Source organism: Rhamphochromis sp. 'chilingali', assembly GCF_963969265.1.
Source record: "Rhamphochromis sp. 'chilingali' genome assembly, chromosome: 8".
Taxonomy (NCBI): domain Eukaryota; kingdom Metazoa; phylum Chordata; class Actinopteri; order Cichliformes; family Cichlidae; genus Rhamphochromis; species Rhamphochromis sp. 'chilingali'.
The window spans coordinates 20,287,520-20,431,195 of record NC_137935.1 but is presented as its reverse complement, the minus strand read 5'-3'; the positions used below and the strand labels follow the sequence as shown (position 1 = coordinate 20,431,195).

General features: G+C 40.1%; 8 protein-coding genes across 10 annotated transcripts; 4 read left to right on the top strand and 4 right to left on the bottom strand.

Moving 5' to 3' along the window:
* The first annotated feature begins 6,644 nt into the window (after positions 1-6,644).
* Positions 6,645-12,827, top strand: aipl1 (aryl hydrocarbon receptor interacting protein-like 1). The gene is made up of 6 exons (XM_080889614.1): positions 6,645-6,797; positions 9,181-9,360; positions 10,853-11,041; positions 11,493-11,669; positions 11,772-11,913; positions 12,298-12,827. Exons 1-6 carry the CDS (start codon positions 6,693-6,695, stop codon positions 12,495-12,497), a joined length of 993 nt encoding a protein of 330 aa, XP_080745740.1. The 5' UTR covers positions 6,645-6,692; the 3' UTR covers positions 12,498-12,827.
* A 2,882-nt stretch (positions 12,828-15,709) lies between these two features.
* Positions 15,710-31,836, top strand: trarg1a (trafficking regulator of GLUT4 (SLC2A4) 1a). Of its 3 annotated transcripts, XM_080888372.1 has the most exons (4): positions 15,710-15,934; positions 16,297-16,709; positions 27,834-27,960; positions 28,578-31,836. In XM_080888372.1, the coding sequence occupies exons 2-4, from the start codon at positions 16,305-16,307 to the stop codon at positions 28,586-28,588; spliced, it is 543 nt and encodes a 180-aa protein (XP_080744498.1). In that variant the 5' UTR covers positions 15,710-15,934; positions 16,297-16,304; the 3' UTR covers positions 28,589-31,836. The 3 variants fall into 3 exon arrangements, with proteins under 3 accessions (XP_080744498.1, XP_080744499.1, XP_080744500.1); XM_080888373.1 differs by lacking the exons at positions 27,834-27,960; positions 28,578-31,836 and adding an exon at positions 17,363-18,275 and having other exon boundaries at positions 15,710-16,709; XM_080888374.1 differs by lacking the exons at positions 27,834-27,960; positions 28,578-31,836 and adding an exon at positions 17,359-18,275 and having other exon boundaries at positions 15,710-16,709.
* Positions 31,837-33,723: 1,887 nt separating this feature from the next.
* On the bottom strand, positions 33,724-58,493 carry gosr1 (golgi SNAP receptor complex member 1). The gene is made up of 9 exons (XM_080888975.1): positions 58,340-58,493; positions 55,424-55,535; positions 54,612-54,699; positions 54,379-54,486; positions 53,270-53,361; positions 49,904-49,978; positions 38,224-38,253; positions 36,278-36,360; positions 33,724-36,037 (listed from the first exon to the last, which is right to left on the bottom strand). The coding sequence occupies exons 1-9, from the start codon at positions 58,371-58,373 to the stop codon at positions 35,913-35,915; spliced, it is 747 nt and encodes a 248-aa protein (XP_080745101.1). The 5' UTR covers positions 58,374-58,493; the 3' UTR covers positions 33,724-35,912.
* A 6,298-nt stretch (positions 58,494-64,791) lies between these two features.
* On the bottom strand, positions 64,792-86,489 carry cpda (carboxypeptidase D, a). Its single transcript, XM_080888231.1, has 21 exons — positions 85,696-86,489; positions 84,848-85,095; positions 80,149-80,291; positions 79,644-79,813; positions 74,548-74,945; positions 74,250-74,441; positions 73,529-73,696; positions 73,177-73,286; positions 72,923-73,025; positions 72,051-72,193; positions 71,795-71,964; positions 71,384-71,686; positions 71,089-71,284; positions 70,806-70,941; positions 70,485-70,631; positions 69,541-69,639; positions 69,395-69,456; positions 69,020-69,151; positions 68,692-68,877; positions 67,085-67,187; positions 64,792-66,825 (listed from the first exon to the last, which is right to left on the bottom strand). Exons 1-21 carry the CDS (start codon positions 86,343-86,345, stop codon positions 66,599-66,601), a joined length of 4,086 nt encoding a protein of 1,361 aa, XP_080744357.1. The 5' UTR covers positions 86,346-86,489; the 3' UTR covers positions 64,792-66,598.
* Positions 86,490-91,063: 4,574 nt separating this feature from the next.
* cryba1a (crystallin, beta A1a) lies at positions 91,064-93,717 on the bottom strand. Its single transcript, XM_080888233.1, has 6 exons — positions 93,546-93,717; positions 92,977-93,043; positions 92,699-92,817; positions 92,288-92,429; positions 91,818-91,960; positions 91,064-91,594 (listed from the first exon to the last, which is right to left on the bottom strand). The coding sequence occupies exons 2-6, from the start codon at positions 93,013-93,015 to the stop codon at positions 91,447-91,449; spliced, it is 591 nt and encodes a 196-aa protein (XP_080744359.1). The 5' UTR covers positions 93,016-93,043; positions 93,546-93,717; the 3' UTR covers positions 91,064-91,446.
* Positions 92,368-100,693, top strand: crybb1l3 (crystallin, beta B1, like 3). Its single transcript, XM_080888232.1, has 8 exons — positions 92,368-92,504; positions 92,653-92,767; positions 96,858-97,119; positions 98,073-98,146; positions 98,268-98,386; positions 98,476-98,608; positions 99,092-99,234; positions 99,803-100,693. Exons 4-8 carry the CDS (start codon positions 98,081-98,083, stop codon positions 99,969-99,971), a joined length of 630 nt encoding a protein of 209 aa, XP_080744358.1. The 5' UTR covers positions 92,368-92,504; positions 92,653-92,767; positions 96,858-97,119; positions 98,073-98,080; the 3' UTR covers positions 99,972-100,693.
* An 892-nt stretch (positions 100,694-101,585) lies between these two features.
* unc119a1 (unc-119 lipid binding chaperone a1) lies at positions 101,586-125,046 on the top strand. The gene is made up of 5 exons (XM_080889010.1): positions 101,586-101,929; positions 120,592-120,705; positions 120,905-120,998; positions 123,730-123,902; positions 124,008-125,046. Exons 1-5 carry the CDS (start codon positions 101,806-101,808, stop codon positions 124,118-124,120), a joined length of 618 nt encoding a protein of 205 aa, XP_080745136.1. The 5' UTR covers positions 101,586-101,805; the 3' UTR covers positions 124,121-125,046.
* Positions 125,047-128,073: 3,027 nt separating this feature from the next.
* foxn1 (forkhead box N1) lies at positions 128,074-135,940 on the bottom strand. Its single transcript, XM_080889340.1, has 8 exons — positions 135,860-135,940; positions 134,946-135,242; positions 134,659-134,754; positions 134,387-134,508; positions 134,167-134,263; positions 130,099-130,306; positions 129,533-129,994; positions 128,074-129,164 (listed from the first exon to the last, which is right to left on the bottom strand). The coding sequence occupies exons 1-8, from the start codon at positions 135,920-135,922 to the stop codon at positions 128,854-128,856; spliced, it is 1,656 nt and encodes a 551-aa protein (XP_080745466.1). The 5' UTR covers positions 135,923-135,940; the 3' UTR covers positions 128,074-128,853.
* Between the last annotated feature and the right edge of the window lie 7,736 nt (positions 135,941-143,676).

Genomic DNA, 143,676 nt, shown 5'->3' with positions numbered 1-143,676 from the left:
GTGACCTTTGTTACTTTGGTCCCAGCTCTCTGCAGGTCATTCACCAGGTCCCCCCGTGTGGTTCTGGGATCTTTGCTCACCGTTCTCATGATCATTTTGACCCCACGGGATGAGATCTTGCGTGGAGCCCCAGATCGAGGGAGATTATCAGTGGTCTTGTATGTCTTCCATTTTCTGATGATTGCTCCCACAGTTGATTTTTTCACACCAAGCTGCTTGCCTATAGTAGATTCACTCTTCCCAGTCTGGTGCAGGTCTACAATACTTTTCCTGGTGTCCTTCGAAAGCTCTTTGGTCTTGGCCATGGCGGAGTTTGGAGTCTGACTGTTTGAGGCTGTGGACAGGTGTCTTTTATACAGATGATGAGTTCAAACAGGTGCCATTCATACAGGTAACGAGTGGGGGACAGAAAAGCTTCTTACAGAAGACGTTACAGGTCTGTGAGAGCCAGAGATTTTCCTTGTTTGAGGTGACCAAATACTTATTTTCCACCCTAATTTACGAATAAATTCTTTACAAATCCTACCATGTGGATTCATGGATTTTTTTTTCACATTCTGTCTCTCACAGTTGAAGTGTACCTCTGGTGCAAATTACTGACCTCTGTCATCATTTTAAGTGGGGGAACTTGCACAATCGGTGGCTGACTAAATACTTTTTTGCCCCACTGTATGTGCTTTTGACCTAAGGTGTTATTGTGGATTGTGGTGCAAACACTATTATTCCATCAGTTATTCAGACATTTGCCTCTTTACCTGTTCAGGCAACACATTGACTTACACTGTATGGACAGATGTATTCTCCTCTCTCCTCCTCTTAATCATTGTTTTTGCTGGGGTTGGCCAATGCACTGGCCTGAACAAAGTCATTCTTTACATAAGTATTTGGCAGGTCTCAAATTATCATTAATCTAAACAAAAAGGTTGAGGTTCTCTAACCTAGATTCTAAATGTAAGACATCTCTTATGCAATTAGCTTTCCAAAAGAAATAATGAAATAATAAAAAAACATTCATCTATTCAACTAAGTAGGAAAAAGGGTAGGTTGAAAGTTTTCCTTTCAAAGTCAAAGCAGATCAAACCTCAAAACACTAGTGTGCATGAGCCTTCGCATTTGTGTATGATCAAGACTTCCAGTTGAGGTTACTGACTCTGGGCTGAACGGGACGCTTGCATGTGCTTTGCAGAGAGGTTTACACTCGATCAGTTTTTCTCTGGCGATTCGAGGAAGCATTTCTGTGGAAGTGACCAGGGAGGCTGTGATTCGCCACGTAACCATCGATTCTGTCACTTCTCCTAAACCTGAGAGATGTGCACATGCATAAACACAGAAGCGATAGACGGTCTGTGACGCAGTCCCATGAACCCGCTCTGTATTGTCAGCAGTGGGAGAACTATTTCGATCCTTCACCAAAAAGTACAAGCTTTGCATGCATACAGTGTATGGCTGCTTTTGCTGTATGTCGTTAAATCTTAAAGCATAGCAAAATATTTTTAAATATATTTTTTTCAAGAAGTCTCAGATATTTCCTTCAGATAACTCCTTCAGTAATATAATATAACAGAATTAAAATAACTGAATACTGAACTGACTCTGAGGTGAAAATACACCTGACTAAATAACTTCTAATGCTTCATGTCTGCTGTGTCAAAGGCCAGCAGAGGCCATTCTACCTTCTCCCTGTGCGTTCTCCGGCTGTATTGACCATGGGTGTGAATGTGAGCCTCAGTGGTTGTCTGTGTCTCTGTGTTAGCCCTCCGACAGACTGACAACCTGTCTAGGCTGTGCCTCACCTCTCAACCCATGGCAGCTGGGATAGTCTCCAGCCCCCCCAAGACCAGAATGGGTTTATTGCCAGATGTTGAGGTTTACAACATTAGGAAATTGCTGCGGTGCTTCAGTGCAGACAATAAGAATTAAAGTGCTATGTAGAAAGAAAGATATGTGCATGAGATATACATGAGATATATACATGAGAATAAGAATTATGAGTGCTACGTAGAAAGATATATACATGAGTGCAGGTGGTGATCAGTGCCAAACATGAAATGATGCAGTTACACAGCGTAGGGTCATATGTTAGTGGCGGGGACAATCATGTGGTTATTGTTCATGTGTCCAACAGCAGAGGGGAAGAAACTGTTCTTGTGGCGAGAGGTTCTGGTGCGAATGGACCGGAGCCTCCTGCCTGAGGGGAGCAGGTCAAACAGACTGTGTCCAGGGTGAGAAGGGTCAGCTGAGATCCGGGCTGCACGCCGCAGTGTCCTGGAGGTGTATAGGTCCTGCAGAGATGGGAGTCTGCAGCCAATCACCTTCTCAGCAGAGCGCACAACACGCTGCAGTCTCTGTTTGTCCCTGATAGTGGCTCCAGCGTACCACACGGTGATGGAGGAGGTGAGGATGGACTCGATGATTGCAGTGTAGAATTGCATCATCGTCCGTGTTGGCAGGTTGAATTTCTTCAGCTGCCTCAGGAAGTACATCCTCTGCTGGGCTTTCTTGATGACGGAGGTGATGGTGGGCTCCCACTTCAGGTCCTGGGTGATGGTGGTACCCAGGAAGCGGAATGAGTCCACAGAGGTGATGGGGGTGTCAGTCAGGATGATGGGGGGGAGTGGGGCTGTGTGCTTCCTGAAGTCCACAATAATCTCCACTGTCTTCTGGGCATTCAGCACCAGGTTGTTGTGGCTGCACCAAGACACCAGACGTTCAACCTCTCTCCTGTAGGCAGACTCGTCCCCGTCAGAGATGAGCCCAATGACGGTGGTGTCATCTGCGAACTTGATTAGCTTGACAGACTGGTGGGTGGAGGTGCAGCAGTTGGTGTACAGGGAGAAGAGCAGAGGAGAAAGAACACAGCCCTGAGGGGAGCCGGTGCTGATGGTCCGGGAGTCCGAGACATTCTTTCCCAGCCTCACGTGCTGCTTCCTGTCCGTCAGGAAGTCAGTGATCCACCGGCAGATGGGATCAGGCACATTCATCTGGGAAAGCTTGTCTCGGAGATGGTCTGGAAGGATGGTGTTGAAGGCAGAGCTGAAGTCCACAAACAGGATCCTGGCGTAGGTTCCTGGGGAGTCCAGATGCTGCAGGATGAAGTGTAGGGCCATGTTGTTGGCGTCGTCTACAGACCTGTTGGCTCTATATGCAAACTGCAGGGGGTCCAGGAGGGGGGCCGTGAGGGTCTTGAGATGGGAGAGAACTAGGCGCTCAAATGACTTCATGACCACAGATGTCAGAGCCATGGGTCTGTAGTCATTTAGTCCAGTGATCCTAGGTTTCTTGGGGACAGGGATTATGGTAGAGGACTTGAAGCAGGCAGGCACATGACATGCCTGCAGTGAGGAGTTGAATTGGGTAAGCAGGAGAAAATGGGATGATAGGTTTCAGTAAAATGAGACAATCTTTTGGTGGCAAAATCAAACCATTGTTTCAAAAGTGAAAGCACTTATCAGGTAAACGAGGATGTCTGACATTAAAATTACTATTAAATTTGTAAAGTAGGTCAGTTTACTTAAAGATTTGTTTTTTATCACAGTCCATCCTTGACCCAGCATGCATATCATTGTTTCATTGTTATGCAGATGACTCACTGATTTACCAGCTACTGAAACGTAAATCCATGACTCCTCCAAGGGCCTCAGTGGACTGTGTAAAGCAGGGGTGTCAAATTTACAGCCTGGGGGCCAGAATTGGCCTGGCAAAGACTCCAATCCAGCCCACTGGACACCTTTGGAAAATGTGAACAACTGCATAGATTTTTACCTGCGTTTTCACAGTTTTAAAGCTGTTTCTATTGATAAAGACCAACCCTGCCATTGCCATTCATACTACACCAAAGTAATAGATAAACAATTACATTTTCTGTGAATTAAGAAAAACGTTATATTTCATAATTACAGTACGATGTGAGCAATGAACTAAGAGAACGTTTTATGTAATCACATAGTTCGTTCCAGCCCACTTAGGATCAAAGTTGGTTGTTGTGGCCCATGATGTTAACACATAATTTTGTTAATCATTGTGACTGGAACTCCTAACCTCCACAATCTCTGCCTTTTGAGGATTTATATTTTTTAAAATAAACACGTAAATAAATACATAAATGCTCTCGTTAAAGTTAGCTTTTTTCAGCTACCTGCAAAAGTAAAGCCATTTCTGAGCTTCAGAGACTTTCAGATGGTAATCCATTCCTCAGTTTCATCTCGACTTCATTTTTTGTAACAGTTGTCCAGGTGTCATTGCTTACATAGTCAACTTTAACTAGATCCAAAACCCAGAGGCATGGCTGTTAATTGGCACATACAAACAAGCCCTCATGTCCCCCATATTTGCTTCCTTACACTTCCTTACACTGGGTGTCATTTGGTTTTATTTTTACTCACTTTGTGTTTTATTTTTTATTTAAACCCTTTCTTTTTGTTCTGTGTTTCAGCACTTCGGTGCACTTTCAAAGTGACCATTCTATAAAACATATGTGTATGTGCATGCATGTGTTTGATGTCTCCTGCTCTTGTGTGCTGGCTCCAAACCTCCCCTCAGTGTCTGTTCCTCCTCCTTTTGCATCTGCCTGATGAGCTCTAAGTGTCAATCTCAAAGAGAAAGAAAAGGTAATCGAGCTATCGCTCGTCTGTCTCCTGTTTACTCTTTGTGCTTTGTTCCCAGCAGCAGCAGAAGCACAAATGGTGTACACATCCATAAACATTATTCTATGTGCGTATATAGTGTGCGTCATGGAGGAAGTCCTCCCACGTGTGTTATGTATATGAATGAAAGGCTTTTTACAAAGTGAACAGCTCCACCCCAGGAAATCCATGACTGTGCTTTCCAGAAATAGAGTATTACTTACTTAAGGTGGAACTACTGCATCACCAATTAGTTTCCAGAAGAATCCAAATATGGCAGAGACTGGGTTGTGCTGCCTGTTGGAAGGACTACTTGTAGATGAACCCATTCTCAAAGCTATGCAAGCATGTGGTTCATCAAAGTGGCGCATTCAATTTCCCACGCTACAATGTACATGCAGAAAATTCTGACGTGCTTGCACGCACACACATACACACACACACACACACAAATGGACCATAGGCAGAGCAATAGAACAAGGTGTAGGCGTTGTGACGCAAGAAATATGAGTCACTCTGACACAAAGCGGTTATAACAGAAACTGCTGTGATAGTATTACCTCTCCAGCAGGTCAGATGTTTTTTGTTGTTGTTGTTTTTTGTTTTTTTTTATTTAAGAAATGACCAGAAATGGTGATACACATGACTTTAAATCTGAAACCTTTCTTGGGACATGCTATCAGGTTTATGAGTAATTATAGGACTCTAGCGATAGATTGTTCCTCTAAACTCAGAGATATGATGATGCAAAAGGCTGTAACTATAGCAACACAAATCTGCCATCCGAGGGAGGCACTCTGCCATGTACCCATGTTGCATTTTCAGCATTTCACTTTCGAAAAGGAGAGAAGACAGGGCAGGGAGAATGTAGAAGAAGGAGAAATTTATTTTTATTTTTTTGTAACTGGCATTTAAATGTGTTTGTGAAGGTTTTAGTTAACATAAGCACCTCTGTGCCACAAGACTGTGTAAATAGTTTGTTTGTAAAGGCCAGCTTTACACGTGATTCCCTCTAAGAGCTTTACTTTCAAATCAGAGGCAATACGATCTAGAAGCAGGCAAACTCCTGCTGCACTGCCCAGCTCTTCCACAAGAGGGGGTGAACTCTGCCTTTACCTTGAGCAGCTGCCAAGTACATACCGAACTATTGCCCAATCCTGTTTGTCACATCAGTGGGGGGGAAAAGGCAAACCTGATAGAAGGTTGCAGCATTTTCCAGGGATATAGAGGTCTTATTTGAACAGAGATTAGACAGCTGTCTCGCTTGATAATTCAATGCGAAACACTAACTTTTCCATGTTGTTGCACAGAGGAAACACAAGCCTATAAAGTTACACAATTGTGAGCGTTGCCAAGGTGCAGTTATTGGGTTTTCTATTTGTGCCATTAGTATGGAATAAGACATTAACACTGGGTAATGCTTGGGAATAATTGCCCCCTCAAACTGCTTGCAGACTTTGTTAGCAAACAGTACGGGGCACTTGGATAACACACCCGCACACATGCACACAGGCACTGCACAGATGGGAGACAGATGTTTCATAGACAAGGTCAAGGAGTCCATAGAGTAATTGTCTGCTCCACCATTTCTCAGTATTCTCTGCATTGTTTGGATCACCACATCCACATAAATCCTGGAAATTTCCTCTGGAATGGAAACCATTCCAGTTTTGCTCTTGTAGACCTGTACAGAGTTTTCTTTTCATGTTTTATCTCTAGCACAAACACACACACAAACATGCACATTAGGACTTTTCATCCAGGCAAATGTTGACATTAAATCTAAAGAAACTTAAATCCATCCCAATTAAATCTAGTCCTGGATTGTTGTTTCATTTGTTATCGTCCTCTTTGTGTTTAGAGAAAGTGCTGGGGATGAGTGCTACAGAGGGATGATGGGACATAAGGAGAGGAGGAGAAGTTTCTAATCTCATTATCTCTGCCTAAACTAATCCACCACAATCGATACCGCCAAATCATCAACAAGCTTTTACATATATTGTACCCATCACAACACAGACACAAACCTCTGTGTGAGATATATGCTTTGTAATTTAAGGTGAGGTAAAGATGTCGGATATGAAAGACGCACTCCTGCTGGGATCAGAAGGAATTAAGAAAACCATCCTGCATGGAGGGAGTGGAGACATTCCAAAGTTTGTCACAGGAGTGAAGGTACTGTAGGCCGACTTCATTTAAACTTTTGGATTATTCTACCACGGATAGGCATAAAAAAACATTTGACTTCATATTGTCTCCGGAGCCCAAAATTAATCGTATTTGACCATTTTTCATGTGATAGGTTAAATTAAAACTATAACTCACAAAGCGAGAAATATAACTCATACTAAAACTGCAGTTTTAATATGTGCACTTAATTATCATAATGTCATCAGCATCACAAGACCATGCAGAAGAAGAAAGGCAGCGACTCTGTGTTATAACACTGTTGTCTGTGGCTAATTTTGATTTTAAGCAGAGCAGATGTACCTTTTTTTAATTACAAAGGAACAGAATGACTGTCTGCACAATGAGCTCAGGAGCTAACTGTGTGTTGCACTTCCTTGAAGTAGTATTTTAATATACACAAAATTAACAATAAAGGAACACAGTTCAGAAAGTTGAACAACAGAGTACAGAAGTTCATATATTTAGCTTTTTAAATATTTGTGGATTTTATCTCCATACTGTGTGCTTATTATTTAATAATTTGCCGCAGGAGGGGCAAAGAGGGATGAGCATGCTCAAGTTACTGTAGTTCCCAAGTTATTGCCAGTAGAGGTCGATAGAAGATGTAGCGGTTTATAACATTTTAATGAGATTTTAATTTTATTTTATGACAATATAAATTATGAGAACATTCTTCAAATGAGAACTGAATTTGAAAAAATGGCTTGGACGTTAAAGACGTATGAAGTTCTCCTTATCTCAGTTACATTATGTGTCACTACTGATCGAGGCTAACTGACTGTCTCATACCCTGTTCTTGTGTTTTCCTAATAATGTTTACTACTCGTTTCTCATGTGCCACTGAAGCCTTTCACAAAGGTCATGAACTCATTGATGAATTTTACTGGTGCTGCGCATTAAAGAACTGGTTTTTCTTTGTTACTACAGCTTGCACACAGTTCTTTTAAAAGGTTTCCATTCCTTGGATATTACAGAACCAGACAACCTTGGCATGTGTGACCTTCCTCCTGTCTGTCTCCTTTGTTGAGTAACTGAGCTGTGTGAAGCTCGTGACGTAACATTTTTGCTGAGATGCTCAAATTTCACTGTTATTCAGACCCATATTTCACCATAATATCTTTTCCCATCACTGAGGTTTGAATACGTTTGCACTTCCTCTTCCACTTTATTCTTCTGGTATTTACACTCATGCTATCGCTATGTTATGTAAACTAACCTGTTTGGGGAGGTACTGCCATCATTTTCTCCAGTTTGTCCATTCTGTAGAGTACTGTGTAAAAATCTTGATCCATCCATTCGCTTCCGCTTATCCTTTTCAGGGTCGCGGGGGGCGCTGGAGCCTATCCCAGCTGTCATAGGGCGAAAGGCGGGGTACACCCTGGACAGGTCGCCAGTCTGTCGCAAATCTTGAGTCAACCTTAATTTCTTTATCTTTTGCTTCCAAGGAGTCAGACTTTTTTGTCATTTTTAAAGTGGTCTTGAAGCTTTCTGAAGCTCTTTTAAAACTGTTCCTTTGGACATTGGCTGCTTTTACATTTTCAGCCCAGTCCTCATCATATAAAAAGGCACCTAAGTCAAGAGATCAACCAGTGTTGTGGCTACACACAACAGTCAACATAGCAAAGAGACTATTTTAAATTGTGTCTTTAGGCACTTTTTTACCAGCAGCCGGATGCAAAAGCAAATGATTTGTTCCCATTTCTTTTGTTGAATCTATGGAAAATGCCAAAGATAACACAGTTTGACAGACATAAAATTTTATTTTTGCACCAACAGGTGATTGCCAAAGAGCTGTTAGCTGAAAACTTGGTATATCTCCTCGTGGTATACAATGTGTCCCTGAAAGACTTTAAAGACACCGGATAACATAAACAGTCTTTAAGAATAGGAGAAAATCTGAAGCCTCATCTGAAATCAGTGGAAGGGTGGCTGTTAATAAGCTATTCTTATAGAAAGGAAAGAGGTGGGGAAAAGGCTGAGGGGTGCAAAACTGCACAAGAACTGGACTGAAAATCAGGTCCAACAGGTTTGATGGAGTGATGAATTCAAATTTGACATTTTTGGTTCAGCTCAGGAGAACACAGAGGCTCTTTAGTGGTTTAAGGGTGTTGGGGATCTTGTTAAAATTGGTGAAATTATGAATGCAGATGAGTTCAGGCAGATTTTGATCCATCATGCAGCACCATCAGGAAAGCATTTGATTGACAGTGGTTTCATTTTTGTCTATATTGTGTTTTTCCATTACGTTTTCAATAAAACACTTAACTATTTCCTATTTTCCTAGCAAATATGAAAAAATAACAGGCGACTCTACTGTATGTAGCAGATTCACACAGCATGGGCCTTTTTCTCCTTACTATTTATCCAGGTGACCTTCCACTTCCGCACGCAGCTGTGTGACGACGAGCGCACGGTGATAGATGACAGCAAAGCGGTTGGAACACCCATGGAGATAGTGATTGGCAACATGTTTAAGCTGGACATCTGGGAGACCCTGTTGTCCTCTATGAGGATCGGTGAAGTGGCGGAGTTCTGGTGTGACACCGTTGTAAGTGCTAATAAAAGCTTTGGTTTTGTATTTATTTGATTGCACGCTCCCTAATTTTCTCACTCGTCTAACTCAAAGTGGATTACATCCTGTTGATCCAAACTTAGTCTGAAAAGTGTGTCCGTGCAGACAGAATGACATCATGCTGCAGATGTGTGAGTTATAAACAATGCTTTAAATAACAAGGAAACAAACTAACACAGGATGAGATGTGTTCCAGATATAGAGGTTGAAAGTTAAGGTATATATGGGACACACAAGTCTTCATAACTTTTGGGTTAGAAGAAAAACTAAATCATCATTTTGTGGTTTTAAACAAACATTCATGCAGTAATAATAACAAGTCGGGTACCGGCTAAAGTTTTACTTTTAATTCACTGAATATATGATTGTTTTTATGAATAATTGTCATCTCATACAGATAAACAAAGACAGATAAAAACTAACAGATAAACAGATCGATCCCTGCAACAGGCTTTATAATATAGACATGCTACCTCAGAATATGTTGTCACATGTTATGTAATCCATAACTTTTTAACTTTTTATGCTAGTGTGTGTGTGTGTGTGTGTGTGTGTGTGTGTGTGTGTGTGTGTGTGTGTGTGTGTGTGTGTGTGTGTGTGTGTGTGTGAGAGACAGATGGATCGAGGCATACTGTCATTAATCCGCAGCAGCCTCACTTTTCCCTAATCGGCTCTGACTCCTGCTGAATCAGCACTACTGACTCCCCTCCACTCTGATTAGATTTGATGGGGCTTAGAGCTTTTATTCACTCCGAACAACACGTCTGCACGACATAGCCTGCTCCACTGGCTGTGTCGTGCGCTGCCACTCTTCACCCAGCAGAGGGCAAACATAACTTGTTAAGAAAACAAGCTCCAGGGAATGCTGAGTAACTCAATGTAAAATGTTTAGTGCAAAGCTTCAAGATTCTTTATTGTAATTATGCAGTCACATAATGAAATTCTTTGTGTTTAAGTGTCAGCTTAAAACAGGCAAGATTTAAAACAGAAACACACATTAAATAGGCAAACATCCTGGAGCTCATTCCAGCTACCACAGGGCGAGAGGCGGGGCACACCCTGGACAGATCAATAGGGAAACAATTAAAAGTAATATGTATGGAATGTTGCAAAGGGTTGTCCTGTTACTTTTCAAGCAATAAAATTATATCTCTGTGCTGGATTATTAGAGCAGAATTAATAGTGTCACAATTAATATCAGTGTGATCACAGTTCAGCTTCTAAGCATCTTTAAACCTGTTCATTTGGTGTAAATTATGTAATGAATGAGCAATGTTCAGTCAGCACGATAACAGTGTTTTTTTTAGTTGCTGAGTGGTGCCATATCGCCATAAAACATATAAATATTTAACAGACAGCCATTTCAAAGACACCAAACTCATGAGGCACAGACTAAAAGTCATGGACTGTTTCGTGATCCACCTCAGTCACTTTAAGTCTTGTATCACCTTGTGATCCTCCTTTCCAGCACACTGGTGTCTATCCACTGGTGTCCAAAAGCATGCGACGCATTGCTGAGGGCAAAGACCCAGTCGACTGGCACATCCATACATGCGGCATGGCCAACATGTTTGCCTACCACAGCCTTGGCTATGAAGACCTGGATGAGCTGATGAAGGAACCGAAGCCGCTCTACTTCGTCCTGGAGCTGCTCAAGGTGAGAAAGAAGAAAGACAACCTGCAAGCTCGCCTACCAAATAAATGCTTTTTAAATTAGGAATATATTTGCATTAAAGGGGTTTAGCATATCTAGACGGGGATGTCAAACTCACTGTACACTTTAATCATAAATGGGCTGTCAGTATAAAGAAGTTTCATTTCACACTTAATCCCTGAGATGTCTGAGTATTAGAAAAAGATTTCAAAGTATATCTCAGTTTTTCTGCATAACAAAGAAACACTGCTGTAGTAAATGAAAGAAATCTGTCAGTATGACTCTTGTGAGTTGTGAGAAATAAATATTTAAAATTAGGGAACAAGTTCTGGTAGCCGGGATTGGAGCCTTTGCCAGGTCTATTTTGGCCCTCTGGCCTTATGTTTGACATCCCGGCTCTGTAGTATAATTGATGGAAAACTGAAGTCCGTGTATGTGCATGTGTGGCTGACAGGTGCAGCAGCCCAGAGAGTACGACAGGGAGACGTGGGCTCTGAGTGATGAGGAGAGGCTGAAGGCCGTTCCTGTGCTGCACGGCCAGGGAAACAAACTCTACAAACAGGGACGTTACCAAGAAGCCACACAGAAATACAAGGAGGCCATCATCTGCATTAAAAATGTTCAGACCAAGGTTAATACTTGAAAAAATTGATCCAAGGCAGAAATTCCTTTACAAAGCACTGATTTGCCATTATATATAGGCATGACTTTGAACCTCTTCCTCCCATATCAGGAGAAAGCATGGGATGTCCCATGGATGAAGCTGGAGAAGATGGCCAACACTTTAACACTTAACTACTGCCAATGTTTGCTCCGCATGGAGGAGTACTACGAGGTCATTGAGCACACAACCGACATTATCAATCAGCACCCAGGTTTGTCACTCATCACAAGCTTTTTAACTCGAGCAAGCGAGGGATCTTAAAGCAGGGGGAGAATTCTCTGCCAAGAGTATTATCACACTTTCCAGCCAGTTGTGAAAGACTGTCACATGGTTTACAGTTTATTCAGGCTTTTTTATATGCCGGGCATGTTTTCATACTGTGAGAATGAGCGTGTGAATTTTTTTATGACGCTTGTAATTGCAGGTTGCATAGTCCCGTTAAAGTCTGATCCTGGTGCCTGTGCGTGTTTTTATCATTCATAGACCTAAACGGTTATGTCAGTTATGTCTTCTCTCACTGCAGAGCTGCATATTTCTATCGCATGACTGCCTGCTTGCAAATGCATAAACAAACAAGCTTATATTTGTCCTGCAGGCATAGTTAAGGCCTACTACCTGCGAGGGAAGGCCCACGTGGAGGTGTGGAACGAGGCGGAGGCCCGGCAGGATTTCAGCAGGGTGCTGGACCTGAACCCGGGCATGAAAAAGGCTGTTAAGAAGGAACTGGCCATACTTAACATGCGTATGGAAGAGAAGAACGAAGAAGACAAGCTCAAATACAAAGGCATGTTTTGATCTGATGAGACTGAGAGCTGATCGACTAAAGAAGAATTCAGCTGTTAAATATCAAACCTCTGCACAGGATACTCACCTACATGAGAGTATCTGATAAAATGATCCATCTTATAAACTGCAAGGTTGTATCAAACTCCAAATTATAGCTGACAACGTGTGTAAAAATGAAACGAAGAACTTTTCACTGTTAAAACCTGACTTATTGTGGTTTATATGTTGTGGATGTGCATTATGATTAAATTGTAATTAATATTTGTTTGTATTTTGACTCCATTATTAAGCATGGCCAAAATATGTACCCAAATGCTATAAGTCAGATTAAAGTCTGAAAGTCTGTACTTTAGTCATATCTTGATTATTTGATTTAAACTCCATTGTGTTGGTGTACAAAATTACAAAACCTTGTGGACCAAACTGTATATCCCTGAAGCCAGAAGCCATTTAGCATAAAGCCTGGGAAGGAAGAGACATCTTCCAGCAAAACGGAAAAACTTTGGTTATAATTTGTGACCTTTGGACTAACCTGGTTGTTTTTTAACCATTTTCCTGTCATTTATATTCCAACCATTTGCTGGTTATAATAACTTGGCATTTGCTCTATACTATGGAGACACGGTTGTGGTTATCTTAGTTTTTAAAGGCCACAAAGAAAGGGAGTACATTTATTTTCCACAAATTAAAATATTTTTAAAACTACTGTTCCGGTTTGCGACGTTGTTGACTCATCGAACTTATTTTTCCATTAACTGACTCGATTCGGGACCAGATGCTCATTATGAATGTGCCAGTAATTTAACTAAGAGGCAATGACCTGAGTTGTGTGAATGTTGTGGAAAATTTTAAATATTATCAAGTCGTCCTGTCAAAAACTGAGAAATTACTTTCTTAGTCTTGCAGAAACGCTGAACGTCCACAAGATGGAGCTCTAACTGTAGCTATACCTCTGCAGCAACCTGATCCCTGATGGGAAAATTACTCTGTCTCAGCAGCATTCACATCTGTCACAGGAGTGTGGGCACTGAAAACTACTCCTTAGTCCCTTCATATATTTACAAATGTGCTGTAAGCTGAACATAAACTGAATAGGAGAGAAACACTCGTGAACGACACAACTGATTTTAAGTAAATGCTTTAAGAAGAAAATACACTGAAAGCAGACGTGCCTCTGCGTGTACACTGAGATAATATACTAGCTCAATAGCATGACATCATACTGAGAGCTGGGTTTAATTCAGGGAATCCCCGTTTATCAGTGCTTTCCACCCAGCATCCCTATAACAGGTCACCGCTGAATGCTAATGCACCATCAAATGATGATGAAAATCAATAGAAATGTATTAAGAAACACACACACACACACACACACACACACACACACATGACATTCAACACAGGCCATTATCACCCCCTTTATGCATTTGTTTTTCGGGAGGTTTGCCTGGTTTAACGCAAGTAAACAAGTAGAATAACATGGTGGTTTAATAGAGAGCCCATTAGAAACCGGATGCTGTCTATCTCAAGAGGATCCTCTTCACACATCTAACAACGTATTTTCCAAATAAATAAATAATATATGTATCTAAATCTGTTCGCAAACTTTGATTTATAAAGATTTGATTTATGGTGAATTGTGTCACTGAACTGCTGCCCAAACATGCCACAACAGCAAATTCTGCATAGCAGCACAACTCGCCATTGGCTCTCGTCCATAAAGCGCTGGTGCTGATGTTGGGAGCGGGGCAGGGAAGGGAGGAGGAGGAGTGGAAGGAGGTAGAAGGGAGGGGGCTCGACAGCCCTGCTTCGCCCGCTTTCAACAGTGCAATGCGCCAAGTTAGCCACAGAGAGCTAGTTACACGGCGGAAGTGCAGCGATCATGTAGGCAAAATAAAACGCTGCGAATGTCACATTATAGGAGAAGTACATGAAAGCATGATTTCTGAGATTTTTGTATTTATTTTACTTTATTTTAGAACGTAGGCTGCTTCGTACTGTGTAGCTAACGTATCCAAAAAAGTTGTTGTCTCTTATTTTTTATACTTATGTTGCAGTAACTTGGTAAAGGCATGTGTTCATGAGTTTGGGGTTGTGCCAAAGGACATTAGTATGGCCCATTATAATTTATCATGAGTTACACAGATCTGTGCAAAAGTCTTTAGCCAGACTTTTTTGAAATGGTCTTGCTTGTTTGTTAAGTCACTTAATGATGAGTCATTCGAACTCAACCAATGAATCAGTGTTGACACTTACCAGACAACTTATCAAAGAATCCATTTCAAATATTATCTTTAGGCAATGTGTTACTAGCAAGTGCTCACAAAAACACACAAACTGTTAAGAAGTAGGAAAAAATCCAGCAAACATCCAACACAGGACCTGAGAGATGCATCTGGCCCTTCAGGGCCTCTCTTTAATGAGAGAGGTACAACAGTGAACGTGAACAGCCATTGACCAGTGGTGTTGGTGATCTTGTCAGAATTGGTATTCTCAGACTTTTGATTCAACATGCAATGCTATCTAAGCGTGTGATTGATGACAGCTTTATTTCTCAGCATGGCAGTGATCACAAACACACTACCAGTGCATTCAAAGCATACCTGGACCTAATAACACACACACACTATCAATCATGAATTTTTGCCTCCACCTAGAAAAGAACAAAAGCCATCCAGGATTCAAAGGAGAGCTCTGAATGACCTTCGAGAAGCCTGGAGAACTGTTCCTGAAGACTACTTAAAGATATTATAAGAAAGCTTTCCAGAAAGAGTTCAGGCTGTGTTGAAGGATGAAGGTGATCATGCCAAATATTGACTTTCATTTTCATTAGGTTGTGTAAACTATATTTTTTCCTTATCTACTGTTCTTTCATTTATGTTTTCAGGTTTCAGTAAATTGCTGCACCTGTTTTCTATTTTTCCACAGATACGTGGGCTAATGAAAGTCTTAGGGGTGGCTCAAGACTTTTGCACAGTACTGTGTGTGCAAAAAAAAAAAGACAAAAAAAGGGGGTTTTTGTCTGTTACTGACGTAGTAAAATAAATAAATAACCTACATGATGCCAGTACAACCAGTTAGGATGAACTCGTTTATTTTCCCTTACTGGCTTTTTGTTGAGAACGCTCGAGTTTTATTTTGTGCATCGTCGCCGGAAGTGCCCTGTTTAAATGCGTTAACATGACACTGGTCCCAAGTAGAGTGCAGTGGCTGTGTTCCTGGAGACAGAGGAGGAGAAAGTGTCCGATTTTGGGGGGGTCTGCTTCGAAAATCACGTCTGACTTTGATCTTTCTTTTTTATGAAAGGAGAAGGAAACCCTTGAAGCTACTTCTGCAAGAACAAACAGACACAGGCTCAAGTGGTGGGACTGGATCTAGATCTGCATGGGTGACAGAAGCTCCTCTCACTGATCTGGATGTGTCAAAGAGGAGGGACGGTTTGTGCTGTGAGCTCCTTTTGAAATGACTCAAGTGTCGGGTGTGAACACAAGACAAGTGATCGAAGGAGGAAATGATGTTTACAGGAGTCAGGCTGCTTTCATCTGATTTTATTCGTTGCTTTTAGGAAGTTTTTCCATCAAATCTCTCCGCCTTTCAGATAATCTAATTTGAAGCCGTCCACCGCACCTCGGCGTGTCAGCTTCTTCGTTATCAAAGTTGATCTCAGCTTTAGAGATTTGTTGTAAAAACGAAAATTTGACTAGTCAAAGTGCCGTCATTCACTGTTTTGTAATCAATCTTAAGACATTTTTAACAGATATTTATTTTCACAAATTTATAAATATATAAATATATCTTTCTAACTGAGAGGTGAACATGGCGATCAACACGGATGCCAACTTCCAGAGATCCAGTTTGGGTGAGGGCGGAGGAGGCGCTCCGCCGCCAGACTTCCAGGAAACTGAGAAACTACTTGCAGTGACCACTGAGCCTGGAGGGAACCAGATGAACATGTCCACCTCCTTCACGGTCAACGTGGGCAGCGACAAGGGTCTGGAAGCCGAGGAGAACGGCCACAGCGTCTCCGTGAGATCGGGCTCCACCGGGCAGCTGGCCGCCTCCGCCCCTCTCTCCCCTTCCAAGGCGAGTCTGAGCCGCTCCTCCACCGGCAACGCAGTCCAGGAGACCCCGAAGCCCCGGGATTACCTCATCCTGGTCATCATCTCCTGCATTTGCCCCGTTTGGCCCATCAGCATCGTGGCACTGGTGTACTCCATCATGGTGAGCATCTTGTTGCCTCGTCAAAAGTGTTAAAACCCCTAAATATGTTATTGCTGGTGCACATGATGGGACAGTGCTATTAGGCTAAGTAAATTAAGATCTTGGAACAAAAGAGGACTGGGCTCTTGAGATTCCATCACTGCTTCTTGCAGTTAAGGCTCACTTTATATTTGAGAATGCCCTTTACCTTTACAGCCTTTTGATATATGAAGGAAGCTTTTTTTTTTAAAGTATGGCTATTATCCCTAACTAAGAACCACATTTGCGTTTGGGTGAATGGTCATATTAATTTTAGACAGAAAGACCATTTAGCAGAGCTTGGATGACAATTTAAAAGAGTTTCTGACACTTTTACACTTAAAGGTTTTAAATTTTTGAATATATATATAAATAACAGAAGTGCAAATGTATGTGAAAAACTGACTTATACACACAGAACACTCAGTGCCTCATTATCTTTCACTATTGCTGAGGCTTTAAATGATCTCACGCTGGCTGCTTCCACTCAGCTGCCAGATGGTCTGCTTCAGAGGGGCTGATACTTGATGTATCCCTTCACAGGAAATTTAAGGGTGCAGCTAAGACACTAAAGCTACTTCAGTCAGATATGGCATTACAGAATTGTAAATAAAATGTTGTGTTTTTGCAGATAGACCTTTGTATGGGCTGCATTCCAAAACGCAGCACATGTAACTGATCTGTGATGCTGAGGATGCACTTTCCTGCTGTCTCCCTCTGCAGTGAGGTCTGGAGCGAAGATGGTGGAGCTGCTGTTTGAGGCTCTGCTTTTTAGTATTGTTTTTTTACACAATACTATGCCTATATCTCTCAAAGATACATCAGTACCAGTGTGTGCTGCACATATGAGCTTATAAAAGTGCATAATGCATAATGCAAAGAAAGATGCTTGTGTTTATTTAAAAATGGCATCATTCACATAATTTGTCTGGCAATCAGCAGGAAGTCCAGTGTTTACACACATTTCAAAAAGCTTGGTATATTTAAATCACGTATGTAAATTTGCCTCCATGTGATATACACACACAACTTTTGAAATAAAGTAATTCATAAACAGAACATAGTGTGAAGGTCAAAAATTTTATGTATGTATATATTCTTCTCTACCAATATGTTGAAACTGTATCAAATTCCTGCCTAAATTACCACAGCTATATTTACTATATTTTTACTCTTTTCCACATTTACAATAAAACATCTAAAATAAGAAAAAAGGCTTGTAAACTACAAATCGTATGTATATAGGCTCTTCAAGCTCTGTAACAGCCACAATAGAGCTTAGCAAAGTGTGTTGTTAGCCATAATATCTAATGTGTTCTGCACTGTAAGTGTAGAGAAAGGCAAACTGCTGTTCTTGAGCAGTACAGACACAAACAGCCTATGACGGACCTTTGCAGTAAGTATCTGGAACCATTCTAGCAGAACTCTTTTAGCGCCATCAGTCATAACTTCCCTGTGTCACGATTTTAACTCCTGGTGGCTGACGGCTCCTTAGTTTCAAGCCATTTGTGTTTTTCAGCGCACTTTACTTCTGACACTGTCCAGTAGCCAATTCTCAGATCTACAGAGAAACAAAGCAGAGGAAATGCAGTAAGCCATTAGTTCTGTAATATCACTCTTGCGGGGACTACACACCAAGGGGAATATCAGACGGTATCCACAAGACAGCCTGTACTTCCCTGAGCCATCATCACGAACCCACTGACATTCACAAGTCGGTTGCTGGCTAATGGCATTGAGAGAGAGAGAGAGAGAGAGAGAGAGAGAGAGAGAGAGAGAGAGAGAGAGAGAGAGAGAGAGAGAGTGTGTGTGTGTGTGTGTGTGTGTGTGTGTGTGTGTGAGAGAGAGAGAGAGAGAGAGAGACAGAGAGAAAGTGTGGCAGAGGGAGGTTTTCACAGAGGGCAGAAGAGAGAAAAGCGAAGGAGGAAGAAACTGGAGCTGGCCACTAACTCAATAGAAGGCGAGAGAAGTCAATTTAGTTTCTCTGCAGAGGGCAGATTGCAGCAGTTAGCCAGCTCAGTAGCAGCGATCAACATCCTCTCTCTTTCCTGGGGGGTAAGGAAAGGGGATATGGGCCTCCCAAAGAAGATCAAAACATCATTCGCTACAAGGGCAGATGGGCATGAGAGAGACAGCAAATAGCCATAAAGTAGTTCCTATCACTTGATTAGAAGAAGCTGAATCAGATAGCACAGTCAGATAAGTGCGAGTGAGTCAGAACAGGAAAAACAGAGGTGTACAACGCTCACTTGTGAGCAGATGAATCAAAAGTAATGTGGTTGATACCACACGATACAGCTTTGGAGTGCCAGATTAGTGCTAAGTGCCAGTATTCGCTACTCATCATCCACTGTGAAATGGATATTGCTGGAAAGTCAGATAAAAAAAAAGAGCAACTTTTAAAATGGTATCAATGGGGAGGTGTCAGAGGAAGCTGAACAGACTTTAGAAATTCATTCACAGAAAGACAGAAAGATCAAAAAAGACCATCTTAAGGGGTAGCCTGATATGAAATGCCACAGTTGGTGGTCACTTGCATTATTGATGAGCCTTTAGCTTCCAGTGATCTGGATTCAGACTTTCATTTCATGCCAAGAGGGTTTGTGCTTAACAGTCGTGCTATTATGTAACATTAACTGTGCTGTGTGCTGTGTATTCAATTAAAACCTGATGTAAACCATATAGCTTTTGTTTTATAAGTATAGTACGCAATCAACATTTGTAGCTAAGCAATGGCTCAAAAATGGCTGTGTAATGTGATCAGAGTGATAAGCAGCAGTATCTGTGGCACTGTCCCGTAGCTCTAAGTGGCATTTAAGCCTGTTTCAGCTCATTGCTTTAGTTCTTCAGAAATACAGCTGTTTTTAGCAGCAGATTCAAGCAACAAAGCTTTGACAAATCCACAGTATTCCAGCCTGTTCGACACAAAACTGAGCTGCAACAGACCCAAATATTTACCCCAGGAATCTTTCAAACCTCAAACAGAGCTGGAAAGAAACGCAAATATAGGAGTGGATACAAATATATCCAGGTGTTTTGTTTTTAGATCACACACCTGTCTCCAGCTCCAGCTTTAAATACAATCAAAACTCGTGTAATTGTCTGTGTCTAACTGTAAATGCAGACTTCAGTAGATTCTGCTATTATGCAAAACATAAACTATATCACAGAATTTAAGAAAATACACATTTTTGTGTATGTAGACAGTGCAAACATTAAGTAAGATGTATATCCCTCTTTTAATCGCTTAAACAGGTAAAAGTATCCATCTGTGTTGGTCCCATTTACCCTTGTAAAAGCGTCAGCATCTTTCCACACTGTAGATGGTGCATTGCTAACAGCAGGAACAGTTACATCCATCATCATCTCCCACTACTTTCAGCAGTAGGAGCACATAAAAGCCAACTTCCAGCTGGCTGCCGCCAAAGATCTCTGACAGATGCTTGGTGGGAAGGACTTGCGGCTGGCAAACGTTGAAGATACGCAGTCAATTATGGTTACTGGAGAGGTTGGGGTAATAGGTTTTTACAGTGCGCACTAGCCTATCCCAGTAATGGGAATGCCCAAACTGCAGGAGCATTACTGCATGTGCTGCAGATTTGCCTGTAAAATATGGTCTCACAATGCTGCACTGGCGGGATGGCTTTGTTTGTGTGTGTATGTGTGTGTGTGTGTGTAGGTAAATGAGATCTTATTAGCAGTCAAGTGCTGCAGTCACCATCAGAGAGCATTTAACACTGTTCTTACCCAATGTGAGCTCATCAGAGTGTTACAGAGAAAAAAGAAAAGCCGTGTGCTACAACTCATTTATCATTTTAAATCAATGAATGCTACAATGTGATCATCCACTGAATAATACAACTGAATGCATAGAAAGTCATGTTTTGAGTACAAGTATAGTACAGAGCACTTACCAGCATAAGGGCCACTAGCTATATGAGTGGCTTATTTGATAATATAGGAGCTTTTAAAATCTTCAAATCCCACTACTCGATGATTTAATATTAAAAATGAATGCATCTTCACTTGTTTTAATTATAATATTGGGACATTTTATTTACAATATTGTACAGAAATCTTGAGCCACCCCTCTTTTCTTTCTATTTTGCCTCCAAAGAACAAGACTTTCTCGTATGATAGTTCTCCAGCCTTCCAGAAGGTCCAGAAGTTTCTTTAGCTGTTTTTCCATTCATTTTCATTCCAGTGCTTCTACCTCACTATATTGAGAGGAATGTTTTTGTTAGGCCACTTAACACTGACCTATGACTCATTCAAACATAAAAAGACATGATAAGTTAGGGGATGAATCAGTGTTGTCTCTACGCAAAGAACTGTATCTTCAGGCACTTTGTTACTAGCAGCCTGCGACAACACACATAAATTGTATTTTGAAGTGGAGAACAAAAGAATAAGAATCTTCAGAAGATAAAGTTATCTGAATGCCATGTCCTTAATAGGGGAAAAGATCCAGCCTGACAGGACCTGAGAGATGCATCTGGCCCTCCAGTTGATCTGAAGGCCCAGATGTTCACTGAAGACTCACGAGATGGTCTCAGTGGAAGGGACTGTCTTCTTCTGGCAAGAAGGCATTGTTGATGAAGGGATACTGGGACAAAGGGCTGAGGTATGCCAAATTGTACAAAAACTGTACTGAAAAATCAGTGGCAACAGTGGAGTGGAGTGGTGAATCCAAATGTGAAATCAGGATGTGCAGAAGAGGTCAGGAGAGAGATACGACAGTGAGTGTCTACAGCCATCTGTAAAACATGGTGGAGGTTCTGTCATGGTTTGGAGCTGCCTATCAGCCAGTGGTGTTGGAAATCTTGACAAAATTGATTACATTTATTTTTATTTATATAAATGACAACAACTGTTGCCTCAAGGTGCTTAATTGATACAATTGTAAACACAGAGAAGTGCCATCAGATGTTAATACCTAATGCAATACCATCTGCAAATCATCTGATTGGTGATAGCTTCAATTTTCAGCATGACAATGGTCGCAAACACTTCCAGTGCAGTAAAATCATACCTGGATAGAAAAACACACATTGGAACTCTATCAGTCATGGACTAACCTTCCCCTAGAGTCCCAACTGCAACACTACTGAAGCAGTGTGGGATCATCTCGACAGACAATGGAATAAAAGGCAGCCAACACCCAAATATTTTCAATGGACCTTCATATTGTCCTTATATATCGTATTTGCATGTGAGCTTACAAATGTTTCAGTAAAACCTATTCTTCATTTTATTAGCAAAATCTGGACAAATGCAACAGAAATCGCTTCAGCACATTAATTTGTGATTAACTACCTGCAAAAAAAAAGTTGTAATAATGGCATTTGCACCAGCTTAAGCTGTGCATTCCAATTGCTAAGTAACAGATGCTAAACTTACTTTTCATTGTGTGATTTGCATCACATTAGATAATGACAGCGGTGTAACTAGACAACTCTTTGCTTTAGAAATCTCACCTGTGGTGAGTGTTTGCCCTTTTTTAGTACAAATAGCCCATTTCTGTTTTGTTTTTGTAGTTGAATTGTATATCGATAAACTGTGTTTGGTTTAACAAACAGATTGCTAATAATAGCATACATTATCCCGATGATAGTGCACTGTGCTATGAACTAAACGATGAAACCTGACTCTGAGTTATTTAAATATGCCTGGCAGTGGTTCACTTATAAATGATCTGCCAATGGATAAAGGTTTATACTATGATGGTCTAGTCTTTAAAAGCATTAGCACTCTGTTAGTTTGTTTGAATTCACAAGCAAATATATAAACACAAGTAAAATCGTATGTAACCATCAGCTACAATGCATTTTATAGCTAGAATAGGTATTGTGCCATCATAGCTCTGGAAGGTTTGATCATTTGGTCGCATGGGTGGTTTGAAATTTTAATGGGCATTTTCTGTAAAAAGTCTAAAAGCCTTGCTAGCCGCTTCCGAGAGACTGCGATGTTCTTTATCCCTCACCGGACCAATGTGATTTAACTTAACATACCAAAACAAAAAACCCTGCAAAAGCCTCGTACAAATTCATTTGGGGATTATAATCTAAAAGTTTTGAAAGACATAATGTATAAACCTGGAAAACGACAGATTTGCTCATAGAAGAAAACATCCTCTCACTGTACACTTCTGCGTTCCACCATGGCTGCTGTTGGTTCTCCATTATTAATGGCAAGTGAGAAAAGAAGCACTTACTGACTTACTACCACCCACACTTGTCTGCTGAACATTTGAACACATTAGAGAGAACGAGTGTGCGTGTGTGTGTGTACAAAGGCAGCACAATGAACACTACAATTAGGGTAGAATTTCCCATTCTGAAAACAAATATGACCCGTAGTCGTGCTGTGAATCAATACAGGCGTGATTCAGTGAAGCAAAGGGTGCCTCCCTTTCACTACACACAGATATTCACAAACACAAATGAAAACCTCTCGCAGGTCTCAAAGGTAACATCCAACAAGACTAGGTCCAAATGAGAGTGCTGACATTGCCTTCCTTTGTTTCTTTTTACTTTCTTATTATCATTATGCAAGTAAAATATCATCTTTTTAAATCACCTCCATTCTCCATTGATGGTTTCTCTCCAAGCTGGCCAAATAGGCTGTGTTTTCTGAAAGGGACTTCCATTGATTTAAGGTGCTGATGCTGCTTTTCTCTATGAGAAAAGATCAATACAGGCTCCAGCGGGACTTTGCACCATAGCTTCACATTGCAGTCCTCAGAGCAAGAAGATGGAGTGTGTCCCTGTGAAAGAGTGAGTGAGTGAGAGTTAAAAAAAAAAAAAAAGTAATGTTTTTGTTTTACTGTCATGAGCCTGGATTGTGGGATGAGACATTGCATGTAGTAGATATTTAGATTTGATCAAATTTAAATAAATCCTAGAAATAATCGTCCAGTTAAATAGTTTTTGTGATTACGTTTCTTACCATGCAGGATATAGGAGTACATTATATTAGGTGACTGTTTTAAAGCAATTGCATTATATTGAAATATCTTTGTTTTAATTGCGATGCAGCATCTGTCAAAAGTTGAGTTTGAGCCTTTTAGAATTAAAAATTGGGAGGCGTTTGTGAAGCTGCGATAAACTGTGTGAGCAAATCAGTCAGTAATTTAACCCCATAACAGACTAGTGTATTATATTTGATACATACAGTTTTTGAGACTTCAACATTTCAGTGTGATTTTTTTTTTTCCCTAAAAAATACAAATATATTGGATAATACACTTTTAAGAAGTAATTCTTTGCCAGGTGTAGCTATCATATTTGCTAAACTTTGTTTTTTGCAAATTATTGCAAATTTCATCTTTTTATAAATGTCAGGAGATTTAATAAATTCTCCATTTATTGGCAATTATTTAACGGTTCAAGTTTGAAGGGGTAAGAAGAATATTTGTCAATGTAAAATTCTGACAAATGTACATTTTTCATCACATGGTCCCAAGGTCCTCCTTAAAAGCAGACGTGAGCTTTTCTCAGAAAGATCTCAAAAAACTACCATCAGTGCATTTCATCTTTGCATCTACAACTAAGAAAAACATAATTTTCATAATTACCAGAGCTGTTAACTTAGAGCAGCTGTTTTGGCCTAATAAATTTGTTAAGCGCTGTGTATTTAATTTATTTCTCCTTTTTTTCCTGCATCTTTAATAATCCAAAACATTCATATTTCACCCATGCCTAGTACCACTTCCTCATCTTCTTTATATTGAGTTCATTATGCACTGGGCAGCTGAAATCCTTTATCATGCAAGAATGTGAAGACATTCTGCTTTGAAAGTATATCATAATAATAATAATGGATACTTTATTGATCCCCATGGGGAAATTACTTGTTTTTCTCTGCATTTGACCCATTCACTCTGTGAAGCAGTGGGCAGCCCACTAAGCAGGCGCCCGGGGAGCAGTGTGTAGGGACGGTACCTTGCTCAGAGGTACCTCAGGGTAGCCGTTAAGTGGATTCGAACCGCCGACCTTCCGATCATGGGGCGACCACTTTTACCTACTGAGCTATCCCTGCCCATCATGAGCTCGGTTGTTGTTATTATTTCCCAAACATCAGGCATTATTAAAAGAAGAGATGAATGCCATATTTAAAAGTAGTTTTCCACTCTATCCTAAGGTTGCACTGTCCCAAACCCACGTGTACTAGTGCACAGTAGTATCTTACTACCAGACAGCCTGGAGGCAGAGCATCTCACGGGAGTGAGACGATGGAGTAACAAGTTAGTAATCAGGGGAACTACTCTGTAATTCAATCTGAATTTGAGGCAGTTCCCACCTAACCCCCAACACTCTATTTCTTCAGTATTCAGTGACTGAATGAAGCAAGAAAACAGAGACACCATAGCATGATTTCAAACTAAATTGTGAGGGTAATGTCAAATTAAGAATAGTGGATTACTTCCTGAAATTCTCTTATGAAGCATGAAGTTCTCAATCGCTGCTAAACTCAGGTGTAGGCAGGTTTCATTGCTGCAGTCACACATGGACTGAGTCATGATCCTTCTTCTACCTGCAAATCACCTCTTACTTTTAATTCTGATGAAAATGCTTTTAATTTCAGTCAGTGTTAATTATATTTGTTTTATTAACACTTTCATACACACAATGCCGTTTATATTTAAAGCATTTGAACTTTCATATGTAAAATGGGGAAAAATCTTTTGAGGAATACGATAGTGTAGTTAAACTGTCAAACTGATGAATTTCTTTGTTTTGTTTTTGTTTTTTAACTTTTCATATTTTTATATCTGTAACTCCAACCTGTGTAGAGCTTATATGTATTTTAGTCTTAGGACAGTAGGGCAGCACTTTCTTTCTTCTAATACCAGATAAGTTTTGGTGAGAGTTCCAATTTCTGTTTTATCACCTCTGCTTTGAAAAGACTCATCCTGGACACCTGCTGAAGTATTTAAACGCCATCTCCATTCAGGTTGATCAGGTTGTTTAGTTGCTCTAGTACTCAAGTGAAACTTGTTAAGTTATAGAGCAAATACTTGGAGTGATATATGTAAACTATAGGCAAAACACACACATGATGAAATTTTGTTTTATGACTAAATAAATGAAAAACAGCAACATAAGATTTTTTATCTGATGTGTGCATGTACATGCTGCAATACCGTGAAGAGCAGTGTTCCTTTGTGTGGATTCCCTTTCACAAAATAAAAACATACACTGTTAAAAAACCCTGCCAATCCAATGAAAAGCCTGAGACATCAGTAACGGGAGATTTGATCTTTGGGGTGACTCACATAAAAGCAATGCAGAAGGCTGAGAATTCCCATCCATCACACCTTTCACACATACGCATGAATCACTCTGTCTCCGTATCTGCAGTGTACAAGCAAAGCAATATACGTTCAGCATTAAAATGATATACAACCCCTTCATACTGCTGCACTCACCGACTCCATCCAATTGGCTCTGCAAGTCACATTCTTCCATCAGTCCCAATCTGCCGGCATGAGATTTGCCCGTTTACAGTTGAAATAAATTACTCTCTGCATTTCACAAGTCAACATTACTGTGCTGCATGTTTATCAATTTCTTTTTAAAATAAGTATTGATTAACTATATGATAAATATTTTAAAGTGTAACTCTTGAAGAGCTGCTTCAGTATTTTCCTCCGGCCAGGAACTTCATCATTTGTCCAGTAAAGCCACGATCCCTTCTCTGCACATGTCAAAACCATCACAGCTTTGCCTCTAACATTGTTTCCAAAGCACTGTGAGATGTCACTCTGACATAATCATTTCTAACCCTGTCCATCATGGTCTCTTTGTCAGTGCCACAGCAGGTCTCACTACCATCTTGTAAACTTTCCCTTTGATTTTGATACTCTTTACATTTTCATCTTTCCACCTGCCACTCTCTCATTCACACACACGTATTCTGTTTGCTACTACTGACTTTCATTCCTTTTCTCTCCAGAGCATACCTCCACCTGTCCAGGCTCCACAGAGTCCACAGAGACCCCTGCCTGCTTTCCTTTGGCTTTGCCACCTCTCTTTTTTATATTATTAGCCTCCAGTACTCTGTGCACTTCATTCATCTTCCTGACTATCCCACTGTTTCTTCACTAACCTTTGAGTGTTTTCTTGCACTTCCTCTTTCCACCACCAAGTCTCTTTGTCCTGTGTCGTCTGCCCAGAAGATACCCCAAACACCAGTAACTTTTCCCCACCACCCAGAGCTTGTCTCAACTCACTTCTACTTGTTCTTGGTGTCCAAAGTCATTCTACAGACTACCATCTGATGCTGCCTAACTACATTGTCCCCATGAAAACTTTTGAGGGTTAGACTTTTCAAAGAGCCACAGGTTAGAGTGTGAATAATTATTGGTACACCTCAGCGCTTCAGTGTATATGCCGAAAGAAAAACCAGCTCTGGAGAACATACGGGTGTTTTATGTTTTCAGTGTAAAATATGTACTAATCTGGACATTTTTCAAGAACTTTTCACATTTGTTTCACCCATAAATGGGAAAAGCATTGCACTTTAGTACATAAGCTCAGTGAGCAATGGTTTATATGTATCTTGAATTTCACACCTTACACTCAATGTGTGTGAAGACTTGTGTATGTTCGTGAGTTAATAAAGGTTTTTTTTAATCACCTATTTCTTTTTTTAAATGTTAAATCACATTACACCAGATCAGCAAAATCCATCGATGAGCCTGACTGATCCAGGATGATTAGTTCAGTAGTTTCAGGGTGTTCAAAATTGATAATAATCAAACAATTTGGAGTTCTTCAGGTGCAGGTGCAATAACTCAGGTTTTGGGGCAGTCACAAAGTCTTAGTGCTGCTTGGTCTTATTAGTTTTTCCTACACAAACTGGAAAAATAAAGAAATTAGAGGAAGAACTGGATTAATTACAAATAATACTTTATAGGGTTCCTGCTACATCACTGTTTGCATCTCTAGCTTTATCCAAGAACTCATAAATATGTAGATGAAAATCTCCACCCTAAGTGTATCCTTGGTTTGGCTGGTTCGACAGATCTTCCTAAAAATGTTTGGTCTACTACCTAATATATTAAATTTGTTTAATAGTCTTGCTGCTTTTGTGTGTCCTCAGTCCAGAAACAGTCTCCAGGCGGGGGACATAGACGGGGCCAAGAGGCTGGGTAAACTGGCTCGTCTGCTCAGTATCGTCTCCATTGTCTTGGGCGTGGTCATGATCACAGTCTACGTCTCAGTTTCAGGTACATTCATTGAATCAAGCAGGACAAATTTTTGAGGACAGTGATGTTATCATGATGGTGTCCAGTGTGCTGCACCGAGATTTAGATTGAGGTTTAAAGTGTAGCTGTAGGAGGAACTATCTACTCAGAAGGGTAGTCCAAGAAACATCTGCCAAGGCAGCTCACTCTCTCGGCAGAATGTTCCTGGTAACTCATTTTGTTTACTTTCTTCTTTTTAAACATACGTTAAGAAGTTTGTAGTGCAGTAAAAATGAGATAAGAGTAGCATGACAGATGTTTACATTGATTACATTATTGTCATTTTGACTTTTATATCAATCTTGAAGGAGAGGTCAGAGGTCAAACGCTAAAACTTTTAAATTCTTATAAGGCTTTTTGTCAATTTTCAACCAATAAATCATTAAGTTGACCTTGAAGATAAGGCCCCTCTACACTCAAAGTTTTATCGAAATCAGAATCCAAAATTTTTCAAGCGATCTTGTTTACAGACAGAAAGAATGACATGCTTCAGATGTGTTTCCTGTTTTCAACTTTGCCAACATCTGTGTGTGTGTTACATTTACTTTTGCTGCAATCATAAGTGTGTAACATACTTCTTCTCTTTCCCTTTTTTACAGTTACCAAATGAACTCGCGAGAGATGATCTTTCAGCAAGTAAACAAATGAAAAACACCATTCAGAGATGCATGTATTAGAATCTGGTTAGCATTTGCTTGACAAAAATAATGAAAATCCTGATGTAAATCTGTCAGGTTAAAACAGAGGAGGAAGAAAATGCAGATTTGTTTGTGGTCAGAAGGAACCCCGTGTGTTTCCCAGTGTGGAACATGGACTTCTCTCAATGAAGACAATAATCTGTGTATGAGGAGAGAGCGACTTTCTCTGTATGAGATGGAGCTTCTTTCGAAAAATGGATTTGGGGTTTGGTCGCCAAACTTTGGACAGCTGCATATAATCCTCATATATTCCTCATCGAATCTTTTGCATTCAAAGCATATACAGTTACAAATATATTTGAAATGTGGATAGAAAAAAATTACATATATACATTGTATATGTACATTTTATATGTTTGTATGCCAAGCGGTGCTGGGTTTGCTAAGGCTGTCATAGTGGCTGCTTTGTCAGTACCTGGATGCTCAGTGGAAACTCAAAGGTTTGTGAAAGTGGGCAGGGGACATAATTGTTTTTATTTATTATAATTTTTCATTGAAAACAAAAAAAAACAAGACCAAGTGCATGCCTGAATGTAGATCACCGAACCTCTGCCTTCATTTTGACTGTTATTTCCATGTTTCTTACCTTTTCCAGGAGTCTGAGAGACTAGCAGGTTTGCACATGTGAGACTGTTTTGTGTACATCTAATTATTTACCACAAACATGACTTAGTCTCAGCTACACCTTCAGGTGTTGTTTCTCCTCACCATATTCCCTTATAATTAATTTTACGTGTGTGCGTGCACGCGTGCGTGTGCACGTGTGTTTGCTGCCTTTCTACACCATTGGCATTGTTATACAATGACTGTTAAATGTCACTGATTATTTCACTGAATGTTTTTTCCAGCTTGTTGTATTGGTATAAAATGTATTTATATAGGAAAATATATATGCAATATGTACGCATGCTTCTTTTTTTTTAAACAACGAGCGGGTCTATAAGTTTAACTTAGTAACAATGAAAAGCATTTAAACAAAAAACACAAGCATTCTGTAAAGTTCAAGCCTGACAAATTGTCTGTATTCATAATTTTATCGAAGAGATGCAGTTTATTGTTCTGCCTGTGGATACATATAACAAGTATGTTACAGTGACATGTACCAGGCTTGTGAGCAGAGATAAAATTCAGTAACACTATGTTGCATTATTCAGATCATTTGGATAGATTTTGGGGGCAATAATGTTATTTGGATGGCGGGGTTAATTTACATTTTGTATCATTTTCATTTTGATAAGTTGCAGTGCTTGTTTTCACTTGCTCATACAGTTCAAACAAGTGAAACCTTATAGCTATATTATGCTGCTAAAGTGATACTACCAAGTCCTCATCATCATCAGTGAAAGGATGTACAACTGCTAACTGTCGAGTTAACAGACTTTCAAGTCCCCGTTCATACTCGTGGTTGTACAAAAAGTCACTTTAGCAAAACATCCGAAAGCAGCAAAATCCAAAGATGCCCTACTGTTTACGTAGTGCAGGCGACAGCCCTACTGTTTTTCTTACATCTACATTTTTCATCTGGAACAATTGGCGAGCAGAAGCCAACTGTCAGTAAAACAGTTCAAACTTTTCCACTTCATTTCCGTGTATTAATGTGTTTCCTTTCCAGTATATTGTATGTGCCAGTTCACCTCTCTGTGGTGTACATTTTGCATGTCAGGAATAAACATTACCATGCATGGTCCAAGTTGTGCCTTCTCATGGTAACTTCCAATTCACAAGGAATTGTGTTGACCACAGCCATGCTAGCAACTTTCTGAGTCTGTAGTCTATAGATAGCATGTTGTTTCAAATAAATGTAAATATTCCAATAATTATATCAATAAAAACACCAACATGTTGATCGCAACGGCGATCGTGGCTCAAGAGTTGGCAGTTCGTCTTGTAATCGGAAGGTTGCCGGTTCGAGCCCCGGTTCGGACAGTCTCGGTCGTTGTGTCCTTGGGCAAGACACTTCACCCGTTGCCTACTGGAGGTGGTCAGAGGACCCGGTGGCGCCAGTGTCCGTTAGCCTCGCCTCTGTCAGTGCACCCCAGGGCAGCTGTGGCTACAATGTAGCTTGCCATCACCAGTGTGTGAATGACTGAATGTAGTGTAAAGCACTTTGGGGTCCTTAGGGACTAAGTAAAGCGCTATACAAATACAGGCCATTTGTCACTTAGACCTTTATGGGTCAGACCCCAGTTTGCCTACATGGTGAGGACCACAGGAGGTGTCGAGCTCACACACGTTTTTGGAAGGAGTTGTGTTTCGGTCACACAAACACTACACACATGCATGTCATCACTGCGGTAGGGCAGCAAGACTTTGTATGCAGAGACTTCAGCAGATCCAACTTCCCAAACCCTTTCACAATCATCCTACTGTCTGTCAATGTGAACAGATTCACTATTGATGTATATATACACACACACACACAGACAGACACGTACAGTGTGAAACTGATGACAACTGAATGAAGATAAAAGAGCTCAAGTTCAGATTTTCCTTGTCTGCCTGCGTTTGTTAAATAACTGCTTAAATAAGCAGTTATTTCGTTAACTCTGTTTTCCTGGGTCTTTTCACGTGTGCTATGAATAAATCTTCTTTTTTTTCGGTACCGGTACTAGTTTTGTTTTGTTGTATTCATCCGCGACACCTTAAAGGCCGGTACGTGAAAATATTGTCGGGCACAAACCGGTTTGTGGCGCAAAAAAGGTTGGGGTTGATCTAAAAAGGTTGATCTACACGCTTCTCACATCGCCTAGATTTAAAATCAATGTTACAACAATAAAAAGAAAAACATTGCAGAATTTCACAGAGTTGCGAAAGCATCATGAAGCATATGAATCAGAAAAAAAGTACAAATAGAACCAAAGTGTGAAATCCACAAGCTGCTTCAGAACACACAGTATGCGCCACAGATTGTACATAATTGTTGGCCAACACTGCTCAAGATGCTGCAGGTTAACCTGCAGTCCAAAACAAAGAAAAACCACCCATTCAGCACATAAAAGCCTCTGATCCTTCCTGCTTTCTCTCTCAGTGAGTGTAAATACACTGTCAACAAGCAAACACACACTCATTACCCCCTACAAAGACAAACACAGCCTATGTCTGGTACCGTTGTTATTATGGACGCTCACGTTGAAACACTCAGACAACTATTCCTGTGTGTTTGTTTCTCTCTCTCTGTGTGTGTGTGTGTGTGTGTGTGTTGTTGTTTGCAGTGCTCTGTCTTTTCCTGCTGGTGGTGGAAGTGATTTGGAAAGAATGCAGTGGAAAGGGAGAGGCGTCGTGGCCATTAAACCAGCGGGATTGGGCCTCAAATGAAAGCGCGGTGCTAACGAGGGCGGATGCTAATTGAAGGGCCTCCTGCTGTGGGGGTCTCACACACACACACACACACACACACACACGTTGCCATGGTTACCGGCCCGTTGCCATGGTTACCGGCCGTTGCCATGGTTTACATGCGTTGCCATGGTTACCGACGCATTGCCATCGTTACCGGTCCGTTGCCATGGTTATCGACGCATTGCCATGGTTACCAACGTGTTGACATGCGTTTACATGCGTTGCCATCGTTACCTGCCCGTTGCCATGTTACCGGCCCAATGGCATGGTTTACATGCGTTGCCATGGTTACCGACACATTGCCAGGGTTACCGGCCCAATGGCATGGTTTACATGCATTGCCATGGTTACCGACGCATTGCCATCGTTACCGGTCCGTTGCCATGGCTACCGGCCCGTCGCCATGGTTACCGGCCCGTTGCCATGGTTACTGCCCGTTGCCGTGGTTACCGACACGTCGCCATGGTTACCGAAACGTTGCCATGGTTACCGACGTGTTAACATGCGTTTACATGTGTTGCCATCGTTACCGGCCCGTTGCGATGTTACCGGCCTGTTGCTATGGTTACCGGCCCAATGGCATGGTTTACATGCGTTGCCATGGTTACCGACACGTTGCCATGGTTACCGTCGCATTGCCATGGTTGGCGGCCCATTGCCATGGTTACCGGTCCGTTGCCATCTTTAAATCTGCTCAATGATTGTTTTAGAAGTAAAGGGACACTTTTATTATTGTATTCTGGCAAGAATTTGACGTTTACAGCTAAAACATATTCCATTTATCTACTAATTATCAATGCATTTTCTTAAAAGGTTAATTTTAGTGGTGGCACTAGAGGTCAGTCAGTCAACAGCCAAATTCAGGCAGCCTGACTATGAAACTAAATTTTTTGAATCACCCAACTTTCTTGCATGTCTGTGACCATCTGTGTTTTTCTCATGACTGGCGTCTAAAGAAAGAAAGAAAGAAAAAAAAAAGGCTTTTCCCACAGAGAAGAAAAAAAATCCACTGTGGTACATTTGTGAATGTAATATTTGTGTATTGTTCAGTCTTCATTGAGACTGACAGAAGAAGGTATTGATTCAACTCTGCACTGGTGCTGTTGTCTGCAGTCCTGTATTGGATTGCACAGCTGTTGTTGCTTTTATTGTATCTAAGCCCTGTACATAGGGCATACACACTTCGACTTCAGGGAACACAAACACCATTTATCATGGTCACCACAGCTACAGACTGTAGAGTAGGAGAGAATTTGTGTGTGTGTGTGTGTGTGTGGCTCTCTTCAACCACACACACTCACACAAATAAAGGCCTGGCTTAGTTTCAAATGCTTAAACTGCTTTTTAAATATTCACTTTGTTCACAAAAAAAAAGACAAGATTTCTGTCTTTACACCTTAGCTCCTTCTAATAAGGAAATTTGCTAGCCAGAAGTTACTGTAGCAAGACTCTTCTGAGAGAATCTAGCACTTAGTTGAGTGGCTAAAACATTCAGGAGTTGCACCTCTGCAGTCCTCCAACAGCACGTACACACTTCTCAGCTATACTTAGACTTCAGCGCAGGATTTCCCCCTTAAAGGATGTAAGATATTAATGGGCAGGTGGCAATCTTTTCTGACTGCTGTAGTATGAAGAAAAGGCTATTCCTGTCATAATGCCCAATCAGGATACAGACCATATTTTATTTATATATATATATATATATATATAGGTTTTCTTTGTGAGGAAGGCATCAAACAGAGGGGATGAGAACAAGAAACCAAAGGCTCTCTCATCACTCCACTGTTGTGGACATTTTTGTATTGGATTACAGTCAACTGACAGCCTGAAGCAGTGAGAGAAAAGCGCATTGATGTTTCTCACACAGCTGCTTTGCTTTCACATTCCAGCACCGGCACCAACAAACTAAGACTTTAATCGAATGAGTCGAAGCCTGTCTGCCGTCATTCCCTTCTCAGCTGAAGGATTCAGCGCCTCTAGTGCCTCTTTGAGTTCCAAGTGGATTCAAACCAGACGCAGTCAGTCAGGCTCAGGTCTGCCAGGTACACTGTGAAATGTGCAAAACGTTTAACTCCACCAGAGGCTGGTCATCAAGCCCTGCTTTCATTTTTCTGCTATGGAAACCTTGAAGCAGTGCACTATAAAAAGGTTTGTGACTGAATATATTTCACCAGTTTTTTTCTTCTTAAAAGATACTTTATTTTGCATGGCTTTGAAAACAGCCAATCAGGCAAGCATGTGGATCAACTGTTCCAAAAGAGAAAAGCTGCCATTTATTTAATGCTTTCTTATATTCAATGATTTAGGACTGAACTTAGACGATCAAGCAAGTTACAAAAACTTTAACACAAGTTTAAAAGATTACAGTAAGAAGTAACTGAAATGTATATATTAATGTGGATGTGTGCAAGTAATGATTGTTTTCATTCTATGCCATGACTGCCTTATACTAAAAATGCCTTATTTTAACAAGTAATGGCTCCTGATTAACCTGTGAGTTAATTTATTGACAGTGCTGTCCAAAAGTCTTGAGCCACCCCTCATTTCTTTATATTTTGCTTCCACTGAGCCAGTCTTTCTTGACTTTTTTAACGCGTTCTTGCGCAATAGTGCTTTTGTCTTCCTGAAGGTCTTTCAAAGGTTTTATTTGGATATTGGCTTCTTCTTCACTAATTTTCTGTCCGTCTACTGTTCACTGAAGTCTCATCAGAAATGGTCTCAGTGCAAGGTAGAGAAACAGGGAGGAAAGGCAACATTACACAGGTTTTTATTCAAATCGTCGTGTTTTGGAGCTGTATTTGCAAAAGTATCATCAGACTGATCCACCATGCAGTTCCATCAGCTTTTTTAGCATGACATTGATCCCAAACACTCTGCCAAAGAACAAAAGGCATCGAATATCCAAAGAAGAGTTTTGAACGTCTATCAAGAAATCTGGAGAACTTTTGCTGAAGACAAAAGAAATTACAAGAAAGCTGGTCCCACGAAATATTGACTTTCAAGCTTATTAGAACTGTACAAACTCCTTTTTTTGCCTTATGAACTGTATGTTAACGCAGGCTTATAAATGTTTCAAAAAACTGCTGCACATATTTCCCATTTTCAAACAAAAACAAAGAAATGTGGGGTGGCTTAACACTTTTGCTCAGAACCTCTGAATGTAAAAATGTAAGATACAACCGATGGCTCTGCCTTTGAACCTCAATATCACTTTCTTGAATCTCTCTCCCACCTGTCATTAACTTTATAAATCCACTTTCCACGGGTAAAACACATAAAATGTAACAGATTATTATTATTATTATTATTATTATTATTATTGGAGCCTTGTGGTGGCATTACATTTATGCAGAAATGTTGATGAAGTTTCAAATAATAGAGTTTCAAAAATGTTCTAAATGAGCATCTTCTAGTGTCACACACTTTGTTGTACATACTGATATGAATAATTTATTAATTCACATTGTACAGCCCACAATTAACTATCCATCCCACTCCACCAATTAAAAACAACCATTCAGCTTAAAATCCTTCACCTGTGAAAAAAAAAAAAATAAATCCATCACACAATCTCAGTCTCTTTACACTTTCAGTGGCACAGAATTGCTCTCAAGGTGATTTATCAATATATATTTTTTATCTAGTCTTATTTGTAGTTTTGGTCTTCGTTCTCTTGTTGGCAGAAAACACCCAACCACCAACCCGCCATCTGTCCCCGCTGCTAAATACAGGTTCAGTAGAAAATGTTGGCCAAAATTTGCTCCTGTCCCAAAACTGGACCAACTTAATGTCCTTCTGCTCGGGAACCTCCAGGGTCCTCCAATCACTCAGCTCAGCCCCCAGAGAGTTTCCATGCTACAAAGAGCAGATGAATCCTGCCTCTTTAAAGACTGAGTTTCAGTGGAAGGCATAGAGCAGGAGGAGAATGGTGCAAACGCCAATCACCGCGCCAAGGATCAGAGAGTCCCTTCTCTTTCGCAGGTTGATTCGCTGAATGAGGTTGTTGATAGCTGGGAAACGGTCTGAAAGAGTGTAAATTAAGGAAAAATACACAAATATGGGATATAGTAACCGCAGTAACACTATTACTGGCTACATTTCTATAAATCCTAATAAGAAAGACCATTTTCTATCAAATATGTGAGCGCTAATTTTTGAATGTCCTATACTGATTTCAGTCTAGAAATCCTTTAAAGATAACTTTAAAGGAGGTCATTTGGTTCCCCGCATACAACACTGCACATGTGCAACATAAAGGATACTGGCCAGAGTATTGACCTTGCTCTGTATGGATTTCAGCATGCCCCTTTGGAAGGTTACGTTCTCCTTGGTCGCCATAGCAATGCTGAAGAAAAAGAAAGATGTAGCAAAACAGATGAGTAGAGAAAAGTGACAATCCTTCATGTCTTTGCTCTTTATTAGTAATGGAAAAGTACCTCTGACTGTAGGCGAGTTAGAAAATGTAATTTTTATCTTTTCTTTTTTTACTTTGGTTGTCTCCACCAAACATCGTGGTGCTGTAAATCCCCTGTGTCATTCAGTACTGTTTCTAAACTTTTTTTTGTAAACCAAAACTACAGAAAAGGATTTAAAGGGTAAAACCTAAAATTGTGATCATTCCTGCTCATTCAAACACTATTCCTCCCTCCTACATGCAGTATCTTTATGAGATGGTTAGGCACCTATAAGGGCAGTACAGATGTGCTGTGGTATTGTGCTTCTTGTTCTAAAACTTGGGCCTCAGGAATCTTCAGAGCAGCAAAGTGCAGCTGAGCAGTTGGCAGGAAAAGTTTCAGGCTCTATGTTACACAAAATAATCAATACAAGCTTCAGAGCCCACCTTCAAGCACTTTGTTCAACTTTTAGTTGTAAGAACTAATCCCTAATAATCATTTATTTCTCTTACAGTAACCTCTCCACAGCTGTACCAAAAAAGATCCACAAACAGGTTCTATAAACAATAACTAATGGCTAGATGCCAGCAGCAGTGGCTGCGAGTGGTACTGGTTTGCTTATGCAAGGAGAGAAGTTACTTTAAAAAGACATGACATGCTGAGAAGCATCATTTAATCGGTTTAAAGATGATGTGACATCAGCCAATTATAAAAGCTTTTAGACCCGTTTAACGCCCCTTATATACGACACAATGAATAATATACTATTTGAACATATGTCATATTATAGAAAGGAAAATTTTTGATTCGAGCAAAAAATGTTCAATTATTCTAAATTTTCACTACATGTAGGATTATGCTAGTATTCAGACTGGTGACAAACAGAACTAGTCATAGGGGACCAATTCCTCCCATCTCAGAGTAAAAGATCCCCAGAGGATGCCGGTGAAAACAAAGTAAATGAAATCACCAGTTGTTTACTCTTTTGGCTGGTAAACATGATGAGCTGTGTGTGTGTGTGTGTGTGTGTGTGTGTGTGTGTGTGTGTGTGTGTGTGTGTGTGTGTGTGTGTGTTTCGACTGAGCACTGAGAGACTATGACCACTGTGTTCGTCTGAACGTGTTGTGCGTGTGATGTGTGAGTACGGGTGGGTGGGGTCTTAGCATCTCCTGTGGTTTGGAGGTTGCTGAGGGGACAATCTGCAGTCTTGGCCTGGAGCTGTGTTTTGGGGATCATGTTCTCCTCAGTTAGGAAGAATCACTTTGCTGATACCAGCAACCTCGACTAGTCAGTGTTAACCGGCTCATGAGAATCAGAGCTGGAGGACAGAAGTGCACTCTGATCAGTCAGTTTTTGTTTTTTGGTGACCTAAACGAGGAATGTTAAACTGTCCAGCAAACTGTTGAATAAAATCCCAGATCACAAATTATGATAGTGCCTCTTAATGCAATATGTGCAGCAAACAGTGCCTCTTCTCCTTGGACTGAGGTCATTAAGATTAAACTAACTACATCTACAAAACTTTTTAAAAGGATAGCCTGTAAACTACAGTTCAGTATATTTAAGAAGATAACGTGTTATCTGTCACACCTGAGAGAACTGTAATTTTTAAACCCATTTTTTAACTATAGCCAGAAACCAGAACAATACTCATCTTAAGAGACTTTAAATTATATTGAAAAGAGCCAGCCACATTATAAAGGGGAAATCAATGCAAAGCAACAATGCTCTGTGAGCACATACTTAGCAACAACAAACAAGAAGAAATCTTTGTAAGAACCAGACACAGATGAATAAGGGAAAGAAGGGCTTACCTTATTGTGTCATCCATCAGTCGATCTGAGCTATAGACAGTGAGAAGGAGAGAAAAACGCAAGGGAAGGGCACTGGTTAGATATTGATACAAGCACTGCAGAATAAACAAGGAATCTGCATGCTTGATTTGGCAGAATTTGTATACTTCCTGACACAAAACCAAAGGCCATGCTACAGTATGGTTTGGTCTGGTCAAGCTGTTGGAAGACTGATATACTTTTTCACAAAAAAAAAAAAAGAAAGAGTTGTGGTAGATTCTGTTAAATTAAAAAACAGAACAAAACTTGCACAGTTTTGAGTGTCTTTTAAGATCTCCTCCTGTACAATCTGTGAGTCTCTGAGCTTCTGTACTGATTTATCATTAAAATGGGAGCAAACGCCAGCAAATTGTACACTCATGCGCCAACTGCAACGGATCCGTTGATGTTTGCAAGGGCGACAACACCATTATATTTGGCCCATATAGCAGTGACTGAGTTGCACCAAAAAGGCATTAGTCTTTTTTTTTTCTCTTTTTTATTTGTTTTGTTCATTTTCCCCTCATGGATAAATCAACTCAGATGCCCGGAGGTTAACGTTCTGCATCACTGCATAAAAGAGGGGAAAGTGGAAGGCACTGCTACACTCCTAATCCCACACAAACCTCTTATGCTGTAACACTTGTTTTGTGTCTCAGGTTGCTCATAAGCAAAAAAGCTTTCAGCGGTTTATCTTCTAATTGGAATCAATTTGGATAATGTTCCAGAGAACTAAAGTCAACCAAACAAACAAAACTGCAGGGATTGTATTTCATAGTTCAACAGTCATTCATCTTCCATTCAGCAGCTCCACATCCTCCACCTGCATGCTCAATGTGCGGTTTCCGTTAAGCTCTTAACAATGTTGAGATGAAGTAAGAGAAGGCGCTAAAAGATTTATACCTCACTTGCAAGATGCGAGATCTTCCTGATTGCATCACAGTTTTTGTGATTCTGTCATTCTCTCTGTTGATGGGCAAACATGAGAGTAAACCACCAAGAGCTGGAAAATGTGGCAAAAACTGTAGTTCCTCTAGGTTACTAGCAATTAGGGCAACTAAAGACTATTTTGGTAGCTGACTAATCTGCCAATTTTTCTTTGACTAGTGGATAGTCAGTTATCTTATAACTTTTATTTATGCTCCCTGTGGGCAAACCTCCCGTTCTAGGTTCCAGTACCTCACTTGCTCAAGTCTGCCCACCTGTGAATATCACTCTGTTGTCTTGTACCACAGCAAATCAAAATAATGACCTACGAAACATATCAGTTTACTCAGAATAAAAAGGAAAATGCACAGTTTGTGTTTGTGTGTGTGTGCACGCATGCATCTGCATCATAAACTTTTAGAGCGCTTTTATTTGAATAATATTATGGTTTGCTGCGAGGTCAAGTCAGTCTCAGATATCTGTGCTTCAGTTTTGATAAACTATTACTGGGTACCAATTAGCAGTCCATTTCTTCATCTGTGACTTGATAGAACTATTTTCTGCTCCAGCTGACTTTTATTTTGCTTTGCAGTGAGTGTTTACAGGAAAGGTGGTAAAGAAAGCCAAGCCCAGACATAACAAGGGACCTTTTTTCACTAGAGCTCCCTACTATCTGTGGTATTGAAAGGTAATATGTCTTATTTAACTTTTTGTCTTCTAGGCAGCGAGTGGGCAGGACCAATTGGACTATAATGCATATTCACAATGTGGGCTGTGCATCCTTCTGTTCTTGGATCACAGCTGCCCACACTGGCACCAACCTCCTTTTTTTGGCAGTAGTTTGTAAGATCGTAACTGCATTTGTCTGACTGAATGAAATCAGTTACAGGAGGTGAAATGATAACTGGCATCTAACTTCATTATGAGTTAGATGCCAGTTACCATTTCACTTAATAAATGTATTATGGGAGCTGGTGGGTGGACTGAAGAAGACTGCAATTAGGCAATTATGCAGTAGGAATAAGACTTTATAGCATTAGAAAAAGACCAGAAATTATATTCTAGGATCTGAGATTTTAAAACACATAAAAACTTGAAATAAGTATTTGGTTAATAAAATATTAAATTAATTGGTGCGAATAAACACTGTATGTCTGAAAGAGGCCAAAAAAGAAGAACTTAAGAATGCAATATGGACAGAGACTGCTTAAAAGATGGAAGGAGGTGCGACAAAAAAACGAAGCCTTTAACTGTCCTTCACCTGACAGTGTTCTGCTGATAAATAATGAGCTGAAGAGGAAAAAGAGAAAGCTCGGGATCCGCCTTGATTTATGGAGTTTTTATGTGCAGAGATGAGATGTGGCAAAAGATTTATGCTTTATATCCTCCATAATCATTTTGCAGCTATAGTGGTGAGCTTGATTGTGCCATTTATGTATATTAGAATTTCTGTGGTTTCAGCTTTGAGTGGGGTTCTTTCTGTTTCCCTTGGTCAGTTGTTTTCCTGCCGTCATTAAGTCACTCATTAGCTTCCAGCTAATTGCCCTTTCCATTTTGATGAATCAACCCATACTGTCCATATGATCTGCTGCGATTCACAAACAAATGATCACACAGACAGAATGCTTATTGACAATTATGTACACTTTGGTTTCATCTGAACAGTATGTTAAAAAAAAAATACTACATGCATTGCAAAATCATGGCTACAAGGATTAAAACAGTACTGCCCACAAGTCCTTTAACCCTTGTGTGGTGTTCGTATTTTTGTTACTCAGCCAGTGTTCATGGGTCTGGTGGACCCGCTAGAGTTTTGGCTTTCCAAATTAACACTATCAAACAATTTTATGTTAAATTACTCAACAGATGTTTACTTCATCCCAATTACAAGACATATGAACAGCAAACATGGTTAATTTTTTCCCTTTACCTTTGTTAGATCACATTTATGAATTAATGTGCTTCTCGTTTTTCTTTTATATAAAATGTTATAAATAAATCAGTTATAATCAAGTGGAGTGAGTGGAAAGACACAACACATTTACACGTGAAAAAATAATTAATTGTTTAATTTTTCTTTTGAAAAAAACTGAACACGGGTCTCACAGACCCGAACACCATACAAGGGTTAAATGTATGCATGGTGTGCCTCCCCAGAGCCTGTACCACAACATAATTGATGCAGCGTGGGATCGTCCTGACAGAGAAAAGAAGAAAAGGCAGCCAATATCCAAAGAAGGGCTTTGAATGACCTCCAAAGTTTACATCAAAGTTTAGTTGAAGGGCCAACAGATAACATAAACTGCATGCTCAGTCATCCTGGTAAGGAAATCCCAGAAAGTTCATTCTGTTCATCTGGATGTAGCGTTTCTGGTAGGAGAATCATTTGTCAATGAAGCTATGGTACACGTTTTGCTACTGAGAAGTCCCACTAAAACATTACCAACATTAAGTACTGAGAGGAAAATCAGAACATGCCAGTAAGCAGCTAAACACTTTCAACTCACTGAAATGAGTCTTCTCTCCCAAACCGTAAACAATCTTGATGTTTAAATTGCTTTCACAAGGAAATGGATATGAAATAGATCATAATGGACTGTTTTGTGTGAGCTAGTCAGTGAATATGGTTGATATGGATGATAGATTTAAAATAAGCTGTGGTATTGTCCTCATATCATTACAAAAGTGTGAAAAAACATAAATTAACTGACACAAATTGGTCCACAAACACTTTTGTTGGGTAAATCTATAATTAAATCTCTAAACGTCCTGAACTAGTTCTGTGGTAAGTTGTAATGTGATAGAAAAAATACGAGAAAGCACTTCACCGTGTATCCATGGTGCAAACTTAAAAATCGGCAACAGGCTAGACAGACTAAATGCAGGCATCTTGAAGACAACAGAGTGACAGAGAGACTTTGAACACCTGTTTAAAATGCTAGGTGGAAAACCTGAAGAGTTCACCATGATCAAGACCTTGCAAAAAAATTATAAAAGAGATATTGGCATGATATACTGGCCACTACAGTTTTAGAAGTACCAGCCCTGGCTATTTGAGTATTTTCATTATTAAAATGGGCAATTAACTGTCCTTGTTAAAAGAAAACAGATTAACTGGACAACTGTGAAGATAACTAACCCACACAGCCTAAGCACTGTAGTTGTAAAATACCTAACTCTCACCAAATTACTATTGTGTACTTTGCTAAATTACCTAAGTAACTTAGCAAAGTACACAATTATTCAGCAACCATGCTGGCCTTAATGATTAGCAAACAGAAACATTCACAAATTGCAGGTTCTTTGCAGCTGTTGGATGTGGCTCATGGATCGTGCGATTTGATGCCCTTGTTCGTTATGCTGCACTAACTTTTTAATTTTTTATTTGTTATAAAAATGCACAATTTGAATATGTCTTGTTTGATATGTAGATGATATTTAGATGCTTTTTCACTTGAAGCAAAGCATCACATGCAATTCTCATGAGCCTGGCAAACAGAGCTTACACATTTAGAAACAGGCAGACTATAGAGCCTAAATGGACACAAAATGATGAGTTGTGACAGTATTTACTGAAATAAAGACTCAGAGCATATCTTAAAGCTTAATAACTCAACTTTGTGAGTGAAAAGAAAAGCATCCAGAGAATCATCATTGGATTTCCTTGTGAGTTTGAACTAGAAGTCCTTATGTGACCACTACCATTAAAGCTGTTGCAGCATGAACTTTTAATGGACTTACCCCTCCCTCCCTCCCTATCTCTTGTTTATTTATGAAGGCTAACCTCTATGGCAAAGAGAAATGGAAAAACAGATCTACAAGGATGGAGAAAGAACCAATGATGAGGCGAAATAACAGATCAGCAGCATTTATAGTAGCTTTAATTACTAAATGGCATCAAGTTACACTTGCCAAAGACTATTATAAACTAAAGCTAAAGCAATGAGTATCAGTGACAAAACTGAAAACAGCTTTCAGCTCTAATATGTAGAAACATCTGACTGCTGTAGAACCACATACTGAAAACTGATGAAAGCTATCTTAAAGTTACAGTGTATAAAACCTCACCACTAGATGTCAGTAGATTATAGACTGGATTCAACTTCATTCAAGTTTTTTTTCTTACACCTTCCAATTTAAGTACATAATCCTAGCTATAGTTGCAGCTTTAGTCAACCAAGAGAGATCGAAAACATTAAATTTAGACTGTACCCAGTAATAGTTGTGGCCAATCGGTGTGTTTCTACTACTGTTTGTGTGTTAAAAAAAACAAACAAACAAGCAAATAAACAAACAAACAAAAAAATAGTCTTTCACTATTTGGTTTGCCATCCTGTCTTTAAGTCTGACGTCATTATCCATTTCCGGGTCCAAACTCCGCTTCAGGTCCCACAGTCAAACGGACAACGTGGCATCACTGAGAGTTAAAAATGGTCTAAATTCTTTCATCTTTAATAAAATGATGAGTGTGGCTGCTCTACCAGGTGTAACAATTAAATTTAACATCCAGGCATCCACGAAAACAGAATTTATGAAGTTTAACGGAGTTTGAAGTTAGCAGGGAGTTGGCTCGCTAGTTTCCATCTAAAGATAATATAGCATGTTCTGACTGAGGGATTTCAGAAAAAATTAATACATACCGCTCTGCTATCACTTCTGACATAAACAAAGACAAAAAACTAAACAGCAGTGACGTTTGTAGGGTTACTTAAGTTGAGCAAGCTGGTATATAATGATGTGGTAAGTGGTGGCTAGCTACACAGTTATGGTTAGCATAATATACTGTAAACACGGTAAAGCTGGAGGATGAACGCTAACTTTTTTCCACTTGATTCAAGTTAATGTGAGGGTTTCCAATGGTTAGGGACAAATGCAATTGCATGGCAGGATGCTGTAAACGGGCCAAACTTCAGTCAGGAGAACAACTGAGATAATCCATCCACAATACAAGGTTAGTGATTAATATTAGAGGTGGGAATCACCATACATCCCACGATACGATATTATCACAATACTTAACGCACGATACGATATTATTGCAATTTTTTAAAAATATTTTGCGATATTCAGATTCTGTACATAAAGGTAAGCTTTATCAATATTCATTTTATCTAATATCAAAGTCTCACACTCAGTCTTTCTCTCATTTCAGTCAGTTTTATTGTTGACAAACTGAACGGTTTGTATTACAGTCTAGTCCAACTTAACTGAATGCAACCATCTGGTACAATTATAGCTATTCTGAACTATGCAATTTATGAAAACTATGCAGCCCATTCAGCAACTGAAGAATTTGAAAGTAAATTAAAACAAAATATAATTTTACATTAAATAAAAAAGTTTTAAACTTAATTAAAATAAAACATGTCTTAAATTTAGTTTATCGCTGCCAAAAAAAAAAAAAAAAGTTAAACACATTTGGACAGTGAAGGAATGTCAGGATTCTTGCTCAGAAAAAGGAGCTGATCAACATGCTCTGAAGTCAGAGCATGTTCCAGTCCACAAAAACGTTTTTTGTAACAAAATATCGATTTCTGCTGTCCCTGTATCGATACATTATTAGCAAACAAAATATCACGATACTACACAGTATCGATTTTTTCCCCCACCCCTAATTAATATGTTGTTGTATTTGCTGGTCTGTAGTTATACTGTAAGGTTTTAAAAACCAATCTTTAAAATGTGCTGCCGAGAGAGGCCAACAGTGATCACTTAATAAACGCAGAGTAGTTTGGACCTGGAAGCAGGGTTTATACGTCATCACTTAACAACTGGATTTGGTTAAGAAAATCTAACCAGTCCACTGTTTATATGCCAGATGACAAGCTTATGTAACCATTTACAGGAGGCTGTAAATCTTTGTGAAAAGAATCCGATACAAGTCATGGAGTCAGAGAAGCTCACTTTTTCCTGAGGACAGCAATACTGAGGTGAGATGTTGAGGATACAATGAACTTTTCTGTCGGTTAGCACCGCTGTTAGCTATTGTTATCCACTGTTACCGAGCATTAATGAAACTTTTTTTTTTTTAACTGGACTCAAATTATATTCTCACATGAGAACAAATACGAGAGTTAATTCGCAGAGTGTCAAACTGTCAGTGAGAAAATGTGATTTTTAAGACACTGAAGCCTAACGTTAGCTGGCATAATAGCTTACAACCAGCTACTGTTGTTAAAGCCGGCTCATTCGTAGCTGCTGAAAATGAGTAATTGCAACAATATCTAGAACACATAAACATGTTTATACACATTTTCATGTGTTAGAGGCTTGACTTCAGCTCAGGTGATGAATCTTGAGGTGAGGAGGAAGAGGATGATTTTTTTTTGTAGATGCTTGCCACATTGTCTCCTTTCTTTATATTTTCACTCCTATGGTAAAGCGGACCCCTTCTCAGATGATAAAACATAGGTATGAATCTTCATATCTGAAGGTGCAGTCATGAAATAAATAAAAGTTGCTCACTGATATTTGTTTCAGTGGGTTCTCTTAAGAATCAATAGAGATTTGCAAGCATTTCACTCACTGCAGTAGCTTGTAGATTAACTGCAAGAGAGCTGTTTTATAGGCTGCAAATTGATTAGTCTTAGCTGACCAGTTTGGCAGCCTCAAGCCATCATTTGCCAATTTATAAATGGTTCAAACACAGTCATTACACAAGGCCTCCTACTTACATTTTCCACGCTAAATTATTGGGGCAGCATGATGAAGCAAAAAAAGTTCAATAAATTAAAACAGATCATGCAGCTTTACATAAAAGAAACCTCATTATTCATGCTACTTTTCCATAAAAGTCACCTTTGACAAGAGATCATCACAGACTGCGCCAGGAAAGTAAGATTTTCACTCAAATCTCTCATATTTATCGGGTATCTGTGGATAACAGTGATACTCACCAACACATTACATCCCTTTTCTCTCTTTTCCCTTTCCTGTTTTATGGCTTTAATAGGATCAATCAAGTGTAACTCAATCCTCATCTCCAGTATCCACTTTCCCTCCCATCTATGCCAATGGTAAGGGGAAGCCCTATAGATAGTATGGGCTGTGGTTTAATAACAAAATTTAATTAACAATATCCTGATCAAATGCAAATGACAAGCAAAACAGCCTGACTGCTGAGAAAGCATCTCAAATGGTAATGTTTAGCTGTGTGTGTGTTTTTAAATAATCTTCATTTTAAAATAATTTATATTACATATTCAGTTAAGATGTTTGGAGCCAAAATATTCTTCGACCCACTCAAGCACTTGAAGCATTAACTTGTCTCCCTCATGTGCTAAAATGAGCACACCTAAATATTCATTTATCAGCCACGAAATAGAAGCCATCTCCAGCTATTATGTCACAGGAGTACTGTCTGGTACTGGGATGCTGTTAAAGCATCCATTGTGTTATATGGGTTGTATGATACATCCACTGAGCAGTTTCTGTGGTGTGGTAAGATACACTGTTCTCTGTGGGACGCCAACCCCATCAGGGGGTTGCTCGGTGTCCAATAACATGGGCAGTAATGCGTTAGAGTAGCATCCATATGAATGCTAGGACCAAATGTTTCCCACCTGAACAATTCATGGTAATGAAATGTCATGTTATACAGTTCAGCAGTCAGCAGTACCTATGTGATTCTTGAAAACCACTGAACTTACACAGGCTGAATTGTACTCCAATTAACCATCAAATATTGAGTGTTTTGTGAACGCTAGAATACCTCTGCTCATTTTTTATTCTGTTTAACTCAGCAATACCTTTGATTATATCCTTGAGCTCTAACAAATGTGTTGAATCCATTTCCTTCCTCTCAATTATTTACATCCATTTCTTTTGGCCTGCAGTCCTCTTCTTCTTCATCTTTATTTGCACATTGCTATATATCTTGGCATGTTGCTGCCACCTATAGGTCAGTATAGAAGAGTCACAGCATTTGTAGCACCGCATTCCATTTCCTTCTGGACAACACAAAAGAAATGGGGGACGACAAAGAGAAAAATAGACACAGCACACCAACCACTCATGGCAGATGGTCGTCTTCTCTGAGCCTGGTTCTGCTGGAGGTTTCTTCCTGTTAAAAGGGAGTTTGTCCTTCTCACTGTCGCCAAACCGCTTGATCATAGGGGTCATATGATTGTTGGGGTTTTCTTTGTTGTATTATTGTAGGGTATAGCTTACAACATAAAGCGCCTTGAGGTGACTGTTGTTGTAATTTGGCACTGTATTAAATAAAACTGACTACAGACCTACAGAATACAGAGATGAAGGAGCCATGGACACTTTCACTGCAGTATTAAATTTACTGATACTGTTTATCAGTACCATTAAATAGGTGCTATAAAGACATACCGTCAAAAAACAAACAAATAAACAAAAAACACAGAGACATATGGTACACCCTAGGCCACTTCCACTCCCAGCAGAGCTTCGACAACATTCCATTGGTAGACTAGGGACATTGAGTCATTGCTGAACCTGCTACACAGAGCTGTGGCTGCAAGGTAGTTGGTGTCTGGCATGGGTGTAACCCCTGAACCAAATGGTCGACACTGAAGGTGAAGAGCGTAATCGAACTAAAGAGGGAGTCCTAACCTAGCTTGGTTAGCCTGTGGGACTTTGGAGGCAGCTGATAGTTACCAACAGGCCAAGCAGAACACATCTCGGGCAGTGCCTGAAGCAAAAACTGGGCTGTGGGAGGAGTTTGGAGAGGCCATGGAAAAATACTTTTTGACTGCCTCGAATGGTTTCTGGAAAACAATCAGTTGACTCAGGAGGGGAAAGTGGTGGTCTACCTGCACTGTGTATAGTGTGGGTGGAGCACTGCTGACTTTAACTAAGAATTTTGTTGGACGGTAAAAGATCTTTGACAATCCAAAGGTCTGATTGGCAAACTGGGGTGGTTGTTCCCATCTTTAAAAAGGGGGACCAGAGGTTGTGCTCCAACTATAGGGTGATCACACTCCTCAGCCTCCCAAAAGCTATGTCAGGGTGCTGGAAAGTAGAGTATCTGAGGTTCGACTAACAGCTGGTTAGTCGAACCTCGGGATACAGGAGGAACAATGTGGTTTTTGTCCCAAATAACTGCCCTGGTCACGGAACACTGGACCAGCTCTTTATACTCTTGAGAATGATTGAGGGTTCATGGGAGGTAGCCCAAGCAATCTACATGTGTTTTGCGGACTTGCAGAAGCCATACCCTCTGAGTATTCTGTGTGAAATGCTTCGGGAGTATGCGTGGTCGGACCCGTTGCCAAGACCCATTCGATCCCACAGAAACTGTTGCTTTGTCCGCATAGCCAGCAATAAGTCAGACTCGTTCCCAGTGGGTTTTGGACTTTGCTAGTGCTGCCCTTTGTCACAGATTCTGTTCATTTTTTCTGGAGCAGTTTGCAGCCGAGTATGAAGCGACGGAATGAGAATCAGCACCTCCAAGTTTTACGCCATGGTCGTCAGCTAGAAAAAGATGGAGTGCCCACTCCGGGTCAGGGATGCGTTATTGTCCCACGGAAGAGTTTAAATATTTCAAGGTCTTGTTTAGGAGTGATGGGCAAGGGGAGTGGGAGATTGACTCAAAGCGAAAAAGCAAAGGTCTCGATTTACTGGTCGTCCAACGTCCCTACGCTCAACTATTGTAAAGAGCCTTGGGTAGTGACCAAAAGAATAAGGTTCTGGATCATATTCATATCCAGGACACGTTGGACAGATAATAGCTCTCGGCTGCCCTGGGAATCTCTTGGTGTTTCCTCAAACAAGCTGGAGGAGGTGGCTAGATTAACATTTAAGATACCTGTTAAATACAATTTAATGTTGTTGAAACAGGAGCGTTACTGACCTTCGTGCTAGTTGCTTCGTGTTAGTTACTAATTTAAATGCAAATTTATATTTAACTGAACATATAGTAAAAAAGTGTAACTGCTTTATTTCAAAGACATAAAAAAATCCATAAAATGCTATGCGATTAAAGTTATTTAACTAGACCACACTGTATTTTAAAGGGTCATTACATAAACATCAATTTCAGTATATAAATATTAGCCATGCATTGTGGGAGCAGGTAAAGCCTGTTAGAAAATGAATGGAGAGGTCTTTGAGAGGGAATAATTGCAGCATTATTCCTTTGAGAACTTGATATGGGAAACAAATGCAAATACTAATCAGTCACACTGCTATGTATTGGCCATGTAAATAGCTCTGTGGTAAATTTGTGTTTCGTTTCTTTGTGTGTGTGTGTGTGTGTGTGTGTGTGTGTGTGTGTGTGTGTGTGTGTGTGTGTGTGTGTGTGTGTGTGTGTGTGTGTGTGTGTGTGTGTGTCCTGCTGCTATCCAATTTTACTTTCCATGCAGTGTGCATCTAACACCTCTGGCACAAACACAGGGAAACGCATAAAAAAAGAACCACATGCTGTTCTGCAGGGGTTGAGAGTCAGCCAAAAGATTGTGGGATACTAAGGTTGCTAGAGATCAGGATTTGATCTTCTCTGTCATGCATGCTCATATAAGACCTTAAGTTATGAATTAACAGAAGAACTTCACATCTGCTATGAAGTAAACGCATGAAGAGAACAAATGAATGTGTCAGAAAAAGACATTTTTATTTGTTTTTCCCAAATCGTGGGCCTGCGCCATCAAGGTTATTCCAGCTTGCTTTCCTAAAAAAAATATCTGACTATTTCACATTTAGGATGGCAACCTTATTCTACTTTTAACTGCTATGGTTAAATAATACAAATGCTTTGGGAACTTACTTTCTCAGATGCTCATGCTCCTTTAGGAACAGCTCTGTTCTTCTGTTGTTGACCCCAGAACCGCTCTTGTATGTCCTAAAAAGGCAGGCAGATACACTCGTGAATAATACTTTTTTTTTTTTTAAATGAATGGTAATTTTCAACATTTAGGCAATGTCAGATTTACTTGTGTGTCAAAATCAAGTTTTCAAAGTGTAGATAAGAAATCTAAAATGACAGCCCAAGTTAACAGGCGACAGCCTTGATCCCAATTCTTGTCTCTGTAACTTTGCATACATCAGAATCAGAAGTCAATCAAAAAGGAGCAATCTGTAAGGCTGCCAATGTAATTTTCACAAGCAGATTGCCACAGGGTACCAAAGGCTGGCAAACTTTCAAAGTGAGGTGACAATCTGCGTTTTATCCTGCAGATCTCACTCTTCTTTGCAAGGACCACTAAAACACACAGCATATACAAGGAATATAAAAATGTAAAGGCCTTGTTCCTTAAACTGCACATTAGCAATGTGATAACAGCGTTAAAGGTGTTAATCGCTTTACTGGTATGGTAGCGCTTTACTAATTCACACAAACTGCTAATATTTGTAGCATATATGGCTATTGCATACAGTGATTATGTAATGATTAATTAATCAGAAAAGCCAGACAGAGAAGGTAAGCATTTTAAACTTTTTTTTTAACGACTTGATTGTCTTTCATGGCTCTTTTTGTGTTTCTAACCCATTCTTTTTTTTTAACACTGCATCAAATATCTAATTTCCTTTTTGTATTTTCACACCAAGGATGCCACCCTTTGCAATAATAATAATTCTTCAGACTAAATATTGCGTTTCCATAAAACTATAAGCCATGATTGGCCAACTGCCCAAGTAGGTCTGAGTCTGAGAAACTGCAGGGACATTTAAAAATTATGATTCCTTAAATGTGTCATTTTTGTCAGATCTTTTGAATTAAAGCTGCTGCAGTGAACAAAGCAAAATTCAAAGAACTGTTTTCCTAGAGAAAAAAAAAAGGAGAAAAAGAGATTTTTTTTATGGTTAATGAAGAAACAGAAAAAGAACCGTGCTCTCCTCTACTGAGCAGTCAGAAGTGATGAATGGGCGTTGCACCACTCACAAAGTAAACACAGCAAACCCATTCTTTTCTGTTTGATGAATCTCTAGCTATCAGCAGCCCTGAACTGCTGACTCCCATGCCTTCTTCGTTTCTGGTCATTTAACACTGCCCCACCCTCTCGTCGAGCAGGGGAGGAGGAAGGCTATGAGCACATATAGTACACCCCAGAGTGACTGCCTTGAGCCCAATCTGACCACCCTAGCAACTGGGCTGATGCTTCTGTGGGACCAGAATTCTTTGTACTGACAGACCGATTCATCACTCCGGCGAGGCTTTTTAAAAGGGCACCAATGTAAATCATAGAAAACTGTCATTTTTGTTGCTGACATTTAAAAATCAAAGCAGGAGAAGAAGGGTTGTTACATCTCAGCTCAGCTCTGCAGCATGCTATTACTATGAATGTGGTGTGTGTGTGCTTCAGTAGTCTGTAAGCACAATGCAAGTTATTGATATGGTGTTTGATATATGCCTCACTGTTTCATTTGAGTGCTTGTATCAATTAGATAGTTCGGACTCCTTGTTACCACATGGAAAACATATTCTGAAACGTGTGCTGGTCCATTTACTTCACAGCCAAGAGCTCTACTGCCCTCTGCCTGACAAAAGAGAAAATGCTTAGCTGCACCAGATATTCCATCACTGTATTAATGTCATGATATTTTACACATTTCTGTACTGACCCCAAAATTGTATTTTATAAAAGCATCTTGTAACTACGTTAGTGTTCAGATAGGCCAAGGCTTAAACTGTGCTGCCAAGAAGACAATGTAAAAACACAAAGTCCAGAATTCTGTGATCAGGAAATTGTTTTTGCTGTTTTCGACAACAGAATTTTGTCATATATTTTCAAGTCACATCTTATTGCTTTCTGTCTATTATTTGCCAGTATTGATACTTAGGATCATTCAGATAAGGGGTGGTCTCTTTAATTAAAAGTCATTTTCCGGTTGCTAGGCAATAAGTTGCCACATCATGCTAGAAAACTGTATGAAAATGCATCTTTTGCACTTAAAAGATCAGACAAAGGTGCTTTTAAAGTGGTGAAAAAGCAGAAAAAACATTAAAGTGGAAAAAAACCCAAAATAAAAACAATTGGCCAAAAAAAAAAAAAAAAAGCTCCACCGATGTCCTATGTAATGAAGTGGCTCCTAAAATAAAGAGATACATTTGCGTCCTTAAAAAAAATATTACTTTCAGTGATTTCAAATGTAATGAAAATCCTGATTAATACTTTATTAAGTAAAGATTCACACTATATTTGATAACCTCTCCCATCCTCTGTTAAAACAGAGAGAATAAAATCATGCATTTGACTGCTCCTTTACTGCTGCTGGTGGTTAAGGCATCATTTTCTAGCAGTGTCTGATTCACCACAATATCTGTCATTTCATCGGTATTTTACCTTCTTCTTGTGCTGGACTCAAGACACACTCGAGGGTCCAATGACTTGATACAACATCTCGTGACACAAATTGGTATTACACAAAAGTCTGCTTAGTATCCTGTACCCTATCCTTAGTTTCATAATTTAAATGAAAAACTGCACCCAATGCTGTTTAATCTGTTGTTTTTTCACACTCAGGTCATTCTGGAAAAATGTAAACTATTTTAATTTATAGTAAGCTCCTTAAGAGCTTTATAAATTACTTAATGAATACTACATTTGTATATTTATACATAGTTAAGTGAGTGTATTCCTATTGAACATGTATGCCTGCCTGCAAGACGCCTCTGCATGAGAACTCTTCTCTTTGTACTCTAGATGGACAGGGAAGGATCAATAAGAATCCTGCAGTGCTCACTGTTTGCCATCATCAGTGCCTTCACAGATCAATAAGCCACTGCAAAAAGAAGACTCATGGTCTAGGGAGACCTTCGTTTCAATAAATTCCCTCAAACTGTGCAAATCTGAAGAGAGGATGCACTTCCTCAATGCAAGGCCAAAGTGAGCACGAATCTTCTATTTGTTCAAGAACATGCCAAATGGAAGTGAAGTTTCAATTACCGTATTCCTCTCAGGAATAAGGTCTACGACATAAGAGCAGTGCTTGACCGTTTTTATTGCTCAGCACCCTTTCAGATCAAAACACAAGAAAGCATGCGTGTGTAGGATCTTATCATTTACTATAATATAATAAACAACAACAACAACGACATTAATAAAAATAATAATTAATTAATTAATTAAAACATTCCCACACTGCTATAAAAGCTAAATGAAATTAGAAGGTGCTGTGGCTGAGTACTCACTCAATGTCTTTCCTGACAGACCCTAGAAGGTCTTCCCTTTCCCGGATGGCCAAAAAGTTGCCTTTGGTTTTGTGGAATTCATGTGTGTAGTCCTTCGAGGAAAATAAAGGTTTTTTTGTTTTGTTTTTAAAAAAAGGAATACAGGAAAGACAGACAAACAAACAAGTGGTAAACAGGACAAAACTGAACCACTAAGGCTAGGTTCACACTGCAGGTCTTATTACTCAATTCCAATTTTTTGATCAAATCCGATTTTTTTGTCTACTTCTTCATACTACAAATAAAATGTGACAGCAAACGCGCTTTAGTGTGAACCCTCAAAGCGGCCTGCATGCACAAAAGAAGACGTCACACACAACGCGCTCTGTTTAGACCCAGACCAAACAGTATTGTTTGACTGATGGCCGTTAATATAAAGACTTGTTTCAGACTTCACGTTTCTCAATTTTGCTTTAAGTTATAAAGTTATTTTGTTATTTACATATGGCCTAATAATTATCCTTATTGCTGTTTTAGAGGAGCGGTGCTTCAAAGGACAGTTGCAGATTTCTGTCAGAATCTGCAGATTATACAGTACAAATAAAATGTTCACGTTTCTCCAACGTTGTCTTCCCAACAGTTTCACTAACATCTGCAATGGACGGCCAGGAAGCGTTCGCGATGTCTTATCGGGCGCTTCTCCGGCACTGATAATTGGTGTCTGTCTTGTGTCAGTGACGTAGAAGACGGATTTAATGCGACCTGACCATTCAAGCAGCAGTCCCTTTCTAAAACATCAGATATGTATCGGATTCAGCACCACATACGAAAGTGACCCAGATCGGATTTGAAAATATCGGATTTGTGCCGTTCACACTGTCACACCATGATTGGATATGGGTCGCACAGGGTCAAAAAAGTCAGATTTGATGTGCTTTCGCCTGCAGCGTGAACGTAGCCTAAGACTCAGTATGTGCTTTAGAAAGTAGTTCTTGGGCTCTTCATTGAGTTCAGTAACTATAACTGAGAAGAAGTCGCTATGAAAGAAAATGATTTCAATTAAATAAAAATGTTAAAAAAAACTATAGAAAACAGATGAGCGACAGGAAAAAAGGAACAAGACAGGAAACCTGTAGGATGTCCCTGTGCCTCTGGAGCGTGTGCATGAGAGCAGCGTTGAGAGCAGCTGCGCCCGGAGAGTTGGTGTACTCCGCCATCTTGTCATTCACTGCAGTCAGCTGAGAGAGAGAAGGAAACAGAGTGGACGGATGGATAGACACGAAGGACGAGGCATATTTCCATTTCTGTTCTTATTATATTCTTTTTGCCGTCCTTTTCCACTGACCTGAGACAATTTACTTACTTTGGCTAGCAACTGTTCAATCTCCACTGACATGGTGTCAAACATCCTGTCCTGGGTAGAGTTGTTTAGCAGAGGTGTGGTGTCTGACCTGAAAGGAAAAATAAGATGGAAGAATATTAAGAATTTTTATTTAAAGCAGCTTATTTGTAATTGGTTTTTAACTCACATTAAAAAAAATCTTGTACTGTTTTCTTGTGTTTAATGGATAAGAAATGTGCTTTATTTCATAGCAGAAATTACACATTCATCAAATAAAGAATTTAAAGCTGTTAGTAAAAAATAAATAACTGTAATCAAACAGAAGTAAGTAATCAAGTTTTTTTTTCTTGATTGGTAATGTTTCAAAAGCCTACTTGGTCTCAAAATCCTTAAGGTCTGCAATAAAGAAACATGTAGTTTTTGTGTTAGAATATTCCATTCAAGCTACTTTAGGGGTGGCTGTAGATTAGCTGATTAACAAATATGCATTTTAACAATTACAATTCAGGCTAGATATGAAAACTCTGAATGATGAATATAATTAAAAATAATAACATTTTGACTAGTAACCCATTTTCAACTCCAATAAAATAAAATAAAAAACATTAAGTTTAAGCTTTGGAACCAATCTTTGCTTTTATTATATCTTTATATCTTTTTACTATATCGTTGTTTTTAAGAATAATATTAAATATGTGATTAAATATGACAACAATAAAATACAATAAATACATCTTTACATTTGGTAAAGATTTATTGCTAAAAGAATATTAATTGTTTCAGCTTTTTAGTAGTTATTAACTCTGCGGTTGAGTGAGAAGCCTAAATCTTACGTGTCTCCTCGACGTCCATCTCTGGAGCTGCTGTAGCTGGTGCATAATTTACTGAAAGAGACCAACTTCAGGTCAAGTTCGTTCTCCAACTGTCTGGCCTGCTTTCGCAGATCTGTAACAGAAGCAATCAACCCAATAAAATACTTAAAAATAACTAAAACACCATCAATTAAGTATTGCCCCAGAGTAGATGATTGATTGCTAGATAGAGAGAGATAGATAGATGGTCCATTCAACTTTTTTGTAATGCTATTTTCTTAATTAGCAACTCAACATGAAGACAACTTGACTCTACTGCTCAGCTGTGATGTCTATTTTGTCTGTTGCTGACTGTGCAGAGAGTGTATAGTAGAGTATGAGAGCTATGTAGAACAAAATTTCACCATGACAAGATTTTCAAAACTGAAAATCTTTTTGTGCATCTTCTATTAAAAATATTTTATATCAGATATCCAAAAAATGTAACACTGAAACCTATACAGAGGAATAATTTATGTTAAACACTAGGGCTGGGCCCTATCATACCGTTCACGGTAATACCGGTATAATGTTGGGCAATGATAAGAAAATGAAATATCGCGATAGAATATGGGTAAAGCGTGCATGCGCAGTGCCTTTGTTTTCATACACACCTGGCAGAAAAAGCATGGCGGCGACAGAGAATGAGAAGGGCGAAAGCAGATCGTTGAATGAAACAGATGAACCAGAATTGGTTTGTAAAAATGGTTCAGTGGTGTGGAACTGGTTTAGCTTTCGTCCGTCAGATACACACCAAAGCACTATTTTTGGTAGAGCATGCTAGCGGGCTGTCGTTATTACCGTGTTTTTTGGAAAATAAGTCGCTCTTAAAATCAATCCTTTGATTTTCTGAAAAATTGAAGTGCGCCGTATGTATGAATTCTGGTTGTGCTTACCGTCAGTTATATCGTTATTGCAAATTTCAAAATATATATCGTGATAAATATTTTTGGCCATATTGCCCTGCACTATTAAACACTTTCTAGCCAATTTGTTTAATACACACATCCAAATACTCATTAAAGCAAATATCATAATAAGAAGAATCAGAATCGTGTTTATTGGCCAAGTATATGTGCAAACACGGTTCCGGTAGATGGTGACACTCTCAGACAATCAATTAGATAAGATAAGATAAGATAAGATAAGATAAGATAAGATAAGATAAGATAAGATAAGATAAGACTTCATTGATCCCACAACGGGGAAATTTTTGCTTCAATTCAATGCATTTAGGCATAGTCAAGTCAAGACATAGTCAAGACAACCTGTTGAAGTTCAAATTGTCAAGGAAGGTTATTTGTGTGACTTGAATGTGGCATGGTTGTTGATGGCAGATAGGGTGGTCTGAGTATTTCACAAACTCAGACTCAGGATTTTTCCACATGACCATTTCTAGGGGTTACAAAAAAATGGTCCAAAAACATAAAATATCAACATAAAATATCAAGTGAGCAACAATTCCCTGGCAGACAATGCCTTGTTGAAGACAGAGGAGAATGGGCAGACTGCTTCAAGTTGACAGGAAGGCAACAAGAACTACTTAAATAGAAAACAAAAACAATTGTAAGAACCAAAGTATGGAGAAGAACATCACTGAATGCACTATACATCAAACCTTAAAGCAGATAACCTACCTACAGCACACTGGGTGTCATTTCTGACAGCTAAGGACAAAACAGGGTAGTAAGATTACAGTTCACAGGTTCACCAAAGATGGACAGTAGAGGATTGGAAAAACGTTGCCTGGTACATGTGTCTTAATTTCTGCTGCAACATTAAAATAGCAGGATCCTAAAAAAAACAGGAAAACATGGCTCCATTTGGCCTTGAATCAATAGCTCAAGCTCATAGTGGTGTTATAATGGTCTGCTGGCTATTACCAGGTCCCTTATCTCCAAATGAGCATCAATTACTAAGTGTTTTATCCTATTGTAAAGTGTCCTTGGGTGACTTGAAAGGCGCTCATAAATAAAATTTATTATTATTATTATTAATTAAATGCAGCAGCCTACCAGAGTCTTGTTGCTGATCATATCCATCCCTTTATAACCACAGTTTTGATGGCTGTTTCCAGCAGGATAATACACCATTCCACAAACCTCAAATCACCTTAAACTGGTTTCCTGAACATGATAATGACTTTACTGTGCTCAAATGGCTACCACTGGCTTCAGATCTCAATAGAGCATTTTTGGGATGTAGTGGTACAGGAGATTCACAAATTGGCGCCAACTGTGTGATGTTTTCATGCGAATATAGACCAAAGTCTCTGACCAAAGTCGGGTCCAACATGGTACTACGAAGGTGAAATGTCCCATGAGCAATTTAGTTGTTTTAGTTGTGACTTGTTCAGGGAGTACCCCGCCTCTAATCCAGTGACAACTGATACAGTTGTATCAGTTGTCACCGGATTGGGGGGGGCAATTTTAAAAAATATGCCATTTTGTTTTCTGCATTAAACATCAACAAAAAAAAACTCCTGTGCTACCGAAAGCTAAAGCAACAAGACCGTTATAGCAACAAAGCTCATTGTTTTAACACTACATTAACCAAGGGGGGGAAAATATGAAAACGCTATCTGCTCACTGCCGACAATTAACGAAGCAGCTGACACACTCGATGTGCCAGGCTGATAAGCTGTTTAGATCAACGACACGGCTTAAACCGCCGAAGGAACAGAGTTAAATGAACTTACACGGCGTCTAGTTCGCTAGCTTGTTGGGAGCTAACTTGGTATTGTAGTGGCATGTATGTTTTTAAACCATGTTTCTTACAGCCAGAGGTGGAGTGACAGGGGCAAATTGATTGCTGATATTATGAAAACGGTAAAAAAAAAAAAAAAAAAAGTGCTGTTATAATACTACTTGCTGTAAACAGGCTCGAGTGTTGCCTTACCTTCCCAGTACGTGCTGGTTCCTATTCCTGCCATCTTTGTTGTTCTGCGACGTCACCAAAATCCGGGTACTGTCACGTGTCAGCAGAAAACGTACAGGACGTACCGCACGACCGCGTCAGCCAATCAGCTACAACACAGCGTCACCTAGAGACCAGTAGCAGCCTGGGCAGAGTAAGGCTGTGTCCCAATTCAGGGTCTGCACGCTTGAAGTACGCATTTCAAGTGCGGTTACGTCACCGCCACGCGACGACGGCTGTCCCAATTCGAAGTGTACTTCAAATGCATACTCCAAATGCGCCGTCGATTTCCCCAAATATCAAGCGTGGTCCGGTGCACGCTTCGTGGTCCCATATATCCAACAATTCATAGCGCGGCGGTGGGTGTGGATAATTTTGCCGCAAAATACGGCAGAAGGGAGCGGCCAAGAGGGGGTTTTTTCCAAACTTTATTGAACTTATAAAGCGAACAGTCAGTCATTCCAGTTCAGTTTGTACAGTAGATATACAAGGCAAATAAGAGTAACAATATACAGTACAATGAAATAAGAAGGATAAATAAATAAAGGATAAAAAAAGACAAAAAGGGGGGGGGGGGGGATGTGACAGACTTCATAACAACTTTGTACTTGAAAGTTGTGACAGCTCATACCTTAAACATTTCTGAATGAACTCCAATCAATGATAAACCTTTTTTATTGGAAGTTAATTTAAGAGAGTTTAAGTAATATTCAATTTCAATCAAAAACAAATTAATTGATGGGGTTGAGTTTTGAAATTTACAACCAGCAAGCCCTGATCACATGATCTCAGGGACCTGCTGGCGATGTATGGATATTAAAGATCTCTGATATATGTCGGTGCCTGTTCATCCAGAGCCCTTAATGTTAAAGTCATATTCTTAAAGTGGACTCTGAATTTAATGGGGAGCCAGTGCAGCTGGATCAACAGGTGTGTGACATGAGAGTACTTGGAAGACAAGGTCAGAAGCCTTGCAGCAGCATTCTGAACACCCTGCAGACGTTCCCAGGAGGCATTACATAAACAAGTGAACAAAGAATTACAATAGTCCGAACGAGATGAAGGAAATGCGTGTATGACAATTTCGAGTTCTGAGCATGACACAATGGATTCAGCTTTGCAATGTTTCTTAAAATATAATAACAGGAGCAAACCAGAGATTTAACATGAGCGTCCAAAGTCAGAGCTGAGTCAAAGTTTACTCCAAGATCCCTAGTAGAGGATTTGGCAAATGTAGCAAGAGGACCTACATTTTCCATAACCTTGGGCACAAATTTATCGGAAGCACAAAGAAGGACTTTGGTTTTCTCCTCATTAAGTTGAAGAAAGTTATCAGCCATCCAACCTCTAATGGAGTCTATGCGCCTATGCAAAGTAGTTTGGAAACATCTTGGGGCTTAAAGGAGATATATAACTGAATATCATCTGTATAGTACTGATAAGAAATTCTTCTTAAGAGTGCTCAGAAGGTGCTGAAGAGAAAGCAATTACAACAACAACAATAAAGGTCCCAAACAGGACCCTTGTGGCACACCTGGCTGTAGCTCAGGCAGGTAGAGCAGGTCATCTACTGATCGGAAGGTTGGTGGCTTGATTCATGGCTTTCCGCTAGTCTACTTGCCAAATATCCTTGGGCAAGATATAAACCTTTTACATTACATTACGTTGGTGCATTCATGAATGCACTAACAGCTTGGGAAAAGTGCTTGTGTGAATGGGTGAGATTGAGTGAATGAATTAGTTGTATAAAGCACTTTGAGTGCTCAGAGAAGAAAAGCATAACCAAGTGAACAGTGTTGGGAAGGTTACTTTTAAAATGTATTCCATTACAGAATACAGATTACATGCCCCAAAATGTATTCTGTAACGTATTCCGTTACGTTACTCAATGACAGTAACGTATTCTGAATACTTTGGATTACTTAATATATTATCATGCTTTTTACAACAACGTGAATGTACTATTGCTGTGTGATTTATTACTGTTACTGAAGGTCAGCGACTTCGAACTGTAGTAAAGGGACCTCTGACTAATACGGCGGGGTCCCTGTCGGCTCATAGCCGAAAAATAGCTTTACTTTGTTGTGTGGGTCAACTTTTCTTGCGAGAGACAGAGAGAGGCGTTGAAAGGCTGCTCCAACGGAACTTATTGTTTCGGAGGAAAACACGAACACGGTGTACAGTCGAGTCTTAATAGCTTACTTACAACTGGGCTCGTCAGGCTCTCTTCTTGGCTGAAGTGGTTATTATTATATTTACATGCTTCCAGCTCCCGTTTTTCCTCGATGACAACTCGTACCTTTCCACTCCCCTTTTTCTCCCTCCTCGCGCTCACAGACCCATAACGCGTATGGCAGTCCATTCTCCCTGCAACACGGACTACACTGCCCATGAGGCTACATTCTTTAGAGCTATGCTTGTAGCATTCTGCCTGTTAGCTTAGCACAACAACAACAACAACAAAAAGGCGCTCTCTCACCCAGGAAACACACAGTCGCAGAGAGAGAGAGAGAGCGTCGCCCTGTAACCATGGCAACCGTAACGCTGCCGCCTGGAACAACAGAACGTAGCTGTCAAACAAAACCCAAACAGTCCTGACCCGCGACAATATCAAACAGGAAAGTACCGCAGTGTAATCCATTTATTTCAACAAAGTAACTGTATTCTGAATACCACCTTTTTAAACGGTAACTGTAACGGAATACAGTTACTCATATTTTGTATTTTAAATACGTAACGGCGGTACATGTATTCCGTTACTCCCCAACACTGCAAGTGAATCATGCACAAAACAGAGATTTGAATGGAAAACTGTTCTTGAAGTACACAGATAGAGAGAGGGTTGTGCAGGAAGTGCGATTTTTATTGTGGTGGAAGCAAAACAGCGAAAGTAAGAGGGAATTCATGATGGTATTTATTAAATGTGAAGTGTAATTTTGATCTTCTTTTGCTGCTTGTTCAGTCAGTTTTGGTTGAAGAGTGACAAAACCTGCAGCTTCAGAATTTGTGAGATGTTGGCTTTCAGCCACAGCGGCATGTTGGGCGAGAAAGCCGACAACTCACAGATTTTGATGTGTTGGGGCCCGCACTTTGTGTTTACATGTTTGTGTGGAATCTGTTTGCCTGCTCTCATTTGCTGTTTTAGCTGTTTGGTGGTTGTTGAAATAGCTTTAACCTGAGATTCTGGCGATTCTTACAAAATACATATTTATTCAAAAATCGATTCAGGATTTAATGAATCAATATCGCATTATTTAAGCTATAATTGATTTGAACTGGAAAATCTTTTTTTTTAACCCACTCCTATGAAATATTCACACCAGGCCATCTGACAACAACAGCCATGCCACATTTATTCATCATTCTTCCTCTGTTTGGTTTCAGCAGGCTGTCTTGAGGATGTTTGCATGTCTAAGTGCTTTGAGTTGCTGCAAAAGGATGATTAGATTTGTGGATTACTGCAATGAATAGTGGAACAGATGTACCTAATAAAGTGGTTGCTAATTACATGTAGCATGACTTTGCTGGTCTATACATCATGCTTTGTTCTCAGATTGCCTGATTGTATAAAGTTTTCAAAAAAAAACTACTCTACATTAGGCCTGTGTAACCAAGGTAACATCTGACCCCACTTCCGGAAATCCCTTTATTGTGGCGGGAATGAACTCTGCATAAGTTTTGGATCAATCTGCTGCATCTCCCATGCTCTCATCACTGCTGCTGCTTCTGTGGTTGGTGTGCTTGTCAGATATTGGATTGGAGGAGCACAGCTAAAAACTTTTAAATATTACTCTTTCTGGGTCACAAAATAAACTTTTAAGTTATTTTCAAGCAGAGGCGGAGCCAGACATTTTATACACCCGGGGCTTAGCCCTAAAAGGTAGTATGCATGTGAGATGGGGGGGTGTTAGAAATGACTGAAAGATTTATTTGGCTGTGTTTTGAGTTTTGTTCAAAAAAGAATGACTTCATATAGGGAAAAAAAATCACATATGCAGGACACCTTAAACTAGTTTGTTAATCAAGCAGCAAGGCAGAACAAATCAAGACACGAGGACTAAACCCCAATTCAACCAGATCCAGAACTGATCGGGAATTAAAACAGGACTACAACAGTTCAAACTCAGGACTACTTTAGGACGTAACCAAAACAGAACCAGAATCAAAACTGTGAAAATCATCATAGACCTGCACTACACTTATTTTTTAATTCTACCAAAGTACACTATTTCGATTGAGAAGTTTATATAATTATTTAGCCTTGTTGTGCAAACAAGCCTGCATAAATTAATAAATATAGAATTTGAAAAATAACAAACCTAAAAAGAAACACTAGGTACGAGATACACGTTCTGTTGAGTTTTGGTAAACAACCATGTGACTAACATGTCTGTCTCACCTGCTCTTGTGCCATCTCTGTTCTGTCCTCATTCTCTCTCTCCCTCTCTCTCTCCCTCTCTCTCTCTCTGCTCCTCTCTCTCTCTCTCTGCTCCTCTCTCTCTTCCTCCCTCTCTCTCCCTCTTTGTGCTGACAATCAAGCCAAACACCAACATCATCAAATATGCAGTTGAAACCAGATATTTACATACTCTTCAGATAAAAACACAAATACTTTTTTAATTGTAACATCAAATCAGACTAAATGTTTATTTTTTTAGATGGATAAATATAAAAAACATATTTGTTAACTTTAAGAGTAAAGAGAGAAATTGTCTGTATTCCTTAATTGCAAATGGCACCAAATTGTATTCAAACTGAGCCACACTTATGGAGCTCCACAATTCTTTTCCTGGTGTTTTGGTTGACATCTCTTGATTTTCCCATGTCAAAGAAACAGGCTCTGTGTTTTGCCTTATTCGCATCCACAGGTGTGCCACCAATTTACTCACATGGACTCTACTAACCTATCAGAAGCTTCTTCAGCTCAGAATGGAATCGTCTGCAGTTTTCTTATTAATTAACAATAAACTTAGTGTACATGTACTCCTAAATTTGATAAAAGTGATAAAAAAAATAGCTCTCTCTCTCTTTATTCTGACATTTAACTAATTCAAAAGATATTTCAATATTTATTTATCTAAAACAAAAACGTTTACTCTAAATTGATGTTTAACAGTAAAAAAAAATCTTCTTGTTTTTTCCATAAAGTGTATGTAAATTTCTGGTTTCAACTGTGAATATACTGCTGTGTGTTGAAATTCCTCTTGTTTTGCATACAGATATACTGAACAACATACTACTGTATATAAAATAACAATAGAAATAAGGGGCTTCTTTCAAAGAAAAAACTCAGGTAAATGTTAAGTTCATCAGTAAATGGTAAATGGCCTGTATTTGTATGGTGCTTTTACTAGTCCCCCCCTAGGCACCCCAAAGCGCTTTACACACCCAGTCATCGACCCATTCACACACACATTCACACACTGGTGGAGGCAAGCTACAGTTGTAGCCACAGCTGCCCTGGGGCAGATTGACAGTACAGTACATAACTGAAACCAATTTAGAGTGCTTTATTAAGCCGTGGAGGGTAACAACTGAAAATATCAAATAAACACACATGTAAGCTAAGACTTTCTAAAAAAAACGGCATTGTTGTTCGGCTTTTCACTTCGCAATTTGTTGTTTCACTCGAGGAGCAAGTAACATAATATGGGTCAAGTGATCAGTTTGATATCAATCTTTTGTGATACACAGTCATATTTACAGTATTTGTACAGTACGAATGATTTGCTTTAGTAACTGGTAGAGTTGGATGTCTTGAGACCGGTCTTGGTGTCTCAGATCGACACAGTGGTCGGGAGATTTGGAGTCAATAGTACACCTTAGACAGGTTGCCAGTCTGGCGAAGGGCTAACACAGAGACACAGACAACCATTCGCTCTCACATTCACACCTATGGGCAATTTAGATTAATCAATTAACCTATCCCCACTAACTGCATGTGTTTGGACTGTGGGAGGAAGCCAGAGTACCCAGGGAGGACCCACACAAACACGGGGAGAACATGCAAACTCCATACAGAAAGGCCCGGCCTGATGGTGGAATTGAACTCAGAACCTTCTTGCTGTGCAGCAACAGTGCTAACCAATACGGTCTGTAGCTTTTGTTTTATACAGTTGTCAGTCAGGCATCTAACTATGAAACAAATTATACTCCAAAAGGGGTTCTGAAAAAATTACCCAGGCTTAAGCCCAGTAACCCCCCGCCCATGCGTTCCATCGGTACAAGCTACCACCACGTGCAGGTATCTGGGAAATAAATTCCCTCATTCCTTTTTGGCTCAGTTTTCCTCGACAAGGGAATTTGACAAGTGAAAAATCCCCAGTTTCCTACTAATTTAGTGCAGCAAAAAAAACAAACAAAAAAAAACTGCCTCATGATTAAGTTACTCTCATTTCTCTATCATACAAGTAAACACAAAAGCAACGTGTTGTGAGAAGTTTTATTTGATTGTGTTCTGTGAGTTTTTGTGCACATCACAAAGAGGATTTTAAATGTTTTGTTGCATGTAGTTTCATGGTTAACATTTTACAATTACCAACATTATTTACAGTTGATTCCAGTTCATATAAAATGTTCACACAAAACTGCCCGACTGTGGCACGCACTTAACTTCAAAGGTGCCACTCTCTCTCACACACACAGTTTAAGAAAAATAATGTACAAAAGTGTCTCCCTACACAGATGTCAAGAAATCTCTTCTCAAACTGAAAATCAGGGCACATTCTTTAGAGAACACACCTGTATTGCTTCAAACTACTGCCATGTAAAGAAATCACAGCGTGAATTTCCAACCCAGGAGATACTTAACAGATCAAGGATCCAGCACAGTGATTTGAAATGGTGCTGCTGGGGACTGGAGCCTGTTCCAGCTGTCACTGTTCCTCACACAGTGACAAAAGGGTCTCTGATGGACTACCAACACAAAAAACTTCAAACTCATAATTATCTCAATCACTGCAATTTAAAATAAGTCAGGAAAGATATAAGATTATAAAACCTTTATATGGTGTGGTATGGGTGTTTTAGACAGTCATGAATGGTCAAACCTGGTTTTCATTCTGTGATCAAAATATTTAGTACAAAAAAGGCAAAAAAGCCAAATATATTCAGATAAAAACTCAAATCATAAAGATTACACATAGTGATCTGTGATCAAAAGGTGATGGACACAAAAGTAGTAAGTTTCCATATACAGAAATTATCTTGCAAACAAACTTATTGTTAAAACAAAAAGGAAATAAAAATACATTCTTTTTATGATTACAGATTTAAAGATTCATTGTTTTTTGTGGCCAAAAATTAAGGGTGATTCTTTCCAATTTGTGCAAGTCCCTCCAACCCACATCACCCCCCACCGTACATATATCAAGTCCACACTCCACTTTCTGGTAAACATTTCATTCAAGCCTTGTAACATTCTCCCTGATGGTTCCACTCATCTTTGGAAGGGAGGGGGCGGCAGAAGAAGGAGGCAAGAAAAAAAAAAAAAAGTTTCTCTTTCACTCCACCTGAGTAGAAGATGGATCAAATTCCAGTATTATGGTATTATATTTCCAGTATGTTACTTTCAGCCACACATTACAGCCTGACTGAGACTGTAAACTTTATGGAAGCCAAGGCACAGAACTGGATTCAGTCTCCCAAAGGCTTGGACACAGAGAAATAACCTACTTTCTAATTCAAAGCCGTTATAAAAATAAATACATGGTGCTCACAGACATTAGTGAAGAGAAACAAGGAAAATAACGCACTTTTATCTAAAGTTATTTGGACATTTCGGCTTGATGTCTCAGCCGGGCAGGATGTGTGGTCGTCTTACAGGATTCTTGGTTGGCTCGGATAACAACAACAACAAAAAACACAAAACAAAACAAAGAAGCAAGCTGCTGTAAGGGCTGGATGACGACAAAGGTGGAGTGAACCACTTTTTCCACCCTCCTTTTGTTAATTTCTTCCTTGCTCCATATGTTGAACAAGTTGATCAGAGAAATCTGCAAGGAAAAAGAAGAAAAGCAGCCCCTGCAGTCCAGACACTGACAGGATGACAGGGAGAGGGTCCTCAGAATATACTGGTGTAACAGAAATAGTCTCCATCCCCTTCATACTGGCCATAAAAAGAGATGGAGGTCAAGTTCATGGTGGTCCTCGTGGGTCAGGTGTTTGATCTTTGGGAGACAGCGAGGAGGGGGCTGAGCTTCAAATAAAACACTTAGCAAACAAAAACTTTTGCTGTGTTCCTCAGATTTTGTTGGCATACAACGTCTCCTCGTCGCTTTCGCTTTCGTCCTGAAACTCGTGGGCAAGCAGGGACTTTTTGGAGCCCATAGAGGTGAGCCGGACCTCGTCATCATAATCGTCTCTGTGTTGGCGCAAACGGTGGAAGCCATCTTTTTGGCGATTAGACTTAGCGGCACACACGCACCAGATGATGCACGCTGTCACCACCAGTGCTGTCATGGTGGCGGCTGTGGGGAGGAACAGAATATTCATGCATGACTTGGCATTATGTATACTTTGTTCTTAATTTAATAAAATTACACTCTTTCTCAAAAGAGCTGAGATCTACAGTAACTGCCAGTGGATTTTACCACCATTAAGACTTAATTTGAAATACATAATCTACTGAAACACTGAAAATCTATCTTGTTCATGAACAAGGAGCATAATTCATGCGACGTCAGCTCTCAGCAGGTGACAAAAAGCTGCATTATAAGACATGCTTACCTGCACTGGCTACAACAAACTCTCTGGGAAGGCCAAAGATGTTGTTGTCCATGTCAAACTCTATGATGATGGAAGTAGCAGCTTCAAAGGAAGATACCACGACCTAAAAGATAGAAGAAATATTTAAAAGTTAGATAGCAGAAAGTTGTCAAACATAAGAATCACTTCTCTCCTGTAGTCATCAGAGGCTTCTTAAAAAAGTTGATGGTCATGTCAATCAAGGCTCTTCAAACAGATTTCCAGGATTTCACAAACAACTCAAAAGATATTTGAAGCATTTGGACCTCAAAGTTTCATTAGGGTTTTTTTTGTTGCTTTTATTAAAGGACTTAAAACTTGCAACAAAAAGAAAACATCGAGCTGTTTTGTCAGAGAGGTAAAGTGTTTTTAAGCACTCTGCTGAAGCTCCTTGGAAGTTGGGCTTGTTAACTATCTAATCAGCAAGAGCTACTCGCAGGTGCGCCTGCTTTGTATAATCTGGTGCAGGTTGTGTCTGATGTCTGAAAAAGTGCTAAAAATCTCAATTTACTCACCCCAGAGGTAAATTACAAGAATCTCAGGACTTACTTTTTGCAACCTGCTTGATTGTTTTCAGCAGCAAAGAAGCGATTTCATGATCCAGTGTAAAGAAAAATGGGAAAGCTGTACTTAGTTAGGAATTAAGGATTAAAACCACATTTTCAGACCTTTTTTAGTGATGTTGACTGAAAATACACCAAGGAGTAAGTACCTTAATGGTTTCTTCCCCCCCCAGTAACCGTATATTTTTGTTGCAATATATATGATAAACACACAAAAGAACCTGAAGGGGCACAACCAAAACTGACACCACTCTTCTTTGCAGAGGTATGAGATGCGTCCCTATGGTCTAAGGCAGAGTATTCGGTGTCCTAAGAAATATGGCGAGACGATTAAGGAGAGAAAATATTTGCTGGCTCCAGCTTACGATTTGCACCTTGTGTGGGAGCAAAAAGAAACGGACCACAAAAAACCCTTGGATGACAGATATATAAGGAATGCCGCCGCTCTTCCAGATCTTTTAGACCTGCCACGGAGCAACAGAGTTGTCACTACTGAAGAGGGAAACTCCAGTGACGAGCTCATGATCCACGGTTTCACAGTGCGAGACTACCAGCAGATTTATCACTCGGTGGTGGATCCCTTGCTCTTTAAGCCATGCGGGAAGCTCGCAGCCTACAGTCTGGATCTTGGACACACCATCAAGGAAAATCTGTTTAGAGAGCTGGCCTACCCCATGCTTCAAATGGCAGAGCATCCAAAAGGAAAGGTGGAGGTGATGGAGAGATTTTGTCTACTACGTCCCACACCTTGCATAGATATAGACCATAAATGAGACCTGTAGTAGAGTTATTCTTATTTATGTGTCTTTATGTTGCTTCATTTTGTTCATCTGCAACCCTTGCGTGGGATGATTGTAATAATCATATTTCTAATGTTTTTGACTAAAAGCTTCAAATGTTTTAAATGAAGCTCCTCATGATAAACCTCTGAACAACAAATAATTACCGTGTGTGCGTCTGTGTGTACAGCAGTAAACTATTATATTATTCTTCCTGCGAGCGAGTACATTCTGTTGAAGACAGTACCTTCTGACGCTGGCGTTGGTAGCCTTCAGCAACTGCTTCAATATTGTGAGTGCCAGGAGCTAGCAGGGCATGGAAGTAGCCACCTTCCACAGTAAACAGTCTCACTCCTCCGTTCAGTATAACGATCGCCCCAACAATTGGTTTTCCACTCTTGTCTCTCACTATGCCTCGCACACCTTTATGGATCTGGAAGGAGCAGAAACAAAGAGAAATGCGTGGCTGTATGACAGTTCATTAAAATACAAACTATGTATTACAGCAGCCATAACTTGTAAAATAAATAAATGTCAATGTCGCTGCAGTTGCCTAATAAAATCATGCATCATACCTCTACCAACATGCTTAGCAGAGACTTCTTGTTCTCAGTCCAGAGTGTGGCCAGCTGCTCAGCGGGAGGAAACAGACAGCAGCCAGTGTACACTGTGATTTCTGGACAATGGCCAAAGTCCATATTGAAGTCCTGGAAAGGAGATGTGGACATAAGCTGATGCATTTCCTATGCGTTACTTCTCATTTTCACTTGATCAATAACTCCAAAAGAACTTCAAGATTCTCAGAATTGTCAAGGAAGTTTTCAAAACAAACACTCTTGACTCCATTTCCAATTAAATATGAAGTAGTGCCTTTTGTTTTTAGATTGTACACAATGACATGATGGATGCCAACTTAATTACAGAAAATGACAGCACAGACACACACTTACCTTCATGCTTCCCAGATGACTTTGTCTCTCCGCTGCTCTCATAACTCCATCTGGGATGTTGCCTAATGAGTAAAGCAAAACTTGGCCATTAACCACTTATTTGCATGACCGACATGACAAGCATATGTAGCAGTCGTATGACTTACTCTGCCCATTATTTGAACATTCAGTGTTCCCAAGGTGCATTTTGGGGTGATTGCTGGCATAGACAGTTGCCAAATACTTCAAGGTGCCTTCATTGTCAACTGAAAAACAAAATAACTGATTCAATAATTAAACAGTGAAACCAGCGATTTTAAGGAAACTGTTTTCAAATGATTTATTTATCTGCCTGCAATGGGGAAAACATGGTTCTGCCATCAGCTCTACAGACCATCAGTTACATCTTTACTATCACCAGGGGGCAGTGTCACAAACAACTGGTCTGTGGGCTGCTCTCACTTGTGCGCTTGCTGGTCCTGCCAGCGACAGAGAGGAGCAAAGTTATGAGATAACAAAGAGCTGAAGTGAAACAGAGTGATAAAACAATGAAAAGTGTCCACTGCAGCAACAATCTGTGCTTCACCTTCTGTATTTTTTTTAAACTTTGATATCTTAGTCTCCAAGGTGTCTTGACCACTTTCATTTTTCCAGCCTAGTTTTCAACCAGTCAGCATTCAACCTATACATAGGCCCACATACACTGACGTGCTTGTTTTTTTGTGACTGATACTGAAAGGCACTGACCACCCCCGTGTTTGGAAAACAGTGCATCTTTTGTAAATCACCCATAAAACTAACAACACCTATGAGCGCTATTTGGATATTGGGTCACATGCTATTTTTCCCTGTTTAGTAAATCTTGCCCACAGATGAGCTACAGCAAGCGTTGTTGGGTTTCTGAAAAGGCCCACAAGGGATGTTTGTCTCATTCACATGTCACTTTCTCCAAACTCAAACAATTTTATTTTAATGTTTCCTGAATCTCATATGTGTGAAAAAGTGGTGCCCAGTGTCACGTTGCACTCATGCAGCATCAGCAAAGAGCTATCCTGGTGTTCTCAGATTTTTATACACAATATACTTTTGTTTCTTGTCATAGTGGTATTACCAGTCTGGACAGGCTTGTCATAAGGATAAGTGGCAACAAGGGCGCCTCCATCAAGGGCTACAGACAGAGTGAAGCGGTGGCTTTGAATGAAGTTCATCATCGCTCTGGTCTCAGGTTGGGGATCCACCAAACGCTGTGATGCGTTGCCTGTTAAAGAGGACAGACAGAATATCTTTTTTTTTCTTTTTTCTTTTGTAAATGGTACATGTAAACGTCAACCATTTCTTTTTTACATTCAAAAGAAATCTTGACTTGAAGAGCTGATCTTTTAAATCTGTTTTTCATTTCAGCTTCACACATGCAGAAATTAAGACAACTGACCAAAGAAGTCTGTGTCCAGGTCCTTGCCATGAGCGTTGGTCAAGCCCTGGGTAGATTTGCACTGCTTCTCAACAGCCTGTTCTCGACCGTCAGGGTTTACAGAAGGAACAATGAATATGCGAGTCTCGTTGATCAGCTGGAGAAGGATAAGGAACAATTACAGTCATATATTCACAGGTACTAAATGTTCATTGAGAAATAAATCAAGCTTTGGCTCCCTTAAAGCCAAAACGAGCTGATAAAAATGCTGTTGTTATAATAATAAAGAGGTCTTAAGGCACACCTTGGTGATGGCTGGGTTTTTGCCATAGTTGATGCACAAGAAGGCAGCAAACTCCAGCAGCAGCTCTGTCCCCACTGGGGCATTACCATGGATCCCTGCTACAAAGCGAATATTTGGCTTGGACGGTTCAGATTCTCCTGGTTTGTTAGAGATTTCCAAAGCCCATATGGTCCTATACTCCACACTCTGGCCCAGGCTGGACATAGAAAAGAAAAAAAAGAAACAATATAGGTCACTGCAGTAAAATAAAGACTGGTTCAGACTCACAGTTTAGGGGAAAATAAAATCTTCTTACCTGTGTAAATATGTAATGTGGGGAAAGTTAAGCGTGAGGCCTCTCAAGAAAGCCGACATCTCTTTGGAGGGTCGGTAGCGGAAGTTGCTCTCGGTGGCTGTGTTTTTCACCAACTCATCTAAACCCTGGCCTACAGAGAGCTCCTTGATTAAGCTCTGAAACTCCTTCTCAGATGGGTTCTGTGTGGGTCGGGGGCCACTGGAAGAATGACGGTTACCCTCTGACCGCACAGATGTCAGTCTGAAGTCCACCACCTCCACTCGATCCTTTGAGACTGTGGCGTAGATCGTCACAGGCTTATAACTAGACAACATAACAGAATAACAGAAATAAAGGTCGCAATAAGACAAAAACATACTGAAACTAGATTTCATGTGGCTACTATGTTTTCCTTCTGAATAAAGCTGTTACCCATGAGCAGAGGCAGTGATAGCGTAAGTCCCAGGGACCAGCAATCTCCAGTAATCTCCAGTCTGAGCTGTAGTAATCTTGTGGTTTATCTTCTCGACACTAATGGTGGCATTGGGAATTCTCCTACCATCCCACATATCTGAAACTGTGCCCTTCACCCCAGTGTGAACCTAAAGACGCAAATGCCCACAAAAACATGAGTGAATGCAAAACTACGCTGAAGGTTCAGGATAATGTTGAGATCTATGTTTACTACCTGGTGTATAAACTGAAGCAAGGATCGCCGGTTTTGATCCCAGTATTTTGGGAGGTCCTTGGCCAGAGGATATTTGACACAACTCAGCTCAATTGTCACCTCGAAACAGTTTGTGTTTATGTAGTTCCAGTCTTGCATGCCACCTAGAAAAAACATGCACTCCTTTTTAGAGTCATATCAAGAAACTGTGTGGGTAAATAATCTGACAATTTCATAACAGAACATAAAAAAATAATTTTAAAAAAGTTATTGTGAAAAATATAAAAATTAGGGAATTCTTTTCTACATTAAAAATATACAATTTACACATTGATAGAATAAAAATCACATTTTCTTTTATTCCGGTGAAGAGCCCAAAACCTACTTTAGAACTACAAGTCACCATAGTGCCTTTAGGCTGCACTGCGTTGTCTCAGGAACACTTTTTTCCCTGCCTTCTTGCCAGAAAACATAGTTTAACTACTACTGATGCAGTGCCAACACTCTCTCATGCAAATAGCTGACCACTCTGTTACTAAAGACATACTGAGGGCAAAGTAGAAAACTATCCCTCCGGTCTTACCAACAAAAAACTGAAATCTTCTCTGTAAAAACTGAAAGCTGAGTACCCCAGGCTAAGAAGGAGAAAGACCACCCAGCTTGGTATCAGCGCACATCTTAAGGGCGGCATACGTGACAGTATAGCAGCAGAAGTGCACATAACATGGGGTATATCTGTGAAGGCATCATTAATGCCTTTCTTTCTTTCCTTTCTTTCTTTGCCAGGAAGAATTCAAGTAGATCTTAATTAAGGCTAACCTCTTATATAAAAGGGTTGCGTGAATTTTTAAAAACATGGAGTATGCCAAAATTAATGAAAGGTGTAAGCATACCAGGAACACTATACCACTGGGCACCATTGGTTATGCCATCCTTAAAATAGTCATTAGGGTACAGGTCCTCACAAGGGTGTCCTTGGTGCATCAGAGGATTTTCCTGCATACAAGTAAAACCAAACAATGATCACTGTTGTTGTCAAGTTTTCAAACAGTCATTCCACAGATTTCAATGAGCTTCCATTAGTACTAAAAGTTGAAACTATAAGCATCAGGCTCAAACAGCTCCCACAGCAACGGTGTCCAGTTACCTGTGAGTAGGCTCTAGAGACCTGCTGAAAGACCTCGTCATCAGGTGACTTGCTGTAGTAACTATTCCCATCTTTGTCATCATCAAAGGGGTAGTTGACCACCAAGGACCCTGAATTGCACAACAAAAATAATACAGCGTAAAACACACACATACACACAAATAATAATATCTGAATGTGTGGGTAGGAAAGAAAATGTAGTCTGTGAACATAAAATTATTTTTTGTTACTAAAAACACTAATTATCATAACCATAAAATATAGAAAATATTTACAAATTTTAACAACACTTAGCAGATCACCACATTCAAAAGCTGGCCGCGACACTGAAACACCACTGTACAGTACGTGCCTCCGTGGAGGTTGGCTGACAGGACGAAAGGGATGCTCTTCAGCCATTTCATCGCAGCTTTAGTCTCTGGCTGTCTGGGTTCTGTGATGTTGGCGAACTGATCGGGAAAGTTGCGGTTCAGGTCAAAATTGTTGGTGTTGTTACGCCCTTTGTAGCCATTTGTATCACCTGTCAGGAAACAAACACCGGTGAGCAGCCATCTACATGCATCCATAACCACAGCATATGCACATCCTCGGCTCCTCCTCCACAACACTCCCTTACATAGGCAAACAACAGTAGCTGTTAGCAAACACAGGATATGCCCTGTCAAACTTTCCCTTAAGTCAGACACTTATGTATGACTTCATACACTTCCTTTTGTGGACACTTACGTGCTCACAAAGGGAAATGAAAGCTATTTTAACACAGACGGCATAGCATGGAAGGAGATAATATAATTCTGCCGAGAAGAACAGCTACTCCTCATATGTCTCTCTCCAGGGTCAATTGCTTCTTTCTTTGTGACCACTAAAGATATCAAGTATACACCAATGTGGTGTGGTCAGTTTGTAATGCAGTTTCATTAGCAAAGGCAGTAATTTAATAGTTGCCACAGACTCAAGGAACGCTTAGTCAAATTACTGTTTAAGGCCTGTAAGGTTACACCTTACGTATCAAAAAGCCATAAGTAAAGCCTGTAAAGAGCTCTACAGAATATGCACATGACCCTTTTACTTACCTTCCTCAGCTACCTCGTAGCCATCGGGATTCATCGAAGGCATGATGTGAATGCGGGTGTTGTTGACCAACTCGGTGACCTCTGGGTCAGTACCATAGTTACGACACAGGTACTCTATGAGGTTGAGCATTAACTCGCGACCCACCACTTCATTGCCGTGCATGTTGGCCACATATTTAAATTCTGGCTCACCTGGGAGAGTGTAACAGACAGAATAATGCTCTCTGGTTTGCATTTGATGTTTTTCAAGATTTACTGGTATAAAAAATAAAACATTAAATCAAATATCATCACATACCATGCTCATGAGTGACAGGGTTGTCTGAGATGACCATCACATACAGCTCACGCTTTTCTACAGACTGTCCAATAGAGTAAAGATGGGTAATAGAAGGAAACTCGCTGCTGTACTTCCGTAGAAACAGCTCCATGTCTGCATAGTTGTGATGACGGAATTCCTGTGGCTGGTTGGCCAGTTGGTGTGAAGTTGGAGAAACAGAAGTAACCACCGGAGTCTGGGTGGAGCCAGAAGAGCTGGTAGTGGAACTGTCTGGATGGCTGATGGACTGCACTGAGGTTGTAGCCACAGTGGTGCTGCTACCTGCTGCCTCACTGACCACAGGTGTCAAGGTAAAGTTAAGCTCTTTTGCCTTGCCCTCAGAGACCTCGACACTGCTGACTGTCACTGATATGTACCTGTACAGTGAAAGAAGCACATGTTGAAGAGATTTAATCTGTTATACAACACAACTTTCCACTGAGTGTACCAAAAGAAAACCATTTCTTTTAACCAAGTTTCGATCCAATTATGTACGTCAGGTATGTTTTTTTAGGAGTCATGTAGCTTGCTATGCAGGCAACGTGTGTAAACATAGATTATATTTAGTATTTGTTCTTGTATTAAAGACAATCACAGGAAAATATTAGAGACCGTAAAATGTTATGTTTAAGAATGTTTAAGATACACACTATCGGGACAAAAGTTCTGGCCCGCCTACATGTTACACCTACACGGCCTCCTTGGCAATAGAAACGCATGCAAGTCCCTGGCACACAGTTTTGTGCTGATGTTAATGACGCAGGAAGTTAACAGAAGGTTGGAGACTTAATTTTACGATTCAGTCACTCAGTGACCCTATTATGTAACTTTTTATCCCTAAAGTCTTAAGTAATAAATAATAATAATAATAATAATAATAATAGTAATAAAGTCTTAAAGTAATAATACCACTTCAATTATTCAAGAGGAAATAAATTTCACTAACTGGTTTGTTGCAACAGTTGTATCCAATTGTGGCTGGCTTAGAAGCTGTTTTTTAGAACGTACAACATAACCTGTGTTAGTGACCAAAACCACTACCAGCATTCATACTTTTGCGTGATGTTTTACATGTTATCCTGTAGTCACGTCTGGGCTTTTATATGCGGTACCAGATTGTTTTTGCCTCATATGAGCCCTTATATTGAGGATATGATTAACTTTCCTTATATTGAAGTGATGTGATTCTCTCAAAAAACTGCAGCAAAATAGCAGCTAGAAATGCATAAGACTATTCAAGAGCAATAAGCCAATCACAATAGCTGTGAGCTTCATCGACAAGAGGTGTAGTTACATTTCCAGGCAGGTACACTAAAGGCGTAGGGGTAGGGTTTCAGTGGGGTTTGCAGCTACCAGCATCATATATACAGGGTGGATTTAAAACAGAAGAACAAATTCTGTCTAGATAGCACACTATCATTCAGTCAACTCCTTAGACTAACTCATTAAAAAAAGCTGAATTCAAAAATACTTTTGTCCATATAGGGTATGGTCGGTAGATGCCTCTGTTTTAGTGAATAAAAGTTGACCTGAGGCAACATAAAAAGACACACGTAACTTACTACACAATACTGGGTGTTAGTTAGCCCGAGATTAAGAAATCGTTTTGTTTTGCGGGGTTTTAACTTCACATTAGTCTAACTTGCATTACTCTTATATATACCGTATTTTTCGGCCCATACGGTGCACTGTTGATAAACTGGTCTGTTTTCATTCATAAGGCGCACCAGGGCCCTGTGCTTCGTACGTCGCTTACTACATCCAAGATCAAATGAAACATCCAAGACCAAATCATCGCGCTAACTCTGAGCTCGCTATTCCGGTTCCCCGAACACACCTGTTGTTGACGATTAGTATAGCTGGATGAAGTAATGTGAGATCACTGGGTGGCCCAACAGGGGCTACGCATCGATAGTAGAAACATTGATCGGCAACCCTTTGATTGGTCGGCGAAAATGTCGAAGGAGCGCGCTCGGTATTTTTCGGCAGCAGAGCAAGAACTCTTGAGTGAGGGATTTCAGGAGTTTCAGAGTTTAATTAAAACGCAAGGGAACACTGCAAAGGCTGCAAAAGCAAGGAGAGAGGGCTGGCAGAAAGTTGCTGACAAATCAAACTCGTAAGTAATTCAATAATAACAATAATAATGGAGTGGATTTATATAGCGCTTTTCAAGGCACCCAAAGCGCTTTACAATGCCACTATTCATTCACTCTCACATTCACACACTGGTGGAGGCAGCTACGGTTGTAGCCACAGCTGCCCTGGGGCAGACTGACAGAAGCCAGGCTGCCATATTGCGCCATCGGCCCCTCTGGCCAACACCAGTAGGCGGTAGGGTAGATTTATCATATCACACCATATTATCCAATATTATATTATATTATAATATGTTATATTATATCCCCTTTCACATTAGAGCCACGACAGGACCCACTAGAACATGGGAACAAGTAAAAGTGAAATATAAGAATATTCTACAGAATGGTAATATTTATTACTTATATTGCTTGTCGTCTCTTGGAAAGAGACCCTGGAATACTCTGTTTGTTTGTTCATAACAGCAACCAAGAAAAGGGCAGAGCAAAAACAAAGACAGGTGGTGGTCCTGCACCCCCTCGTCAACAAGTTGGTTAAGTGAATAATACCCTCACGGGAAAATCGATATCTCTCTATGAGCACACTGTCGCGCTGAGCTAAAGGATCCTGTCTGTCCCGCAATATACGCTGAATTCTGAGGACTCTCCTTATCAATCTTGCACCTTCCGCAATGGGTTGCTCGCGTAAACGGACAGGATATGACTGCGACAGACTTCCCAAATCCACCTTCGCTTTTATAGCCGTGGTCTCTCATCTTGATTACACGAAGTAATTTACAATTACTACTCTGAAATATGAATTACATCTGTAATAATCACATACATGTAATAGAATGTTAATAGTACATTTCCCTTTTTTAGGGAATGACCTGTATGTATCTGTGTGACATCAATAAAAGGATCAAGTGCTGCATTATCTTTAGTTACATTGATGTTATTTATTTATGGTGAAACAGTGGTGGAATATCGCTGTTGCTTTCGTATGAATGACGCGGACATACCTGCGTGGCCGCGATCTAATCCTGTTTACATAAAGTAAACCTGCTCCCCAGCAGGTTTACGCTTACGGCTCTGTTGCTATGACAGCAAGTCCCGGATGGGCTTCGGGGAACCGAACGATCCAGGATCACGCGAAATCGTCAACAATCTCATCCAGCTAACTCACTTAGCGCGGTACGAAGAACAGGCCCCAGATTGTAAGGCGCATTAAGCAAAACAAGCAACAGCATTCGGCCTCCAGCTTCACTGTTTATTTTATGCTAACATAGCTAGCGATCACGTAGCACATCATGATATATCAGCTAACCCAACTTCAGTAACCCTACAAATGTCACTGCTGTTTAGTTTTCTGTCTTCATTTATGTTGGAAGTGATAGCAGGCCTGTACGTTTTACTTTTTTCAGAAATCTTTCAGTCAGAACATGCTATATCATGTGTAGGTGGAAACTAGCGAGCTAAATTGCTGCTTCCAACTTCCAACTCTGTTAAATTTTATAAATTCTGTTTTCATGGATGCCTGGATGTTAAACTTAATTGTTACACCTGGTAAAGCAGCAACACTGATCATTTTATTGCAGATGAATGAATTTGGACAGTTTTTAGCTCTCAGTGATGCCGCAGTGTTCGTTTGACTTTGGAACCTGAAGCGGATGACCCAGATTACTCCGCGAGGCTCCTGACTATGGCAGCCGTAATGCTCAGACAATCCATCAAACAGTGCGGCTTCGTAGCTTACCAAAGTCGCAGTAAAACATTTTTTGACTGATTTTTGAGTGCCTTGTAAAATTTAAAAATCAGTTCGAGGTCAGTAGGCACAACCAGAATTCATATATAAGGCACACCGGCTTATAAGGCACACTGTCGATTTTTAAGAAAACTAAAGGATTTTAAGTGCGCCTTATAGTGCGGAAAATACAGTAAGCAAAATCAAGGTTGGTCTAACCCAGACCTTCCCAAAGTGTGGGGGGCGCAGAGCCATTGCAGGGGGGGCGCGGTATGAAAAGGGGGAGAAAAAACCGCCAAAAAAACCGCTTGGACACTGCTAGCAGGGGGCGCCCACACAAGCGCAAAGCAGGGGATGAAGCATAGCTGAATATGTTTCCAAACCAATTTCATTCTAAGCCAAAGACTAGAAAATATGGTGAAGCATATCTGCCCTTTGGTTTCACCTGCACAAGTGCCGAGGTAGGTCTCCCCTGCAGAATTGCTTTTCCCTGCGTCAGGAGCAGCGCTGGGCTCTTCAAATCACGGACAAACAGTATCCCACATTCTTCATTTTTAGTTCACAAACACTTCTCATAATGATTAACTACTCCTGTCATTTTGGAGATGTTAGGTCTTTATACAGTAAAGTTACAGCGGGATACAAATAACATCAGGCTGATCCTGCCACGATTTGTTTCCCCTGTCTAAATCACGTATTCCTCATCCACACATTAACACAAAAAAGAAGTTTTAAAAAAAATCTCCATTTTCAGTGATTCGAAACGCCGTTTACATGTGGACGAAAGCTCCAAACGCATAGAAACAGCTGCGTTTTCAAAAATACCCGTGTAGGTGTGGACGTAGCGTAACAGAGTTAGTAGTTTATTTTATTACTACCTGTAATTTATTGCAGTTTACTTGTATTTGCTTAATTGTTTACTAAATGTTTGAGGTGTGAAATAAACTGCAATAGAGCAAAATATGGGTGTGTATGGTTGGAGGATGTGTTTGTGCGCGTGCGTGCGCACACGGGGGACATTTTTCTTGTAAAACAAAGGCGGCCCTAGCAAAAAAAGTTTGGGAACCACTGGTCTAACCCAACAAACGAGTATAAACTCTATCAAAAAAAAACCCTTGGTAGCAATCAGCAGGGAGCAATCTGCAACCTCTGGGCCGTCACTGGTCACTGAACTGAAACTAGAGATCTGGCCCAGCATTAAGTGTTTCCACTAATGAATAACCTCTGTTTGTAAAAAACCTGTTATGTGCACTCACCCTGGAGCCACAGCTGTTATGTTGTATGTTCCTGGTAACAGAAGGCGGTAGTAGTCCCCATATTCCCCTGTCGTCAGGTTGTGGCGAACGCCTGCTACCACAATGCTGACATTGCTAGGGACAGCACCACTAACTGCATCTTTCACATAGCCACGAACACCGATGTGCACCTGGAAGACAGCAGTAATATGAGTGCAAAGAAACCCTCAGTGGTTATAAAATCACTGGTTTGACTGAAGTTGGTATTAATCTATAAAACACTTGTAATAACGTGATTTTTTTAATTCACTGAAAATACCATCTTTGTGGCTTTAGGCTAATTTTTTTTTTTTTTTTAAATTGTATGCATTTTCTTAAATGACCATTATGATTTTCAACAAAAGTTAAAGAACCTTACACTTGGCTTAAGTGGAGAAACTGCATGACAGAGATGTTGATTGTGCTATTATTCTTTTATATAAACAAACAAAAGACACATCTTATGGACAATTTATTTCTTATGTACCTGTTCTATGTAGGCTAGCAGGGATTCCTTGTTTAGATCCCATTCCCTTTGGAGCTCAGAAGCAAAAGGGTATTTGCAACAGCTCAGCTCCATGGTGATTTCCAGACAGTTTCCATGAATGTAGTTGTAGTCCTGCATCCCTCCTGGATAAAAGAAAAAGAACATAAAAAACATGTACATAAAAGCACAAGTTAGAAACAGCTAAATCGATATTAAAGTCACATTTAAAAAGATGCATGCAAATGATGCAAAAATTACATATTCTACATACTATGCTACCCTGAACGGTAATCCAGCAGTGCCAGAACTGTTTATTATACAAGAGGATCTGTCTGTAAAAGTTCAAGTCTGTCTTTGTCCCCCTCAGTGCCAAAGTTTACAGAGGGAGTTAGTGTGGCAACAAGCCCCGACATCTGGGGTTTGCAAGGCACCTTGCAGTCCAGTAATGCAAACAGAAACACACACAGAAGGGCAGGCTGTTCATCCCTGTGGAACATGAGCAGGCAGTCAGATGCTTCCTGGCTGCAAGGTTTCCATGACTCCTGGCTTGGTGGCCCCGGGAACCAAATGCAACAGACACTTCTGCCCCCAATCCTGTATGCCAATGATGTGCGGCTGCTTGCCCTACCAAGTGCCGAGAGTTGTTGGTTTGTTGTTACACATTTCATTGTTTCTATATGGGCTTCGTTTCTCTTTTTCCCCCTCTGCCCTCATCCTACACAGTTGAGCCAGGGGGTCTGTCAAAATTTCTATAAACCAGCTTACACCAGCCTCAGTGAGGAAGATGCAAACCACAAGACAACAGAAAATGCTGGCACACAAAATTTGTGATGCACAACAAAGCCACATGCAAGTAAATCTGAGAAGGAAAATGTACAAAAAAAAAAAAGCGTATGGAAAGCCCCTACCTTGTCACAATACTCACCACCACTTTAGTCTACACTACTTGCAATCATTTTCTTAAAAATACTACTTGCTTGTATAACCCACTGAGTATCTTCCAAATAGCCCTACTGCTGACCATTTTATAAACCTGGTCTGCTTGTCTGTTGTATTATTGGCTTTACTATGTTACAAAAAAAACACAGTAATGAAAATCTCAATGAATCTCTTCCACCCTAAAGACAGATGGTGATATGGTACACTCAACTCAGAGAGCAGCCTTGGAAAAATACAAGTTATTCTGAGTCATCCCTCGTGAAGCGACAGCTGTTTGGCTGCCCAAAACTCAGAGTGTCTGCCAGTTCACTCAATGGAAGCTGAAAAGGGACATTACAAGCAAAGTGATGAACTCTTCCTATACCAAAACAAATGCATTTTTACGGCTCTATAACCTTATGTTCGTACCAACCACTGAAAGATTCCCTTTCTAATACACAGTCATTGCATAAGATGAGGGTCAAAATATAGTCATCATTTGTGTGTCTACATGGTATAAACACAAAAGTTTATTTTGTAAAGGGGGTTCAACAGTCTAAATAAAGAATTCCAAAGACTCCAAAGCTAGTCTTTAATACAAAGCTTCCTTCTTGCTGCAGCTAAACAAGTAAACTATCTGAAACTGTGACTTTTAAAGCTACCAGCCAGATTTTACTTTTTAATAGGAAGCATGGCCTCTGGGCTTATTTGGAATATGGGTGGTGTATTTAGACGTGTCAGGGTAACGCTTTAATCACTGTGTTCACAACAGAGAGAGTAGGGGCATTGTCAACCAAGCAGCAAACAGGTCTTAAAATCTCTCACCTGTTAAAGTAGAATAATTGCAGTAAGTGGCATTCCCCTGTTTCAACTATGTCTAAATCCAACTGCCTACAACAACATGACAAAAATAAGAAGCTTGTCTTTGGTCATAAGATGTTAGCCAAGTCTCGCTGTCTTTCAGGCAAATCACTTAAAGCAAACATCTTGCATATGCAGGAGTTGGATAAACACACAAAAAGGCCTAGAGCAGCCCCAACCTTACATGTCCTGTCTGTACCGGATCCAGTGACACACCCTGAACTCAGAGTGCTGATTTAAGAAGCTGAGTCAAACATTTAAGATAGCAACCCAGGGCATAGAGTATAAATGTCAGGTGACTGGGTTTTTTAAAAGTGTGGTTATAAGAGGCGTGAGTGAACTCAGACACTGGCAGAGCAGTCAGATAATCGTGGCTGTGGAGCGGTATTTTCATGCAGTAAAATTAGATTCAGGACCTTGTTCTCTTGTAAGTGTCTATGCAGCGACGCGTTTCTTTCAGCACAGACAGCAACTAAATGAGCCAAAAATATTTCAAACAGATAAGACCCTGGAGACAGCAACGCACATCATCAATAACACCAGATCTGGTTACATGAACAAAACACAGTTCAAAAGTAAGAGCATGCGAACAATAGACCGTGTCAAACGATTATAGGTCATGATTACATGTTATGCACAATTATTATTTCAAGCTCTGACTCCCAAACAACAAATCCCTTGTACCTGATTCCTGGAGCTTTGCCTGGATGACTAATTACGTCACACAATGGCCTGACTGCTTCCATCATCTGCCATTAGTCCGGTTTTAGTCGTGACATTTCATCCACTGTGGCATGGCAGACAGATGAACCCATTGTCAATTCAAAGGTTGTTCTTGGCACCTCCTTCATCAGTGAGATATGAATACTATCGCTGCTAAGAGGTTCAATAAGTGTCTCATACTAACAATGTGAACCTCCACAGAGTAAATAGTGGATGTTTCAGTCAAGGATCCATAATATTTAACCTGAACATTAATTTTTCTTTCACTGTGTTTCTGATAAGTACGAGGATATACTGCCTGCTATTTAAGCCTTTAAGGTGATGATTTAGTGTTTCCTTTTCTCTAAGTGGTAAACAAATATTGTTCCATTTAATGACAAACTGAAACAAGAACAAATAGTGCTTACTTTTAAGCCATCTTTATATTCAGAGTTTCACTGCATAGACTATAAAATCAGCTGGGAAAATACAGGTGCATTCAGTCAGATGTATCTTAAGTATTTTTGCTCAAATAGCTGGCTGACAGACACTTTTATAAACATAACCTTCTGATTAGTAGATGACCTGGCTCTACCTACAGCCACCCAAGTAAAAAGAGTAAACGACACGCTAGTTACACAAAGCTTGAGTTTAATCAAAGCAGTTAATCTGGTTGAGGCAAATCCACCGCTAACCTGACATCTACTACAGCGCAATACAGAGGAAGAGCAGTTTGGTAACCCGACGCTCCAGACACATCACCAACTCCCAACCCCTCAGACAAGCCAACAAAACAAAGGTTGAGAGGAGCATGCTGACTGAGTTTCTGGCCCTCAGGTTCAGAGAAGAGCTTGTTTTCAGCCTAAATTACACTGAAGTCAAGGAAACAAAACAAACTGCTTTTAGTTTGGTTCATGTAAGAAACTGATACATGCAGTGTATTGACAACTGAAAAGAGTCAGCCCACAGAGCCATAAGAGGCCTCCAGCTCTAAAATGTTGCATAATTACAGGCTTTGGCAGACACAAACACGATGAGCAGTGCACTTCTGGTTTTGGAGTAGGGTCAAAATCCCGAAGCACTGTAAGCACTTAAGCTCTTTGTGTTTCAAAAGCACTAAGCATAAGACCTCTATTCTGTTATATGTACATGTATTAAAGAGGCTGTGAACTGGCTATCATGTGTTAAACAATGCAGCGAAATAAATGAACCCTAGATGAACACTGCGTTATAATGTGTTTTACAAAGACGTCTTGCTACTAGAAATCAGGAAACAACTGTGGGAACTTTTGGAGGCAGTTATTGTGAAGTTTTATCTAAATTAATTTTAAACTCAATGATCACTGGGACAAAAAAAAAAAGGAAGAAGAACAAAGAAAAAAAATAAAAAGAACAAAAAAAGAAAAAGAAAAGCTTACCCCCCCACTGAAAATTATTTTTCAACCGCCATCTTTGCATGAATTGTTGCATGGATTTTGGAATGCCATGTCCCGCTATTATAACGGCTCTGTTTTAACCAAGCTTATATTTAATGAAGAAATAAAGAGCCTTAAAGAAGGTTTACTACGTGCCATTTCTGGAATGTGGCATAATGTTTTCTCTGATGCAAATGCAGATATTTTGCATGCAATCTATCATGGAAGAATCTTTAAAAAAATCTTTAAACTTCACAACATAAATAGTTTGTTTATCTGTTTTAAGTGATGGTGCTGCCTGGATACTCTATATCTGCACTATCCTTCACATCTCTAGAAGATTGCTTGCCTGCAGTGCATGTGTGAAGAAAACTGAAATAATCTCTAAGCCAGACCCTTCAAACAGCTTGCAGCCTACATACAATGCAAACAATGCAGCTGTAACAGAAAACATTCAGCTTGCAACCACACTCACCTGCTTGGCAAAGTAGACTTTCCAGAACAATGACTAAATAACCATCTTACACAACAATCAGCTTTCATTCAAAGAAACAACATACCGGTTCCACTGATCTCCATGCCTTCACACACACAAAGTGTCTCAGTTTGGACTGTTATGTCCTTGTCCAAAAACAAACAAGGACATCATACGTTTAGTTCTAGCAGAAACAAATATTATATGATTAACGAAGCTCAGTTTATTCAGCTGAATCCAGTGAGATAACCTCATTTACCCTGATAGATTATTGAGGGCGTTCTGCCCCGCACAGATCAATAAGAGCAAAGAAACTTGGCTGTCTTACCTGGCACGTCGTACCACGCCGCTCCATTAGTAATGCCATCTTTAAATGTTTCTTCTGGCATATCAGGACAGTGAGGCTTACTGGTCTTCATTACAGGGTGGTTCTGGGAATACACCAGGGCCAGGTGGCGAAACAGACCATCGTCCGCCGACGGGCTGTAGTGACCTTCTTGATCGTGGGAGGCTGAGTCATCAAAAGGGTAACTGGCAACCACAGTGCCACCATGCAGGTTCCCTGACAGCACAAATCTAAGGAGATAAAGACAGATTTATATCACTAGCTTTAAAGCATAAAATTCACAGTGCTCCAAACTCTTTGTTACCATAACATTCATGTCTCTACTTGCCATGAAGTAAAGAAAGAATCTAACACTAAAAAGACTGTCAGCCTGAGTTATGAACAATTGACTTGATCATGTTTGACTGCTGACACATCAAATTATTCTTGGCTGAATATCATGAACAACTATAAAGAATAAGGACTTTAACCAACCCCAGCTTTAACGCTAGAAAGGCTCAACATATGGACATGTACATTAAATTAGGATGAAACTGTGAACCTTTCTGTATAAAAAAGTGATGATGAGAGAAATGCCTATAATGTAGGATGACCTGAGGTGCATCCCCCCTTTGCAAAGAGCTGTGAAGCTAGTGTGACAACTTTTACTCTGTGAACCTTGCACTTCCTTGTGAATGATGGAGTTGCTCTTTGATCTCCACAACTAGCTAGACAATAACTGGAAACAGATTAGCTAAAGTATCAAAGCCACACGAGTCAAAACCTCAAATAGCTGGACAAAAACATCTGGTATCTGCGTGTTTAAAACAAATAACGCCAAAAATACTGACTTTTTCTCCTGGATCCATCTCATCACTGCCATCACCTCGGGGATATTAGCTGGATCCACGGTGGCTTTGTCGAACTGGTCAGGAAAGCTTCTGTTTAGGTCCTTATTTTTGGCGTTATTTCGACCGCCGTGATCACCACTGCAGTCCCCCTCTGTGGACTTCTCAAAGCCGTCGGGATTCATGCTGGGCATGATGTAAATATCCGTGCTGTTCACCAGTTCAGTGATGCGCTCTTCCTCCCCGTATTTGGTTAGCAGGTACTCCACTAGGTAAACCAGCACCTGTCTGGATACGGTTTCGTCGCCGTGCATGTTCCCAACGTATTTAAATTTAGGTTTCCCCAGTGACTTCCTGTCGGGGTCCCTGGTGATCCGCATCACCCACAGCTGCCTGCCCTCCACGGACTGCCCTACAGTCGACAGGTTAGCTATGTGAGGGTATTTCTGGGCTAACGACTGTAAACGTTTTGTTAGTTCATTATAATTGTAGTATATGTCGTAAGTTTCTACCGCTTCCTCCGTAGAGGCTCGGGCGCTTCTTGTGCCGAGCAGTCTGTCGTCGCCAAGAGAGACGACAAAAAGGAAAAGAAAGGCGAAAAGTGACACCCGTAGTTTCAGCGTCATCGAGACATGTTCCCAGTTAGCCACCATGTTGACCTGTCTTCTACTTCTACACCATCCGGAACTGCTAACTGAACAACAAACACTACACTCAGATATTTTGGTATTTGGCTCCGCACGGACGGACGTCTTTCCGCTGCCACAGTTGTTCTGGCCTGCCTGTTTCCATCTACTTCCGTTCACCTCACAGGGTCGGAGCTTCGTGGTGACGTCAGATTTTAAGGTGGGCCGGAGTAGTTCCGCCTTTGATCCTTTAACCCTCCTCTCGTGTTAGGGTCGGCACCGACCCATTTTAAATTTCAAATGCATAAAAAAATCACATACATTTGTTTATTGTATCAAGGCTTTTTGACTTTGTCAGGAACCTCTATTTCTACAAAATAAAATAAAATAAATTATTTTCACTAAATTATAAAATGCCCTAGTTGAAATTATGACCTTTGTGTTGTTAGGGTCGGTTTCGACCCAGGTATAATATTATGAGTATAAAGCAATAATTAAAGCCAAAACTGAAATCATAAGTGCACTGTCAGCTAAAACACTTACAGCAAGCGCCTCTCCTAATCATATGAGCTTTAGGGGATTCTTATTTTGCATGTTTTTTGCAGTATACCTGCACAAAAACAAAACAAAATAAACACGGGCATGTGAGGTGAATTCACTATTTGAGTGGCCATTTGACTTCCAGAGTGCACATTTACAATTTGCAGCATACAAAAAATGAGAAGAAGATTCACAGTGAGCTAAGTTCTGGATCATATTTTTGGTGAAAATGAGGGAGAGGACACAGAGCAGCATAGCGATTCAGATGGGCAGGTTTCTAAGGAGGAAGACAATGTGGACTATCATCCAGAAGACACAGACACATCTGATCAGAGGTGGAGGTCGCTGGTGCTGAAGCTACTCCTGCTGAAAGATTCAAGTCCAAAAATGGTAAGATCTTTTGGAGCTCAGTACCTCATGATGTACATGGCAGGGCAGCTGCTGCAAATGTCATCAAAATGACCCCTGGAATCACAAGGTTTGCTCTGACCAAAGTCAGTGACATCAAGAGATGTTTTGAGATATTTATGCCATTGTCACTAGAAAGAATCATCATTACTATGATAAACCTTGAAGGAAAAAAAGTCAATGGCGACATGATGAGGAATACCTGGATGCTTTCATTGTTCTTGCTGGAGTGTACAGATGCTGCAATGAGGCCACTGATCGTCTATGGGATGCATCGACAGGCAGAAACATTTTCTGGGCAACGATGTCACTTCACACATTTGATATCATTTTGATTCAAGAGTCCTCAGATTTGACAACAGAGAGACCAGACCGAGGTCTGACAAACTTGCTCCCATCAGGGATGTCTGGGAGAGATGGGTGCAGCTTCTTCCACTGATGTTCATCCCAGGGCCAGTGACAGTGGATGAATGTCTTGTCCACTTTTTGAGGAAAATGCCCCTTCCGGCAATATATACCCAGTAAGCAAGGGAAAAACGGCAGAAAAATCTGGGAAGCCTGTGATGCAAAAACCAACTATGCCTGGAATGTACAGATTTTCACAGTCAAAGCTGCGAGTGGCACCCCTGAGAAGAAACAATGAAAATGTGTGGTCCTCCATATGACCACTGGACTGCAGGATCACAATATCAGCTGTGATATTTTATTTTATTTTATTTTTTACCAGATATGACCTTGGACAAGAACTTCACAAAGGAAACTGAGGTGAAGCTGTATCATTGGGAAGTGATAAAAAGCCCACAATTACCCACGGCTATAACCAAAACAAAGGAGGAGAGGACTTTTTCTTTTTTTCAGTTTATATTAAAGGTCTACTGCTGAAAAAAAACAAACTTTTTTTGTCTTTTCTTGATGTAAATGTCTATGGGTCGAAATTGACCCGTAACACCATCGATGTCATTTTAGTTATTAATCTTAAAATGAAAAAAATCAATAAAACAGATTTATTTAAGAGATGTGTCCTATACCCCTCAGTAATACTCAGGTAACACAGAAACCTTTTATTTATTAATATGATTCTCTTGAGGTTAATTTTACAATTTTTTTTTAATTGAAATCGAGGGGTATAGTGACAAAAAAAGACCCAGAGGCCCACACCAAAAGTATTAAAACCAACATTTTCATGGATAAGGAAGCCTAACAAGGTAACCAAGAGATGAGAAACAAATTGGATGATAACTTATTGTTTTTAGTATATTTTATAGCTGATTTAATTCACGGGTCAAAACCGACCCGCTAACATAAGAGATGATAACAGAAAGCTAACACGAGAGGAAGGTTAAAGCCCGAAATAATTGCCAGAAAAATCTATTTGTTGAAAACGGTGTTTATTGAACCTGGCCATTAAAAAAAATATTGAATAACAATTTATATATATTAGCTTTAATTTGTATCGTACTTGGTACATCCGTCTTTTTTGGTCATTTATTAAAATAAAAATGCTAAAAATGTAGAAGAAAATTCTGTATAAGTCCCAAAAGCACTCAACAACTCATCAAATATACTACATTTGGCTTTAAAAGGGTTAATTTTACTGGAATGGGGGACTGATATAAAACAGAATACCGTCTATTTTGTACAGTTTTAAAGCATTTTAAATTCATATGGTATTTTGATCTCTTAAGTATATTATTTCATACATTGAATTGTCTTTTTTATTTTTATATTATTACATATGGTTTTTAATTTATTATGTGGCCATTATGGGCCTCGACTAGACAAGAAGGAACTGCTAAAAGAAAGGGAGGTCTGTTGTCCATATGAACACTTTATCTGCAATCTCTTCACAAAACCAATGTTTAGAGCATAGAAATCAACGCTTTAGTGTCTGGAGAACAAAATTATCCCAATTTGTCAGCTGTTAAGCATGGGGGGGGTAGGAATATCCTCCTGTGGGGTTGTATGACCACCACTAATGGGAAAGAATGGATGCTACCAATATTAGCAAATTCTGGAAAATTGCAATCCAAAGCATCTCTCAGAGCCTTCAGATTTCAAAAACACAAACTCTCCTCACATTTTCCAGGCTAGGATGTACATGCAGCCTGGAAATCTTTCAATACATGTATTTTTCACCTTTCAAAGGTTCTGAGGACACTTCAAAATGCTTTCAAAGTGCTTTGTTTTCCCTGAGCTGGTAGCAAGTTGTCAAAGTTTTTGAAACCCCCGAGGTGTTTAACTTCAGACAGCTCTGGCTAAACTATAACTGCAGAGGTTAAAGCTGCAGCGGCAAACTAAACTAGATCTAATAGGTTTAGCATAAGGGATCTAAGAATTTCAATGTGTGGTTTACTTATCTGTGCTGTTGCTTCCTGCTGTTAGTCATTATAAGGAAGTCCCAATGTGTCCTGATTTTAAAAGCTGAATTTATTTTTCTAAGTAATTAGTCTCATTTCCACATTAAAAGATTCAAGAAGATGCTCGTGCTTTCCAATAATTAACCAGCTTTAGTACTGGCTAATGACACTCCTTAGGCAAAATACTAAACCTTGAGTTGCCCCTGATCCGAGTGTGAGTGCATGTTCATTCATTCATTCATTCATTCATTTATTTGTTCATTTCAGGCACAACAAGAATACATATATTGAACATAAAGTGCACAAAACAAAAACAAAAATTACCTGAAAAGGAGTGGGACGAAGAAAACTTATTAAATCCCACCCCTATACTCACTCATCAACAAAAAACAATAAGCTTCCCGCAGCTACGCCCATCGTTGCAACCAAACAAACCATCAACAGCCCCGGGCACATGCAAGCATCTCAACGGCAGCTCGCAAACAACAAATAGAACCTTCATAACTGAATACAGAATATATATTAATTATAAATTGCGTTACCACAGGTAACAGGCAATAATAATTACATAGTGACAAACACACATACATATACATACATACATATATATCTACACACACATGTACATATATGTACAATCATACGCACACACTTTTTTTTTTTTTTAATCCATACCAGCAATGTTAAGAGAACAGACATTACAGAGCACAACAAAACCATCATTGAGTATACTGTGACCAGACCAACTGTTTGTAGAGGAATTTAAATCTATGAATATTTTTGCATTGTTTCAGTTGTAAACTCAGACTGTTCCAGATTTTCACACCACATACAGACACACAAAAACCTTTACAGGTTGTTCGAGTTCTGGGTAATTTGAATTCTCCGAAGCCTCTCACATTATAAACCCTTTCTCGAATTTCAAATATAATTTGTAAATTTGTAGGTAGAAGTTTATTAAAGGCTTTGTATAAGATTATAGATGTATTGTAATTAACCAGATCCTGGAATTTAAGTAACTTTGCCTGAAGGAAGAGTTTGTGAGTATGATCTAGATAACCAGCCTTGTGAATAATACGCAGTGCTCGTTTCTGTACTGTGACTAATGGATTAGTTGTATTTTTATATGTGTTTCCCCACACTTCCACACAATATGTAAAATATGGGAGAACCAGGGTACCAGGGTATGTGATTGGGTGACTTGTACTAGAAAGCACTTGTGAGTGCTCAAATGGAGTAGAAAGGTGTTATGTAAGTATAAGTCAATTTTGCTTCTATTAAGGCGTAAAACAAAACATGACTACCAATATACCTACTATCCCTCATGTGCTCCCAGCTTCTTTTCACTGCAAATAGTCACAGTTAAACAGAGAAGCCTAAAGCAAAGCTCGCTGTTTTAAAATAAATCACAACTGAGCACACCAGAGGTTAGCAGCAGACTCTTTATTTAAGTTGCCTTCTTCTGTCTTTATTGAACACTGGCAGCACCACAGTTATCCACAAATATGAGGAGCAATGACTCTGAGTGACATCACCACCCTGCTGCTGCCTTGAGGCCTGTTTTTAGCGTCCTCCTTTTCTTTCCTCAGCGGGGCATCAGTCAGGAGCTTCTCTACAGTGGCCTGTTTTTAACTTTCTTTTATTCTTCTCATGTTTTCTCTTTATTTTCATTTGGCAACAGACAAGAAAAGTGTCGTAAACATCTCGATGATAAAGCACCAGAAGGTGCTGGAATGATTGGGTTAAGGGTGGAAGAGGAGGAGCAGGAGGGAAGATCTGGAGGAGGTAAAGAGCGAGAGGCTGGGAGAGGAGGCCGCGGGGTCTCATTGCTGGATTCGACGCAGCGACTGCACCTGGAAGGACTGAGCGTGGGAGCCCCACTCTCTGTAATGTTTGTACTCGCCACCGTGATGGTCACACTCCATGATGTACTGGTAACCACGGTAACCTGGAAACTGGTAGCACACCCAGCTGGTGGTGGAGGAGGAGGAGAGGGGAATTTGTGGTTTAGACAGCAAGTGAAATGAAATGCATTTAGAAAAATATACGTGAAGCTACAGGAGGAAAAGACAACAGTTGTATGCCAGTGGATAAGCCTGGAAGCCACTATCAGCTACAGTTTTCTTCACTTGTTCCAATTTTAACATGTGTGAAGCCTGTAAAGAGTAATACGAGTTCCGATGTCGAGACTTACGCGCCACTCTGAACTTGCATAGATCCGATCTCGTTGTTGCCCCAGCCCATAGCCTGCAGGGAAGGATAGTCATCGTTTATCTCCCACTGGCGCCCCATGAAGTTCTCCTTCTCAAATAGCACCATCTTGGACTCCTTGTGATTCTGTGCGAGCATGAGTCAGCCAGAGAAAACAGGCAAAAGAACACATGATGTTGGTGATAGGTGTAGTAATGAGGTAGCAACCTTCCAGGCATAAAAGAGTTGCATAATAATCATTAAAATTGTGTGAATTGGGCCCAAAATCTAATAATTTACAAGTTGCAAGTGCACTCCATTCTATTTTAGGCTGCACTCAGCGCCTTTATTAGTCACTCTATTGAGCTTTACACACACATGAGACCATTTCATGAGATAAATACTTTTTTTTTTTTTTACATTTTGTATAGATGGAGAAAAAGCAGAAGCTGCTGATTTAGGACAGAAACTCACAGCAGAGCAGATGGGGCGGAAAGACATCATCCTCTCAATGTGGTAGGCGTTGCTGCCGCTCCATGACTCCCAGTAAGGGTACTCTCCCCTCTCCAAAACAAACTGCTGGCCACAGAAGCTGGAGTGCTCATATCCTGCCCAGCTGCCACGAACAAACAGAGAGACACATGAATGCATCGCTGGATCACAGGAACACAGACCAATTAGAAGACATCAGGCAAATGTTTTGTATATTTTAAAAAAGCTTATAGTGAACTTTAAATAGTTATAAGTGAGGGCTATAAGTAATTTCAGATGTTATGTTTTGAGTTTAAATACTAACAGATCTTTCAGTATCTTTCTAATAAATGATAAATGTGTTTTAGGTCACACTCTGGTTTCGAGATTTTCTTTTCTCTGTGGGTGACTTACGCGCCACACTCCACCTTCAAGGATCGAATGTTGTCAACGCCACACTCCATGATGTTCTGGCAGGCTGAGGTAAACTCCAGACGCTTCCCCTGGAAGTTCTCCTGGTCATAAACTGTGATCTGGAGCGGACACAAATGCATACATGTAGCATGCACATGTTGCACGCACACACTGATGTGTGCACAGATGCACACGTCACACATTTATCAGGCCAGGCTTGATATTTAAAAGCATTATCTGCTTTTGTTGTTGATCCATGACAAGGGCGTCAGACTCACTTTCCATGGTCCCAGTGGGTTAGGGTTGTTTAGAGCCATGCTACTTTGTGTTTCCGACTTGATATACCTTCAGAATGAAGAGCAGGGAGTGTTGCATTTATTAAACATACAGCTTATCATTCACACCACTTAAAACAATAACGAGCGTTTCTGCAGTTTTTATGCAAAATATAAGAGGATCTTACAGACTGTCATCATTTTATGTGTCATGTTGGTGTGTCTTTTTTTGAATTTGACCAAATTTTATAACAAAATTTACAAAGTTCATTAATTAGAATGTTTTTGACATATATAACAATACTGCCTTTGTCATACATGTTTGGGCTTGAAACAGCTAACTATGGGAAATTCTCCACACTTGATGAAACCACGTTCAGATGTAGACACAGTGCATACATGTCCTCCCTGTGTGTCGTCAGTACACCTTTGCATATGCATGTCTGCTCTCTGTCTTTACATTCATGTGACTCAGCGAAATCCACAAAGAGGAAAAAAAAAATGCAAAAATGTAAGTGACAATAGTCTGCACAAGGTTGTATAGGCTGAATGGACTGAGATAGAGGGCTTACCTGACCGGCCCCAAAGAATAGCTGTTCAGTGCTCACAGGGGGCTCCACAAAAACGATGTCCTGACCTCAGAGTAAACGGACCTATTTATACATGTTGGTGCTGAAAAGCAGCTGGGCCTGTGGGTCGGGGCAGGAGTCAGCACATTGCTGCTCCGTGCATTGTTCGGCGCTGAGCTGCTGGGCTTTAGCTGCAGTAGGACTGGATGGAGGGCACGGTGCCCAGTGCAGATAAGCACAAGTTCCAAATGGTCCATGACCGGTGGGCCGGACCAAGTCCTGGCACGGCCTAGTCTGATAACAGATAACAGATGTTCACAGTCCTGGCAGAGACTGCCCTGCAAATAGGAAAAGCACCACAAGTAGAATTAAGTTAGAAAGCAAAAAAATTGAAAAAAGATAGGCAAGCTTAGACTTTTCATCATTAAAGGTTTTTCAAAATCTAGGGGGACATAAAAATTTGTCTAATACAAAAGATAACTTGTCTCTTGTTTACTCACAAGGGCTTTCCAGAATGCGGTGTGCTCTGTCTCAGATTTGTACATCATGTCCGCTTCTACTGACCCCACGTCTCCGATCCTTTCACCTCTCCCCTCTCAAATCAATGTGCACGCATGCTCAGTCATGCAGGCAGACTGTCATGGACAGAGACAGACATGCAATGGCTTCATTCATGCACTCACACATGCATGCAGAGCTTACAAAGGACACACAGAGAGAAAACCATTTACACGGGAACAGCTGACCTTCCAGTGTACACTCATCTTCTCCTTGCATATTGCTATTACTACTGTTAATAATAATAATAATAATAATAATAATAATAATAATAATAATAATAATAATAATAATAATAATAATAATAATAATAATGAAAAGGAGCCAAAAATTGCTTTGCACTAAAAAGTCAAAGGCTGTCTGTGAATAGGTGGCATTTCACATGTTATTATTATGCACCCTAATATAATTTTGTCTTTAAGGCAGAAAAAATAAATAATAATTTCTGACTTAATTTCCTGCAAAGATATTCATACAGGCGGCATCAATTACACTCTTTTTGTGAAGATTAAAGCTTCACATCCTGCATATTGTGGGTCAGTGAGGAAAAACTAATGCTTTGAAGCAGAAAACCTGTTGGAGTTTTATCTAAGAAACTTTTGGTTTAGCATTTGAATAATTAACCACTTGATTAAACATGGACACTGTGAATTCTTTTTATTTTAAGTGAAGCTGTTGTGCTGATCTAACATTCAAGGCTGAAGAGGTAAACCATTGTGAAATTACTTTCTCAAATGTCAAAAAGATACAAGTACAGTGTTGAAATCAGTGTAACCCAAACTAAATGGAAAGAAATATGTCACCAATACAGAAAAGGCTTGGGATCACTGTCCTGTTGAATGACCAAGCTTCAGAGAAGTTTTATCTGTCTCACATTTGACTCTAGATCACTTTGATATACAGATGAGTTCATGGTTGACTCAGTGACTGCAAGATGCTCAGGTCCTGTGAGGGCAAAACAACCCCAAATCATCGCTCATCCACCACAGTGCTGGACAGTTGGTATGAAGTGTTTGTGCTGATAAGGTGTGGGGGATTGTCTCCAAACATGGTGCTGAGCATTACGGCCAAACTTCTTCATTTTGGTCTCTGTTGAAAGGAAATTGATCCAGAGGTTTTGTGGTTTGTTTTCTCCTGGTAGCCATACTGGTTCAGTCCTTTTCTGATAGTACTGTCATGAACTTTTAACATTTAACATGCTAACTGAGGCCTTTAGTGTCTGAGATTTAACTCGTGGATTTTTCACAGTTACTCTGAGCATTGCACAGTCTAGTGCAAATTTGGCAGGACGTCTATTTCTTGGGAGATTTGCAACAATCTTGAATGTTTTCTTCATTTGAGTCGTTTTTCTTTCCTTCTTTTTTTCCTTACTGCAGAATGACTCATTTCTAATTCTTTGAAAATAGCCTTAATTTCACATTTATGGGCAGCAACAATTGCTTTAAGATCATTGTTGATGTATTTCCTCCTTGGCATTGTGTTAGCACACACCTGAATACTACAGACCACCAAACTGCTAAAAGTCCCACTTTTATAGAGTTGCTCACACTTGCTGTAGTTGTTCACTACAGCGAAATTGATTTGCAGTATGTCCATACAAACAAACAGACAACCAACACATCACATACACACACAAAAATAATATAATATAATATAAGCCTGAGAAAACAGCCAGTATCAGGTCTGAGTTTTGTCAGTGTATGTTTCCATGTTCCACTTTGAAGGTTCATGTCTGATGTCAGTGTATTCAGTTTTGCTTCCCCTGTCTCGTCTTGTCAATTACTCCCAGCTGTGTTCCCCACCTGTTTGTAATCTCCCTGTGTTCTTCTGCGTGTATTTAAGTTGTGTCTACTCGTGTACCAGTTGCTGGTCTGTCTGTGTATCCACCGTGTGTTCACCCTGCTGTCCACCTTGATATGCCTCTGCTCACCCTTTGTCATGTTTGTGTTCATGTTTGATACTTTAGTTTCTTACACTTTAGGCTATCTTTAGTTCCGTTCTGCCATTTTTCACCTTGTGTTTTATTTTTACAACAAACCTCCTTCGCACCTCCACAAGTGCCTGTGCTTGGATCCTCCTTTATTTTCTCCACACGGCTCATCCCATTCGCCGTGACACTGCTAAGGACTAGAATTATGTTTTCATTGTGTCCAGATACATAAAACCTTAAAATTGAAAGAGAGAGTGCACTTGCTTTTACCATGACTGTAAAAGAAAATGACACCGTGTTTTTATTTTAATATAGCAAACAAAAATACATTTAATGTTTCTGGTCTTTTGGTCATTTCACAAGTCATGTCAAGAAGCTGCCACTCTGCAAGTCTGCTGCTGTGCATGTAGAAAATAAAGCGTCTGTATGATACAATCATGGATGCATGTCTATCTGCATGACTATAGCCTGTCGACCACCCAAATGTTCCAAAGAGTGTCCGTTTGCCTGCCTATACAAAAGCTACTGCAGTCAGCATATTAGAGACGTGAGGCTCAAAAGCTTAGACTGCATGCACGAAGCATCAAAAAAAAGAGAAAAAATGAAAGTGAAAGCCAAAAAAATATATATCACAGAGCAAGAAGTGAAAATGAAATGAAAGACAGAAAAGAAAAAACATGAGGAAAAGAAAAAGCTTTTTAAAAGAAAGTCATGAAGAGAAGTGACAGCTTCACACACACAGGACAAACACCTAAGTGTGTGTGTGTGTGTGTGTGTGTGTGTGTGTGTGTGTGTGTGTGTGTGTGTGTGTGTGTGTGTGTGTGCAGACTTTCTGCTGATGGCAGTGACTGTCCCTGGTCCCCCACAATGGTCCAGGACAACAAAAGGAGCAGCTGAGTCATCATGACTTGTCCACGGATTAGCAGCGTGCCCTTTGACCCCACATTGTGAGCCAGCTCACAGCCAATGAGAAGCCGGAATCCTGCCTCTGTAGACTTGGTTTGGATGTGAATGTATATATATATCCCCTCTCATAAGGTCGGCGTCCATCACTTTCTCTAAAGGTCGGCCATTCCTTCAATTGTAACTGTAAGTTTTTCCTCTTTCTAACTTTTAAAGAACTGCTAGACTCGTTATTTGGAAATGTTGTGTTTGTTTTCCTGTCTACTGACACCTTGGACTCAAAGAACCAACTAGGGACTGCCTCTTCTCTTAAACCTTAACTCTGGCCTGAACAGGAGGAATATTGACACAGAATGCAGTTTACGTGTTCATTTGTCACCCTGAAGTTAACATGAATGAGAAAGATAAGAGACTGCGCCCAGTGCTTTTGTCCTTAAAAAGCCGCTCAGGCCACTATTGACAGATTTATGGATGATCATTGAATGTTCTTGCAGTCCTGGAATATTTACACAGTAAATACAACTTTAAGGTCAAAATCTGATAAAGTGAGTTATTATAACTAAGTTAAGCATTAAAAACTGATCAGCCTTAGATTTATGTTCACATAATAACGATGTGTCCAAAATGCTTGAATATAAAGACACCCATAGTTTATTTTTTTATTTTATAATGAGCTCAATCATTTTCAGAACGGATTTTTTTTTTATCCTTAATGAGCAGCTTGACTCTACTTAAACCCTGTTTTTGTTGTTGAACTGGTGTGGCTGAAGTTCTCACCTTGATCCCAACTGTGATGTCACTGCTGGATGTGCCAGAAGAAAAACTGACTTCAAATTATGTGTTTCAGTTTGCTTTGTGTTGACTCGTTTTATAGACTGCAAAAGTAAAACAAGCTATATCTGAAAACAGCCATTGGATAACTCTGAGAAAAACCTACTTTTAAATGAATAAGCATCAAGGATCTATCCAGCGAATCTTTAGAAAAAGAAAAGAATAGTAATCTTTGATTTTAAATGACCACTATTTTAATTTAATTGCCGTGCTGGAGTTTATGCCATGTTCCAGCAGTCGAGTGGAAGTAATTATCCTCTTCAGGATCTCTAAAAACAGCTGACTGACTTCATGCTTCTTCCCTCTAGAGCTGATCATGTCTCACTCAGGTGCTCAAGGCAGCATAGGCAGCCACTCTGCCATTGGGCTGCGCAATCACAAGGTACTACTACGGTTTTCTTTTTAACACCAAGAGCCCTAAAAAAAACATGAAAACAAGTAATTATGTATCTAAAGTACTGTACTTGAGAAACTAATGCTTTCAGTGTGTTTTTGCTTTCCAGATATACCTCTATGAATACGAGAACTTCCAGGGACGTAGAATGGACCTGTTTGGAGAGTCCCGTAACCTGTGCGAGAAGGGCATGGAGAGAATCGGCTCCATCCGGGTAGAGATCGGACCGTAAGTCACTGACCCCGTGTTAGACACACTGTGAGTGACAGCACACTTTAGGTTGCCCCTTTTCCTTATCTGTTTGTCCGCCTCTCCAGCTGGGTCGGGTATGAGCAGCAGAACATGACCGGTGAGATGTTCATACTGGAGAAAGGAGAGTACCCCCGCTGGGACACCTGGTCCAACAGCTACAGGTGCGACCGCATCATGTCAATCAGACCTCTCCGGATGGTAAGTTGTGGTGGACATTTTTCAGCCTGTCAATTTTTGGTTTAGTCTCTGGTGTCCGCCTCACGTTGCAGCTCGTGTCCATCTATTCTTTCTTTTGTCTTTTGCTGGCTCAAAGGAATTTATTTTTTTTTGTGTGAGGGGAGGGGTTCACACGTGTATTTATAGTCTTCTTCCATTTTTGGATGAAAGGATTCATTAGATGTCTTTTTTTTGCAGCTGTTTCATTTTCAACTATAAAAAACCCCCAAACAACAAAAAGTATTCACTGTTGTTTTTCAAGGATTTGATTTTATCTTCTAAAACATTTATATTACACAACCATTGTGTATTTATGCATACATCATTTATCCTCAGTAATCATAATAATGCTTTGGTTATGTTTTTTTTTTTTTTGTTTTTGTTTTGTTTTGTTTTGTTTGTTAATCTAGAATAGAAATATGAACATTTACACAATCTGCGACAAACAATGTATTTCTCCAACAGGACCCGCAGGACCACAAGATCTGCCTGTATGAATGTGCAAATTTTGAGGGTCGTAAGATGGAAGTGTGCGACGAGGATATTCCAAGTTTGTGGTCTTACGGCTTGCAGGATCGTGTTGCCAGCATTCAGGTCACCGGTGGAACGTAAGCCATTTCTAGTTATCTTTTTTGGCTAATTCGACTCAGGCTCAGTGGCAACTCCCCACTTGGTTTGAGCTCTCTGTTTAGGGCATGTTTTTTGGGGTGATCGAGGGGTACTGTTCACCCTGACTGGAGGGGGATTGGGCCATAACTGGTAGACTTGATGACCTCACTGAAGGCCGGAATCCAAAATGCCTCTGTCAGATAATATGGATGATTTATAGCTTTAGTGTATTTGGGCTCTTCAGATTCAAAGATTCCAGAATTAGTCAAAAGGCTCCTTTTCATCTGTAGTCTCACAGATCGGACAAAAATAATAACCAAGAAATATAACACACCATCAGACAGTGTACACCTGTATAGCCCATCAAATACTTAAAATTACAACATGGAAATCCACAGTGCAATAAGAAAAGACAGAACAAATAAATATGAAAACAGATGTAAAATACGAAGCACTGGGAGGTGTTGTCTTATACAGAAAATACCTTTGTCATTTGTATAGCAACGTAGCTGAAAACTGAAAGCTAAAGCATTGTAGTTAACCTCTGTTTCTGTCTTCTTCACATAGCTGGGTGGGTTACCAGTACCCTGGCTACCGTGGCTACCAATATATGCTTGAAATGGGTCCTTTCAAGCACTGGAATGAGTGGGGAGCCCACCACCCCCAGATCCAGTCCATCCGCCGCGTGAGAGACATGCAGACGCACCGCAGGGGCTGCTTCGAAATGACCGCATAGAGGAGTCCAGTTGACTAAAAAGGAGGGAATAGCAAGGGTGAAGTCATGCTGCTAAAAACATCCCCTGGAGATCCTTCAGCAGCCACATGGCCACACCAGCTAACAGCATTTTAATATTGTTTCCTGGTAGGATTTGGAAGTATGTGGCGGGGTGAACGATTCTGAATGGGATGAAAATTTCTTATTGTCACAGACTCTCAGAGTAACTGTAACACAGGTTTAAAAAAACAAAAACGTAGCAAAGCTCTCTGTCTACAGACCTCATGGAAAGATTATATGATTTATCTGAACAGGGGATTAAAGGGGATTAGTGGATTTAATGGTTTGTGTTTATTAGTTTGTTTCAATGCTATTTTTCCAATCATACCTGCAACTCTTTGATTTTATTTTTATTTACTCAATGATGTATTTCAAGCTGAAATGATGTCACTAAGCCTGTTCATCACGGAGCTCTCCTTCTCCTGGGATCCATAGTCTAGTCTAGAATAAAGGTACACATATCATATCTGCTTACAAAGTACTACCATGGACAGCTCTCAACCCAACACATGGCCTGCAGTTATTTCTCCAGGCAGAGGGAGGCACCATATCCTCATCGCAAAGCAACAGACTCAGAGCCTGGACGGCAATGCTGGTTAATCATTAAAATAGACTTAAAAGGAAGAAGAAGAAAAAAGAGCAGTGCAGAGCTGTGGGTTTGCTGATGTGAATATCTTTTGGCTGGCCTGATGGGGCTGTCCAGAAGGTTTGCATTTTAAATGTTCTCAGGGATGCTGGCATCTGGAAAGCAACTTTCCAATGGAAAAATAAAAGAACTGTACCTGAAAGCAAGTCTCACTGGGCCTACTTTCTTTTCCCTCTTGTTGTTTTTTTTTTTCTTCAGATGTTGCTGATGTTCGATGCTGCTCAGACTGGCTATGAAACAGCAGTCTGAAGTGCCTTGCTTTGTCATTCAGCTCGCTCTTTTGATTTTCCAGCCTGGAACTCAAGTTTTTTGTTTCTGGTTCACTCTCAACACATTCACTGGACCCTACCTGCTGACACACAAGCTTCAGACAGATGTGAACACGTGGATCTTCAAAGCAGACAGTGTCAAAGCACAATCTAGACCATATGGTCTAAATAGTTCTGTGACTATACCGTGACATTGTTTGGTTTGCCGGTCGCTCTGCATTTCTATCTTGATGACTCTCTTCAGCTGTGCAGTTCCAAGCCTCAGCACCGATTATATTTCGGAGGCTAAATAACTGCCCTAAAAAACAAAACAAAAACAGACAGCCTTGCGTTGTGTAGCTTGCACATTCGAGCTCCGCCGTGCACTTTAGCACCTCTGTCTCTTTCCACACAGCAGTGCAGTGAACGCACCATCCACAATACGATTTCCAGCGGTTATTCCTGACCCCCACTAACTTCCACGCGGGAGGTGCCAGAGCTCATCTCGGAGGTGCGAAACTGTTATTGAGCAAAAAGCCAACCGCGCACGCACCGGCAGCGCATGACGAGGCGCGCAGACGGACAGCCACGCATCGCCGGTCGCTTTAAAGCCGCAGGATTTGGATTAAATAGCTGCGAGAGAGCCGATGAGGCTTGGAGGAGGAGGGAAGGAGGGAGGGAGCCGAGGGCTGATTTTTATCTTTTACCGGATCGAGAAGGGGAGGAGGCTCGGAGAATGAGTTATTCTTGTAACAGAGTAGAGCCTATTTGCTGTACGGCGTATTAGCCATCGCGTAACTAAAGGCGCAAGTAAATCGGCTCCTGCGGCGACGACGCCGAGAACATCAGAAAGCCTCAGTTCCTGCCAGGTCGCGTTCCGAACAACCCTCTCCTGCCGGACATGAAAGTGCAGCAAGGCTGCAACTCATCAGACATGGGCATCCCGGTTACAACCGAAGAAGAATTGCGCAAACACACCGTAATAACGCCCGAGGATGTGCTCGGGCTACAGAAGATCACCAAGAGTGAGTAACCCGCCGCAACTCGCACGATACGGGGGGATGAGTTCAGCCTTACTGTTAGATGGGATTAGTGCAGACCCATGTGCTCCTTCCTTGTTCGCGGTGTCTTTTTTTGTAAATGTGCTTTCCTTGTTGACAGATACCATGGACAGCGACTCTGACATAACCTCCGAGTGTTATAGCTTAAAAAAAAAAGATTAACCACTTGTAATCAGTGTGCGTTTCAGTCAGTGTGCAGTTGTAGATTAGATGTCTCGTCCAATTGCAGATGTATTTGCCGTGCAAAGTTTGACTGGTACTACTAATGCATCAGTGTGTGTGTGTGTGTGTGTGTGTGTGTGTGTGTGTGTGTGTGTGTGTGTGTGTGTGTGTGTGTGTGTGTGTGTGAATGCTTCCAGTTGTTTTGTTTTGTTTTTGTACCTCTGTGTTTGACTGTGTAGGCACTGAAAGAGACAGCAGGTGAGTGTAGGTGCTTCTAATGTGCGCCTCTCAACTCCCACTGCAGGGGAGGGGGGCCTGAGTGATGCTTACTACTCCGTCACCTCAAGATACCTGTGGCTCTGAGGTAACAGGTGGCCGGAGAGGTGATCCACTGATTATAGCTCCTCTCAGACAGTTGGAACAAAAACAAGACAGTGATACCATTAACTTGTTGTTTGTCATATATAACTGACACTTTCCACATTATGTAATGGAAGCAGGGAGGCCACAGAGGCTCTCCCCAGCACCAGGCCTGCTTTCCCAACACTTTAATAAACTTGTGCTGGAGAAGGGGAACAGTGAAAGCCTCTCTCACGTGTCTTCTTCTCACAAGGATGTTTCACGCAGGTGCTTTTAGTCCATCTATTGCATCTCTGTGGTGATCAAGGATGCACTATTATGAAACTGTACAATTTGTGGAGGTGGCTTGTGTGAAAACTTACAGTATAGTAACACTACTCGAGGCCTGCGACAGTTAGTGTGAGCAAAGAAATGTGATTAGCTGATTTTACTTTCGTTTTTTTGAGCCTCATCTTAACAACTTTAGGAGCAAATGTGACCAAACTGTTACTAATGACTGGAATATCCATATGCAGTATTAAAAGACTGTGTGATGAAGCACTAAATCACACCCCAACTCAATGAGAAAAAAAGATGCTAATCTAAACATTAGAGTTAAGATTTCCCAACTATTATCATGCAACAAGAAGGGATTTCAACAAGTGACTGATCTTTCGACAAAGTGAAAAGGCAAACAAATCCAATTTTTTTGCCTTTATTTTTATTTATTCAGTTCGGTTTAAGTCACGCTCTCATTCTTTTCTCAAACAGTCACATGGATTTTCATCCAGTAACCCCTCAGAAGAGGAGAGGCAGTGCTCGGCCTGCATCAGCCTGATAATTCCTAAATCACTCGTGATGGTGCGGTAATCTCCGCTCTCCACTGACATGTAATCTGGATTATGTCAGAATGGCTGTAACAGCATTCTGCAGTGGAGCCATACACCTCAGGTAATTAATGACCCTGGAGACTAGGAATAAGCTTACAAATGTGCTTGCCACTCATTCATTTATTGAGCTGCACCCTGTTATAGACACGCGGTGTGGCTGTAATCCTCGATGGTGAAAGATGACTTTTTCAACCTGTCGTCAAGCCCTATTTCACACCGAGGTGTCCAAAAGTGGTTCCAAGTCCTCACCATTTAACAAAAAACACACACACACATATCCCACAGATAAGCACAGTTTCATATAATTTTGGCTATTGTTTTCTGCTGCAAGGGAAAGAAAATCTTTTAGAGAAAAGGCGTCTGCAGAAAATACCGCAGCCTGCTGTGTAAATGACTTCTCCTTTTGTGCTTTTGGGAAGCAAATGCCACCATTTTGGGGCAGCCCATCTCCAGTCTGTCATGGTGGTTCAGTGCTGATAAGCAAGGCACAGCGCCTCATTGTCACACAGGCAGAACGGAGAAGCAATATAATCCAGGCAGATGAGAAACAGTGCTGTGACATGAAAAATGGCACATAATCAGTTCACTGTTTGCATTACAGATGATTTATGATATGGCTGCAGACGGACATACTGTAAGCAGGCTTACTGCTGACACTAAATTAATGTTGCGCTTGCAATCCTGTAACCTCATATCAAGAATTACTGATGGACAAGAGCGGTGTGAAATATGTTATTCTTGGTTATAATCAAACACAGATTTCTGAAAAAACGGGAGACTTAAATTTAAAATATTTGATCCTGTTACAGACATTTCTGGAAACATTCTATGTTTATTTAATTCTCTATTGTAGCCACTTTCCTGTCATCCACCATGTCTAACTATGTCTCCATGTAAGTGCACTTGAGTGCCGCAGAAAGGCAGTCAGGATTTCAGGAAAATTGTGCCTCTTGCTGAAAATGCATTTAAATTTCCAGCTGACAATTTAAAACATACAGTCCACAGTGAGATTACAGCTACCTGAGAGATCCAGATCCCTGAAATACTGCTGTTAGCAGGTGGATTCAGACAGAAATGACCCTTTGTTGGAACGCTATGGGAAGGGTTGTGACTGTGGGTGTGTTTGGTTTATGATATCAGTGTGCAGCAGTGGATGCATTCACTGTTGCACACCAAAACCATAAAAATACTGAATCAGTCATTCATTACACCTCAGTTGTTTAAACAAATTATAGCTGATTTGAAATGGTCTCTGTCAAAAGTGCTCATCCTCCACACCTGCACTGAATTAACTGTATTTAACGTTTACCTTTCCTTATATTCTGCTGTTGATACAACCAATATACATAGCCAAACTTTCAAACACTGAGGTCATGATCAAAGATGGGCTTACTGGTTTTGTTCTTCAGCCTGTTGTTGCACTGTACCTGATATGGATGAAAGAATGGAGTGCTAATTTATTAGCTAATGCTAGTTAGCGCAGTTAGCTGCAATCATAAACTGACAGCTACAATGCAAAGACACCCATACAGGCTAATTAGTGCTAATTTGAATGAATGAACATAATGATGGATACACTTCATGGATTTGCTTCATGGATTTGCTTGGATGACAGAGCAACCAAACAAATCCAACATAAATGCTCCAAAAGACACAAATACAGTAAAGAGGTTCAGTCTAATGACTGTTCGATGCTAGATGAGGCTGTAGGTGGTCTGGCGAGGAAGGAGCGGCTAGCAGGTCCAGCGGGCATGTGGTGTGGAGGTTTGCCGGACAACTTGGAGGCCAGTCAGTTAAACAGACTAACAGATCTTTATTTGGCTTTAACAGAACAAGACCAGACAAGCCAGGTCTCCACAGCTCTACCCTATTTGTACCTTAATGAGAATAAATACGTATTATTTTCTCTTAGTTTTTAGGTACAACCATAAAGCTGAAAACCAGGCCAAAGAGACTTCAAAGCTATCACCACAGTGATTTTAAATTAGAAACATAAAATGGTAGAAACAAAGGCTTCAAACCTGATTGTCCATCACTGCTTTCATTACCTGTTGAAGATCAGGCTTTGGGTACTGGGCTGGGGTCAGCAAACATTCAGATTTAACATCATCCTGGGTTCTTTACTACACAGCAAAATCTCCAGTGTTAAATTAACACTTTTGACAGTGTTATATGTTTAAAAGTAACCTAGTCAGTTTTGAAGATTAACAATGGCTAACACTGAGCAGTGCTGATTTTCTAACACTGGAATATTTCTAACATTTTGAGTTATTTTCCAGTGTTAGAAAATCAGCACTGCTCAGTGTTAGCCATTGTTAATCTTCAAAACTGACTAGGTTACTTTTAAACATATAACACTGTCAAAAGTGTTAATTTAACACTCAACAGTGTTGTATTTAACACTCAGAGGTGTGGACCCATATAGACACTCTCCAGTGTTAATTTAACACTGGAGATTTTGCTGTGTAGCTTTGCATTAGCATGTTGTCTCTGCAGGTGCTTGTGAAGCAGTATAATGCATTTGTTTCTGTCTTGGATGCAGTTTGCACTTTACCTTCTCTCTCTTGCCCTTCTGGGAACTAAAAATAAAAGTAATGTCTGCTGTAGACTGCGCTGCTATTTTCCTCCTGCTACACATGAACTTTAAAAACTTTATCCAAGCGGCACGCAGATAAATGAAGACCTTTTGTAATGACACAATTGCAGCTAGTGTAATTACTGAATTTAGTACAGTATTGCATTACATTATTGCATTGCTGTAAGCTTTTAGACTTTGTAACCTGTTGGAGTCAGTCTTGAGCAGCACACAGAGGAAGTGAAGATTTAGCCACTTACATGCTGGCTTTATTTTTCAGAGACCAGAGACGGTCCAGTCAGACCCTTCTAACACAAGCTTTTAGAGTCCATGTTGTGTTGGCAGGTTAGCTATCAAAGCCATGACTTCGATCACATTTTATGGTGCTTAAGTTTCTGTTTTGTTTTCATAGAGAAATCATAATGTACCAAAATTCTTCTTAACAACCATGACATCCACAAAACAGCTGAAGCAGACAACCAGATAACAGCACAACTTTTAGAACTGTTTCTTAAATATGATAAAACAGCGATCATTTAACACAATTTTTGCTGGGTACTTACATTCATCATGTTACCTGGTAATGTGAAACTGTCCAGACTGCTTATGCAATTCAAAAATGCCTCAGCCCAGATCTGAACCCAAGCCCTTTTTGGCTGTGAGGTAACAGTACTAATCACCATGCTGCTCTTAAAACCACAATGTCCATTATGAATAGAATGACCACTAGATTTTACCACTTTTCAAGGTGACAGCTATCTTTAGTTGAGACAAAAGCACACATGCACGCAGTAGAAGTTTAGTTTGTGTTGACTTTTTTGCTTTCGATGTTGTTTCATTCATGTCCTAATTAGCCTGAAAAAGGAGATTGGTCAGTTTAAATCAGTTCGTCTGTGCAGGTTTGAACATGGTAATCGCACTCGGTTGCAGACCAAAACAACCGCACCAAGACCACCTCCTCCAAAGAGTCTCAGTCTCCAGAGCGGTTTGTTTATGGTGTGAACATGATCCCACCCTGATACTACTACTGTGTACTATAGATGAGCACAGGTCCAGAATACAGAACCTTCTTCCTGTATTTACTTTTGTAGTTCCCGCCCCAGACACATCTGGCCAATGAGCGGAATGAACATTCTCACGTGGTTAGTTTGCTACAAGTTTACAAGTAGCTTTGGACCAAAGTAAGCAAACTATAGGTTTGAAAACACCCTTAGAGAGCTTTCATCCAGCTGTACCTGTTGTAATGGTCTCGTGAAGGATGGATGTAAAGTTTGGAACCTGACACTTCCCTTTTTCCAAAATACAGCCAGGTTTAAAAAAAAGTTATCTTCAGTGTAAAAAATGACACCTTCGTGGGAAGAGAGGAGCATGACCACACTAGATGCTTTCTTAGACTGTGGGTCTTTTTACTCAAAGGATCACTTGTGTGTAATTTTGAATTATCCAGATGATTTACTCAAAGCGATCTTGCTCCTTTTACATTAATGGGCAATCAATTATTTGGCCTTAATAAGTCTGGGACACAGAGCAGCGCTTTATCTACATCGGGCGGGATTTCCACTCTGTGATGTGTGCCAGCACAATGGATACAGTTTTAATTAAAATTGATTGGTGCAGCCGGTTCTTAATCTCCCATGCACAGCTGTCGCAAGGTTATTCTTTCGGAGCGATCTGAAGCGCAGAGAGATGGCTTTTGAATCCACATCAGTCACCGGCACGGTCTCGTGAGGTGTCCCTCACATGAGTTTAGGCCTAATTTTTGCTTAAGCAATTGGATTATGGTAAACGTGCACTTGTGAGACGGCCATCACCCTGTATCGGGTCTAACATGGTTACTGATCAATAACCTATGACTCTGTGCTTACTGGCTGGTGCTGGTATTTGTGTTAAGTCATATAATCAATTCTGATTGCTTGTGGATGACAAACCGTGAGAGCTGAAATAGAAAAATTACCACAGGTCAGGGTTTGGTGCTGAATAATTTTAGTTCAGCTGTGTATGCGAAGATGCCACCAGAACCCTCGTAGTGTAATAAACCTTTAGTTTTACTTGAAGATGAATTTAGACTCCCCAGCATAGCTAAGCTAAATGACAATCATCAGTGGAGCATCTGAATAAGTAATTGGAAAATATTCTGCTTATTCAGTAACATTAATATTTTTTCATGCCCCTTACAAATTGCAATCAGCAGTCTAGAAAATTTACTGTGGCTTCAAGAGACTAAACATATGCTTGTAGCCATTCATGCTGGATCTCTGCTCATTTTCTCCTCCTGATAGGAAGAATTTTCTGAAAGAGCTACATCAGATTAAAAATGGGTGATCCTAAACAGGATGTAGTCAACTTTACTCTTTGCTTTTCTGCTGAGCTGGACGTCCTTTACAGATGAAACCTTCTTTCATCTGTTCCCTTTAGGGCTCGCCACAGAGGTGCGTGTCCTCCTTCATCCACAAACTTCTTCTGTGGTCTTCCTTTTTTTCTCCTCCATCTTTAACATTCGTTGTCCAATACTAGTAAAAAAATGGGCGTTTTCTTCTTTTTACACCATCACTAAAATAGGACACTGCACTACTTTCAACACAATCACATTAATATCAACAACAAGAGCTTTTAACTTTTAAACTGAAGAAGTTACTGTCCTTTTGATACACTCATTTCTAATTTTATCCATCCTGGTTGATCCCAATGAAAATCTTCACATCTTCAGCTCAGCCTCCTGTCTTGTTGTCAGTGCCTCCATCTCCAAACCATACAACAACACACAGCTCAAACCAGATATTCACATACACTTCAGAAAAAAACACAAAAACATTTTTTTCTTTACCATCAACAATCGAATGAAAGTAAACTTTTTTGTTTTAGATCAATAAATATTAACATATTTCCTGTATTTGTGAAATGTCAAAATAAAAAGAGAGAAAATTGTTATGTATTTTTTACTTTCTTTAAAGCCAGAAGTATACATACACTAAGTTTATTGTGTCTTTAAAGAAAATGAAAACTCCAGATGATTCCATTCTGAGCTTGAGAAGTTCCTGATAGGTTAATTGAGTCCATTTGAGTTGGTGGCACATCTGTGGATGCATATAAAGGCATACCCCAATCACAGAGCCTTTCTTTGACATCATGGGAAAGCAGGTCCACAAGTGTGGCTCATCTTTAGGTGCAATTTCCAGATGCCTGAAGGTCCAACGTTCATCTGTTAAGATATATAAAAAGCATGGGAACGTACAACCAATCATCTGGAGGGAGACGGATTCTGAGTCCAAGAGAGGAATGTTTCTTTGATGCGAAATGTGCGAATCACCCCCAGGACAACAGCAAAAGACCTTGTGAAGATGCTGGCTGAAAGTGATACGTCAGTGTCACTATCCATAACAAAACAAGTCCCGTAATACCAAAAGCTGAACGGTTACTCTGGGAGGATAAAAGCCATTACTTCAAAACCACCATTAAAAAAGCCAGACTACAGTTTGTAACTGCACATGGGGACAAAAATCTTAATTTCTTGAGACATGTCCTCTGGTCTGACGAATCAAAATTGAACTGTTCGGCCGTAATGATGAAAAAGGGGGAAGCTTCGAAGCCTCAAAACACCATCCCAACTGTGAAGTATGGAGGTGGCAGCATCATGTTGTGGGGCTGTTTTGCTGCAGAAGGGACTGGTGCACTTCACAAAATAGAGGGCATCATGAGAAAAGAAAATTATGTGGACATATTAAAGCAACATCTGAAGACATCAGCCAGGAATTTAGAGCTTGGGTCTTCCAAATGGACAATGACCCCAAGCACTACCTCCAAATTAGTTACAAAGTGCCTTAAGGACAACAAAGTCAAGGTATTGGAGTGGCCATCATAAAGCTCAATCCCATCGAAAATTTGTGGGTGGCACTGAAAAGGCGAGTGCGAGCAAGAAGGCCTACAAACCTGTACCAGTTACACCAGTTCTGTCAAGAGGAGTGGGACGAGATTCCAGCAAGCTATTGTAGAAAGCTTGTGGAAGGATACCAAAAACGTTTGACCAAGTGAAACAGTTTCAGGGCAAACCAAACACAAAGGAAGTATATGTATACTTCTGACTTTGATGAAAGTAATAAAAAAAATACATAACAATTTTCTCTTTCTTCATTCAGACATTTCATAAATACAACAAATACGTTAATATTTATTGATCTAAAACAAGACCCGATTTCATCTTTGAGGGTAAAGAAAATGTTTTTGTGTTTTTTTAAGTGTATGTAAATATCTGGTTTCATTTGCAGCAGGCCTCACTACCATCTTGTAAATCTTCTTCAACTAAAGGAAAAATAAAAGTATTTACATTAAAGTAGTGTTAAATTTACACGCTGTGTATATTGGGAGAAACTAGAGCCCCACAGTGTTGACTTATGCAGGCTATTTGTTAGATGTTTGCTGTGCTGAACTTCACTTTTTACCTATTATAACGAAAGAATTTCCCAGCTTTGAGATAAAAAATAAATAAATAAATTTTTTCTAATGTTATCTTAACGGAGGGACACGGCTTGTTACATATAAATTAACCTACAGTAACATTGCTAACAGGTTTAAATAGTTAAAATCTTTCACCACATGTAATTACTCTGCAGTAGACTAGTTATAGTGATTATTTGGTACTCTGACGTTGCATTTCTTTTTCAGTGTTACCAAGATTTTGTTGCATTCATGAAATTCGAGACCTAAAATAACTAAAAGCGTTTAGTTTGCTTATGTTTTATTATCAACAAAACAGAACAATTTTAAAGAAAAACAAACCGTATAGACCCACTTTAAAACAGAGTTGAGCCATTATGAGTTCTTCCCATGCTTGTGCTAAGGAATTAAATTATAAGTAATGATAATAAGTTTGAGAAACAGATAAAAGTATTTGCTGAAATATAGGAAAATAGTAAAAGACACATTTCAAATTAATTCTGACAGAAGTCCAGCCACAGGTAAAGTATACCAGCAGCATCGGAGATTAAAGCAAACAAATCTGACCATCACTGTTAAGTTTCTTATGACACTTTTATTTTCAGTTCATAGCTAAGGACACTAAAACAGGACGTGTATAGATGTGCATCCATGCTAGCCACTGATACGGAGGTCTAGAGAATTTAAGAGGATCATTTTCTTAATCTAGTTTTCTTATCAGAGCCAAAGGGGGCCACTGGAGACAGGTGGAAGGGCCACATATGGATCCAAAGCCACAGGTTGGAGGCCCATACTATAAGAGTTCAAATATTCATATCAGTGTGCTGCTGAATCTGCTGCTTTAAGCAGTCTCTATCTATTTGCAAGGTGCAGTTTTACAAGTTACAATAAAAACATCAGTAGTTTTTTTAAATATGTTTTTATATTTTGAGCTGTTTTGTTCTGCAGTTTAATTTGAGCTATTTTATGCACTTTTTAAAATGGATGATGTCCATGAAGAGAGGTGGAGTGTGTGTGTTTACTACCAGGCAGAGGTTATATCACACTCCATACTGAAGTGGTTCCACCTGAAGAACAGATGACCTACATTCAGTATACATGTGTGCACTACCCTACAAATCAAACCTGCTGATCTTTGAGGATCTTTGCCTGCTATCAGCTGAAACACTCAGTTTATTTAAATGCAGGTTGAAGACTCACCTATTCTTAGCTGCATTTGAATAAAGCATCAAATCCACACTTTTAAGCTTAAATTTCAAAACTTACATTTTAACTACAGATTTTATCTACTGTTTTTTTAAATCAATTTTAAATCATGCTTTTTATTTGTTTTTGATTTTTTAATGTCTCTGTAAAGCACTTTGAATCACCTTGTTGTTGAATTGTGCTATATAAATAAACTTGCCTTGCTAGCAAAAAAGAGAAATTATATGTTTAATTTCAGCATTTGCAGTTTTTGTAGGGATTTTACTTTTTTATTCTCTGAAGGCTAGTTTAGGCATAAAAGCTACTCTCAGCTGTTCTGTTACCACAAGGGGTCGTTCCATTGGGTAGCACCGCATGTTTGCTCTGCATTGGCAGAGTTTTATGCCAGATTCCCTTCCTGAGGCAACCCCAGAAGGGATTTGTGCCTCCAGCTGGAACCAAAACCAGCATGCTTGCAATTGCCAAGCAAATGTTTTAACCACTGCACCATAGCTAGGCATAAAGGGTGGAAAAGGAAAACAGCTGGCAGAGGTAACAACAATCACTCCTTGTAGTAAGCTAGGTGAATGCTATCATCTGTTTTCACTCCAACATCTTAAAAAGAAAACAAAGGGAAAAAAATTCTCAAATTTTCATTGCTTTGTGTGCTTTTATATGTGTGTGTGTGTGTGTGTGTGTGTGTGTGTGTGTGTGTGTGTGTGTGTGTGTGTGTGTGTGTGTGTGTGTGTGTGTGTGTGTGTGTGTGCATAAAGTGCAATCAACATACATAAAGTGCCATTTTTCAATATGCCAAAAACTGGAATGCTAATATATTTGTGGGGGCAAAATGCCCGTCCCCACGAGTTTAAAGGTATTTTTGAGACTCAAAATGTGGGTTTTGTGTCAGGGTTACAACTAGTTTATGGTTAGGTTAGAGTTAGGCATTCATTTCTGATGGTTAGGGCAAGTGGCTAGGGAAGGCATTATGTCAATTGTTTGTCCTCACTAAGATATGAAAACAAATGTCCACAAGATTATTTGTTATATCCACCCCTGAGAAGCTACAGACGACTCTGCTATTTTTATCCAAATCCGCCACGTGAACCAAAGTCAAGTGATTAGTGCACAAGCAAAAATTATGCAGGTAATTAAAGAACTTGCGTAACAAAATTGACATAAATATTTGATTAGTAACTAATGTGATTACTTAATTTAGGAACCATAGTGCATTGCAGACGAATGTAAAGAATTACCACCAGCACTGATCATAAGATACAGGAAGCCCCGGATCTTTTCCCCCCTCTTTTTTCTGGTTGGAGAAAGATAAGAGGAGAAAAATCTCATCTGCATTCAGCTGCTCGGAATGCAACCTCTCCATGAACCTCACCATTTGTCAGTTTGCCTGCAGGTTCTGTTAACTGAGAGACATGAAACAACCCGCCGCACTCAGGTGCACCATACATCATTACGTGAACTCCAACGTGTAATGCTAATGCCACAAGCAGCCAAAGGCTATGGATTTAAGGTGAAAACATGCAAACATGTTTTGCATTTTCCTTACTTGTGTTCTTAGATTTATTCAAAACAAGGTCTTAAAACTAATCAAAGGCCACGCAGTCAAAGAATGAGCCATGTGGAGTCAATCCCTGTGGCTGAAAGTCTGTAACTCCGGGCTAATCTCAGGGATTAGGGAGCTATAAGTGGCACCCGTCAGACAGGCTCTGGGAGTCTGAACGCAGGAGCACAGCATGACTCTTGACTTGGTGCTAATTTTACTCTCTGTAGAGGTGCTGCTGCCTCTTTTCAGGACTCTGTTGACAACTGAAAATTCATGTATTTAACAAAAGCCTGATGTTAGTCTAATAGCATGAGTCTGATTGTTATCCAAGAAATTAGATGTGTCGAGGTTAGAGTGAGATTCAAAAGGCAAAGGCAGAATTAAAGGCAGCCTACCTGAGCTGGAAGATAATGACATGTTTCAGCAAAATGACAAGTACAGTAAGGTCTCATGTCACAAGTGGAGTCACTGTTTTCACTGCCACAGGATGTCTAATTTCTCCTGCACTTCAGGCACATCCTGCACAAACCTCCATAGGAGGAGGCCTCAGGCATACCTCCATTGGATCCCAGACGTGGTGCATGTCGTTTGCATACGACTGATGTCAAATCCGAGATGCTTTCCTTTGATTTGCTGCTGCACCTTGTTGTTGTGGAGCAGGCAGGTGGAACAGGAGAAGGAAAAAGACTGGCTAATCGAGCTAGTGCTCTATCACAAGGAGCGTTGCTAGGTGACAGTGTTGAAGGAAGTGAAGTGCAGCACTTTGTGTGTGTGTGTGTGTGTGTGTGTGTGTGTGTGTGTGTGTGTGTGTGTGTGTGTGTGTGTGTGTGTGTGTGTGTGTGTGTGTGTGTGTGTGTGTGTGTGTGCAAAAAGGAAAGAAGAGCAAACTGACGAATAGAACCGTCATTTTAACCACATTTTTATGGATGTCCTGTCTTTACAATGATGGACGGTTATTTTCTTGTACTTTTTTCCTTGTTAGTGAGATGCTGTGTACAGGTTTCCTTTTTACAGCACCAGTGAAGCTACGCGTTCAACAAGTTTTACTCTCTGGACAAAACTTACTGTGTGTAAAGCCTAAAATGTTCTATTTTAAGCTTATTCTTATTCCCCAGGTGTTAAATAATGCTGTTTTCTGAAAGTCACTTAGAGGTACATACAGTGCCCTTTAGCACTGTGTATTTGTGATGCGCTGATTGAAACTATAGTTAGACGACGGTCACTTCCCAATCCTCACATATGGATGCTTGCTCTAGACCTCTGTGTCACATTGACACAGAGCATAATTTTTTAAATGTGCAGGGGTAATCGTCATGGCTGGAATATGTTAAGATGCTGGCTTCAGCAGTAGTATTTTTCTTCCCATTAATCAGCAGTTACGTAACTTACAACAGACTCCTGAAACACCCCTCACAGGACACCTTAAAGAAAGCAGTCCAATGCCTTTAGACTGGTTGGGTAAACTCCCACACACCCTTAAATATCTTCCAAAGATACAACTGGTGGAGTAGCCCCCGAGCAGGATGAAAACCACCCAGAGCAGAGTTAACTCCTAACTTAATTGCTTTCACAGACGATATATAAATAATTCCAAATGTGCTATAGTAGGTAGATTTGCCCCAGTTACATGTTTTCAGAAACCAGTCTGAGACCTATTTGTTTAAACTGTACTTCTCTGTCTTTTTTTATTTCTTTTTCTTTCTTTCTTTTTTGGTGTTCTAAATATGTTTCACAAACTGAAAATGACATTTTTCCTTCAGTTTGTGTGTTTTTCCCCTCACACCAAATTTTGTGTTCTCTAAACACCGAGCATGTGAAAGGGGTATATTTTATGACTACTACAAATCTCTGAAAGGCAGTCACCCATCATCAGTCAAGCTGCTCCATGTGCAGAGGCTGTGAAATCAAAGTGTGTTTTGTAGTGTGTAGTCTGGGCTTCATGCGACCGCAGGAGCACACAGAAGTGTGCAAATTCTTGCACTGCACTGGATGAAAGTGATTTCATTGGCTTTGCTATCAGATGAAACGCTCCATCTGTCTTTTTCATCAGGTTTGGCAAGAAGCCGTCTCTGATTCACCAAGTACATCTATCAGTCATCTGTCCACAAAGACAGCAAGTTTAGTAGCTGTTACAGAAAATAGACTTAGAGCACTCGTCAGACAGATTGTGAGAAAAGGAAGGGCTATTTCACCAAAAATGATGAGTTCAGTTTTCCTTGAGGTTGTAACATAAAAGATTCTTACTGGACAGAGGGAAAGAGCACTGACTTTGAGTTTTCAGTCAATGTTCGTTCGATCAAAACAGCCAAAGGCGTTCTAGCAATGTTATAATATACTGTGAGTAAACTGTGGGAATAGTTCTGACCTAATCTTTGATTTTGTATGTACAGTACTGTGCAAACGTTTTGAACCACCCGTCATTTCTTATATATTTTGCTTCCGAGGAGCGAGATATAGTTCTCCAGGTTTTCTGAAGTCCTTTCAGCGTTTCTTTGGACATTGGCTGCTTTTTCACATAATTTCAGTCCAGTCCTTGTACCTGACCATTTTCAGAAGAATGTTTGTCTTATGAAAAGTTTTGGTTCAAATCAAGGAAGGAGAGAGGCCATCTGTAAAACACGGTAAAGGCTGTTATGGTTTGGAGCTGCATTTCAGCCAGTGGTGTTAGAGATCTTGTAAATATCGATGTGACTATAAAAGCGGAAAAGTATCATCAAATTTTGATCCACGGTCCAGTATCATTTGGAAATCATCTGATGGGCAATAGCTTAATTATTCAGCATCACAAACATCCTAAACACACTGCCAGTGCAGTAAAAGCATACCTGTCAGAATAACACATAGATGAACACTATCAGTCATGGATTGGCCTCCCCAGAGCCCAGACCTGAACATTATTGAAGTAGTATGAGATCATCTTGACAAAGAACAGAACAAAAGGCAGACAACATCCAGAGAAGAGCTTTGAATATCCTTTAGGAAGCCTGGAGAACTATTCCTTAAAGAAATTACAAGAAAGTTTAACAGGAGAGTTCAGACTGTGCTAAAGAATAAAGGCGGCCTTACCAAATACTGACATTCAGGCCTATTAGCATGGTAACTATCTGTGCCTTATATGCAGTATTTCCATATATGTATGCTGATGTTTCAATAAGTCATTGCACCTATTTCCTGTTTTCATAGCAGAATATAAAGAAATCAAAGGTAGCTCAAGACTTTTGAATAGTGCAGTACGCATGCGAGAGTTTCCTTTTTAAGTTGATGGTTTAACCGTGGGAGCAGGGTAACACACCGATGGACTTCAGTGTAACATACCCAATACATCCTTCACTTTGAAAATAATGTCAAAGCTGCAATTACAGTAGCTATTTTAAGCTTTGGATCCTGAGTGTAAACACTTTCCTCTCTGACTCTGCTGCAACCCTGAAACAGTCATTTAGCTCAGGACCCTGACATGCTGTCATATTAAACATGAGCTGTAAATGGTTTGGGGGAGGTGAGAGAGGTTGTAGATACTTATGTTATTAGTGTGAGTAACCCAAACAAGCATCTAATCTCTGCAGCATGAAGAGCGTAGTTTTGCACTGTGTTAGATAACAGTATTTGATTCAGCTTTCAGCCAAGACGACGATTTCAGTTCTTGGGTTTATTTCAAAACGACTCCATGCTAATCGCGTCTAGGCCACATAGCATGCAGGCACTCTTTAAATCCTATGTGAAAGTTGCATTTGCAGCAGTAACATTAGGCTTATAGTAATGTTCCCAGTGCATATAAGCCCCTCACATTAAAAAACCACAGCACTAGAGGGCGCTGCAAATAAACACACGCTATCTATACTCTCACTGTTTCAGAAAGTAACCGAAATTTTTTTTTTTTTTAAAGGCAAAAATCTCTTGATCACGCCGTTATTCACTATGAAAATGGAAAGTCACTCCAGTTTCAGAAAACACAAGCAATATAAAAATGCTGCAAAAACACACAAAAGAACAACAGACATAGAAAAAAAAACCTCATAGAAAGGGGAAGCATTACCATGACGGACCAGCTGCGGAAGTGACAAGCTAACGCTAACTGTTTTAGTGACTAAACCAGGGGGTTGCGTTCATTCAGCCATTCTGTTCATGGTTTAGTGTCAAAGTATCCACATTAATCTATTAATAGCAAATTCATTTTTTTAATGATCAAATATCCCAAATTGAATTACACTTAATGTTTAATGTGGTAACTGAATCCCCCTGGATTGTAGCTAACTCCGCATGACATTCCAGAAAGCTTGCACAGATTCCCAACCGAAAAACAAATGATGATTTACAGAATACACAACTGGGTTCCCAGCATCAAGTTTTTACAGCTGTCTTCTTCTTCTAAGTTTTTTTTTCTTTTCTTTTTTTACAGTGCAGTTCACGTCTGAAGCTGGTCCGTCACATAATTGTCTCCCAAAAACACTTCCGTTTTGTTTTGTCTGCTTTTTGTGGTGTTTTTCCATTTTTCTTAAGTTGCAGTTTGTTTGACTTCACAGGGCCACCGTAGAAAGATGACACGATCTCATTCACCTAAATATCAAAGCTCATAAAGTTTTTAACTCTATGCAAATTGTGAGTTAAAATACATGTCAGATGTTAGCATTGGTTGGAGTGTGAAAGAAACTCTAAAGAACCAAAGAGACTGTCCTTAGAAAAAATAATAAGGTCTGTTAAGTAATGGGTCTCACTTCACCACCTGTGTAAATCTCCATTAAAACCGTGCAAAATAAGGGATTTTCTTTAACTCCGGCATAACAGCATTCAGATTTCTTCTTTTTTAAGATTATTATTACTTTATCAATAAATTGATTGATTGATTATGATTATTATTGGTGTTCAGTAAATTTCACATTAAGTGTTGTGTGTTAACCTTTATGAAGAAGTCTATAAATACCTCAGAGCAGGTGGCTAAAGCCTGTGTGGCCCATCTGCTCCTTAACCCTCAGAAGGAAGGAGTCAAAGATGTAACTGTGCAGGTGTGTGTGTGTGTGTGTGTGTGTGTGTGTGTGTGTGTGTGTGTGTGTGTGTGTGTGTGTGTGTGTGTGTGTGTGTGTGTGTACAAATACATAGATCCGTTCAAGTCAGGTGATAACGCATTTAGTGTAACTTATGTTTGTCTTTCTTAATGTATCATATGAAAGGCTCAGAGAGAAAGACCCTTCAACACTTACGCAACGTAAACAGCTAATAATACTTTCCCTTACCATACCCTAATGAGATACAGTGTGTGCATTTGTGTCTGCGCTTCTCAAACAGTCAGTCCATGTGATGGTAAAACACAATAAGCCTCTTAGATCTAATCCTGCCCCGTTGGGAAGGCAGTGTCTCACACATGCCACGCACACATACGTGCACACATACGTGCACACATAGCGCCAACGTGGCCAAATCTGACAGTTCTTTGGTTTAATGCCATCAAAATCCTGAAAGAGAAAAGTGATAAAAAAAAACCATTTATTGTTATTGTCGGAAAGCAACCTGTTTGGTCAACAATATTACAGGACAGTAAAAAAGTCATCATCATCATCATCATCATCATCATCATCATCATCTTTATTCATTAAGCATTCTAAAACAACCACAGGTGATGCAAAGTGCTGAACATTGGAACAAAATAATAAAATTATATAATACATTAATAAAAAAACAAATGAAAGCAAAAAGCAAAGTAATTAATTAATTAGTTAGTAGCTAATTTAATTACAAGAAAAGCTAAGTCTCGCTGAGGCTGAAAATCAAAGGATAAAATTGGGGTTAAGACGTGTTTTAAAAGTGGACAAAAATTCTTTATCGTAATTTAGATTTTCAGCACATGAGAGCAGCAAATGAGAGGTAACAGCATCCGAAATTATATGAGAATGAGAATGTTTGCTTTGACCCAATACAATGTTTCTTTAAAAAAAATAACAATAAAATAAAAAATCAACAACACACAACAAAAAGGAGAAACTGAAGACATGTTAATGTAATGTGGCATATAAAGGCACAGGAAGAGAGGAGAACTGCTTTTTGCACCATGGGAGGTCTCCCACCAGCCTGAATTTACAGCAGGAAAAACCAAGTTGTGGTCCAGAGCCATCCATAAGCTTCAAAAACAGCCACAACGAGGCAAGATTTACAGTGCTGCTTTGGTGTCCGGTTGTAGATCCTAAGCAGGTATGCAACTGATGCAGTTCTCCAAACAATAACATGTAGCTTTGTTGTTGATGATGCCCTGCATAGGTCAAATACAGAATAGTTGAAAAGTGCAGTCCAGAGCAGGAAAGTGGAAGGCAGATGTGTTCCCCATGAAAGAGAAAACCTTTGGTTGGCTCTAAAAGGCCCCTGAAAAGTCTAGAGAGGAACAACTAGAGAGAGAAAGCGAGATCATATTTCTCATATATGCGCTTCTCTTTATTATTTCCCAGTGTAATCCAGAATTGAATCCTTCTCTTCACATACAAAGGCTTGAATGATTAGGCGACATTGTCTGTGCTGCTCATAGGGGACTGTCAGATTGTTTGGGGCTTTCAAGGTATAAAACCTGAAGCAACTGTTATTGTTAGCTGCCAATATGAAAACTAAATACAACTGAAATTAATTAAATTGAACTGAATTGGGTGACTGTGGGAAATTATTTTTGTTTGTAACACCGCTCCCAGGTGATTGTAGGATCCTTATCTTACAACACAAAGCACCTTTGCTTCTCTATATAAATGCATGTAGAAGTTGATCTGCAAAGCTGTCTGTAGGCTCTGCATAGAACCAGAGCAAAACTATGTTTAAGCCATTAAACTTCAACTTTAGTTAAAAGTTAAATAAAGAAAAGCTATTTCTAAACAACCCTAACATACAACTCATGCATACAATAATAGGATCACCATATTGTTTTCTGTATTGTTTTGTAAGATTTCTTTATCTGAAGGTAAGTATATGCATACTCAAACCAATCACAAAAACAATTCAATCACTCGCCAGAAATGAGACTACATAACTGCCGCTGTCAAACCTGACTCTGGGCGTATCTTCCGATGCACATAAGTACAAACATATGAGAGATTAGTGAGTTGCTTTGAAAGTTAGAAACTTTGAGTAACGTGTTTAGCTTCTGCTTTGTGTGTCTATCCTTTTGAGCGACTCAGACAATTCCCTGAGCTCAGCGTGACCTGAACGTCTGTCTTGGCTTTCACTGAAGTAGCTGAAGTAGGGAGTTTTGTATTGTGACTTCTCTCGGCGCAGAGGAAGATAAAAACGTGCAAAAATGGCTTTCCTGGCACCGCTGTGATGTTACACCGGTGACTATTCTTCAGCGCAGAGCTGGCTTTTATGAATGTGAGACCGGTTCGGGCCTGCCTGTAACAACAGATATGACTGTTTCTTGGAGTGTAACAGAAGTCTGTGGTTAACTGACAGTTGGTTTTGTATCATGTACAAAACAACAGAAGAACCTAAGACACATTTTTTTCTTTTTTTCTGTCTTCAGATTACCTCTGCTCTCCAGAAGAAAACGTCCACATGATCGACTTCACCAGATTTAAGATCCGTGACATGGAAACGGGGACTGTCCTCTTTGAGATCACCAAACCTCCGACACCAGGTGAGCTCCAACGTGCAGAAACTAGATAACACATTATATGGCAGGTCCAAAAACCTTCCAGTATGTCAGATGGTTTATTGGTTCATCAGTTTAATAGGAAAAACCTGCACGCATATGTGCATAGCTCAAATAAGCCGAGCAAGGGCTGGAACTCAAAAAGCTGACTGCTTTTTGTTGTTTTTATTCATCTTGTCTTCAGCTGGTGGTAAAAAGCAGTGTGACCCCAATGCCGGCCGTTTTGTCCGATACCAGTTCACCCCGGCTTTCCTACAGCTGCGGCAGGTTGGAGCCACGTAAGTCCCCATGTGGTGTAATATCCGGTCAACCCTGCTGCTCCGACTGAGGGAACGTACCGGAAGTAGGATATGTGTAGGCTCTGGTGTCACAGGCAGCAGGCTGACAGCGATGAGTGTGAACAGAGTGGCCCAGCCCATCTGCTGAGTCGGGCACCAAGTAGCCAAAACTGCTCATCATGAGACTGAGTGCAGATTTCAAACCAACACATCAACTGACTAATCTAAACTGGGATTAGCCCTAAATTTGTATCATTATTATTGGTAGTAGTATTATCATCATCATTATTATTATTATTTGGATTATGTGTGTGTTAACCTGTAGAGTAAATGGTTTTAGTGCATTTGACAGCTGGATGGATGGACCCAAAATGTAGGCCTGAGAAAATGGAAAGTAAACTCAAAATCAGCTTTAATGCTGTGTTTTTACTAAAATACAAAATAATGCAGGTCAAGAACAAACTTGCCAAAACTACAACTCTTCTAAGAAAACACGCAAGGAGGAAAGACTGAGACAATAGATATACACCGGAGAGGAAACAGGTGGGAGGACAGCTGAAACCAATCAGAGATGGCGTGACAGGGGAAGTAGAATTAAATGCAAAGCACTAGTGACAGGAGACTATCAAAATAAGACAAGAAATAACTAACACTGAGACCAAGACTCAAATATACAATTATATAGTTAGGGCTGGATCCCTTTGTTAGTGTGCAATATGCTTAGGCTGCTGGGGACTTGGGACCATGATGCACTGGGTTTTTCTTCTTCATTCACCTTTTTTCACTCCGCATTTAATCATTAGTTATTCATCTCTGTGTTTCCTACAATGTGCCTTTTGTCCTGTCTTCTCCCCCTCGTCCTCAATTGGTCGCAGCAGATGGCTTCCCTTCCCTGAGCCTGAAGTTTCTTCCTGTTAAAAGGGAGTTTTTCCTTCCCACTTTCGCCAAGTACTTGCTCATGGAGGTAGTCTTTTTGTAGGTATATATAAAGCACCTTGAGGTGGCTGCTGTTGTAATTGCTGTTCTATATAAATGAAATTGAATTGAAAAGAGGTCAAAACATAAGATGGAAGGAACAGAATTTGGAATACAAAAGGGAATTTAAAAACCTATCGTCAGCTAAAACAAGCAGGGAACTAAAGGCACAGATAAGAAATCATAAACACAAGGAAAGTAAAACTAACAACATAAACAGAGAGCTCCTATCTGAAAACCAAAAGGAAGTCATAAACCCACAAAACACAGACCAAACCTAAAGGTCTTTGCAACAAAGGGTCAGAACTAAAGTCGTGAAAACAACAACCAAGATTGAAAAAAAGGTCCCATAAACACTAAGAAATACAGCAAGCTAAATATCAATATTATAGAGTATAGAAACATAAAACAAGATAAGAATACAAAATTATAGAAAACCCAAAACTCCCCAAAACTCAAAACCCCTGACAGTCTTCATTTTTTAATTTTATAACTTCGATTTATCCTTTTTATCATTTCTAATCACATTTAATTCACCAAACTATGTTTTTTTTAAGCCTCCTTTATGGGTGTGCTCCAGAGCAAGCTAAACAAAACCAGGCCTTCTTTGCATTACCGGGCTTAACAAAATGTGAAACCTCAGTCAGAGATAACAGGTATCACGACTATGATTATCGACTCTCTTATTTAACTCAGACTTTCTGCTTCAGGCTCACATAAAAGTTTGATGTGTTGTTTCGCTCTTCTTCCAAGCAAAAAGGGGATCGATGGCACATGGTCTGCTCCAATCAGAGACATTATCAGAGGAACAGGTGATGGAGATGTAAGCAGAATGTAAAAATATAACAGTAAAGAATAATTAAGACAAGAGAGCAGTGCAGTGTGTTGTAAGTAAAGTGATTTGCTCGTCACAACCGCATAAAAATAATAAAGCTAATGTGTTTATTTTTTCACTGCTATTTATTTCTAATGTGAAAGCTACTTGTTAGAGCTCTGAAGCAACCAATGCAATTAAACACTAAAGGCTACTCAGCGTGTTCAGATCTGACACTCTCCCATAACCTAATAAAGGAGACTTGCATCCTTTCTGCTTCCATAGGAATTAAGAGGCTTTAGTAGCAGCCAGGTGCTGCTTATCGGATGTCTGTGAACTTCAGGCCCTCAGACTGTGCTGCATTAAAAACAGACATGATTCTGTCAGGAATCAGGAACTCTTCCAGAAATCGTTTTCTTTGATCACAGTTTGTTGTGAATTCCACAAATCAGTCAAAAAAGACATATCCATCCATAATCTAGAAACACCACCATATTCTTCTCCTAAAAGTCCAGCAGCTGCTCTCCTCAGTTCCTACATTTTACAAACTGTTATAAGAAGAGGTGATGTTACACGGTGGTGAACACAAACCCTGTCCCAAATTTTTCCAGAGGTGCTGCTGCCATCAAATTCAAAACAAGCTTTTTCTTAAGATGTTACATTTTCTCAGGTTAAGTACTTGATATGTTTTCTGTGTTCTGCTGTGAGTAAAATATGGAATTTCTGAGATTTGCAAATAATTGCATTCAGTTTTATTCACGTTTTAAGCAGCCACCCTTTTGGAATTGGGTTTGCAGATAATCTAGATTGATTGTTACTAGGCTTTTCCCTTGTTGCGTTCTTACAACTGTTATCATAAGTGTCAAAAGCAGCGACAGCAGTTTGTATTTCCATTCCCTTACTCGTTGGTGGGTGTATTTTGTCCACTTTGTGTCTCTGCAGAGTGGAGTTCACGGTTGGTGACACCCCCATCAACAACTTCCGTATGATTGAGAGACACTACTTCCGCGATCAGCTGCTAAAGAGTTTTGATTTCGAGTTTGGCTTCTGCATGCCCAGCAGCAAGAACACGTGCGAGCACATTTATGAGTTCCCCACGCTGTCCGAGGAAATGAGTGAGTGTCACACACTCCGACGCACTCGAGACAAATACCCCCGCCCCATGTTTAGATGGATTTGATGTTTTAGAACGCTGTGTGCTGTCTCTCTCCCTCTCTCAGTGCGTGAGATGATCCTGCACCCTTACGAGACACAGTCTGACAGCTTCTACTTTGTGGACAACAAGCTGGTGATGCACAACAAGGCAGATTATTCCTACAGCGGAGGGCCGTAGGAAAGCCTCCATCCTGCAACCCTCCACCATTTCTCTCTTTCTCCTTCCCTGTTTTAGACATTTTCGATAATCCAGCTATCACTTCAGGACCAGAAACAGATGAACTGATGGACAAATCACTGGCATTAAATACTCATGTCTCCTTCCCTGTTAAGCTCCATGCATTTCCATTCAGGTACTGAGCTGCCCGGCCAATCAGATTTCTCCCTTTGCCTCTTTTTTTTTTTTTTTTGCAGAAACACTGAATTCTGCAAGTTTTATCCTCAGTTTGCATCAGCGTGCGTGAGTGAGTGTGTGGGCAGCAAACACATGCGGTGTCTGTACATAGTGTTGCTTTCTGTCTGTATATGTGGGTTCCAGTTTCTCATCAGGAAAACTTTTTTATTTTATTTTGTGTGTTTTGGAAGAGAAACCGAAGTCAAACAGACAAGGCGGAAACACAGAATGAGACAAAGGAGGAAATGAAATTGCCCTAAAAGCAGTAAGAATAAAAAAATCAGATGTATATTTACAGTATATAGTTTGTATAGGAGTCTCACTGTATTTGTACTGCAGAGGTTCAGCAAAGTCTTTGTAGTGGCACACACATCTGAATGATTCGGTCCTCCTGTGATCTGCCATCGTTCAGTTGAATGACGGCACTGTGTACTCTGTCTTTGTGAATGTGTCACTTGTTGTCATATATTTTCATGTCCGTAGTACTACTACTACTGTAGTGCGTGAGGAGTATTTTTTAAATAAATAGCCATTTTGGAAAAAGTGTCAGAGAGTTACACTAGCCCAAAGTCAGATACCAATTTTGATATCCAGTACGATCTCTGTAGTACTGAGCACTGTGTATACTTTAATTACAATAAATGTTTTAAGCAAAAAAATAAATAAAAGTATGTAAAAAAGTTTTGACAACCAAAATTCCATAACTGCAATAAATGATTTTTGTGGGACCTTGATATTTGCTGGTTTTTTTTCATTAACAGTGAGGTTCACTCCAAATACACCCACTAAAAAAGAAAAAAGACCTAAAGTTGAGGTACAGACGATACTATTGACTGAACTTGATTACCTTTAAATGGACTGCAGTGGTTTATAAATTCCCTAGACTGCAGACTTTCCATTTAACATCCTCTACACTTTAAGATCCGCAGGTCGTTTGTGTGCTTTTACTTGGAATTCTTCTTCCTTTGACTTATTTGATGTAGAAAACAGTCAAATGCACACAGAAAGTAAAGCATGTCCAAAGATTATTCCTAACACGCAACAAGCAAAACGTGTTTTTGTCGCCATCTTCTGTAGCAACAGTCTTACTGCACCGTTATTATTGCATCTCCCACTGTATCACTCATCAATCATCAGCATCTTTTCTTTCTTTTTTTCCCTCTCAGCACATACTGTGCATGGTTTGAGCCAGTGAGTACATGATACACAGACTCTGGTCAATGGTGTATAAACATGAAACAACAAGGGGTTTTTTGGACACCCAGAGGCAGTGGAAACCTTTCAGAGCAAAATTAGCAACCATGTAAGGTCATATTTCCAACCACCTGGTTTCATCCAAATATCTATCATCGACAGAATATTCTAACGGTTTCCAACTGTTTTCTTCTAATAGCAGGTAAAAGCAGGTGTAACTAATCACATTAATGAAGCTTGGTGCTGTTCTGCTTAGAAACTAAGCCTTCATTAACGTGATTAGTAACACCTGCCTTATCTTGCTGACTAGTTCAAGTCAAAAACAGCTGCTGTGAAGAAGGTTTGTTGTGTTTGTTTGCTGCTTGTTGCTGATCAGGGAGTGAGCCGCAGGAAGAAACAATGAACCAAAACAGGAAATCTTTAACAGTTCAGCGAAACTCTCTTTATAGACAGGCTTTATAAACCTGAGAGGAGCTGCTTTGCTTTTCTTCAAATTTTAGTTACAGTTGTTATTGCACAATCATAGCTGGTTGAGAAAAATTCTAATAATAGAAAATGTTATTAACACGATCGTTTACAGCTATTTTGTTTTATTCATTTTATTAACCACGTAGAAGAGCTCATAAGTGTGCACAGATTCACACAGGAGCAGTTGATTTATTCACATTTATTTTTGTACTGGATTTATTTATTTTTTTTACAAACAGTAAAAAAACTGATAATTCCTTAAACTACCTAAAAATACTGGGATACACAAAAATACCAATGTGACAGCACACTCTGGGAGGTGTAAATAAATAGATACATTCAAAAAAATATATATATATAGTTTTGCAAGAGAGCTTTATGCTTATTAAGTACTTTAATTACAGTTTTAATTCAGCCATTTCTCTTTTTATCCTCTGTGTATCAAACTTTTTTGGCTAATTATGAAGCGATTCAAAAAAACTCCAGCAACAACAATATCGCTTGACTGATATATTTCTGGTTTTCATGGGGGGGTTTGTTAACCTCTTTCTTTGCGATGACCTGATTAAGGTGTTACTGGGGTTTTGACCGTTAACCATAATTCAGTAACCCTATAAACCTAATAACCAAATGCACTTTTAACTCTTATTAGAATGAGATTTTAACCACTACGGTGCAAAGTTTTTAGATACTCTGTTGATAAAGTACAAGAGATACAATCAGTGCTTTGTCAGTGCTTATTCAGCATTCAAGGACAGCAATATTTGCATAGTATTTTTACTGACATATAGTGCACATATGTTTTGGGCAAAAATATTTTTGAATATTAAAATACGAACATTTTTAACATACAATTGGGAAATTAGCCAATGCAAAACTTTTTCTGCCTGTTAAAAAAAGAAGATAATCTTCTCACAAACTGGTGTTTGATTTTGAAACAGGAAAAAAGTGAGGAAACAACTGAAAAGACTAATATTTGAATAAAACCTGAAAGCAAGTAAATACTTTATATGCTGCCTTATGGTAAACTTTGGTAATATTGATGTATAAAGAACAACACTGGCTGATGATGAAATACAGTCAGCTGGCATGGTGACACTGCCAGTATTAACCTGCAGGGCTGGACTGGGACAAAAAATTGGGCATTTTGACTACAGACCAGCCCACCAGGTATTAAAGCCATAAAGCCTTTGAATGAAAACAAACGCTGTTGTGACAGTGATGTACAGTCTTTTTGGTATATGTATGATTTCTATACATTTTACGTCAGATAAAAACTTTGTTCGCAAGATTCAGATAATTATTTAATAAAAGCTAGATATTTTAAATGAGAATAAGAAATAAAAATATTTCTTTGTGCCCCCCTTTCCCTGTTAATGCCCTACCTGGCCCCCCTGGCAAAACTTTCCTAGACCCGCCCCTGCAGTTACCAGCTGTCAGCTGCTTAAAAAAGGAGCCTGGTGTTATTTGTCTCTCAGAAACAGTTCATAACTTCAACTCATTCATGTCACCTAAAAGGTAAACCTGTTTCTCCATTACCTGTTCAGCTCTGATGCTTCAGTAAGGACATCTCCTGGTTTCATCTTCATGTTTCCCTCTCACCAGATATACAAACTGATATCATGACCAGCAGGTTTACAGCTGTGGCTCCAGCAAACATCAGCTGATACTAGAAATTAATATTAAATAAATTCTAACAACAGCTGATCAAGCTTAAACATGCTGCTGTTGTTTAGGGCGACATCCCCTGGTTTCCTCTTTCTGGCGCAAAGTGGGCGATAAACAAACAAGAGAGAAAAGCCGATCAGCTGATCATTGATCAGTTTCATGATTGAAGTAGCAACAGGAGAGGGAGGGTGAGAGGATGAGAGAAGAAGAGGCAGCTGTGCAGCCTAACGACAGAATAACTCCAGCTTTGTGTCTTTTTTTCATTCTAGCTGAAGTCCGGGACAAACTGCGTCTCTTCTCAGCTCAATACGAGACGCATAATATTTTCTCTGAATGAGGGACCATTCCATTTTTAAGGAGCCGTTGGCAACTCTACCAACTAACCTTATGAATACAATAAAGTTCACTATCAGTAACATCATAGCACCCACACAGCTGTATAGAAACTCTGTCATGCTAGCTCACGCAGTACGAGTTATTGTAACTGACTGTAAAAAGTCAGCACAACGAAAATAAACTCCACCTAAACTTGGTTTATATCTGACCCAGAGAGACTGCAGGTCATAACTTCTTATCTGAAGTTCAGTTCACCTGACACTCGGACTGGCGGCCGCCTCGGGTCTCTCCTCCTCCTGCTTTCCCTCATCCACCTGTTGCCTCTGTGGAAGCTCCGCCATAGCCACCACCAAACAACTGAGTTATTTTTACACATCGGCCAGCATCTGGCCAATCCACCACCTCTCATTGTTCATGCCGTTACAAAATAAATAAATAAATAAGTCATCAGCCCACCGGACAAATGCCCGGTATGCCCGATGGCCAGTCCAGCTATGTTAACCTGCTAATCTTTCGCAGAAAAATTGTTTTCTGTGGTGCCGTCTTTCGTGCTTGGCTCTCCTACCTTTGCTAACATGATGCTCATAGTGCAGAAGCCGATGCTGCATTCAGTTACACTCGGATATCTGAGCTTCACTATGAAACATAATCATACATTTGATATTTCATTGAATTTTATTGTTTTAGCTTCGGGGTGGCCAGTCTGGTTTGGGGGGGCCCCCCCAAGGCCACCCCGCTGGACACGCCACGGGGCTTAAATTACCACCAATCATACACTGTAGTGTGAAACTGCTTGAAACTATATTCCTCGTTCAGACTCACATGGTACATCAAATCCATAGAGCGAAGGTTTACATTAAAGAGACGGATGCAGTGCAGGAGGTCAGATACCCAGCCAAGCTTTCCACTCCTGAATATAATACGGGATTTAGTCCGTTAAAACAGCCATGCTGCTCCACATTTCGCCCTTCGTCCCCGTCCTCGTACTCCGCTTCACAACGACCGCTGGCAACCACAGCTGATGTCTGACTGATGGGAGGCACGACATGCAGGTCGCTGCTCTGGATGTGGTGGTTCTGAGGGACAAAGGTAGCGGACGAGCTTGTGCTAACTTGTGGTTCTGCCACCAGACTGTCGACTCTCAGCTCCTCCCACAGGTTACCTGCAAAAAAGGAACCACAGGTCATATTTTAGAGAGCAACACCAATCATTATTTAGCAGGGATGCTACACTCACACAACAGTTTGCTATTTTGTTATTTTTACAGTTAAAGCAGCCTGCAGAAATGCAGACTGATCTAAAGTTGTGTAAAAGATTATGATGGGCTTTGTCTACCAAGCAAGGAACTCAACTCTTCAGTGCTCTCTGGTGGGCAAACTATGCAACTAAGACACAGCTCCTAAATTCCCTTTTCTTTCCTATCAGCTTTTAAACCAGTTTGTCAGTATCAGTAATAAATATCTGCTGAAGCTTGCACAAGCAAATCTTGGTGCACTCATTTTCCCTCCGTATTGTCCCTGTCTTTCATACCTTGCAGCTGAAGGTCAGTCAGACTGGGGTTGAGCATGTCAATGTCATAAGTGGTGTCTCCCTCCAGCAGAAACTCCTGCATGGTGGTCCTGGGCTCAACACTGTAATCACACTGGAGAGCATTGTTATAAACAGGTGGTATCTTCCCAGCTACCGGTGAGTTGAGGCTTCCAGTGGATGATGGGATACCGGCTGCAGGCTGCTGTCCACAGGGTGAGAAGAGGGCGAATGAGTTGCTGGGGTGTGTGACAGCAGGGGGGAGGTAGAAGGGCTGCTGAGGCTGAAGGTGAGCATAAAGTGACTGGCAAATGGGCTGGCATGCTGGGCGAAGCTCAGCTGGAGTACAAGTAAAAGCGGAGGGGTTGTAGACGGGGGTCGCTCTGGTTAATGTGCCTGATTTGGGGTTCGGTGGCACAGACCTGAGTCTTTCCGGTCTTTCTCCCAGTAGTCGATCAAGATCTTCTACAGGAAAAGTAAAACAAGCAAAATAAGTAGTAGAAAAGAATCTTCTGTATACCTTAATTTCTACTCTGCAATTTCTCAGGTTGGATACCTACGGGACTGACCTGGCTTTGCCATGCTCCTGCGAATAGTAACGGGGTCTTTCCGGCGCCACTTGTGCAGCTCCTCCTGCATTTTCTCCACCTTGGCTGGATTGAGCGCCCACAGGCAGCCTTTACGAGACGTGCTGCCATTCTTGTTCTCCACCTTCTCAAAGCACTTATTCAGGGACAGATTGTGCCGCACAGAGTTCTTCCATCCATCAGGAGCCGTCTGAACACAGGAAGAAAAAGATAAATGAAGAACATTTATGTTAAAAGTGAACCACTTGGCTGCCGGGACACCTCATATTACTTTAAACAAACTGGACAAATTCTCCTGATGGCTCATGAATGTTATTATGATTCATTGTTTCGGGGAACACCCTATACAGAATTCCAAACAGAACATTTTTCCATAGTTTCCACAGTTTTTTTTTTCCACATCTTGAGTATGACTTTGAAAGAAACTCGACCTCACTTGCCTGATTGTCTTCCGCTGCATGTGTTACATTCTTGTTAAAATATCTTGAGAGCAACTATAAATTAATTGTGAACCATCTAATAAAATCAGGGTACTCAGTCCACCCTGCAGGGAATATTACAACACACAGTATATTAATATTGCCACCATCTGCTCTGCCAGTAAATGGTATCTGCATGCCATAACAAGTGTCCACTGAACTGCACATAAGTGATGTTGATTGAAGCATTTAGACGTATCTAGAAACAGCTTTTACAAAGTGAACCCAACTTTTCTTCAAATATCATTTCATCTGTCTCATGTATATTCGAGCCCTGCAGCATATGTTTAACTTTTTTTTTCATTCTTTTTTTTTTTTAGGCAGCTGTTTGGAAAACAGCCATCTATAAGCCATCTTTAATATGAATGGCAGCAAGTCTTTCAGCTCCCTCCAGAAGTTACTCTGAACCTATTGAACTGATTCATAGATGGCTGGAAAATGTAAAATATTTGTCGTTTGCAGGGTTCAAGTCCAATAAAGGTATTTTATCCATCCATTTTCTTCCGCTTTATCCGGGGCCGGGTCGCAGGGGCAGCAGCCTAAGCAGAGAAGCCCAGACCTCCCTCTCCCCAGCCACTTCCTCCAGCTTATCCGGGGGAACACCAAGGCATTCCCAGGCCAGCCAAGAGATATAATCTCTCCAGCGTGTCCTGGGTCTGCCCCGGGGCCTCCTTCCGGTGGGACATGCCCGGAACACCTCACCCAGGAGGCGCCTAGGAGGCATCCTTGTCAGATGCCCGAACCACCTCAGCTGGCTCCTTTAGATGTGGAGTATTTTATGAGCGTAACTAATCTAATCTAATCTGTTACTTAGAACTCCTCACCAAAAAAAGGATGCAATGCATTGATATGTATACCTCCCTCCAACAAAAAAGTGCATCACTGTTTTATTTGTAAATTAATACCGTGCGTGAGAACTGAGAGCAAATGATGTATAGCAGGGGTGTTAAACATAAGAAATGGGCCAGCAAAGTCCCCAATTCAGCCCACTGAACAGCTTTGGAAAGGAGGCATGGGTTTTCAGAAATGTTCCCAAGCCCATGAAGTGATTTCCATGGTTCCCAGAAAAAAATTGCAATATCAGTAAAACACTTAAAATCGCTTAATAATGAAAAATGCTCCATTTAAATATATGAGCTACTGTCTTACAACTATTTTCTGTTACGTTTGTTAACAATTGTATTTTTCTGTCCTTTACCCTGGAACAGCTGTTACAAAATTGCCCTTAAAAAACGTTTCTGAAGTACTGAAAGGTTTGTTTATTTAAACTACTATTAATTAATTAATCACTAAGGAAAATACGCTTGGTATAAACTGCACACATATCAATCAAGTTTTAATGGTAATCTATTATATTGAATCTTTTACACTTTAAATTCGCAAAAAGAAAAACCAAATCAGTTCGTTAATCAGCATTTTGGGCATAAAGATTTTTTTGAGTGTACACTCATGGTTCCACTTCGATTAAACACACAGAATAACATTTAGGAAGCCCATTACAATGAAGTCCCACATGTCAGTTCAGTGTCAAGAGACACTTGTATACTCAAGAACACAACAAAGAGCAAGGGAAGACTGGGACAGACACAGGAAGTTGAGACAGCTGTGAACACAGCAGCGACTAATCTGGAGTAAGGACTAGAGATGGCACGATACCACTTTTTTATGTCCGATACGATATAAATTTGGATATCTGCCGATACCGATATGAATCCGATATAGTGTTTTTTAATCAACAACTGTTTTTTTTTAATATCTTGCTGCATTTTGTATAAGTTCATACTCAAGTTTAAAACAACAACTACACTAAAGCTATTCTGTTATACCTGTATGCAAAAAAAAAATTTCATAGTTCAGCAATACTGATCAATCTAATAAACTTAAACCTACACCATCCTCCCTATTCTGGTTTTTTAAAGAGTACTTAGCATAAATATTAAGCAACCTAACTAATAGGGTTCCAACTCCCAGCAACAACAAAAATAAATAAATAAAAAATAGGGAACCACCCCTCACGCTCCACCTCATGATGCTTAATCGACGTAATCAACCTTAATTTGATGCAGTGTGAAAAAAATGCACAGAAATCAATTATTTTTCAAGAAATATTAAATAGATTCAACATCTTTCTTCAACAAAATTGCAGACTGCACAGATGGTACCGTCCCAAAGGAAAAAGTACTATAGCTTACTAGGGTATATATATTAGACTTAATAGTTACTATATACAGTAATTGACTTCTATTCCTTTTACATCAAATTAAAACTTTGGGTGTCAGATAATTATTTATTAAAAGCTAGACATTTTAAATGAGAATAAGAAAGAAAAGTATGTCTTTGTGCCCCCTTTTCCCTGTTCATGCCCTATCGGCCCCCCTGGCTAAACTTTGCTAGATCCGCCCCTGCACAGTTACCAGCCGTCAGCTACGTAGAAAAAGATCCTCGAGTAGAAAGTAATAATAAATAAATTCTAACAACAGCTGATCAAGCTTAAACGTGCTGCTGTTGTTCAGCCCCTGGTTTCCTCTTTCTGGTACGAAGTGGGCCAAAAGCAAACTAGAGACACGGACTCGACAGAAAAGCCGATCAGCTGATCGTTAAGCAGTTTCATGAATGAAGTAGCAGCAAGAAGAGGCAGTCGCTCCATATATCGCTTGTTAAGCTTAACGCAGGAATGCTTTACAAACATTCAGAGATGGACTTACACACTTGCTTTACTTCTCTCGGGATAACTTTGTCGGAGATGAAATGCCGGGTTGCTAGCGAAGCTCCAAATGCTATCCAGACCACCGACAGGTCCCGCATGCCACAGCCGCTCTATCACGTGATGCATACTGCTCCGACGTGCTAACGTTCTGAGGCGAGTTACGGCGTGTTGCAAGTTTTGTGAGGTGCTTTCATGATATTTAATGGATCGGATTACATTTTTTATTTTTCTCCGATATCCGAGCCAGTAATTTAGGTCAGTATCGGACCGATACCGATACGTAATATCGGATGGGTCCATCTCTAGTAAGGACACAGAGGAAGAAAAACTGAATGCAATGCGTATAGGAATAAGGGATTATCAAAATAAAACAGGAAGTAACAAACACTGAGACCAAAATTGAGACACATGAATTTGACACAGGGACTGGAAATAAACAAACATGGAAATATGACTGACTGAAGAGACAAACCATAGAGACTAGACAGACTACAACAGGAGCTCTTGATGACAAGACACAGAGACGAGATTAGAAACAGACTGGTCACGAAAGGGAGCTAATGTAACAAAACAAGAATCAGGAACTAGAAATAATAAACTATGATGCACTAGAAAATACAAAACTCAGGACTAACTAATACAAAGCTAAAACTTAAATCCAAGAAAGAGAATCAAAAGTCAAAAATAAACTCAAAGCACTGGGTCATAGTGACTATGTCACATGCTTTGTTTCTATATCACGTGTCTGTATGTTTACCCTTAAAACAAAAATGTCTTTAGCACACAAATGTCTCTTGAAAAGAAACCTTGGTCTCAGTGAGCCAACATGCTTAAGTAAAGTATTTAATAATAACGTTGTGGTACCTTGAAATATGGGAAGTGTTCAGTCATGAAGCTGTAGATCTCGCTGACTGGGAGACTTCCTGTTTTGCTGTTCTTCAGAGCCATGAAAATCAAAATGCTGCCACAATAAAGAATTTTATTTATAATTATATATTTTAAAAAGCTACCCTGCTTGTGATAGCACGGACAGTATTAAATATTAGTAAGTAAAAAAAGGTAGACAAAAGATTTAGCTTCAGACCTGTATGAGTAAATGGGCTTAGGAAAGATGGACTGTGTGGTGTCGTCCTGGTGTGACTGGCTGGAGAGACTATATTTTGAGGTGCTGGACTGGTCCTTGTTAGGATACAGTCTAGAAGAGACCTTTTGAGAACAGAGAAGAAATCATGATCTGACCACTGTGTTATAGTCCAATGTGCACACCATATCATAAATGCAAATATTAGATATTACTCGTGTCCTAAACGTCATGTCCTCTAAAGCATTTCTGAGTGCCTGAAGCAGGACACTCACCTGTTGTTGAGGACTTGCTGAGCTGTAGGATGGATAGCTCTGAGATAGAAAACAGGGAGGATCCACAGGTATGCCTGGTAGCTCTGGATATGAGTTCTGCAAATGTAAGTAAATGAAGGAAAAATGTTTGGAGAAGCTTTCAAGACAGTGTTTTTTGCTGTGATGTGGTGGATCTTTTTTTTTTTGGCCTGTCTATCTTCCTGTGTCAAATCAATCAGGCTGCTTTTGGCTGTACAAAACTTTATTAATATGGAAGGATAAAATGAGAGTATCATAAGGATAGAAACCTGAATGCTGCCATTGTACTGGTCCCAGGATGGTGGCATATCGCTGCTGTGCGAATGACTGCCAGGACTGCACACCTCATGCAGACTGCTAAAGGAAGAAGAGCACTGTTGTAGGCACTCTGTCACTGCTCCGTCACTGAACTGTCGCTGATACGGGTGGAAACGGTCAGCGTCCAGGTCCCCTCGCCCTGACCGTGAACTGATCATTCCATCAGCGCTGTGCCTCCTGCTCACTGCTGCAGTTCTCAGACTCAAGGTGTTGCTCTTTTCCTGGGTGAAGCAGCTGCCTTCTTTGGTCTGTGGTGTGAAAACCATCATCACAGTGATTTGACACAGGCTGGATTTACTTGGAAATACAAATATGCTAACTGCTGCAAAACAGGTGGCACCCATCTCTCCACTTTAATTTTAAACAAAGAATTCAATAACAGTTTTTCCAGGGAATCCCCTAAGGTAAACAGAGAAGTGTGCCATCTTTATTTATTACTATTCTTATTTATTTTATTGTTATTTAGAGTGTGGCCACAAAATAAAATGTGTCAGAAGTCTTTTTGAAGGATTTAAGACGGGTTTATTTATCCTGACAGTAGTTTAAGTTCTATTTAATAAGCATTAAAGTGGCATAAGTTGTATCTGTCTGCAAGTGGGTAGCTGTACAATCCCCGCCCTCATATACTTTGTTCTTGTTATTTTTGAAAAACTCACTCAGTTTAATTCAGAAACACTACACAGAAATGCAGATAGCAGCTAGATGTGACTCAAAGCAGATTCAGAACTGGTTTATTTGCAGTGTTACATTAAAAAAAAAAAAGAAGGTCATTTTGGGTTAAAATAGCAATGCCAGAGGCGGCTGCCTCTGTTTCTACCATCTGTTGATGTGAGGCTCCAAAGGGTTCACAGGTGTGTAGACTCACCTGAGGGGGTGATGTTTGATGATGAGATTTGCTGCTCGGGGAAAATGTCAGTGACTGTGACATCCTGCACCAAAACCTGCTGCTGTGAAGACATTTGTGAAAACAAGCTAAATGAGAAACGTTTGGGTTGTTGTCAGGGGCTTTAGTCAAATTGAACGTTAAAAAAAGCTGTGAAAGTAATTTAGTAAAAACTTAAATGCTGCTGGACCAAAATAAGACAACGAGACTGACTCTGGTGTCATTTTTGTATGCTAAATATAATGATGTTGTATCTGGCAGCTGCTTAGCTTATCTTAGTTTAAGCTAGCAGTGCACAGCTTAAAGACTGCACTGCTTGCTAGGATGTGACAAAATTGGCAAAAGCTGTGCAGTTAAAGCTCACATTTGTTTATATTTTGCTAGGAAAATAGGAAATTGATGCAGTGCAACGCAAAAGCATCTTTAACGCAGCCTTAGGCAAGCTTTCTTGTAATTTCTTCAATTAGTCTTTAAGACATTTAAAGCTCTTCTTTGGATCTTGGCTGCATTTTGTCCTGTTCTCTGTCAAGATTAGTCCACACTGTCGATAATGTTGATCTTTGGGGAGGCCAATCCAAGGCTCATAGTGTTCCACTGTGTTTTAAAGATGGCTGTAGACCAGGGGTCTCCAACTCCAGTCCTCAAGATACAGGGGGTGTCCAAATTCATAGGCTGCACCCTCCTGATGCCGCGTTTGTAGGCCGATTACGTCACAGCGACGCGACAAATGCTGTCCAAATGCATTTAATGTTTTTGTTTGGCTTTTTTCAGTGTTTTATTAGTTCGTGAGTAAATCGGTTTGGCTGAGATTAAAGTTATAGTTTTCACACAGCTGAATAAACGTCAAAAAGAAGACTGATTAAACAGAAGTGTGAGATGATCAAGCATTTACGCCAGTGTCCTGTTATATTTTACATAGCAAGGAGCAGGTGGCTGAATTTATTAAACTCCATCGAGACAGCCATCTATACTCCAACACAGCTGAATTAAATAGCTGAATTACCTCTTCAACTTGCCATCAAGTTTGGCAAAGGATTGGTAACAAGCCATTAATTTGATTCCGATGTGTTGGAACAAGGATGCATCTAAACGCTGCAGGACAGTAGCTCTCAAGGACTGGACTTCTACAGATACTCACCGTGTACCTCTCTTTTGACATTCATAATGGATTTGTATACATCAATTAATAATATCTGTTGACACTGATTTTCAGTCCAGTTGTCCAGCTTTTTCCATTCTTCTCCCTGTTTCCCATCTTTTAAGAATTGTTTCTCGACAGCCATCCTTTCACTGAGAACATTTCCAATGACACTTGAGTAAACAGAACTGAAGAGCCAACTACATGTCTGAGGTAGTTGGTAAATTTTCATACATTTAAATGACATGATACTGATACTGTTCATCTGCTATAGAGTTTTCTAGGCCTGTGAATTCTCCTTTTCCCCCCTACCGATCCGGTTTCCTAAGTCTTTTAAAGACACACTGAACACTATACTGAGAAATGCCAAGTTTTCAGCTACTGTAATAACTCTTTTGGATTCACCTTGTTGGTGCTAAAATAACATTTCATGTCTGTCAAACTGTATTATCTTTGGCATTTAAGAGGAATCAACATAAGAGGAATCAACTCTGACATGTTTGGGGAAAGCACTTCTGTTCACTGATCCTTTGTGATAATATCGTGTGAGTCATTTCTCTACTGTAAATCTGACAGCACGAATGCAGGCGTGGGAACAGCTGAGTTCATTTTCACCACCAGAGCATTAAAACTCCAAAGTGCTGGTGGACGTATGTGGGTCAGGAGGGTTATCTGAAAGTGTTATGTGATCCCATCAGAGGTGTGAGACACGTGGCCCTGGTTCCAGTAAAGGTAACCTCAGCCTCCACATAAACCAAGCTCATTAAAACTGCCAACAAACCGTGGCGCTGGGTCACGTAAAGTAAAGTAATGCTGAGGCGGACAAAGTGCCTCTCTTAGAAAGTTTGTGTGTGGAAAAGAGAGAAGTAGCAATCGTAGCTCTTTCTGTTCACATCAAAGGAGGCTAAAGTGTCGAGGTGAAAGCTGAGAGATTGACGTTTTCATCACTGTGGCAACAAATCCTCTCATCTGCTTGACAGACACTGTCACCAGCCAGAACGGATGCACTTTTAGTAAGAAAAGAAGGCGCTGTAGCGGTGGCCATAATGTGTGTGTATGTGTGCTTATCTGTGTTTCCATAAATCAATACCTAAAAGTTGTGTAGTTTTTAAAAACTGCATCTATCTTAAAAAGAGAGGTTGTTCCTCTATCTCTTTGCTCATTTTGCACAAAAAAACAAAAAAAGTTTTGTAATGTTACAAAGATCAGTGTTCATGATTTCCATTTTATTTAAACATGAAAGTATACATGTATTAGGGCGGTTGAGAGGCTCCTACACTTGACATGACACTACCAAGACTTTGATGTGAAATTTACCCAAAATGAAAAAACGCATACCTGTTCAGTCTTAAAAATCTTTCTCATATATGAAAAGGATTTTTTATTTTGTCCATGCTTTTTATGGTACTTTTGGATGACTATTAATGCACAAGAGACAGAAATTTAAGTGACTAATCTTGTGTAAGTATTAAATCTGTAAATAGGTCAGCTGTGAGGATTCATCAGCAAGTCAGGATAAAATTGTGCGCTAATAGTTTCAAGGAGCTTCATGACTCTCATGTCTGCTATTTTATTCTATTCCCTTCTATTTCTTATGCTTTCTAAATGTTCCAACTCACATTCCCTTTTAACAATCAGCAATCTAGTGAGTTTTCTATTTTATTTTAGAAAATAATTCTTTAAACTTAACAGAGCATGTGATACTTGTAATACTCTACATGAACAAATAATGTATTGCATGTATGCATTTCCATTTTTGACACTTTCCTGGATTTTACACAGTTAGCCTCTTTTAACTAGCATTTAACTGTAAACCAGGCTTTTAACTACTGAGATAGTTTGTGTCATTTATTGTTAGATTATGACCACTTGGCTTCTTATGTTTAATACATAGAGGCAGAATAGTCCAAATTAAACACAAGATCAGAGTTTTGTGCTAAGAGTGAATGCTGCAACCCTTTGATCTTCAGTTCGGGGTTATTTGTTATGTAAATTATTCAAGCTAAATAATCTTGTTTTAAATTATTGGAAATTATTTTTTTTATGGGTGTAGATTTTACCACAAAGTGTCACAATTTCTGTGGTTGCATCTACACATAAGTTTTAATCATGATATAGAAAATATTGTATAATATACTTTTTGACCTCTGCAAGCAGCAGTAGATGTAGGATGGTGGATGTTATGCATGAAAAAATTCAATTTGTGTACTTTTTAATGTGAATATTAAAATGGGTTTTGTTGTGCTATTATTTTGTTATATTTGATAAATTCAGTCAGGTGGTTCGGTTTGTATGTGCTTCAGTGGAACTGGACAAAGATGATGAAATTTTATGAGCATTTAACATCTATTCTTTATCATTATATGAGTCTTGCAATTGCAATTATTTTTAATGTACTGTGAAACAATAAGAATGAAAGTGACCATTTTATTCTATTAATTCTATTTGATACTATCAACAGTATTGTTTCTCCTCCAACTCAGCATGCTGTGTTACTTTCTGACGAAGATTGTAGCACTTTCCTCAATTACTTTGTAAATAAGGTGATGGACTTGAGATCCAAAATCTCCTCGAGTGCCTCCCCCTATGAAGATGCCCCTTGTTGTCCCGGGTCATTTACTTATTTTTCTCCAATCACACTCAATGACTTAATTGCAGTAATATATGCTATACAAAACGCAGCAGCCAGACTACTAACTCGCTCTAACAAGCGAGCTCACATCACTCCTATTTTATGTTCTTTACATTGGCTCCCAATAGATTTTAGAATTTGTTTTAAAATTATTGTTTTAACGTACAGAGCACTAAATGGCCAAGCCCCAGATTATTTATCCAAGCTTCTCACAAAATACACTACTGCTCGCCGTCTCCACTCACAGACTCAGAGTTTGTTGGTTGCTCCCAGAACACGTCTGAAGACGAAAGGGGACAGAGCCTTTCAGTCTGTGGCACCAAGGCTGTGGAACAGTCTGCCTCTACAACTACGTTTGGTTGACTCTGTGGAATCCTTTAAAAAACAGTTAAAAACTTTACTGTTTAAACAAGCTTTCTGTTGACCAATGCTTTTCATATTTTTATATTTTTTAATTTACATTTAAACTCTATATTGTGTATATTGTGCATTTTGCTATTTATTGTCTATTTATTGTACTGTTTATTTTAATCTCTGTGTGCAGCGCTTTGTGACTACCTGTCTATGAAAAGCGCTTAATAAATAAACTTTACCCTTACCTTTATGCAATGCTAATGAAAACATTTTGACTTAAAGAACCTTCAACAGTCACATGTCAGATTCTGCCCTGCCCTATGGTGACGAATTGAGCTTATAATATGCAAATTCTTCTCTAATGATTGTGTCACAGAAACAACACCGATGGCTGTCAGTGGAATGAATAGTAAATAAATCACATGTGAAAGCTGACAAGCTGTGGACAAGACGCTGTAGCTGATTCAAATGTATGAATGTGCCCGCGGCACATTTCCAGCTACAGTGGCTTGCAAAAGTATTCAGCCCACTTGTACTTTCCCACATTTTGTCACATTAAAGCCACAAACATGAATCAATTTTATTGGAATTTCACGTGAAAGACCAACACAAAGTGGTGTACACGTGAGAAGTGGAACGAAAATCAGACATGATTCCAAACATTTTTTTTTATAAATAAATAACTGAAAAGTGGGGTGTGCGTAATTATTCAGCCCCCTTTGGTCTGAGTGCAGTCAGTTGCCCATAGACATTGCCTGATGAGTGCTAATGACTAAATAGAGTGCACCTGTGTGTAATCTAATGTCAGTACAAATACAGCTGCCCTGTGACGGCCTCAGAGGTTGTCTAAGAGAATATTGGGAGCAACAACACCATGAAGTCCAAAGAACACACCAGACACGTCAGGGATAAAGTTATTGAGAAATTTAAAGCAGGCTTAGGCTACAAAAAGATTTCCCAAGCCTTGAACATCTCACGGAGCACTGTTCAAGCGATCATTCAGAAATGGAAGGAGTATGGCACAACTGTAAACCTACCAAGACGAAGCCGTCCACCTAAACTCACAGGCCGAACAAGGAGAACGCTGATGAGAAATGCAGCCAAGAGGCCCATGGTGACTCTGGACGAGCTGCAGAGATCTACAGCTCAGGTGGGGGAATCTGTCCATAGGACAACTATTAGTCGTGCACTGCACAAAGTTGGCCTTTATGGAAGAGTGGCAAGAAGAATGCCATTGTTAACAGAAAACCATAAGAAGTCCCGTTTGCAGTTTGCCACAAACTAGAAGGGGACACAGCAAACATGTGGAAGAAGGTGCTCTGGTCAGATGAGACCAAAATGGAACTTTTTGGCCAAAGTGCAAAACGCTATGTGTGGCTGAAAACTAATACTGCACATCACTCTGAACACACCATCCCCACTGTCAAATATGGTGGTGGCAGCATCATGCTCTGGGGGTGCTTCTCTTCAGCAGGGACAGGGAAGCTGGTCAGAGTTGATGGGAAGATGGATGGAGCCACATACAGGGCAATCTTGGAAGAAAACCTCTTGGAGTCTGCAAAAGACTTGAGACTGGGGCGGAGGTTCGCCTTCCAGCAGGACAACGACCCTAAACATAAAGCCATATCCATGTGTTAGAATGGCCCAGTCAAAGTCCAGATCTTAATCCAATCGAGAATCTGTGGCAAGATCTGAAAACTGCTGTTCACAAACGCTGTCCATCTAATCTGACTGAGCTGGAGCTGTTTTGCAAAGAATGGGCAAGAATTTCAGAAGATGATGGACTTATTTTAAATCACTTACACTGGCAAGCTATCACATTTAAAACATGGGCAGTTGTATTAACAATAAAACCCTATGATGGGAAACCTTAGGTTTTGGGATCCATATGGATGCTTCTTTGACACATAACCAATGATGTAGACAACAAGGACTAGCCATGCAGGTGCCACCCCTCAACCCACAGGATCCAAAGGGTCCGCTGCCAGTTTCACAGGATCATACAGGACACGCCCAGAAATTAATGTGGAAGATTTGGTATGTAGGTCAGTAGTATTTATTTTTGTGTTAGTAGAAGGCAGATAAATTTTCATTTGTGTCAAGTTGAATAATTATTCCCTCTAAACTCAGTGATTCAGCGTTTCAAGAACTCCCATCCCACTCTTCACATATTTCTCAGCCCATTATGAAATCCTAATATGCAAATCTCATGATCTGAGGCAGTGCCAGTAACCGCAAACAGCTAAATGACAGGTAAGCTGAAGGCGAGATACCAATTGTCTGGCTAGCTGAGTTGCTTTTCAGTTACGACTGGGTGGCTGTAGCTCAGGTGGCAGAGCAGGTCAGCCACTAATCAGAAGGTCGGTGGTTCGATCCCAGGCTGCATCCTGGCTGCATGCCAAATATCCTTGGGCAAGATACTAACCCCGTGTTTGCCTACTGGTGGTGGTCAGAGGGCCCGGTGGCGCCTGTGTCCGGCAGCCTCGCCTCTGTCAGCGCGCCCCAGGGCAGCTGTGGCTACAATGTAGCTTGCTATCGCCAGTGTGTGAATGTGTGTGTGAATGGGTGAATGACTGAATGTAGTGTAAAGCGCTTTGGGGTCTTATGGACTAGAAAAGCGCTATACAAAATGCAGGCCATTTACGTCTTCACAGACCGGATGATTTTAAAGTTTGTGGTCTGGTGAGCAGGAAGTGGGTGGTACATTTATGGTTGTTGTATTGAATCAGTATCTGGCCTGAATTCATGTGGGATTTGACTGCTGCATAATGTGTCATTTGTATTTGCATTTCATGGGGGTGTGCAAATTAAGGTAATGTTCCAAGACAACCACATCTAGCTGGACTATTTACTGTTTTCATTTTAGTCAACTACTTTAAACCCTTAATTTGAGGATAGGGCATATGATCCCTCATTAGATCACATGTCAGTTGTTTTAATGGAAACAAATCTGGTGGCTGTCACTAAGGTATCAAGTAAAATGTGTTCATTTTCTCATGAATGCTTTTCTTGCTGCAGGCTGAAATTCTCTCTGGGTGATGTTGTGAGGATTACATAATGTATAGGGGTTCTTTTTAACTACTTGCTATCATGCAATTTGTTTGGAATAGATGCCTCCTTACGCCAACATTTTCTACAAAACACGAGGAAGCTTGATGCATATGTCAGCAGTCAACTGTCAGAATAAGCAAAGCTAAATTATTACTGTTTCTCCCCACAAGCTAAGTCTTACGCACACGATTGTGAAGGTGGGTAATTCACCTCGAAGTCTGTTGTTATTGGGGGGGGGGAAAAGAGCAGGCAGATCTGTTAATGGCCTGGATGATACCGATGACAGTTGTGTTGGCATGAGAACGTTGCCACTCAAAGTTCAGAGGTTAATGAGGATTCCTCTCCTGCACCCATGCCAGCAGCAATACTGCAGTGCTGCAACTTTGCCATTAATAGAAGGATAATAAACTAACTCACTCATGGTAAGCATAAAAATAACAATGTCAGAAAATATCAAAGAAAGCTTACAAAAATTTACCACAACTATTCATTTCACTTTTATTTACATAGCGCCAAATCACAAGAACACTCTCCTATATTGTAAGGTAAAGATCCTACAATGATACAACAACTAGTAATTTAACTCACCTAGTTTTTGGATTCAGTGGCTGCTCTTTCTTGTCC

Bases quoted from the DNA above. Each gene is read 5' to 3' on its own strand.
- crybb1l3 (XM_080888232.1), top strand. From the start codon at position 98,081: ATGTCTCACTCAGGTGCTCAAGGCAGCATAGGCAGCCACTCTGCCATT. The intron at 98,147-98,267 runs GTACTACTACGG...TTTGCTTTCCAG, and splicing joins TTGGGCTGCGCAATCACAAG to ATATACCTCTATGAATACGA. The intron at 99,235-99,802 runs GTAAGCCATTTC...TTCTTCACATAG, and splicing joins ATTCAGGTCACCGGTGGAAC to CTGGGTGGGTTACCAGTACC.
- cpda (XM_080888231.1), bottom strand. From the start codon at position 86,345: ATGGTGGCTAACTGGGAACATGTCTCGATGACGCTGAAACTACGGGTG. The intron at 80,292-84,847 runs GTAAGACAGCCA...TCTTTTATCCAG, and splicing joins GGCGTGGTACGACGTGCCAG to GAGGGATGCAGGACTACAAC. The intron at 74,946-79,643 runs GTGAGTGCACAT...TTCACTGTACAG, and splicing joins ATAACAGCTGTGGCTCCAGG to GTACATATCAGTGACAGTCA.
- trarg1a (XM_080888372.1), top strand. From the start codon at position 16,305: ATGGCGATCAACACGGATGCCAACTTCCAGAGATCCAGTTTGGGTGAG. The intron at 16,710-27,833 runs GTGAGCATCTTG...GTGTGTCCTCAG, and splicing joins CACTGGTGTACTCCATCATG to TCCAGAAACAGTCTCCAGGC.
- foxn1 (XM_080889340.1), bottom strand. From the start codon at position 135,922: ATGTCACAGTCACTGACATTTTCCCCGAGCAGCAAATCTCATCATCAA. The intron at 134,755-134,945 runs GTTTCTATCCTT...TTACATTTGCAG, and splicing joins AGTACAATGGCAGCATTCAG to AACTCATATCCAGAGCTACC. The intron at 130,307-134,166 runs GTACCACAACGT...TCCTGTGTTCAG, and splicing joins AACACTTCCCATATTTCAAG to ACGGCTCCTGATGGATGGAA.
- gosr1 (XM_080888975.1), bottom strand. From the start codon at position 58,373: ATGGCAGGAATAGGAACCAGCACGTACTGGGAAG. The intron at 54,700-55,423 runs GTAAGATTTAGG...TTTTCCTTTCAG, and splicing joins GATGGACGTCGAGGAGACAC to GTCAGACACCACACCTCTGC. The intron at 36,361-38,223 runs GTAAGCCCTTCT...CTTTTTCTTCAG, and splicing joins CTGATGGATGACACAATAAG to CATTGCTATGGCGACCAAGG.
- cryba1a (XM_080888233.1), bottom strand. From the start codon at position 93,015: ATGGCTCTAAACAACCCTAACCCACTGGGACCATGGAAA. The intron at 92,430-92,698 runs GTAAGTCACCCA...TGTTCGTGGCAG, and splicing joins TTGAAGGTGGAGTGTGGCGC to CTGGGCAGGATATGAGCACT. The intron at 91,595-91,817 runs GTAAGTCTCGAC...CTCCACCACCAG, and splicing joins ATGCAAGTTCAGAGTGGCGC to CTGGGTGTGCTACCAGTTTC.
- unc119a1 (XM_080889010.1), top strand. From the start codon at position 101,806: ATGAAAGTGCAGCAAGGCTGCAACTCATCAGACATGGGCATCCCGGTT. The intron at 120,706-120,904 runs GTGAGCTCCAAC...TCTTGTCTTCAG, and splicing joins CACCAAACCTCCGACACCAG to CTGGTGGTAAAAAGCAGTGT. The intron at 120,999-123,729 runs GTAAGTCCCCAT...GTGTCTCTGCAG, and splicing joins CTGCGGCAGGTTGGAGCCAC to AGTGGAGTTCACGGTTGGTG.
- aipl1 (XM_080889614.1), top strand. From the start codon at position 6,693: ATGTCGGATATGAAAGACGCACTCCTGCTGGGATCAGAAGGAATTAAG. The intron at 9,361-10,852 runs GTAAGTGCTAAT...CCTCCTTTCCAG, and splicing joins AGTTCTGGTGTGACACCGTT to CACACTGGTGTCTATCCACT. The intron at 11,914-12,297 runs GTTTGTCACTCA...TTTGTCCTGCAG, and splicing joins CATTATCAATCAGCACCCAG to GCATAGTTAAGGCCTACTAC.